Source organism: Sinohyriopsis cumingii, chromosome 16 (genome assembly GCF_028554795.1).
Source record: "Sinohyriopsis cumingii isolate HCF-2022 chromosome 16, ASM2855479v2, whole genome shotgun sequence".
NCBI lineage: Eukaryota > Metazoa > Mollusca > Bivalvia > Unionida > Unionidae > Sinohyriopsis > Sinohyriopsis cumingii.
Window position 1 is genome coordinate 100,080,075 of NC_142976.1, and position 113,792 is coordinate 100,193,866.

A 113,792-nucleotide genomic window follows, 5' to 3' on the forward strand; every position below is an offset into this window, starting at 1 on the left:
GTGTCGACGTGAATAGCATTGTTGTTCTTTCCTCAACGGTGTATGCAGTTTTACGCCACTTAGCTCCGATGCAACACGAGAGTTACTGTCGAGACCTGTTTCAACACATCACGCAGCTACTGTGATTTACAGTATTAGTAATGATTTGTTCGACCGCAATGATTTTCCGAGGCGTATGCCTTTGCATCGATTGTGTCCAAGTGCTATCAGAATTGTTATATATACACGATGATTGTATTCTTCAATAGAAATGCTCATCAATGTTCTCTATGGATGCTCTGCGTATCTTCAGGCGTATCCTGTCCATTGTAAGATACGCATATAGGGTTACAGAGTGCACTGCAGGCGATAGTATTTGAATTTACGACCAATTACTTTGGTAGTTTCCAAACTCGGGCCGTCTTACTAAGGCACATCAATCGAGGATTAACTTCAAATAACTTTTCCTGGTCACATATAATTTTCTCGTAGCTAGCATTGGATCAAATCATTGTACTCTGATCAGTAGAAAGTATGATACCAACTCGTAAATACACCCTCCCCGTACTGTGACACCCGAAGAATTCAAGTTTTGCAATATTCATATGCTGACTCCATAATTTCGGTGTCTTTGCATGTGAATCTTTGATAGAAATCCTGACATCAAATCTGCCGCTCATACTCTGCAGTTTTTAGACATTTCTGCTCCATTTGTATAAATGCCGCTTGGGTTTCCATATAATATACACTAAATGCATCTTTGCAAAAAAAATTTGTTCTTGACGGTGATCTTTGAGATATTAGCTGCCTTGACCACCGTTGTTACCTTCTTCGTCTCCGCTATCTTCGTCGTCTTTATTAAATATTTCTCTATCTTCGCTGGTGTGTCACTATCTTCAAGGTCATCAGTACCGGAGTCTCAATTAAAGTCAGCGATTTTAAGTTGTTTTTAACGATATCATGCAATGGTTGTTCACGCTTTTTGTTGTCTTTTTCGCCTAGTTTCTGTCTATCTTGCGCCAACACGACTCCTAACCTGGTTAACTTATCATGTTCTATCTGATTAAATTATACAGCATTTCTGGGCTTCTTTAAAAGTCAACACGATGCATTCAAGCTTACAGTCGAATAGGTCTCTTGAATCGAAGCTTAGAAAATTAGAAACTAATTTTACAGTACACGTTACATCCTACCCGACCCCTGTTCGTACACTCATCTGATTTTTATTGGCTAATCATACGGCTATTTGCGACTTAAGATTATGATGACCAGTCTCTTGGGGTCAATTACATTTGTGACAGACCGCTCTGGTGGTCTAGTGGTTGGAGCATCCGCCATGGGTGCGGGAGGTCGCAGGTTCGAACCCCGACCGTGTCATACCAAAGACTTAAAAAAATGTTACTAACAGCTGCCTCTGTAGGTGCTCAGGGTCTTCAATATGTATATGAGTTGATGAAGATGAATTTTATAAATGTTATAATCGTCTACATTACTCCACTAATTTCATCAATATGCTATTTATTTTGTTCTGGATACGTGTGTGTGTGTGTGTGCGTGTGTGTGTGTGTGTGTGTGTGTGTGTGTGTGAGAGAGAGAGAGAGAGAGAGTTATTATAATATTATACACATACTTGATTCATTATTTATTCTCTTTTTTTTATTTTGGACGGAAACAAATTTTTATTTTTTATTTGCACATTCGTAATTGCGTCCTCAGAAATTCAGACCACATCATAGCAAAACTGAATGAAACAATGATGTTATAATGATATCGAGAAAACAACATAAACACAGAAATAACATCTCCAGGAACTTGATTTGTCCTAGACATCTAACAACCTACCGTCTGTAGTTAGAACACTTGATATGGCAAAATATTTTAATTGTACAAACAATACCCTACAACTATGAAATGTCTTATAACAATTAACAATATAAAAAACATGAAAAAGTACATACACCAATTACATCAATAGGTTTGTATTAATTACAACAATAAATATTTTATTAATTACACAAATTAGCATTGTTTTGTTTATATCAATTAGTATAATACTATTTACAACATTTAGTATTTTACTAGTTGCACCAATTAGTATTGTAAATAAATACACCAATTAAAATTGTACTGTTTACAAACTTTACATCAATTAGTTTAGTACTATTTCTAGAAGAACAATTTGGTTTCATTTTATGGAAAAGAAAATCACAACATTACATAATCGAATACTATTGTATTCAAATGGATAGCACGGTAAGAATGAAGGAAAATTCATGTATGCAGTCGGTGAAAAGCAATTTGATGGGCTGATGAGATGAGGTGACGTAATGAACAGGCGACGTCATTTTTGCGTAAACATTGACAAATTCAGTACCTGATGGACACTTGGTTAACAGAAGATCTCCATCAGCCAAATCTCCTTGTTCCGATTGAATGACATATATATTTCAACTGGTTAAATAACTGGAGCATTTTCATACAGTCTACGAAATATGTTCGTTAGTCATTCCATACATGCAAATATTATCTATATAATTTTGTCCGACAGTATGTACAGGCAAATTCTGAGATAGAGAGAATGCATTCTTAGTTGAGCATCTACAAATTTTAATCAAAGCGCGTTCTATGGGTAACAGTGAAGTATTGCTTCAGGCAACTATATGGCGTTAATTGCATCGAGTCATGCTAGAATCTGGCTTGAGGAGACTACATAATCAGTCGGCAGATTATAAACCTGTACTCCCCCCTCCCAGATGTTATTTTTTCGGTTATTTTGTGAACACAAAAACACTTCTGATGCGATTGTCCGAATTTGTTTCTATATCAAATTAGACCCAGGTACTATTTCGGGTATCTCACACTAAACGCTGCTGTTTTCTACCAGTCTGTGCAGACTGTGCATGACATTCAAAATGAAAATTTCTGTCATTTACATTTGTCTGGCGAACAGTTCAACAATATTGACTCGGCAGATTAGTTACGACATTGCATGTCAAGATACGTCACGAAGCAGTCACTATCTGGATTTCTAAAAACAAAATTGTGTCCTGAAATTATTTTAATTTTTTTCTTATTTCTAAATTTCGCATGCTTACAAATTCATGGTTTTCATAAAGAAAAAAAGTACTGGTATGGTGTTCAATTATCATAACCAGATCTTGGGGATATGTGTTCTCGGCGTACAACGCCAATGATGATGTTTAAGCATTTTGACCAAACTTACGCATACCACTACAATCACATCGGAAGATGATTTTGGTCACAGCAGAAAACTCTTAGGCATTCTAAATGAACATATACCCTGATATGATAGCGCATTGCTTGACGGCAGATCAGGGTTCAGGTCTTCCTGCTCAAGCGTGCATATAGGACCAGTGTCAGTAGAGGAGTAAGTCAATTATCTAACTTTTTATTTTCATTCTGGAAATTACGTAACACGTAACACGCAACACAAGTACATAGTATTATGCACAATATACGTTACAATATATTTACAGACAATGTACAACAGACACAAGACACGTGACGCGACAACCTATATCAGCATATATTTGCTTCCTAGAATGAAACTGGTTTCAGTACAACTCTTTCTCTCTGTCTCTCTCCCCCCCCCCACACGCACACAGACATACACAAAAAACAGCCTATCTGGTATACTTCAAGTTAAGATTTACATCAGATTTATTATCTATAAAAAAATCTGAAATCACTTATTATATTTCAGTTTTCTAAAAGTTCTCTTTTAGACCATTCGTGACAAGAATAGTCTGAAGTTGGCACAAGTTTTGAGGTGGCATTGAAGAATTGTTATTGTACGTGTATTTCAACTGTTAATGTACATTTATTTCAGTTGTTAATCCACGTGCATTACAAGGGGGGAGGGGTGTTGTTGTCCAGATTATTAAACATATTATAATAACTATATTTGATCAAGCTTTACCTAACTGTTCAGCGGTGCATAGGTGTTTGTGAGTTTTAATGGTACTTTTAACACGATAGTAGTAATACCCACCCAGGTCAGCCCAGTCAATAGCTCCTATGCAGTAAGGGCCTTAGCAAACGCGGTGCCCCATTTCGATCATTTTAGCGAGGCCCCCTGGATTTACGCGCTGGGCTCCATGTGAGCAAGGCATTTGGAAATAAAGTTCTCAACAAGTTTTATATGATATTGAACTTAAAATATTCTTCCGTCTCTTTAAAATTATTTTCTCTCTCTCTCTCTCTCTCTCTCTCTCTCTCTCTCTCTCTCTCTCTCTATATATATATATATATATATATATATATATATATATATATATATATATATATATATATATATATTAAATTGCTAACGTTCGGTTCCCCTGCGAGCGCGGGGCCTGATTGGGCCAAATCCGCCCAATTGACCTAAGGCCGGCCTTGCCCCTATGTGTCTTTTTGTAAGGTGAATAAGCTTCCATGCTCTTGGCATGATGTAGCCATGAATGAATTCAATGTGTCGTTAAGCCAACTAAAAACAGTAAGTAACAACCAAGGTAAAAACTAGTTTCAAAATATTCGAATAAGTTAAGTATAAAATGTCCAATAGTTGCAGTAAGTTTTTGATGTTATATATGTTATGTTTACAATCAATGTAGAAAACTTGTGGAACAAAATAACTCTAACATATATCAAAACAATTTTTAAAAATGCTTCTAAAAATCGTCCTATAGGACAAGAGCACTTTTAAAGTATAATCGTGCAAATGGAATGTGCCTTGCCCAAGGACTCCTTAAGTCTCATCGTCGTTGCTTCCCTTGCTGTATAGGCATTATCTCCCCTGCAAAGTCATCTTTCTAAACATTTTCATTTAAAAAAAAAAATGTTAATAACTATTGTTTTAGCTTGTAATAATTATATTGGTAAAGATACATAGTTTTTTTTATTAATAAATAATATAAATAACCCATTTAAATATCAACTGATTTACATCAATTTCTTTAAAATTATTTAAAACTTAGAAAATGTTAGGTAGTGTAAGGATTCATGCACCTAAACAGGCCATACAGTTTAATTCATTCAAAAGTACAAGCCAAATCGGAAATGAATATGCTGATTTGACTTGCATAATAAGTACGGGCATATTGCAATTTTTAATTTTTTAAAATCTTAACTTACAAAGTTTTATTGGCTATTACAACCGATTATCCATACTTAACAAGCTTTCAAAATCACGGACAAACCATTCTAATAATATTAACCAATGTAGGTGAATCCATCCCATGGCTAGGGTTAGCACACTAGTCCCTTGCACATCATGACAGGCTAACCCTGGATAGAAGCCAATCACATCTTGTCTTTCTGCTACTAGATCTTTCGGCCAGAACCCATATGCTTAATTCCTTCCAAGAGGAGGTGGGGGGGGGGGGGCGGGGGCCAGTGTCCGAGTGGTATGAGGTTATCGCCATTACAGATCAAGTACATCTTAAGTCTGCCCGTGTGCGTTCAAAGTTTGCAAGTCGGTGGTACATGCTGTGGTCTTCCCAAATTCATCCTCCACCAAAAGTACTTGCCGCCATGTATAATCTTTAATGTGCTGGAAAATGGCTGTAAGCCCCAGCAAAACCAGAGCAATCCTTCAAGGTGATTGACTTTGCGCTATTACAGTAGCGGGCAAAAATTTAAATATACCTTGAAAAAATTCAGAAGAAATTATTCATAAATTCGTCCACAGACAACAAAACAAGAAAGGTTATCGCACAAATCGTCTTGATATTAAAAATTTGAAGTAAATTTAATTTTATAAATAAGTTGCGGTAAAACCAAACGGACTAAAATATGAAATGACTACTATCGGGAGGCAATGCATTACTGGCAAGGGAGGTAACTTGTACAATACCGAATAGTACATTTCCATTTTGTAAAATGATATATGATACAAAGTAGGTGATATTAGGAATTTAGTAAAGGGGGTTTTAGCACAAAATATGCAAAACTCCTTTGTTTAACATGGCCTTCTATGGCTCTTATAATGTAGAAATGACGATTTTCCCCCATAAATTCTGATCTATGTACATTGCTATAGTTAATTAGCACTACTGACTCAACGTTTCATACAATAAAATGCCAACAAAGAAGAGATTAAGTTACATACATGTACGGGTATTTGCATAATTGCATATGTTGAAAAATATTCTTTGGAAACCATGTAAAGATGTAATAAACTGATATATAATGTTCTATCAAAATGCATTCATAATCTACAATTTTTCGTTATCAAAACGCGCGAAACGAAACAATTAAAATAGTAGACGGCCAGACTTTGAATGTAATTACTTATCTGATATAGCATATGCGTTAGAATGAAAGGTTATGATTAAAAACAGTCATCATCATCCTGGTTATAGTTCTCTCTCTCTCTGTCTGTTTGTCTGTCTGTCTGTCTGTCTCTCTCTCTCTCTCTGTTTTTCTTACAGTAGAATTATTGAAACGTTTAGCGTTAATGAACTCTGAGCCTTTTAATGTCCAGTCGTTAACAAAAGTCGTTATTGAAAACAATGTTTACTTGTTTTGATCAAAAATGATTACAGTAAGGGGAATTCTACAGCGACCGTTTTTCTTAATGTAAAAGACACATTGTTGTTGTATCTTTGATTCCAGGTAATAAAAAGGTAACGTTGTTAATAGCCAACATCCGTATCCATGGAGAAGCGTGGAGGAGGAAGAAGTGCAAAGAGTCTAAGAAATGAACATACTACGTAAGCGGCAATTCTCAGCTCGTTTTCATGTTTTCACAGTCAAGTTATTCCAAAGGCAGCGACGTCTCTTAATACAATACAATATTTAATCTCCAATCAATTATGTTGCTACCCATTTTCATTTGTGTTCTGTTTATTTTTAAGAAGTTCACAGAAGGATCGAATGCATGAAAATAAATAGCGTAGCATTCAAAGAAATTAAAAATGAGCGGTAAAAATTCACAATAATTTAATGGAATCTAAATAAAAGCTGAACCGGGGCAACCACAAAATCTGATAAGTAATTCAAGAAAAGCCATTCTATGGTATAATAGAAAGTAGTTTCATTAATTCCCCTGTGAAAAGAAACTCATTAAATAAACATGATTTCTGTGGAATACTATGTCTCGCCTGCTCCGCCCATAGATATTCTAAATACACAGCAATGTCGTTAGGCATTGCAACGGTTGGTGTGACCTTTTATTGCCCGCGGTACACCCATCGAATTTGATGACCATATATGCAACAATGTCAGAGAAACTGAATAAAATGGAAACTTTTAACGTTGATGCCAAATGTAAGCCACCAAAACGGAAATGTGGTGCCTATGTCTCGTTGAAAATGGTAGCATCTTTAAGGTTTGCTTTTAATGCCTTTGGAACAACAGGACGGATAAATCTGTAAAGTAACACTTTGAATAGGTCATGAAAACGTCTACTAACTATAAGACAAGAATGAAAGGATACACCTATTTAGGCTGAAATATTATAGATAAGAACAGTAAATGTTTAAAATAAAAACAGCTCTCAAACATAAAGGAAGCATAAAAAACTACGATGAACAAAAACTTACTGAAGTGGTTCTTTACCTGATTATACTCGAGGACTTAGAAATTATAGTGAAGCCTCCCAAAACGATAACATATATTTAACAATATGCAATTGCATTAGGCCAGAATGTGGGGCTGCTTTCCTTTCATTTTATCTAAACAATAATCTCTCTTTAACTATATGCACCTGCATTAGGCCAGAGGGTGGGGCTGCTTTCCTTTCATTTTATCTAAACATTAATCTCTTTTTAAAAGTCAGAACCCTTTCCGTGCCTAAACAGCTACCTCGATTCAGTGGTTGTTTCAAACGATATTGCAGTTTATTACCTTTTGGATACAAGAAGTGCAGCTGTTATTATAATGTGTACACTTGATGATCACGAAACTTTTCTTACACAATTTAGTGCATACAGTATATGATTCTAGAGATTTATTGTTTGAAATATATAGACTGAATACATTAACATCGCCGCCATGACTTGCATGCAAACACCTTCAAAGAAAGTGCGAATTTCTTTTGCCACCAAACCCAACAAAATAATTGTCTGCATACCACAACGAAAACAAAGAGAGAGAGAGAGAGAGAGAGAGAGAGAGAGAGAGAGAGAGATAGCATTATGTTCCTTCTGGATATATCTGTGACTGAACATTTAAGAAATGTATATCCTAGAGGTTTTTAGAAATGCAACATGTAACTGAACATTAACTTAATTATTTCTACTGAAAGGAACATAGACGTACTGGGATATTATCTGAAACGACGCAAAATAAAAGCACAAAACAAAACAACAAGCCACACCAAAATAAATTATTTTTAGGCTTTGAACTAATTCAATTAGCAATAGTGTTACAAAGTCAGAGCTGAAAGAATCAATATATCCTTGACATTTCGTAAAGTGTGTCAACGTGCCTAAAAGTCATAGCTGTTGTTTCTGTGGCTTCGTTATTACGGTGAAAATTAGCTGGCATATATGTACTATAAAATTTATGGAATTAAATTTCGTAGACCAAACAAAAATATCTCGATCCAGAAGAATGTTCACGGCTCTGACTTTGTGAACTCTAAAACTAAACAAAATTTGAAGAGGCATAATGTGCCTACAACACTGATCAACAGCTAGTAAGATAGAACATATATCAAGGGTCCTATGAAATCACGCATGCTCTGGACTTCTGCGCACCCCTAGCTTTTGCCACGAACCTGGCGACCTGTAAAGCGGTCCCAATTCCATGTTTGCTATTAACAACGTCCCCATTTGCAGTCCTAAACAACATGTGTTGGGTTGAATGCGTTTGCCTGCTGGGCAGATATTGAATGAACTCTTTGTTATCCTGGTAATCTGGGTCTCCGATCACTAGGACTGTCAGACTACCGTCTACGGCTCCAACAATAACTGAAAATCCATCTGGGGAACAGGACATGGCATTGATTTCAGCATGAGCCTTGTACAGGGCGATCAATTTCCCATCCGAGATCCTGAATACCCTAAGCGTCCGATGACCAGAGTGGTAGTATAACACATGTCTGTCGTTTGGGGTAAACATGACATCTATATTGAAGACACCTTCTGCCACTCGGGGTATAAGTATCTTAACAGTTTTCCCATTTTTCAAGTCTAATAGTTCAAGTCCACCACGAGTCGGAGCGTACAAACCTTGCTTACCCGTTTTCATGGCCATTCCGTTCCACCGCATTACCGACCTCACCAGTGTCTTTTTCTTCAGATCCAAAATATTTCCCTTTTCCTCATCAACAATGGCAACTTGGTGTGGGTCGTGAGGCATGGCTAGAACCTTAATTAGAGGTTTGTAGTTGCTATATTTCAGCTGAAGATTGTACAAACATGTTCCAGTCTTTGCCTGGTAGACCCCAAGAACGTCGCCACTTTTGTCCGTTGATGGAACAGCCAACATGAGACCATCAGTGGTTAAGGCCGCTTTCTTGAATTGATTTTTTAATCCAAATTCAAACTTAAAGACTTGCTCTCCCTCCGGAATGGAATAGCATACGCAGACCCCCTTTTGGCCAGGATTTTTTGAAAATGCAAGGAGTCTTGTGTCTGATTCATTCAACATGATTTGCTGTACATCACGCTGTGGAATCGTTTTTATAGCTGTTTCTTTTGATACCTCCCAAATGACGACGTTGGCTGTTTCTGCGGCTGCGACATAGAGTCCATCGAACGTGATGAGTGCCTCTGTTACAACCGATGTGGTAACGGTTGTTCCGAAGGTTTTCTGAAGTTTTCCACTCTCTAGGTTCCAAACACCTATACAGTTACGACTAGTGGTTACTCCAAGAGGAACTTCTGTTGCCATGTCTATCGTTTCGATTGGTTTCTCTAATCTATCGATGGAGTGCACATCCTCCAGGATGTTATCAAAGTTCCAGACCTTGATCGTCTTGTCAATGGAGGAAGAAATTACTTTATTGCAACCGGCAGAAACTGATGTCAAGGCAACAATTCTACCAAAATGAGCATCAAGAACCTTAACCATGTTACCTTGTTTCACATCCCAAACATATAAATTCTTTCGCACTCCTGCTACAACAAAATGATTATTCTTTGTGAACACAATTAAATTTGTGAGTTGATTTTTTGTTGGAATGTTGCGAATTCCATGTGGAAGCTTGGGTTGCACAAGTGAATCGGTTTTCAAATTCCAGAGCTTGTAACCTAGAAGAAAAGCAGCAACAAGGTAGTTTTCGTCTTCTGAGAGAGTCAGAGAAAAGACCTTGTCATGGTTATCACCCAGCGTCCTATCATATCGCCACGCGTTACCTTCTTTCCTGTACACAGCAACTGCGTTATCACTAATTTCTATGCATGTGTACATGATCTTTTTGTCTTTGGTCAAGGCAATGGCACTGTGGAATTCGAACGGATCCGTACTTTCGTCCTGTACCTCTAGTGTCATTTCCGTGTCATCGTCCGTCCCACTTTTCACGATAAGGTATGTTTTTTCATCCTTGCCGAAATCCACCGCAAGTAACGGCTGTTTCAGTTCTGTGTACTGTTTAGATATGAACTGTCCATTGACAGTGTATAGATAGTATTCCACATTCGACCATATGGCCACATGAGTATTGTTTATAGTTGTTCCAGTGATGGGTGCATCTTTCACTGGCGGGCTGATGATTTGGAACTCACCAGTCACAATATTCAAAACAACGACCTGATTGTTGTTGGTGTACCCCGCCGCATATTTGTCATTTTCCGATATGACCAGATTTTGCATGATTCCCTCAATCCCAGGCACAACTGTTCGGAACACCTCCCCATTAGACAAGTCCCAGATGATGAATTTGTTTGAAACAGTTACGAGATATTTTGCGTCAGAGGTTGTGCTGATCCCGAAGGGAGCAAATAGATGACCTTCTAGGGAATATTGCAAAGGTCCACCAGGCGTGTGTAGACAGTGATGGGCCGGAACGAGTGCGCAGTGAGCGAGTCCATCTGTATCACACTGCTGTATCAGACTCCTAATGTTCTCGTTGTGAGTGTAGTAAGGTAATAATCGTCCAATAATCTGTGGCCCAATCATGCTTGGGTAATGACTGAGAATCGAGCTGGACAATCGAATTGCATCGGCAATCAATTTAACATCTTTCTGATATACATGCTCGAGAAGATCTTCAAAGTCTGATAACGTAGCTTGAAGAGGCATGCAACTCAATTTTGCTTGTAACCAGTTATAATTGAATATAACTTTGGAATAGAGTTCTTCATACCGATGTGATCGAATCAGATGATATGGCATTTCGTTTAGCTTTCTGAGATTATATCGAATTACCTTTCCGTTCTCATCCGTGAACACAAGGGGTTGAAGTGGGACCTTCCTGTCACTTTCGCCTCCTCTTTCTTCAAGACGAAACATTTTTCTTTGAGCGTCAGTATACTCAAACGGTTTTGGGTTTCCACCTCCCCAAACCCCAAGAAAGTAATCGGCTATCATGGAATGCGTTTCACTAACGAAGTTCAGGTTTTTGAAGTATCTTTCAGTGGCAGCGTCAATAAACTGTCGATGATACCAACCAATAACACTGACACCATCTGCTTCTCTTTCGCTGAGGTAGGAAGGAAGATCTGCCCTTATTCTGGTCCAGAGTAGGGGTGGAATTCTCCGCACTGGAGGCAAATGGTACTGGTACACATCATTCAGCACTTTTTCATCCAACGAAAGCAGGTCCTCCAGCTCTGCCTCGGAGACACCACTTTTAGCTGCTGTGATAATACCAAGTGCATGAAACACGAGCGTCTTGCCGTGTTGAATTTCTATCCTTTCGTATAGTTTCATGATGCTGTCATGGATCGTGAATGCCAAGGTTGTATTTAGCGATTTGGTGTAGGACTTCCATCTACATATCTCATCAAAGACTAGCTTGACAAACAGAGGTAGATTGCACTTTGTTAAGGCTTCATTCACCAGTTCCCACTGACTTTCAGTTACCGTCCTTTTCTTATCTTTTAACCAGAACTTCAAAATAGTTCCACTCAGATTTTCTCCCAAAGGTAACACCTGTACATAATTTTCATCCCCCTCTATCATAAGTCGCAAAGTCGCGAGTATGTTGTAGTAGTTAGGCAGAGTGGATACAATTACGTGTACGTGAGGGGGAAGTTTTGTTGGTAACCAAGCCAACTGGTGGGCGCCATCTGCACCAGACAACTGATCAAGAGAGTCTAGGATAAGGATTAGAGGACGTTCTTCTGTTGCACATGTAATTAATTTCTTAAAGTGTTGAATCAAAGGAGATAGTTCGTCTGGTATGTCCTCCAAAGGTTGGTCATAGACCACAGAAAGCTGATTGCACAAACTTATCAAGAGTGGAATGATAGTCGAGCTGTTTGGGGTTGTTCCTAGAAATCGTAGGACCATGCAAGGCTTCTTGTCAGCAGGAAACCATGATTGTACCTGAAAATATAAACAACAAAAATTCTGAAAATTGAGAGGGATAGTATGCTTGCCAGATTCCACCCAGCTGAAAGTGTAAAGCGCCAGTACTGGATGGGTGTGGATGGGTAGGTGTCTATCTATGATTGGGGGCGGGGATGGGTAGGGTTCAGCCTGTGATTAGCTGCATCGCATCTAAGTGGAGTTATTTGATCTAAGAGGTGAAAAGATTAAACAGTCATGCATGCATATTTCCCAACCTCAGTGATTCACGGAGACTGTCTGGTAAACGTCTTCGCATTCTTCGTAGTCTACTTTGCCTATGCTTTATTCCCATCCCCAATGGTCCCATACACCCGACCGTAACGAATCTTTGTTAAGCAAATTAAAAAAGTACACTGATGATTACTTCGAGTTAACACCAAGTAGATTTTTTGAAGGTTTCCCCACGATACTTAATTACTTCTAAGTTGCATCAAGTCGATTTAGGAAGGTTTCACATCAATAATTTATTAATTCTAGTTAGCACCAAGTCGATTTTGGAGGATTTTGCGACAATAATTGATTACTTCTATCTAGTACCAAGTCGATTTTGGAATTTTTGCGACAGTATTTTATTCTTCTTCTTAGCACCAAGTCGATTTTGGAGGGTTTAGCGACAATAATTGATTACTTCTATCTATCACCAAGTCGAATTTTGGAGGGTTTCGCGACATTATTTTATTACTTCTAGTTAGCACCAAGTCAAATTTTGGAGAGTTTAGTGACACTAATTGATTACTTCTATCTAGCACCAGGTCGAGTTTTGGAATGCTTCGCGATAGTATTTTATTACTTCTAGTAAGCACCAAAACTATTTTGGAGGGTTTCCGGACAGTAATTGATTACATCTGGTGAGCGTCAAGTCCATTTTGGAAAGTTTAGTGACAATAATTGATTACTTCTATCTAGTTCCAAGTCGAATTTGGAAGGTTTCGCGACAGTAGTTTATTTATATAAAGCAATGTATCTACTGGACGAGTATCTACTAGCCAAGACTTTTCTGTCGCACATGGCTTTGTTAACTGTCCGAAATTCGTTTGCTTGGTATGTCCTTTGAAATTTAAATTGTTTCTGCGACATAAATTGTCAAAAGTTACTTTTATCAGATGAATGAATTTTACTTGCCTCACTAGCACCTTTGGCAGTCAGGGAGGTTTTACCACATCCGCTTTCCCCGTATAGAATCAACGGGTGTTGTGAGTTCCCAATAATGTAATGATGAATCTTGTCCACAATGTCCTCCCGTCCCTGGAAGACCTTGCAGAAATTCTGGCACGCGTGAAGGTGTTGCAGAGTCTCTGTGTATGTCGCATCACCAGAGAGTTTTTCATGTCTATTCATCGCCCTGTCGACTAGCTTGATGATGGACGAGTAGAAATGGACGCAAAACTTTTCCAGGTATTCTTTGTGCGTGTCTTTGTCTATTCCTTCCTTACCGCTCCACTCGACACTGAAGCGAACTAGATTATCTGCAAACATCTTACTAGGCAGTTTCTCATCTCTCAAAGTCTTAAGAAGCTTTTGTGCCTCACCGTCAACGTTTCTGGCGGCAAAGTCGACAAACTTGGAGGCAAACTTGAGAAGGGTAATGTTAATATTCTCAATTTCTCTAATATATGCCAAGCAATGATCCGCCGTGTTATGAAACTTGAGGATTCCCCGCTCTACTTCACGCTCGGTCACTGTCATGAAACAAATGCAAACAGTCAATCTTGGGTCTGTTTTAGGTATAAAATTGCAATAATCATCATAAAAAGTTATTTATATTCCTCTAGAACCTAAACAGCTTTTAGAAAACTACACTAAAGTTCATGCATTGAGAGTAGGAATCAATATTCGAAATATTCAAAAATTATTATAATCATGTCTACTGTGAACCAGCTAAAACAATTGCGCGCTACCTTGGAATATGAATGCCACGATGTGCTAAGAAAGCAGATTTACTTACACAATTAAGAGTCACGGACGAACCAATGCTAGTGGTGAGGACAATTCCCTTAGATGATCCACAGCAGGTGACACCGTGAACCAGCTCAAACAATTTGAGTGAGACAGTGGAAAAAAGATACATAGAGGTGAAAGAAAGTCAGATTTTCTTGCGTAATTACGACTCGTGGATGAGCTGTGTACGACCGAGAACCACTGCTTCATGAAACGGCAGGTTAGTTACATATTAAGTTTCCTGTATGGGTCAAGAGTGTGAAATAAACAAGCATGGTTGCTGGTGAACAAGACTGCCTCCACCGTTTCATAGCTGCTATTTCCGCTGCTGCTGCTGCACAACCACAACGACTCCAAGTTACAGAGTTTAAATTACACAAGCGTTGGTGCTTTGCAAATTTATCGGGCAATTATTCCTACCGAATACACGCCTGCCAATAATGCAGTTGAACTGTTTTGAAGATGAGTCTGATAATCGTATCAACATTCCATCACGCGGGAACCTCTGTGCTCAAGATCAACATTAGTCTTGTTGCAAATTGTACAATGCCTCTTTCAGACGATTCCGACGTGGGTATAAAAGAACGCGAGAAGACATTCAAAACGGTACCTGTGTGATCTTGAACCGCGAAGACATTCAAGCCATTAACGATGAAATCGACAAAAAAAAATTGGCATTGATTTTCGATGGTTCCGTATGGACTCTCTGCAGATGCAGATGTCTACCCATATAGGCCTTTACTTGGTTCGAATTATATTCCAACATCAAAGATGTTCCACCTCGGTCGTACATGAATGTGAAAAAGACGGCGACCAGTGTCTTGCATGGGCATTCCTGTCCGCATTAGATCATATGTATGCTAATACGCATCAGTCTCGAAAATACAAACAATACCAAGATAAACACAAATTTGGTAACATAATTTCATGTAAAGACCTCTGAGGCCATATTCGAAGAGTTAAAAAAAACAACTCAACCATGGTATCACCGTTAATTCGTTCGCTTGGGACAAAATGTTTTTTTCGCAACAAATATTTCCACATGTATAAATCAAAGATTCATATGGTCGGGCTGAGATTTATCTGATGTTGCAGAGCGATATTGTTGGTCGAGAGGCGCCGCATTATTACGTCTGGATAAATATATTGCTCCGCTGCTTTGCCATCCCAACAATCACAAGAGGAAGAACTTATGGTGTTCATGCTGCCTGCATGTATTTATCACCAAACAGTTTGCTATGTAAACGAACTCTAAATGCCTGACGTTCACGTGGAAGTCTATTTCCCTCACTCTCGAGAGTATGTTGGAGAGGTCGCCATAATAACGCAGACGTGATCTATTGATACAATGGTACGTATGCGTACCCAAAGCAATCCAAGATAGCTACAACGCATACATATCAACCCCTGGCGAGGAAAAAGTGTAATCCAGGTGGACAAAAAGAGTAATCCGAATAGAAACAAAGTAATTCACATATAACATCATAAAATTCAAAATGTTTTAGTTACCCATTCTGGTCTATTAACATCATTTACTGCTTCAAATTTTCATATATAGCACTTTGAGCTTTAAAAAGCAACAGTCTCTCATATTGCGTTTCAAAACACTTTGTACCAGCAGAGATTATGAATGTTTTGCACACCAGTAGAAAACCAAGTGCTGGGTTACAGAGCCTGGATATGAATTCAGTTTTATTTTTGTTAACAATGCTGAACAATCTCGCACAGTCAGCATTAGAATGGTAAAGAACCAATATTCCTTTCATAACCTGACAAAGAAGAAGAAATATATATCTTCCAGTTACTGGATCTTTTAGCTGGGAAATAGCACATCAACTCTGTCCGCATTAAGTACTTAATCAGGTAGAATGCCAACTTCATACTTATGGGGTTCTTCTAATTTATCAGCAGCCTTTCCTACAGCAAGGTTGCATCATATGACAGGGACAACCTGATATGTACACTGATGGAGACATTTTTAAAAAATATAGAATGCAACTCCTTAATGAATTCCAGTCATCACTGATGCATTGTCAGCTGAAAATCCAATACAGTTCTGCCAACTTATGTTTATTCTCAAAGCATTATCAAATAAATAAATAAATGTTTTCTCCAGTGGAATATACTGTTAATTCTGGTAATGAAAGAAGTGCAATCTGACTTTGCCCTTTTTGTTGTCAAAGTCTCTTACACAGACTGGGTAAACATTTGGTCATCATAATCATTACTCCTGTCTGTTGCAATACTAAACAGCCCAATTCTCATGGCTTCTGCAATTTTAAGCGGATTATCTTCAGCTAAACACCTAACTATATTAGATAATTTTGTTCTTGTATATGCATATTTTCTGCAATTTTGGAATTAGAAAACGTTCTTTTGAACCAAGGACCAACGTAGTCTTCTACTGATAGGGCTAATGCGTGTTCTATTAGGAAGTCGGTAAATAAGGCCTATGCATTTATTAGTTCTGCTTTAAAAAAGAGGTTACAAGTTACCTTATTATTGGAGTTTGTAAAACGAGCGCATTCAAAGTTTCTTTGTTGCACCACCAGGACCAATATTAAAATCCTTTCCACACAGCCCGCAGTGGGCGCGAATCTGCCCTAGAATGGAACGCTGTATTGTGTAATTCATGTATTCATCTTTGAATCCGTTTTTCGTCTTTTTCTAATCCATCTGTGAAATTGATTGAAAGTCATTTTTGCTCTAACACACGCATCTACTAGTATAAATCTGACTTGACTTTTAGCGCCAAATACCTACCGATTGGTTCAGTCTCAGATATCAATTAGAAAATAAAATCTGCAAGCAAAGATTCAAAATTAGAAAACCACTCTGTTCTCTCCTAACTAAGCCATACAACTGCTATAAATAGAAACCGAGGTCAAACGTTTGAAAGTAAAACCAGCATGTTTCTTGGAAATAGGGCACCTGCTATAAATAGAACATTATACTGTTAGGAAAGAGCATGCAAGGACGGACAAGCGTGTTCATTCTTATGTCGTAGTTACTTAGAAGCCGTCTTGTCTAGAATACGGTTTGAAAGATTAATGGGATGTTAATAAAAATAAGAAAACAAATTATTAATTTTTCTGGGAGGGGGAGATATCGAAAACGCGTAATCCGAATATTTAATGTTTAATGTGGTTCAAGGTTGACGTTGCCGGGGTGGGAGTGGGAGACAAACGCCCCACTCCTCCAAAAATGCCCCATACGGCTTGCGCCTCTGATCGCCTCTGTCAACTAAAAGTCAGCGAGTGGCTTTCGCGAGTGGCTTAGCTTCGACGTCCGACGAACCATGTTACAACTAACAGGAGAAGGGGTGAAGGCGGGCCATTGGCTTCTTAAAACCAGTCGCTTCTGGTAGATGGGACTCGTAAACCTTGCATGGTAGCTCATCTAGGAGAAGTAAAACTCCGATTCCAAACCTGTGCTGCCTTGCGGCTATACCCACTCATGGGAAATGCTAAGGGAGTAAACACCGACAAAAAATCCGGAGACGAAGTCACTAAGGCGGTCTGACATTGACTTCAACCTTATTCCGGCAACTCCTGCCACGCCGTTGGTGCCAAGCTGTATCAGCATTCGTCGTTCCCTTGGGTCCAAAAGCTGCGTGGAGAGGAGGAACTGATGCATGAGAAACAGCTGATCCTACATACCACCCTTCCCAGGCTTCGTACTCCACTGAAGAGGACACTCCAGCGTCGTCGTACGGCATCGGCACAACACGAGAAGTAGCAGTTTACTGGTTCTAAGTCAAAGCTCGATTGGCGTAGAGCTTGGCATCAGGTGTTACTTCTGGCGGTGGGAGAGATCACCATGTCTGACTGGACAGCTACCGCCCGCCTCACGCTGGGCAGCCCTCGGTCAGTAAGGTGCTGCCCGCCATGGCCTGCCTGCTTCACTGAGTGCGAGGAGCTTAGAGAACCATTTCGACAAGTGGGCTACAAACTCCGTACCAGGACAGACTCAAAGAAGAAATAAGAAGATAAAAAGACACCAGGTCTTCGTTTTGCAAGCTGGAACATCAGGACCATGTGTCTGAATTACCAAATATATCAAATGAAGAAAAAAGTTATCAGCTCTTTTTTATACAATTTACCTCTGCAGTTCAGAAGTCAAAATGACCAGGTGAAGCTAGCTCTTTTTTTAAAGGTGCACACCTATAGAGTAAGGCCAAGCTGTATACTCTATAATCCAAATTAGACCCATTAATCACGCACCAAAATAGAGAAAATTTCTTTGAACTATACCTAAGATATACAAGGTCTTTTTTTTCAATAGCCAGTATAACCAGTGAGGAAATCCGGGGAAATTCTTATTCTTTAAAATTCTCACCTATGCAAAATACGAAAATGTAGAGCGCCACCAAAGTTATCAAAGTCAGAGATGCATGAATGCAAAGGAACGGTGGAGCATTTCCACTGTTCGCGACGATTCCAGTACTGATAGTGGCAATTCCAGTACTGAGAGCCACGATTCCAACACTGATAGTGGAGATTCCAGTACTGATAACGGTTACAGAAGTTGCACAAGCGGCTGCGTTAAGGAACATGGGTACCGAGTCTGGGATGTCTTTGAAAATGACGGAAGCAGGCTGACCTTCCAGATTCATCGGCCTCATATGCACATGGTGTACAAAAAGGAAAAGGTCTTCGACTACCCGTTACAATTCGAAAGGGAAAAGGTTTTTGACTACCCTGGACAACTTCAAATTGGAACGGTCTTTGGCTACCTTAAACAATTCTCAAAATACTCTCGGTCCAATGTCCTCGGTTGTATGCTCACCTTTGACGGCCATGAAAGCCACTTCTCGCGCGTCTGTTCATCAGTGTTGATTTACTCGCGATAATAAAGCCAGTCGAGCATTTCAGACGCGTCTTGATGCGAAATAAACTTGGATTCGTTAACAGGAGCTGAAACTCGTTGCTCGCAGACGCAGTGATACATCTACATCATTTCTATTTTGACTCGTACGAGTTTTCGCCACGACGTGGAATTGTTTATAATTTGAACTACCACTATTTTAATCAACGCTGACATTGCACACGCGAACCGATTAATATACTGACACATCGTCCTTGAAGTATTTGAAGGAATCAGAATCTGAGAAGATCCTTAACCAGCCCAAGTGTCTGAGTTTAAGATTTAACATTGCATATACCTTATGGATTTAACATTACATATACCTGATAAATTTAGCATTACATACACCTGATAGATTTAGCATTACATATACCTGATGGATTTAACATTACATATACCTGATAGATTTAACATTACATATACATGTTGAATTTAGCATTACATATACCTGATAGATTTAACATTACATATACCTGATAGATTTAACATTACATATACCTGATGGATTTAGCATTACATATACCTGACAGATTTAACATTACACATACCTGATGGATTTAAAATTACATTACGGACACCACAAATAATTGAAGTGGATCAAAAGCTGCGAGATAAAATCTCCACGCGTGTGTTATCTCGGATGCAATTTGTGAGCTCTCCTCAGCCACCACGCTTGGTCTTGGCGTGGAGAGAATCACGACCACGGTAACAACCATAGGTATACCAGTTGGAATTGCTCGGAACTGTATGGATATCAACAGGTGGAACAGTTGGTGATGAAAAAATAATTTAATAACGGCTGTAGTCTCAAAAACGTGTCTATTTAGAAATTCTCGCGGTAGTACATTTACCAAGCTGTACTCAGTGGCCATTTTACGATAAAACAATTACCACGGCCAGATTCGTGACAGATTTGGCAGAAATAAAAAACATTTGGAGACTGCGCGCAGATCGGAAACAGCAGTACTAGCACGAAGACATAAATATAAAGGAATCTGATTCACAAGCAGTAAAATCGAATAAATGGTTTTAAAGTATAGCTTCCTTCAAAAGGCGTCGCACGGGCTTTTCTTGCGCGCGGTGCTCCGGGTTCATACGTGTTAACCCAGATCAGTGATTCCACAAGCTCTCAGGGTGAACCGTGGGGGACCTGCTAAACACGATTTCCGCGATCGCAATGTATCTATTGATAATCATCAAGCAAACCCAAATGGTCATCTGTTGGGAGAGTATTCGAAACCAGTGATGCATTTGCGCTTCTGTCGCGAGGGCAAAAAGGGTAAAGTCATAAGTAATGGAAATCTAAAAGCCTCACTGCCATACTATTAACGGCTTGCCCCTCCCCCCACCCAAGAATAAACAATATAATAACAGTAATGTAAAAAATATGAGCTAGAGACAACCGCAATGTTTCCCAGAGTAGGTATACTTTAAAATGATATGGTTACAATTATGCTGGAAATAGTTCAAATGTAGGAGCTCCTGAGGGCTTTTCCTCCTGTGACCAACGCACAGGATTCCGTCCCAGAGACCCGGTGTCTACTTGTTGTTGCATACAAGCCTCCCCACCCCAACGATATTCCTGGATACGTCCCGGTAGACCATAAAGGATTAACAAACGGTAGTTAAAATGCAATAAACGAAAGTGAAAAGGACGTTTTTTTCTCCATTTGTTTTCACATTGCAAGACGGTAATTTCATTTCATTTCAAATAGCACAGAAGTTCTACTGCCCTATTACGGCGTCAAAGTTAATATATGTCTTCATAGATGGGAGGAAGGGGCTACGCTGCTATGACGCTAGTTTGTGCATACATTCCAAAAGATTAGATCTTTTAATTCAGAAATTGGTCGATGCGACCTACATTTTACCCTTCGATAAGTAAAGTTACTTTTTCCGCAAAAGTTCACGTGTGCAAGATTGTTGCTCTTGTTCGTATGAGTTTTTTTTTTTGCTTTCTTAAACCCGGTAGCTATATTACTTCTTGGCTAAATGTTTTCTTCGTTTAAGACAGTTTCAGTGCATTGCGACTGATTTCGTACCATATAAATACAAGTTATTATTTCCAACTTAAAGTATTTTGTTTTACGCTGAATGCATCGTCGTGAGATACTGAATAACTGGTTGGTGATCCGTCCTATAGGTATAATATTTAATCATTTCCCCCCCCCCCGCCCCGATTAATTTACTAGTGTTACAAACATTCCTGGAAAAGGAATGTGTTAAAATTGAATGATGGCTGCTTCAGTGACTCAGTTACTAAAAAACAATAGGTGAGACTTTGTGTTTTGACTCAGCTGGAAAAAAGTCAAACGTTTTCATTACAGTGCGCCATGCAGTAGGTCAGTTTGATCAATTAAGACTGTTGCTAATGAAAAGTTAATTAACGGCCCCTAATTAAAAAGAGGTAAAGAACGTGATAAGTAAGAATGTAACTGATCACATCTCCAACTGTTGTCTTTATTAAGAAATTTATTAAAGTGACGAACATAAAAAAATTATTTTTTATTGATTTCTAAACAAACGACTTGTTTTTAAATTAAATAGTTTCTACATCAAATACATGAGTGATAAATATAAAAACAGACCTCGGTAGATGTCTTTAATTGTACTCTTCATAAATATACTAAAGCGCATCATATTGACTTTTGACATTAGTCACTATATGGAAAAGCCTTACCTGACATAAAATAGTTATGCATTTGTTCTCTGTCAATCTTCTTGGCGATGAAAAGCACCTGGGCTGCTTTTCGCATTATCCTTTGAAGCTTGGAAAACGTCTCCCACCAAAGCGCTTGGTCCTGGTCCATCAACCGGGGATGTCGCTGTCAAAACCGGAAACAGAACCAATGATGGTAATGGCATTTTCGAGTTCATCCCAGATACGGGAAATTGCATGGGTTGAAAAAGATTTTGATTGTAGGGTAATTGAGGATGAATCGTGTGTTAAGCTGCCTTGGTTTCTGGGTCTGTTCATAACTGGAATAATTAATTATTTAAATCGTAAAATCTGAGCCGCTTTCATTTTGGATACACCAGTCCAATTTGTCCTATTATACAGCTAGACATTGAGTGGCAGCCATTTTTTGCATCAACTGCTATGCGATAGTATTAATAATTTACAAATACGGATATGAAAAATCGAGCAACAATATTTTGCATAATACCAGCAGATTTTCTGGCGTGAAACCTATACACCGGTGGGAATTAAAGCGGAATCAATATTTTATTCAGCGTGGATGACATAGGCGTATTAAGTGTAACTTTATAGATTGCTGGATCCAGTTATCTCATGATTTATTATACTATTGTTGTTTTACAAGATAAATGAAATAGTTGCGATTATGAAGTTACCTTTGATAACGAGAAGCACTTTAACTGAATGGCCATCTAGTACGGATAGCTTCGTTTATACATTTATTTATTTATTTTCGGTGGAGGGGAAAGGTTTCTATTATTAGAAAGTATAGTAGTTTTCTGTAACTGGGCTTACTCAAATTGTATATGTTGACACATGTACGAATACTCACTCTGACTAACTATAAAATATAAAAATATGAAATTTCAAACAAACAAAAAAAAAGTAACTATTACGACAAAAATAAAACCGTCTATAAGACTTCTTTTGAAATGTGTTTTCTTCATGCAGTTGTTTTCTTACTTCGTCTTCTGTGTATATCATTTTTTGGGGAAAAACAATCTATACTTATTGGATAACTGTCCTATTTTTTACTCAACTTAAAATGAAGTGGAGGTTACATACATGACTGATAAGTGTACCTCAGTGTTTCTTTAGTTTTCAGCTGAAAGGTTGATTATGGCAATTTTGTTTTTAAAACACCCCAGATGCCAAATTTATCCAATTTTTCTACAGCCTTACCGTGTGTTCTGAGTGAGTGGATTTCATGAAAGACGAAATGCAAATCTGAACATATCCGAAAAGTATATGAAATATAAAAATGTGAATAGACATTTCTTTCTGTGAAAACAACCTTGTTATAAATCTGATTTTAAAGATGCGTACAGTTGTACTGCAGCATGTTCTGCCTTTTCCGTAAAGCCGAAAGAAAAAGAAAAAAAAACAAACTCGGATTTAATTCGCCGCCTTTGAGAACTAAATTCGGAAATATGACCGTGGAAGAAGACCAAGTCACTCTTGGAACGTTAGCGACTTTTCAGTCAGAATATTTATGGTGCACTTCAAAATCCATCAAATGTATTTCTATTCCTACAACTTTATCCGAGGTTATTTCCCATCTTGATGGAAATTGTTGAGGAATATTCCGATTGAGTTGTTACCTTATTGTTGAAGTTAGTATAAATGGAGCTGATTGGTTGAAGAACATAGACTGGTGGAACACTATTATCATCTCTCTTGTACCACGTATCCATAAGTTCCAGTTCACTAGGTATGCTTTTATTGCATTCCCGCATCATTTCAAACTCGATAGCATCAATGTGGGTTGGAAGAGGCCGATAGCCATATTTCTGCCCCAGGAAAACCTGCATAAAAAACCAAAGCAAATAAACCCCCATAAAATAGATAGTGATTGTAAAATTCATAGTTTCCCCACTGCAGATAAAAATAATCTAAGTACGCCAAATTCAAAAAATGAAGAACAATTTTATTTTTGACTTCAAATTATAATCAACTCATTTATCTATCAATACAAAGACGTCACCTAAGCATAATAATACTAAGCAGATTATGCCTAATACTACTAAACAGATTAGGCTTAATAATACTAAGCAGATTAGGTCTAATAATACTAAGCAGATTAGGCTTAATACTACTAAGCAGATTAGGCCTAATAATACTAAGCAGATTAGGCTTAATACTACTAAGCAGATTAGGCCTAATAATAATAAGCAGATTAGGCTTAATAATACTAAGCATATTAGGCCTAATAATACTAAGCAGACTAGGCTTAATACTACTAAGCAGATTAGGCCTAATAATACTAAACAGATTAGGCTTAATAATACGAAGCAGATTAGGCTTAATAATACTACGCAGATTAGGCCAAATAATACTAAGCAGATTAGGCCTAATAATACAAAACAGATTAGGCTTAATAATACTAAGCAGATTAGGCCTAATAATACTAAGCAGATTAGGCCTAATAATACTAAGCAAATTAGGCCTAATAGTACTAAGCAGATTAGGTTTAATAATACTAAACAGATTATGCCTAATAATACTAAGCAGATTAGGCTTAATAATACTAAACAGATTAGGCTTAATAATACTAAGCAGATTAGGCCTAATAATACTAAGCAGATTAGGCCTAATAATGCTAAACAGATCAGGCCTAATAATACTAAGCAGATTAGGCCTAATAATACTAAACAGATTAGGCCTAATAATACTAAGCAGATTAGGCCTAATAATACTAAGCAAATTAGGCTTAATAATACTAAGCAGATTAGATTTAATAATACTAAGCAGATTATGCCTAATACTGCTAAACAGATTAGGCCTAATAATACTAAGAAGAGTAGGCCTAATAATACCAAGCAGATTAGGCCTAATAATACTAAGAAGAGTAGGCCTAATAATACCAAGCAGATTAGGCCTAATAATATTAAGCAGAGTAGGCTTAATAATACTAAGCAGATTAGGCCTAATAATACTAAGAAAGTTTTTTGTCTACCAAGTTAAGATATCTGTAATAAAAGAGTTGAAGTAGAATGTTGTAACCGTCTGAAAATTTACTTAAAACCATGATAAACGGTAACAAACTTATTGGCTTAATATGTTGAAAGTTCTTGTGCTATAGCGCTAAAACGGATTTGGATCGGACATAGGGATATATGGATGGTCTGCAGCAAAACAATATGTTCCCTTCCGCTATTACAGTGTGGACATAAAAACACACAAGGAAACTTATATCAGGCATGTGAAACATTTTCCAGTGCTAGGGCAGGATACACGATCTTTGAGCCACATCTTATGATGTAAAGAATAGGATAAAACCAAGTTGCAGTCCCTATTTTGCGCATGCCTGGCCTATAAAATATAATAATTTCTAAAGAAACCTATGAAAAGGAAGCATTTGCTAAACCGTTCCCATTATTTCTACTCAGGAAAAAATTAAAGCCACAAAATGTATCGTCTTGCCTTGCTCGCAATTGCAATATAGTGTGTCGCACTAGAGCAGAGAGCATTATGCGATAGTGTGTCACACTTGTAGCAGAGCTTATTTTGGGTAAGCGATAGTGTGTCAAACTAGTAGCGGAGAGCACTCTGGATACGCAATAGTATGTCACACTAGTAGCAGAAAGGACTCTGGGTAAGCGCATTGCGCTCGACATTAAGTGTTAGGACTGGTCGACCTGGTGTCAGGATAATGCGACTGGGTAGGACGTTATGCTACATGTCTGCGGTATGACGCCCGCGCGTTAGATACCACTTTAAACTGCCACACTGCAGACGTCGTAGCGATATGACTAAAATTGTTAAAGCTCTCTCTCTCTCTCTCTCTCTCTCTCTCTCTCTCTCCATATTGAGTAGTTTTGAGTACATAGCATTGAGTTGGAATATTATTTAACTTGAGAGCAAAATTGGATTGATTGGGCTAATGAAATTTCTTTATCGTGAAATATCGCTGCACGGATTGGATTACTTCTTAAGGAATAAAAACTTCGCAAGTACAGGAAGCCTAAATATAATCATATACATGCACTGTTGGTGTGATATTATATTATTGTACCAGCAGTAGTACCTGATGGATGTTTATTTCTTGAAAATGAAGTGTAAAAGCGCATTATTCATACATACTATACGTACCCTTGTAATAAAAAACCATCCTCAATTAGTCTAAACTACATTATCTTTAGCAGTACTACATACATACTATACGTAACCTTGTAATAAAAAAACATCATGACTTAGTATAACGTACATTATCTTTAGCAGTTATCAAAATAGGAAAAGCTAATTTTGCCAGACTAGACAATGCCTTCTAAAAGTGTATTAAATAATGATAAAGCGGAGCTAGACGCTTTTTTAAAAAAAGTATATATATAGGTGAACACATGAGGTAATGTCAAGCTGTATACTCCATAACCCATATTAGACGCATTAATAATACGCCAGAAAAAAAAACGGAATTAAACGTACGTTGAACAATACCTAGGATATACAATGTCTTTTTTTTTAAAGCTAGTAAAACCAGTGTGGAAAACCGGGAAGATTCTTTCCCGTTAAAAAGTTAATCTTATGCAAAATACGAAACTGTGGAGCGTCACCTTATGCAATCGGTTTATCGTCAAATAGCACTGTTCGGGCTAGATTAGATGCCTTTATTGTGAAATATATGTGCACCAATCGGAACAACGTCGGGTTTTTCGGTCAAATCGGAACGAAACCTCCAATGTAGTTCGTCGTCATTGAGAACTGTATTCTGAACTACTTTTGTGAACATGGAAGAATATGGCGGCTGAAAAACACAAAGTCACGGTCGGAACAATCTCGGCCTTTGTGGTCATAACATATGTGGTGCACTTCACCATGGACTAATTATCAAACATCAAATTGATGCGTACTCTTACAACTACTTCGGAGGTTATTTCACAACCTGGTGGAAAGGGTCGAGTTATGTTCCGATCGTTTTGTGTTGGGACTGGATTATCTTCCCTCATCATGAAATATCAGAACAGTGATTGGATTAGAATCCCCTATGGTGAAATATAAGTACATGGATTGGATTACCCTCCCCAATCCCCTTATCGTGAAATATCAATGCACGGATTGGATTACCCTCTCCCTTATCGTGAAATATTAATGCACGGATTGAATTAACCTCCCCTTATCGTGAAAAATCGAGCACGGATTGGATTACCCCTCCCCATTATCGTGAAATATCGAGCACAGATTGGATTACTCTCCCGCCTTATTGTGAAATATCGATGCATGGATTGGCTTACCCTCCTCCCCTATCGTGAAATATCAATGCACATATATGATTAGCTCTCAAGGAATAACAAAATTCGCAAAGTGCATGAAGCCTAATTGTAATCACATATATGTGCTTTTCGTATGATGCAAGTAATGCACAGTATGGTATTATTATTATTATTATTATTATTATTATTGCGTACCACAGATCCTGAAATGATGATAAGTACTGTCACTCTGTTTAAAAATGTATTTGCATATTTTTTACATCCATATTGTGTCACTAGCACCTGACGGACTATTCATATATATATATATATATATATATATATATATATATATATATATATATATATATATATATATATATATATATATATATATATATATATATATATATATATATATCTGGCATCCGTCCGTCTACGGGAGACGATGGCGTAGCTCCAAAGTAAGCTTTTGTTTATCCTTCTTTCTAGCTCTCTTTTCAGCCTGTTTTATTCTTCTCTCTTCCTCTGCGTTTTGAACTCCCTGCCTGACAGCTAGACGCCAGCTGGAACGGTTGTTTGCACAGCTCTCCCAGTCGTTGACATTGATGTTTGCCGTCTTCATATCCTTCTTGCAAACATCTTTGTAGCGCAGATGTGGTCGTCCAGTTTGTCGTGCACCTTCTGCTAACTCCCCATATAACAGGTCCTAGGGAATGCGACCTGGGTCCATTCTCTTGACATGGCCAAGCCAGCGAAGGCGCCTCTCGCTGAGAATGGAGAACATGCTGTTCATATTGGCGCGTTCTAGAACCTGTGTTGGGTACTTTGTCCTGCCACTGGATGTGCAGAATGCGCCGCAGACATCTCAGGTGGAAGCTGTTGAGAGTCCTCTCGTGTCTTGCAGAGGTGGTCCATGTTTCGCTGCTGTAGAGAAGTGAGCTGAGTACGCAGGCTTGGTAGACACGCAGTTTGGTCTTCTCTGTGAGGTTTGGGTTGTTCCAGACTCTCTGGTTAAGTCTGGCCATCACTGCTGCTGCCTTGGCAATCCTGCCGTTCACCTCAGAATCAATGGAGAGTGAGCTGGAGATGTTAGACTCTAGGTATGTAAAGTTCTCGACAACTTCCAAGTTGTACCCATCGATGGTGACAGAGGGAGGGGAGTCTGTGTCCTGCGCCATGACGTTCGTTTTCTTCAAACTGATGGTCAGTCCAAATTCCTTACAAGCATGGGAGAGGCGGCATACCAGTTGCTGCAGTCCATCTTCCGTGTGTGATGTCAAGGCTGCATCGTCGGCGAAGAGCAATTCACGGATGAGTACCTCTGTGACTTTAGTCTTAGCACGGCGACGGGCGATGTTGAACAGCTTGCCGTCAGCCCTGGTATGGATGTACACTCCCTCGCTGCTGTCCTTGAATGCGTACTGGAGAAGCATAGAGAAGAAGACGGCAAAGAGCATCGGCGCAAGGACACAGCCTTGTTTGACTCCGCTCATGACTGGGAATGCTTCAGATGTTGCACCATTGAAGCACACTGTGCTGTACATGTTCTCATGGAACGACATAATGACAGCAAGCAGACGTGGGGGGCAGCCGATCTTCTGCAGGAGTCTGAAGAGTCCACTCCGACTAACCAGGTCAAACGCCTTTGTCAGGTCTATGAAGGCAATGTAGAGGGGCATCTGCTGCTCGCGACACTTCTCCTGCAGCTGACGTAGTGAGAAGATCATGTCTACAGTTGACCTGCCGGCTCGAAATCCACACTGGGACTCTGGGTAGACGCGGGAGGCTAGGATCTGCAAGCGCGCCAAGGCAACACGGGCGAAAGCCTTTCCGACGATGCTGGGGAGGGAGATGCCCCGATAGTTGTTGCAGTCGCTACGGTCTCCTTTGTTTTTGTACAAAGTGACGATGTTGGTGTCACGCATCTCCTGTGGGATGTATCCCTGTTCCCAGCAAAGGCAGAGGAGTGTGTGTAGGGGCTGGAGCAGTGCTGGTTTTCCGCTCTTGAGGACTTCAGGCGGAATTCTGTCGCTTCCAGGAGCCTTCCTACAGGCAAGGCAATCGATGGCTTTTCCGAGCTCTTCCAGGGTGGGCTGTGTTTCTAGCTCCTCCATGACAGGCAGGTCTGGAATGGCGTCCAGGGCAGTTCCAGTGACATTGTTTTGGGTTGCATATAGCTCGAGATAGTGCTCAACCCATCGCTGCACTTGTTTCCCCTGGTCTGTGATGGCTTCGCCCGTCTTGGACTTGAGGGGGGCGGTCTTGTAGCTGGTGGGGGGGGGGGCTGTCGCCTTTTTGATACCTTCATACATTCCTCTTGTATTCCCAGTGTCTGCAGCTGTCTGTATACTGTTGCAAAGGTTCAGCCGGTAGGTGTTGGCACAGCGGCGGGCGGTCTTCTGGGCATTGTTACTTGCAATCCTGAGGGCTTGTAGTGTTCTGGGGCTAGGTGCAGCCTTGTATGCCAGGACGGCTTTCCTCTTTGCCTCAGTCACGGGCTCCATCTCCTCCCAGTTTGCCTCATACCAGTCGACATTCTTTCGCTCCCTCTTCCCGTAAGCTGTGATGGCTGAATTGTACACAGAGTCACGGATATGGGACCACTTGGAGTCAATGGTGTCATCAGGCGTCACTTTGGTGAGGGCTTCCTTCAGTTTGCTGATGAACTGCTGTGTTTTCTCTGGGTTGCTTGCACATCAGGTGTTGATGCGTGGGTGACCCTTCTTCTTGACATGGTGCAGTTTCTTGGGTAATATTCGCACCTTGCTGTGTGCATCTCCTTGCATTTGAAGAAAGTGTTGGTCATACATAGGCTGTGGGAGCAGCACATCTCCAGCAGTCCCTGACCATTCTCGTTGATCTTGCCCCTTCCGTAAAAGCTGAGACAGGTGGACCAGGCCTCATGGTCAGCTCCCACTCTAGCATTGAAGTCTCCTAGTAAGTAAAGGCTTTCATTGTTGGGTATACTGGATACTGCCCGATCCAGAGCCTCATAAAACTTGTCTTTCTCCTCGTAGGTGGAGCAGAGGGTTGGGGCGTACGCGCTGAAGATGTTGACCGGGCCTAAGGATGTTGACAGCCGGAGGGCAAGGATTCTCTCAGTAAATGATGATGGAGGTTCAATGAAGGCGATTAGTGTGTTCTTGACGGCAAAGCCTACACCATGCTGTCTAGGTTCATCCGAGGGCTTCCCCTGCCAAAAGAACGTGTAATTGGCTTCCCTGATGGTGCCGCTGTCAGCCAGTCGGGTCTCCTGGAGGCAGGCAATGTCGATGTTCAGTCGGGAGAGTTCACTGTCAATGACGGCAGTCTTCCGTGCATCGTCGATATGCTGTAGGTCAGCGGTCAATCCAGGACACATGGTCCTGATGTTCCAGGTTGCAAAACGAAGAGTTGGAGTCTTATTTCTTCTTTTAGTCTTTCCTGGTGCGCAGTTTTGTGGTCCACTTGTCGAGATGGTTCTCTAAGCTCCACGCACCCAGTGAAGCAGGCAGGCCATGGCGGGCAGCACCTTACTGACTGGGGGCTGCCCAGCTTGAGGCGGGCGGTAGCTGTCCAGTGAGACCTGGTGATCTATCCCACCGTCAGAAGTAACCCCTGGCGCCAAGCTCTACGCCAATCGAAATTTGACTTAGAACGGGTAAATTGCTACTTCTCGTGTTGTGCCGACGCCGTACGACGACGCTGAAATGTCCTCTCCATTGGAGCTATGAAGCCTGGGCAGGGTGGTATGAAGAATCAGCTGTTGCCCATGCAGCAGATCCCCCCTCTCCACGCAGCTGGTGTGCCCAAGGGAACGACGAATGCCGATACAGCTTGGCACCAACGGCGTCGCAGGAGTTGCCGGAATGACGTTGAAGTCAATGTCAGACCGCCTTAGGGACTCCATCTCCGGATTTTCTGTCGGGGTTTACTCCCTTAGCCTTTCCCATGAGTGGGTATAGCTACAAGGCAGCAGAGGTTTGGAATCGGAGTTTTCCTTCTCTTAGATGAGCTACCATCCAAGGTTTACGAGTCCCATCTACCCGAAACAACCGGTTTTAAGGCGCCAGTGGGCCGCCTTCACCCCTTCTCCTGTTAGTAGAAAATATGGTCTGCCGGGCTTCAAATCTAAGCCACTCGCGAAGGCCAGGAGCTGGATTTTAGTTGACAGAGGCAGTGAGAGACGCAAGCCGTATGGGTCATTTTTGGAGGATTGGGGCCTTTGTCTCCCACTCCCACCCCGAGCAATGTCAACCTTAGACCACACACACACACACACACACACACACACACACACACACACACACACATATATATATATATATATATATATATATATATATATATATATATATATATATATATATATATATATATATATATATATATAGAGAGAGAGAGAGAGAGAGAGAGAGAGAGAGAGAGAGAGAGAGAGAGAGAGATATCGTGTCACTAGCACCTGACGCGTTATTAAAAAACTTTTGTATCACTAGAACTCGAAGGGCCATTAAAATATATATTGTGTCACTAGCACATGACGGGCCATCCAAAAACAGTTTGTGTCACTAGCACCTGACGCACTATTCAAAAATCTATTGTCAATAACATCTGATGCGCTTTTCAAAAACCTACTGCGTTACTAGCACCTGACAGGCGAATTTAAATATATTGTGACAGCAGACGGACTATTTAAATATATATTATGTAACTAGCATCACACTCGCTAATGAAAAACCTATTGTGACAGGCTTTTCAAAAATCTATTGTGTCACTAGCATCTGACTGTCTATTTAAATATATGTCGTGTCACTAGCACCTGATGGGCTATTAAAATCTATATTTTGTCACTAGCATCTGACGGGCTATTCAAAAATATATTGTGTCACTAGCACCTGACGGCTATTCAAATATATATGATGTTATTACCACCTTACGCGCTATTAAAATATATATTGTGTCACTACCACCTGATGTGCTATTCAAATATATATCGTGTCAAATAGCACCTTATGTGATATTCAAATATTTACCGCGTCAATAGAACCTGACGGGCTATTCAAATATATGCTGTGTCACTGGCATCTGATGGGCTATTCAAATATTTATTTGTCAAAAGCGTTTAACGTTCTATTAAAATATTTATTGTTAACAAACACCTGTTTGACTATTTTATGCTATAGTAAGAAAGAAAAAAAACCGCTTTCGACGCCGACTATGACATGTGCCATTAATTTAGATCGAAACCGGTGTGCCAGTGTGTCACTTCAGCCAATTAGTTGTCCTTTCTAATAAGAATTTCAAGTACGTTTCCATCAAATGGCTGAAGAACCTTCTAAAATGAATACACTCCTCGTCTTGACGTGGATCAAATATAGCATTGCTAGTTCAAGGCTCAACAAGGAAAACCCTAAGTCACAATAAAATAAGCCGTTATAACAGATATGATGAATAAAATATTTAAATCAGGTGTTATGTGTATGTAATTTAATTATTTGTTTGTTAGTTTTAACTTTTTTATATTTCTAGTACATGTTGTTGTAATTTAACTTTATTTACTGGATTAGACATAGTCAAGAAATTCAATTCAGTTATGTTCGGACCTGACTGTTAATTTTGATAGACAACTAATAATAGAAACACTGTATCTAGTTGCAGACCTTGATTCGGAACCAGTAAGAGATGTGGTAAACATCTTTTTTAATTCTTTTTCAGAGTAAGATTCAGAAAGTGGAATTGAGGTCATACTTGTAGTACATGACAAATAACATGTAGCAATTGATTCAACCTCTGGTTTATCCAGAGGATTGACCCACATCCGGGCATTTGTTTTGCGTGGTAGCTAGATTCATTATTGATCTTTTGAAAAATAATAGTTATTCTTGTCATAACACTTGAGAAGTCAAAGTGTTTTATGCTGTGACCAGTTTTGGGGCTAATTATTTATTTTTCTTCAAATTATTTGGATTCCAAAAGATAATTTTTCCCTGGAGATAATTGTGCTCTAAATTAATTCTTGGACAAAGACAGTTATCGAAATTTATACAGAATTCAAATTGGAATATTATTTTCTGTGATTCAACAAAGAACTGTTGACACATCAGTACGACACTGACCACATCATACGTCATCGCCTTCCATTTTGGATTTCATCGGAATCCGAACTCATTTTCATTAGGATTTTTTATTACTAGGATTTCTATTTTTTAATTCTTGGATTATTTTTGGATTTGATTCGTAAAACCATAAGTTCATTTTCTCATTTTTACCTTGTTTTTCTAGGGAAATAAATTAGTTGTTAAATTTTATAAAGCTTGTTGTCTTCACTCTTTTCTTGTCACGTTGTGTAAGAGCCTAAACACGTAACACGTTAGTAGCATAAACTCCAGAAAAAATATAGACCTATCTACATGATGGGATTTTTAAAGGAACTATTCTACATATTAAATGGAGACAAGGAAACAATGTTAAACAACTAAACCTCACAAAGAATGCATTGCATTTCAGTAGCTATCAGGTTTAACATAATTGTTGCTACCATCCATTGTTCTTCTATACGTCTTTGGTGCAATGCCTCAACATGAATCCTAGGATAGGTTTTAGATTATGATGGGCCCATTGTGTCACTGACAACACGGATTTAATATGGTTTTCCTCTTATTTGTGCGAATATAATAGAACACGAATCTATAGTTCAACAGAAAAATATTGCAAAGAACTTGCTTACATTTGCTGACAAATACTGCCTGCTCTGCGACGTGGATACAGATTTTTTTTTATAGAACAGTTTACTTCGCTCATTATCGATCTCCTGTCTGAAAACAGCTATTAATCAAAGACACCTGATAATGGACCTTGTCTAGAAAGCGTAATTTGGTGTAGTTAATACTCTTATCTAATTTACGCTTTATTTACTCGTTTTTCACCAATCGGAAAATGCTGAACCGAGTCAATTAATTTTGGTGCTATCATTGATAACGAGGGAACTGTGGTAGGAACTTTCACTTTTAAAGATAGACACTAAATGAGTCACGTGATGTTACTGCATATTCATATTTATATGAAGCTCAAAGTAATTCTCCACAAGGTAACACCGCCACAAATATACGAAGAACGTGCGAGTCGTAAGCAACGAAAACATGAAACGCAGCCGTATGAAACAAAGAATTTCAATGTAGAAGATAATCAAAGGCTGTTTTGATATTTACCTACATATTCGTTTTCAAATTCAGCTGGAAGTTGTGCATGCTTTCCAGTGAAAACAATTAACCCTAGCGACCTAATTTTTAATTTATGTAAAACGGCTTGAGTTTCTTTATGATCTAAGAATCCTATTTTTGTTCGAGGCATTTATATTAAAAAAAGAAAGATGTTGGAAACCAGTCAGAGCTTAATATAAACGAAGTTCTGCACTGTATTTAATGTCTTCATTCAGGGAGGTTGAATAAAAATCCGCGCTGATCAAGTATACACACGCACACACACACACACACACACACACACACACACACACACATAGTGATAGATGTGGATACTTAAAAGGGTGTTTTAGATGTGCTGATATGCTAAGTTTTTTCTTCTCACTATGCGCACTAAATATAAAGATTTCAGTTATGCCAAATGGCGTGGTAATGCTGTAACTAAAAGAAAGGCTGTTCATTTTATGAGCGGTCAATGAAAACTCTGCCCGCCGCATCCGCTTGTAGGTTCTAATGCTCACTTTTACGATATTGTTTAATAAAACACACAACAAAAAAAAACATAAATATTAATCGTAATCGGTAACCGATCCATTTCTTAGGTTTAACAGTATACAGATGAAAAAGTACAAACGTTTACTGATGCCAGCTTGACTACTGCTCTAGATTTTTGTAATTGCTTTTAAGTGATCTTGGGAAATATCTACATAAACATGAAACTGTTTACTGAAAGTTTTCTGTTCAATCATTATAATAACATTAACTTTTGGGCGAACATTACAAACGTTTCATCACTGGAAACGCTTATATTGCACCCAATTAGGTTCACATAACAGTTAGATGACTTGAGTAATCCTACACTAATTGTCCCCATTCGCTCTGTACATTTGACAAAATGAATGAATATTCGTTGTCATGGAGATTTGTATACACGACCATTTATACCGGTAGTTAATTTTACAATAGAATAGCATAACATTGCTTTTTATGTTTTGAAAACTTTCAAACACTTAACCAAAAACAAAAGAGGCATCTCCCGTCACAAACGAATACTACAATCAAATAAATGAATCTTAACATGCATAATACGGTAGAACACATACATATGCGAAGTATTCTTCGTGCGGCTTTGTCTAGGACACACGGTAATAATTGTATGGAAAATGAGAAAAAGTCTGGAAATGGGCGAAGATAAAATAGAGTATATATATTTGTGTGTGTTTTGCTGGCAATGATTGGTTAATAATGAAAGACAGATTCTGGCAAAATTAATCTTTTGAGAGTCCATCCTAGTTGTAACTAAAAAAATGTAGAGACATTGTTTTATTGATGGAATTTCAGTCCTTTAATAATTTTGAGTTTGGAACACTCATTACTGAAATTGGCACCTGATTCTTTGGTTCGGAATTGAAAGCACATATGTCAAACACATGCAATTTCAGAAAATGCCGCGGCTCATATACCTTTCTCTACACATACCTTGTCACTCCGGATGCATCTATACTGACTAATACAGGTTTGTTCCTGAGCACTCAGAAATTTTAAGTTATTGAATTTTTAATAGCATGATGTTTGCATAGGTTTACTATGGGAACTGAATTAGTACCGCGAGTCATCTACTGAACTCGTTGTTACAGTCCAACCATTCAAAAGTCACCGGAACACAATCGCTGCCCAGCCTTCTGCTTAGTGAAAACTGGGGAGGGTGTGTGTGTGCGTGGGTGAAGGGTGGTGGTGCGTCTGTCAGAAGGTTCTTGTTTTTTAAAATCAAATGCAGTAAAGTGTAAATTAACAAATCCATAATGGGAAGGAACTCATTATTTTATCATTTTGATCATAATAATTTACCTATGAGAGATTATGAGATTTCAATCACGCCTTTTTTTTAACTGAAAATGTAGCTCAAATGACCTTGTGTGTGGTCCAAACAGGCAAATTTTCTCACTGATCCACTTTTAAGAAACATAATCGCCCTTCTATTATTATTCAAAATAACCAACCCCAAATTAGATTCTACAGTAACAGCAAAAAATGCTGAACTTCCAAAAAAACTTGTTTACTTTTAAAGGACGCGTATACTTTCTAGTTGCCATGTTGAATATCCTAACTTTAGTTTTATAAAATAAACATAATTGAAAGAAAAAAATAATAATATCACAAATCTATCCAAAATTTCAGCGCTGTCGCCAGAAGATCGTTCTTGTTACACGCATGGGGTCTCACACTACCGAGCGAATTAAACAATTTCTGCGTGTGTCTGGCTTGGACAGTCCATGCATTTGTACGGACCTCGAGTCAGCATTTGTTACGAACGGACGGGATCTTAAACGCGCAAATACTGAAACTGATTATCTCTGATCACATAACGATCAGACATATCGAAACTCTAATTTCGTACCTGCATGGTTTTCATTGCTACACATTTGTACGATTCACCGGTAAGCCTTTCCGTGCCAAATATTACTACTTCATTCCATGCAATACAAAACACAACGCAGGTATAAAAAAAAATACTCTGTTCAGTTATACTGGCCACCAGCCTGGATTACATATATATATATATATATATATATATATATATATATATATATATATATATATATATATATATATATATACATATAAAACAAACGAACGCATGCGTTGAGTAGAAGAAGAACAAGTATAATAAATGTGTGTACAAACTTACAAACGGAAAAAAATGATTTCTCTCAGACTTTTTCTCGTGGGATCAAATAATTTCTTTTCAGGTGGATTCATATACAGAAACAAAGACAAATACTTCGCACGAATGTCTTTAAATCTTGGACAACAGCAAATAAAATGATATTATTCTATTTCTACACTATTAAGATCGGAGTATCAACATAGAATATCTTCATTTTTCAGTTTCTCAATACGTCCTAAATTAACCCTAACTTCCAGTAACCCACCTCTAATTTTACAGAATATATCCCCCAAAACAAGCTTGTCTAAGCAGAGTAGACAATCTTTAGCAGATAAACATGTCTTTAACAGCTATTCGTCTATACATGCCAATGCTGTGTATCTATATAAAAGTCTCCTTGTTCCCAAGTCCTAGGGACCGACCGCTAAGGTGGCCTATATGGTCAGAGCGTCCGCCTCGGGTGCGGGAGTTCGCGGGTTCGAAGCCCGGCGGAGTCATACGAAAGACTTATAAAAATTGTACTAGCAGCTGCCTCGCTTGGCTCTCAGCATTATCCTAGAAATCGGCTATTTACTCGGGTTGAGAATATCTTTATAACTTGGGGCGGGAGTTGTGGTATATAGAGATTACTTTCAATTTTTGTGTTAGAATCATTGTTATTAGTTTGATAAAGTGACCGAGTACAGTTGAACTCAAAGCAGAATAAATATTTCAGAAAACGTTATATAATAATGGAAAACAGAGCAGAGGCAAAACATATTTTGCATAAATCAAGATTTCTAAATAGTTGGTTTTGCAGAACCTGTATATGTTAATTAACATATATCACCCGTTCCGCGTAAAGGCAGAATCCGTGTATCCGCATGTACTCAACAAACAAAAAAAAATAAAAGATGTAAAATGCATGCAACCTATCAAGACCGTGTTACGATGTGACTTATCTACGCAGTAGATAGCTTATATCGCGCTATCCTCTTCAACACAGTTGGTAGAAGACACGATAATTCAACGTAAGCGATACAAAGGTGTTGTATGAAACCGTATAATGTGGATTTTTCAAGCAATTTTCGTCTGCATACGTGAAAGATTTCTTCATTAATGAGCTATAAATGAATAACTGTCCGGTTTTTAGATTATGTTTGCATTTTATCCAATATGTTACCGAAATAGTCAAACAGAAATTAGGCATTAGGTGCTCGTTTTTATTGCGATCTCCAACCACAACAGTCTGCAGTACACCGGTGTATGTAAAGTAAACTGTATGCATTTAATGAAGTATTGATTGTAGTCAAAGGAAGATGTAGTCTACAAAATGCAATGCCCAGTGAATATTAATAAGACTGTAACATAGTCTTTAAATTCGGGAATTGTCTTTTTGTCCATTTGAGTAATACAGTTCCGAACTAAGTGGAGACGTTCCAGTTAGGAGACAATGAAAAATAAATAAAATGTTTTGATAAATTTTCGTTTAACGTTTTAATAGATTGATTCACATGTTGACCATGCTAATGATGTTTAATCTGATTAAAACGAGATATCTGACACAGACGAGATCTGACAGTTCCCAATAAAAGTTTGTTATTAAAACCATAGGTCTTTTTAATAGCCTATAAAATTAAACGTTGCATTTCGCATTCGGGACGGTTACTGTTTTGAACGATATGTTACGAATGACATTTTTTTCGCTTTGAGAAAAATGAAACCTGTTATTTAGTTGGTAAACCGGAAGAACAAATTATGTTAAGATCTTCCAAAAGTAGATCTCGATTTTAATTAAATCAGAGTAGGTTATCAACTGCATCGTTATTCTATGAACGACATTTTAGATCTATGCTCTAGATCAGGGGTCCCAAACACGCGGCTGGCCAAGCCGTACTCTGTGGCCCCCAAAATGATTGACGTCACAAGGTGTCATGAAAGATAACAAAGATGGTGCGGCCCTTGGGCCATCGAAAAATACCATCGTGCGGCCCTCAGGGTGGTCAAAGTTTGAGATCCCTGCAATAGATCATGTATAGCAAAGTGGTTAATTTGTTGCTATCCACAATAGTTCTTTATTTTCCCTAAGTAACGTTGAAACTTTGTATACGTAATTATTATGGGGGGGGGGGTAGGTGAGTGGGGGAGGTCTCGTACCTGTTAATGCACATAAAGTAGTGGTATCATCAAATTTTCGACAAGTAATAATCAATTTGGGGTATTAGTATATTCTTTTAAAAAGTCAAATGCATCATTACTTCAAAATATAACGAAAGTGATGGGGCATTTTCCCATTAATTGTCTTGATGAAAAAATGACAATCCATTAAAAACAAATGTATTCGAGAGTGAAGTGTGTGAGCTGATAACGCTAGATCTACGTGCAAACTTAAATAATCTTTTAAGATATACAGGTAATGTTGCTTAAACAGGTAATGTCGATCTGTCCAATGGCCTAGCTGGTACAAAGACGTCTGACAATCGATCTTGGTAAAATAAAATCACAGATATTAAATCATCACGGCTTTTGTTAACATGAGAGAGATAGAAAGATTAAAAATATTCGTCATTGATTTTTCTTCTTTGTATACATCTATGAAAGTGTTAAAATTGTCAGTTTCTGAGATAAGTAATAAAGATAACGATTTCGCTCTATTGACACATCCTAACGTAATAGCGTCATTGTGTAGGAGGGAGAAAAAAAATTATTTGAAAACGTGCTTTCTAATTCAAATACGATAGCGCCCTACGCAAATTCTTTTACAAAAGGGTAAAATAAAAATAAATTTTAACAAGGAATACAAAGGGGATAATCTTTGGATAAGAAGATGTAATAAGATTAAGACTTCGCAGTAGGCAGAAGGTATGAATGAAAGAAAAATAAAACAACTGGTTCTACATGGACACTCCAAAGGTACTCATGGCACGCGGATGCTAAACATTACGTGTGTGTCTGTGTCTGTGTGTGTGTGTCTGTTTATGTGTGTGTGTGTCTGTGTGTCTGTCTGTGTCTCTGTGTCTGTGCATGTGTCTGTGTCTGTGTGTGTGTCTGTTTCTGTGTGTGTGTGTGTCTGTGTGTGTGTTTGTGTATGTGTGTGTGTATGTGTCTCTGTGTGTGTTTGTGTTTGTGTGTGTGTGTGATTTTGATTTTTAACGTAGCTTTAACAATTTTTCAGTCATATCGCTACGATGTCTGCAGTGTTGCAGTTCATATTGATGTCTAGTACTGCTGCAGACATGTAGCATCATGTCCCACCCAGTCACATTATCCTGACACTGACACCAGGCCGACCAGTCCTAACACTAACATCTTAATGCTGAGCACAAAGCGAGGCAGCTGTTAGTACCATTTTTACAAATCTTTGATATGACTCGGCCGGGGATCGAACCCACGACCTCCCGCATCCGATGTGGACGCTCTAACCAATAAGCCACCAGAGCGGTCCTAAACATTATGTGGGTGTTGATGGTTTAATGTATTTACCAGAATAGATCCGATGACAATTGGTGTTATCTCATATCGTGATAGAGGTACAATGGGACAAAGAACGGGGTGGAAGTACGCATTGAAGTGCTCTTAACATCACACTTCCCAGCAGGCATCGGATCAAACCGGAAACTGAAGATCGAGGGAAGTTCATAAAAATTGCGTTCATGTAATTGTTTACTGCTTTTAAATTTTTTTCGCCTAGGACTTTGACTCATTTTTAGGACTAAATAATTAATTAGCATTATATTCGATGCAGCAGGTGGTTCTACATAGATGACGGAGGACACCTGAATGTGAACACAACGTTTAACTCATTGCTTGGTAAAGATAGAAATACATTAATAAATAATGGAATAAAGAAATAAAGAAAAAGTGAACGATCGAACTAGAGAACGGGGGTTTTAATACACACACACACACACACACAAAAACAAAAAAAAAAAAGAAGTAGCCAGGAGGGAGGAACAGAAGTTGGCCAGATAATGTATTAATTTATAAATGGCAGGAATATTTGTGTAATTGTTGTCCAGTGTCGGGATTGTGCGTTTAGTAGGAATGCTTATGACTGCCAAAAAGAGGAAAATGTGACCTACTTATTATGCACTAATGAACATATGTACATTCCTCAGATTCAGCTGCATGCCTAGACTGAACAAGTTAACTAGTACATTCACGTGTTACCTCCCTTATCTATTTGATGACCATAAACCAGAGACCAATCCGAGCATACATGTATATACATGTATGTTTAGTGTCTTGAGATTAAAGTAATTGGACAAGATTGCTCGATGCAAATCCTGCCAATGTAATCCTCCAACAGGTCGTGCTATAAGACTTTTTGACATTTCATAAAGCAAATTAGATTGACTTTACGTGTGTAGGGTCTTGCAAATTAGATTGACGTTACGTGTGTAGGGACTTGCAAATTAGATGGACGTTACGTGTGTAGGGACTTGCACATATGCATGACTGCAAAGAGGCCATATTAGTGTGGGCAAAACGTACGAATCCAACAATTTGCGGTTGAAAGCGGGGCCCTGAGTGGCCGAGTGGTCTAAAGCGCTCTCCGTTACGGATCACTGCCATCTCACCTCTGTCTGCGTGAGTTCGACTCCGATTTGGCCAAGGTGTGTATGTGAGAAAGCATGCCAGTAGCTTCTCGTGGGTCGGTGGTTCTTTCTGGGATTTTCCCGGGTTCTTCCTCCACCATTAATACTGGCCGCCATGTATAGCCTACCGTGTCCTGAAAAACGGCGTTAAACCCTACAACAACAACAACAACAATAGCAAAAAAGCGGTTGACAGCCTCTCAGCTGTCACTGTTCGAAAAAAATCCCGGGTATTTCGAGGTGGTACCACATTCGACGGATATAAAATCTTGGTCTTTATCCTTATAACAACCACACAGTTTCGGACTACTCCAGTTGATGCCGACAAATACTGAATAAGTTCTTTTAAAGTATTACAAAAACATATTTTCTTCAAAGTTTTTTTTAAAAATACATACATAGCCTATTTAGTCTGTCAAATAACGTTCTAATGTTGTTAAAAACTGCGGTTTTGCATGCTGTTAAATATCGAATCTTTTCATGTATCGAATATTAAAGTCATTTCTAAAAGATGTAAAAAATATATATCCCACCCCCAAAAAGGAAACAAAAGTTTATTAACGTCATTATAACTTGACAAAAACATTATTTTATAAAATAAATTCTACTACGGAACAAAATATCAAAATATCAGAACCGTATGTCCAGATTATATGGCTAAAGTCTGAACGGTTTTGTCGTGCAATTCCCGATACTATCTTTCTGTATATAATAATAATATCCACCTAATGATTTTGCAAACATGCTAAGGCGTTTTCAATGCCAATAAATTTGTTTCTCTAACAACTGAAATTTACTTGGCATGTTTCATTTTTGACTGAAAACAAGTTATCTCGTTATTGTAATAAAAACTGAGTACACTAGGCGGGTCTCACGATATCTAACGTAAGCTAAAAAGGTGATCTGAAGTCAGGGTGGCAGGGCGAGGGCAGCATAATCCACCCTATCAGTAAGATGATCCTGTTGTCACTTTAACACAAATACAGAACTGATTATCTTAGAGCACGGTCTTTATCGACCACTCCAGCAGATGGGGGCATTGCCGCTGCCCCAAAATGCGGCTAATCCAACAGGTCGTTGCGGGTCACCGATATTTCGACAAGATAAACTGATAAACCAGTTGCGGCTCTCAGAATTCCTGATATACACAAACTGTTTCCTTAGTAACGGATGACAATTTGCACAGTGCAGCCATGAATGCTGAATGAAGTGTGCATAAATGACTCATGGACGTCATGGGGGGTGGGCGGGGAGTTTGCATGTGCTGTAAAATTGCAAAGCCTATATACGAAAATTAACAAGCCTGTCAAGTTTTGGCCCCCCCCCCATCAAGTTTTGCCACAATCAAGTCCCCCCCCCCCCGAAAAAAATGTCGAAATGAGTCCCTGATTTAAATGTACGTTCCTCTGTATACGGGAAAACCATTTATCTTTATAGGCCGGGGGGGGGGGGGCTATCCCAAAAGTAGAAATATCAGAGACAAGCAGATGGCTAAGAGAATGTAACTGGGCCTCAGTTCCTTTCCTTCTAGTTGTCATCTTCAAACAAAATCAAATCGAATTTTAAAATAAACACGTTTGTTTACAATAAAACAAACACACAATCGTCAGCAGCAAATTAAAATTCGAAAATGTATTTCGTCAAACAGGAAATACTAATTCGGTTAATGGTTTTCATACGTAAAGACACCCAACCCCCTGCAAATATGGAATTCGTTCGCACATATCGCAATGAATTTTTTTTAAAATATAAAAATGACATTAATTTGCGATTAACTGCATACGTTGCATGTTCGTTGGCTTGTAGGTAGGTAGTAGGTAAATAGGTATGAAAGAGAGGAAGAACATAAGGAAAGAAGGGAAGAACATATATCCCCCTCCTGCTCCACCCGCACCGGTCAGCTATGCACCGACACAATACATGTAAATATGCTAAACTTACGTAAGGAAGGATGGATATACGGACGACTGTAAGAATCCATTGGTGAATTCTTAACAAAAGCTCCGCTACGATAAATATCCCCCTGATACCCTTGATACTTGGTCTTATTAATGTAATCGTCTGTCATTCCTTGACACCAAAAGTTTGAAGCTGGAGATAACTTCCTTAGATACACACACTCAAAGGTACCTAATTAAACATAACAAAATCCACGATATCGGACACGCTGATATTAAGTGCATAACATTCACAAGTATAATCGAAGTACAATTTTTTTAATTTATTGTCTTCTATCACCCTCAAGATTTAATTGTACAGAAAAATAGCTTGAATGTGGAAAAGGTGTAAATAATAGCCAAGGTCGAGAGTGATAAGTTGTTAACGCATACTAAAATACCTACCTTCCTGCTCTAATTAGATAAAAGTACATACCTTCCTGCGCGAATTAGATAAAAGTACCTACCTGCCTGGTCTAATTACATGAAAGTACCTACCTGCCTGCTCTAATTAGATAAAAGTACCTACCTTCCTGCTCTAATTACATAAAGGTACATACTTTCCTGCTCGAATTAGATAAAAGTACCTGCCTGCCTGGTCTAATTACATGAAAGTACCTACCTGCCTGCTCTAATTAGATAAAAGTACCTACCGTCCTGCTCTAATTAGATAAAGGTACATACCTTCCTGCTCTAATTAGATAAAAGTACCTACCTACCTGGTCTAATTACATAAAAGTACCTACCTGCCTGCTCTAATTAGAAACATGTACCTACCTTCCTGCTCTAATTAGATAAAAGTACCTACCTGTCTGCTCTAATTAGATAAAAGTACCTACCTGTCTGCTCTAATTAGATAAAAGTACATACCTGCCTGCTCTAATTATATAAAAATACATACCTGCCTGCTCTAATTAGATAAAATACATATCATGTATTGCGAAAATACTTCATTGACAGTTATTACTGAAAATTGAAAACAATTCTATATGAAGCACTAAAAGGAAGATTCCGTGGAATTTAGCGAAAATCTGTACAGTTATCTTCTGAAAGGAGAAAATATGTGGCCATCCTCAACTAGTATTTTCAATAGTAATTTATGTGAAAAAGTGAATATCCATGTTCAGGATAAATCTTTAATAATAATCCCATAATCATGCAATTCCTTGACCTTAAAGAAAAGTTATAAAAAATATTAAGAAAAGGTTTTGTCGGCTAGCTTTTAAATGAAGACTTCTCCATTCATCGATTTGATAAATTTTCAATGATATTTTATGGTTGGATTATGGGGAATATTACTGAGAAGATGTTTCTCAAGTAATGAATTAGACCTTAGGTAGGTACAGTCGTCATAATAAAACGTACAGTCGTCATATTGAACCGACAGTCGTCGTATTGAACTGTGCAGTCGTCATGATACTGTTTATACTGAGCAGTATTCACGGGACCTCATGAACAGTCGTCATATTGAACCGACAATCGTCGTATTGAACTGTGCAATCGTCATCGTACTGTTTATACTGAGCAGTATTCACGGGACCTCATGGCGGCATGGGTCTAGTTTCAACAGAAATATAATAGAAGGAAATTTTCATCATTTCACTTATACAAAAAGCACATAGTTAATATAATATATCATTTATATACTACGCACTGTTGCATAAATGAATGAATAATGGCGTTAAAAAGTGTGTGCATAAATCATCGGAGAGAGAGAGAGAGAGAGAGAGAGAGAGAGAGAGAGAGAGAGAGAGATTTAAATTAGAATGCATTGTACATATATTTACCTAGGTATTTTAGAGTTGTTAAATCTTAATTTTTGACTAATTGAAATAGTTTGTACATATTGGCAATAATAAAGATCAATTGATTAATTGAAGTAGTTTGTACATATTGGCAATAATAAAGATCAATTGACTAATTGAAGTAGTTTGTACATATTGACAATAATAAAGATCAATTGACTAATTGAAGTAGTTTGTACATATTGGCAATAATAATGATCAATTGACTAACTGAAGTAGTTTGTACATATTGGCAATAATAAAGATAAATATAAGTTTTTCAAAGACAGGTATAGGGGCCAATTTAGACAAAATGATCTTCGATCTCATTATTTACACAAAGTTCACATATCTTGATATGTCGTTTTTTTATCCTGCATGTCTACTGGTTTCGATATTTAATGAGTGTGATAAAACCCTTAATTTACTTAAGGCCTCTCTGTGTCTGGGCGTTGGCAACTATTCTAAGAAAAGACGCGGTTTCCAACATATCTTTTATATCTATATTCATGTACGAAAGTTTTTGGAGCAACAGCTGAACGCCAGTCAGAATGAAATAGGTTTTTTAATATTTGGCTAAAAAGCGATGAGAAGATAGATATATGAACTGAATTAGGGTAATACCAGACTGAACGAGGGTAATACCAGACTGATTTAGGGTAATACCAGACTAAATTAGGGTAATACCAGACTGAATTAGGGCAATACCAGACTGAACTAGGGTAATACCATACTGATTTAAGGTAATACCAGACTGAATTAGGCTAATACCAGACTTCTCCAAATCCTGAACTCAACAGAATAGGTTTCTTTTTAAAAGAACAACATTTTTTATCATTCTTCCTTTCGCAATTTTTAAGCATTAATTTGGATATAATTGAAGAATATAATTATATTTGTTCAGCAATTTGAACCAGTGATTAATGACGTGTAAAAATTCATATAAATAAGGAGGATATTGGCCCAACTCTCCATATACAAATATAATGCTGGTACAAAGTTTAACATCTAGTAACCACTTGGAGTATTTTCTATGTAAGACAAAATTACAAAAGAATCAAATAATTCACACATAATATTCACCGGACATTGTAGCTTGTTAGTATTATTCACAAGGAAGTTAATTACGATAACATGTTTTCCAGCATTATCTCTATAGCAAATCGAAGCGACCCTCTATTGATAAACACTAGTTCTAAATAATTAAAAGTATCTACAATATCTAGAATTATATTTTCGTATTGGGATGAAATCTCGATTATTCTGAGTCCTTTGTTAAAAATCATTACTTTTGTTTTATCATTATTTACAAATATATTCCATCTTATACAGTATACACGTAACTTATTGAAGAACGCTTGTAGAAAATCTGGTGCTTCTAAAAATATCACCGTATCAGCAGCAAACTATATAAAAATATAAAGACGTTTCTTCTAAAATGATATCCCCCTCTATATATGATGTTAATGCAGTTTCCAGATTATTTATAGAAAGAGAAAACAGAAGTGGAGAGAGGCCTTCTCCTTGACGAAGCCCAGGTAAACAATAAAAACAGTCTGACTGCGTGTTTTCGTGCTTTACTCATGACTGAACTAAACTTGAAATATATTTTATTATTGTTAACATTTTTCCAGTCACTCCGCATTGTACTACTTCATACCATATACATCCCTTTCCACATAATCAATGCATTTTTAAAATCATGCAGGCACGTACACTGTATAAGAGTTTTCTTCTCTTCGAGTAGCGTTTTAATCAATACATTTAATATAAAAATGGTGTCTACTGGACTGTTACTCTACTTAAAACAGGAATAATACCATATATAATTACCCATCAGTAATGAAATTTAATTACCCATCAGTAATCATATTTAATTACTCATCAGTAATCATATATAATTACCCGTCAGGGTTAATATCTAATTACCCATCAGTAATCATAACTAATTACACATTAGGATAATTCAGGTACGCATTTCACGCAGTTTTCCTCTTTTTCTTCAGGGATATTAAAAAGAGCAAATTATCCTCCATTGATTGACACTGAAGATCAGTCACCTGACGGTTTAACTGAGTATTAAAAGTTTTGATTAGCTTCATGTACTCAAAAATGGTTGTCAGTGTTTATCTGATGCACTCGGATGCCCTCCAGTGGATTAGAATCCAAATGACGAATCAATGGCGCGAACTATATTGGCAAGTGCAAAGGCTTTAACTTTGTTTCTGTCCACCTGTACCTCAACGTTATCTATTATCTTTAACCTTTCTTTCATCAGATAAATATTTCTGTAATATCTGCTCTAGTGGACTGCATACTCCTCTTGTCTTGGTGGTTTTATGTGTGTACAATCCCCTAATGCGTTTGATCCGTAAGCACGTGTGTACAACCCCCTAATGTGTTTGATCCAAAAGCAAGTTTGTACAATCCCCTAATGTGTTTGATACGTAAGCGCGGGTGTTTAATCCCCTAATGCGTTTGATCCGTAAGCACGTGTGTACAACCCCCTAATGTGCTTGATCCAAAAGCACGTGTGTACAATCCCCTAATGCGTTTGACCCGTAAGCGCGGGTGGGTGAATGTGAGGGAGAATGTCGATCATAATAATGCAGCGGGATCCCAAGGGTCTGGATATGTACTGCCTGGGAAATTTGTGAATACCGAGAATACTGTGAATATTGTGGGTATTCACCATCGGGAGACTCACTGTCAGACATTAATGCAATCTTTGCTGTTGTTGATTGGGACACTGTCGAGGGGTGAGACAATCTGATCCTTCTTGCATTTGTGAGAGGTTTTCTCCACACCACCTTGTTTTTCTCTTTCTTTTCAGGCTTCATGACTTTACTGTTAATAAAGTACTATTGATTACTTACTAGCACGAGATAAATGTTTTGTGATTAAACATCCGTGAAGTAATCCTTAAAAATGTGGATGAGCAAAACATTTTTCATACAGCCAGCTTCATGCATGCGCAACAGACAATAAATGGTCCCATGAAAATTAGTTATATAACGGTTTCTTGGATTATTCTCATCTCCCATGTGTTAATAATTAGAGATAGGACTAAATCTCTCTGTTAGGCATATGAAGCTTGTTGTTTTTCATGAAATACAAATCTCACATATAAATCACACCAATGTTAAGTAAAAGACCAAAACGAAGCGAAACGAAACGAAACGAAACGAAGCGAAGCGAAACGAAACGAAACGAAACGAAGCGAAATACACATACACACGTGTGAAATTAAACTCTAGTGAATTTGTGGTCCTTAGTTTGACTAGAGAACACTCGTTTTGAGGTATTATCGCAATTTAGAACACTTATGTGACAAGGGCTGTTATCTTAAGGTATATCCCAAGAACTGCGGAAAAACAAACCCAGACTGACACAGTATTTTTAATACACGCTTTCTTCCTGGTTGGTTTTGATCAGAACGTACAAACAATCTGCTTTTAGACCCCCGTTTTCTTTGCATATCCTATGTCAATCTCCATCTTATTTTTCTAGAACAAACATGTTCATGGACTGAAAAAATAAATAAAACCATTTATTTAGCAGTAAGCAGAACAATGAAGGCAGTTAAGCTAATTAGAGGATGGAACATTCTCCACTATTTAGTGGGTGAATCATTCTTCGGTATTCCCATAGTTCAATGTAAAAAGTACAACGTCAAGTGGGGCCCCGAGTGACCGAGTGGTCACCGTTATGGATCATTGCCATCTCGCCTCTGTCTGCGTGGGTTCGAGTCTCGGGTTCAGTCAATATGGGCATGTGAGAAAGCTTGCCAGTAGCTTTTCGTGGGTCAGTGGTTCTTTCTCCGTTTATACTGGCCGCCATGTATAGCCTATCTTGTAATGAAAAATGGCGTTAAAGCCCACAACTACAACAACAACAACATCAATAACAAATTCAAACTAAATAGTGGGCAGAACATTCTTTGCTATTCCCAAAGGTCAACAAAAAAGTGCAGAAAAAGAAAAGAAAAAGAAAGAAAACGAGCGGTTTACATACACAATATTCATATATTCCCCAGCGAATAGTGAATAAGGTTAAAAATACTGGCAAAAACCAACTTTTCATGTTCTTGTTCTTTCACATTGGACCGAAAGGACCAGTTACCATATTTTGTGTGAATGGGATCCACTTTATCTTTTAAAAGATGTTCAAAACACGGCTTTTAAGGCACACGAATAATCCTCTGAGAATAAGAAAGATACGGTAACTTAGTTCAGCATACATTAGATGGATATATAAATAATATATATCATAATAACAAAGAATCTGCGTAACCAAATACGACACTAATCATCACTGTTCGGTTTAGTAGCACAATTTAATATAGAAGTTTAGTATACAACGCCATGAGGCTGACTATCGTTATATTAAAATCAGAAATGAAAACTTGTCACTTACCACAAAGTTTGGACCAATGGAAAGCCTCTGACAGTTGTCTATTTCCTGCATGCATAATTGGGTGGTCATGTGATCGTCTGTGGCTTCATCACGCACACCCCATCTCATGTCTACCACCTGTAAGTATAAAAACATGCAACAATTATATCAAAAAAGTTAAAACTTTATGGGGAAAAAACAACCTACAATCCCATTTAAAACTGTATTCTTACGTAATCAGTCCGTCTTCATCTGGTTCAACATGAGCGTTTTTTGACGTCACTCGAGCTAAAACATTTTAATAACACGTGCCCTTTTTGCAGGAATGTGGTATGTAACACATGTACATAATCACTGACCATGTAAAAAATAACGCTTATCAAAGTAAAACAGTTTTGTCAATTTCTTCCCCCGGCAAGGTACGTACGATAACCGAAAAACGTTTGCCCACAGCAAGGTATGCATGATACACGATAAGCGTTTGCCCACAGCAAGCCGTGTATGATACCATGGAAACGTTTGCTCACAACAAGCCGTGTATGATACTCGGGAAACGTTTGCCCACAGCAAGCCGTGTATGATACTCTGGAAACGTTTGCCCACAGCAAGCCGTGTATGATACCTGGAATCACTTTCCATCGATTATGCGAGATTTTCTAACTGCTAGATGACTGACATGTTGGCAAAGGGTGGTTTTTAAACGTCGGGGTAGCCAGAGATCACTACCCACCCTTGTGACTGTGAGTACTGAGTATTGAACCCAGGACTGGAGAAGTGCATTTGCTGTACTGGATTGATAAAAGATAAGTGCAATCATATAAAAAAGCTTTAATATCAAAAACAGTTCCTACTGTGTATGTATGTATGTATGTATGTATGTATGTATGTATGTATGTATGTATGTATGTATGTATGTGTGTGTGTGTGTGTGTGTGTATGTATGTATGTATGTTTGTATGTATGTATGCATGCATGCATGTAGGTGTGTGTGTGCGTGTGCGTGTGCGCGTATGTATGTTGATATGATTGCATTTTTAAAGATACATTTCGCTCTCTCTCTCTCTGTCTATGTATCTCTCTTTCTCTTAATAAGATATCCACTTAAAAATTTTGTCTCGACTGACCGTTTTTCTTAGTCTCCAACAGGCATTAAAGTTCCATTATTTTGTTCTTTCTTCATGACCTAAATTTCATAATTCTAATTACGTCTTTTTGGCCAGATTATGCTTAACATGGAAGATTTCAAGACCTGACGTTTTAAAGCAATTTATTGACTGAATGTCAGCCTTTCTAATAATATTTCCATATAATTTCAATTTTGTCACAGTTGCGTACACACCAAGACCGAAAATGCATCCTCTATTGCCAGTATCTCCAAACTGAACTCGTTAATGAGTAAAATATGGCGACATATGGAGAACTGTCCATCTCTGATAACACTATTTGTAGGGGAAATGATTGAATTCAATTAAATATGGACCCCTACATCGCTTGTTATCTTTTGTCATGGCCAATTTGGCTAAAGATCTCGACTGTAAAACATTGACTAAGAATTAACTTTAAAGCATACCAAGCACACTGATGCTACGGTTGTGCCATAAACTGGCTCGGAGCAGTTTGGCAAATGTCTGTTTGGGGATTTTAAAAAAAAATTGTTCACTAACTGAATCGTGTCCGACTTCTATTTATTATAAATCAATTTAATATTTGAATCTAGATTTAAGATTTGAATTCTTGGTTGTTGTACATTTGCTTTTTGAGATTACAAATCAAGTTATATTATTTGCCAGGAGTGTATTAAACTTAATGTACAATCATTCTAGGGTGGCTCTGGATGTACAAAATTTAATGTACACTCATTCTAGGGCATTTTAGGGTGTACGCTCATTCTGAGGCAGCCTATGGTGTACAAAAATTAACCTAAACGCATTCCTGGGCAGATCACTGTGTACCAAACGTAAAGTAAACCTATTTGCGGCACCATTTAGTATACACAACTTAATGAAAACGCATTTAGAGGCAACGATTGCAGATGAATTTCATGTCATTGGTTAGTTGATATAAAACTGAAAAGAATGATTTATTCATTTTGAATGCATTACAGTCAAGGTTTTACGTCAAAAACGTAAGCTTGACTTTCTGAATCGCTCTGCATTCTCATTGAAAAGCTGGGCAGTGTGTCATGAACATATATGAAAAATATAAAAAACTGCTTCATAATTTTCAATATTAAACTGGATTCGATGGCAATAGCGTGGTTCAATTTAAATAAATCATTACCCTACTTATCGTGTAACCTTGCCACTTGGTCAATTTGAGAAATTGTTGTCCATCTTGTTCTGTTATCAACATATAATCTCTAAATGAGATCAATACAGTTTTAGTACATCTTAGGTAAAGCATCCAGCCACAAATCTGTTTGAAGCCATACATCTGTTTGAAGCCATATTCTGTTAACTGCGATTAACCAGAGATGAATAAAAGTGCGTAATACATAATACTAAGACCTTTCATTCATACATAATACTAAGACCTTCCATTCATACACAGTGCTAGGACATTTCATTCGTACACAATATTAAGGATGCCTCCCATTAATACACAGTACTACTAAGACGTCACATTCATGCACGTTACTACTAAGAGATTCCATTCATACACAATACTACTAAGACATCCCTTTCCTGTACAATACTAAGACCTTCCATTTATCCATGATACTTCAAAGTCCTTCCATTCATACACAATACTATTAAGTGTTGTAATCTGGATGAATGAAAAATCTTAAATAAATTTTCTTTTCGCATTTGTTATAGAAAGGTTGATAGTTTTTTTAAACATGTTCCTACACGTTTCGACAAAGTTACACGGATATAACAAATTAAATATGTAATAAATTTAATTGCACCAATATAACAGTTTAGTTATGCAATCTAAATTACACAAAACTAACTTAATTATGTAATCGACCTGATTACGCCAGTATAATAATTAATTTAATTATGCAATCAAAATTACATTAAAATAATTTAATTATGTAATGGACCTAATCACACAATATAAAAATTTAATTATGCGATCCAAATGAAAAAAACAACAATTTAAGTAATTCTTCTAACTACACGAATATAACTTAATTATCTTATCCACTTCAATTACACGAATAGAACTTAATTATGTAATCCAATTAAATTATATTAATAAATCAACATAATTATATAACGCATTTACTTACACAAATATAAGAACTTAATTATAATCTCTCTAATTACAGGAATTTGACTTCATTATGTAGCCAGGATAATTACACAAATATAGCTTAATTATTTAGTCAAGATAATTACACGAATATAACAACTTTATTTTGCAATTCAATGAAATGCATTTTGGAAAGATATAAGTGATCTCTAATTTCTACGTCTTGGATATTATGTAATGATATGTTCGAGTCTAGGATTCGGCTAATGTGGGTATGTGAGAAAGCTTGCCAGTAGCTTCTCGAAGGTCGGTGGTTCTTCCCGGGGTTTTCCTGAGTTCTTCCTCCACCATTAATACTGGCCACCATGCATAGCCTATCGTGTGCTGAAAAATGGCGTTAAAACCCACAACAACAACAACAACAACATGTAATGATATGGCATTAAATTACAATCATACATAATTAACATCAACGTACACTTTCTGCCAATTCCGCATAAAAGTGATATTTATCGTTGCTTTTAATCACCTCTATCAGTCACAGACTGATGACGTCATATTGGACTCTTAAGTATCCACATGAAGTTTCGTACGTGCATGCAGTACGTAACCTAGTTTCTGTATAGCAATGTTTTGAAATAAGTTGACCCTCGTAAAAGAATACGTGTAGTAATAAATCTGAAAAAATATACAAAATTACAAACTGAAAACCTGGCGTGTATTATATCGATCTTCATTTACAAAATGTTACGCATGGGTTCGAGTGTCGTATTCAGCCAATGTGGGTATGCGAGAAAGCTTGCCAGTAGCTTCTCGTGGGTCGGTGGTTCTTTCCGGGGTTTTCCCGGGTTCTTCCTCCACCATTAATACTGGCCGCCATGTATAGCCTATCGTGTGCTGAAAAATGGCGTTAAACCCTACAACAACAACAATAACAACATAATGTTACGAACTCCTAGATTTTCAAGGCTGAAAATGTGTCAGCAAATTTCTCTTTAGCATGTTTGTACACAGAATTAATAATAGTCAATATATTTCAGCTTGACATAGCAATTTTGTCCGCTTCCCACCCCCATGAAGGACATAACAAATTTGTCGTTTTTGTTTGTTACAAGATTTTATACAACACAGCAGACGACAAGACTTTTTGAAGAACAACTTTGCTAGGCAGAATGAAGACGTGATGAATGACAACACAGCAGACGACAAGACTTTTTGAAGGCAGGATGAAGACGTGATGAATGACAACACAGCAGACGACAAGACTTTTTGAAGGCAGAATGAAGACGTGATGAATGACAGTGATAAACGTAGCAATGCTTGTTAAGTCTATTGTTAAGACTAAAATGAAGGCAATCAACCAAATAGCTAGCAATCAAGGCAGTCAACCAAATAGCTAGCAATCAAGGTAATCAACCAAATAGCTAGCAATCAAGGCAATCAACCAAATAGCTAGCAATCAAGGCAAATAACACCAAGCCCAAAACTAAATGACTAACCAACCAGCCAACGGACCAAATAACCAAATAGCTAGCAATCAAGCCAAATAAAACCAACCTAAACACTAAATGATCATCCAACCAGCCAACTGACCAAATAGCTAGCAATCAAGGCAAATAACACCAACCCCAAAACTAAATGACCAACCAACCAGCCAACGGACCAAATAACCAGATAGCTAGCAATCAAGCCAAATTAAACCAACCCAAACACTAAATGATCATCCAACCAGCCAATGGACGAAATAACCAAATAGCTAGCAATCAAGCCAAATAAAACCAACCCAAACACTAAATGATGATCCAACCAGCCAACTGACCAAATAGCTAGCAATCAAGGCAAAAAACACCAACCCCAAAACTAAATGACCAACCAACCAGCCAACGGACCAAAAAAAACCCCACATAGATAGCAATCAAGCCAAATAACACCAACCCAAACACTAAATGACCATCCAACCAGCCAACGGACCAAAAAAAACCCACATAGATAGCAATCATGCAAAATGACACCAACCCAAACACTAAATGATCATCCAACCAGCCAACGGATAAAAAGAAACCACATAGATAGCAATCAAGCCAAATAACACTAAACCCAAAAACTAAATGACCAACCAACCAGTCAACCAGCCAACAAGAACGTCATTCAAAGAACTATCCAATCAGAGGTCAAGTAACAAAAATACACAAAAAGACAATAAACTATCGTTGTTTTTCTTTATTATGCACGTGTGTGTGTGTTTGTGTGTGTGTGTGTGTGTGTGTGTGTGTGTGTGGTGTAAGAGAGAGACAGAATGAGAGAGAGTGAGAGAGAGAGAGAAAGAGAAGAAAAAAGAGAGAGAATGAAGATGTATCTTCATTTGCATAATACTAAGGAAAGTTTGATTTTTGAGACAGGCTATTTTCAGAAGAATATTCAGCATCTTAAAGTTTTAACTTGCATCGCAATCGTATTTGAAAATGATAAATAAATGTTGCGTTGATTAGTGTTGGTTGCAAACCGAATTTAAGTGACATTCGAAAATGGGATACAGCGTCTGCTACCGAGCTAGAATCCAAGCTTGCCAAGGAGACACACTTATTTACCTTTAAATGCAGAAATAAACAAAATGAAGAATGACAATCCAATAACTAAACTCACAATCATTAAAATCGTTTGTTTAAAAATGTTACGCACTTTGGTATGGCATCGTATAACGGCGGAGATGTGGAACAATTTCCACCCACCTAAAGCTAGGTGTCCCGATGTGACGTCATCATTGCGAAAAATCGCAACGGGCGTCACATACTACTGGGGTCGACACCTAGTACAGTCAATAACGGACTGAAATCAACTCTTTGTTAAGGTGGCGCTCTACAGTTTCGTATTTTGCATAAGGGTTAGAATTTTAAAGAAAAGAACTTCCCCGGCTTTCCTCACTGGTTATAATGGCTATTTAAAAAAGACCCTGTATATCTTAGGTATAATTCATATAAACTTTAATTCCCTTTATTTTGGTGTATGATTGATGGGTGTAATATGGGTTATAGAATATACAGCTTGGCCTTACTCCAGATGTGCACCTTACAAAAAAGTGCTAGCTCCACTTGGTCATTTTCACTTCCTGAACTTCAGAGGTAAATTATTAAAAAAAGAACCGATAACTTATTTTTACATTTTATATATTTGGTAATTCATTCATTGCACTTTCAGAAGCTGATATTGTCTAGTCTGGCGAAATTCATTTTCACTATTTTAATAGCTGCTATGGATAGTGTAATTCAGGCTGATTTTTTTAGCACAAGAGAGCAGTCATTTTAGTTAGCAGTATGCTTAGATGATGTGCAGATTAAAAAAGTACAATATCCATAGAAATATCATTCACATTAATGTAGCATAGAGGTATGCCAACATTCTCTCCATTGTGCATGCTTTAAATGCAAACAACTTCATCTTACATACGTCACTCTCTCCAATTTACATAATAACGGGTGAACGCCCCCTAACACGAGTGTGTGTTTGGCCCATTCCCACTCATGAAAGCCCTTTATTCAGGTCGTTAGGGACATATAGTCCTACGACCTGACGGCTAAATTAGCAGTGCTCCTTGAGCACATAAACGCCTGTGGGATGTGGCACTAATTCCTTCCCCCAGGAACATTTAGCATCCTGCTGTGCGGGAATAAACCCGTCGCACATGACCTTTTGGGCGCACGCGACTTAAATCCAAATACTCAGTCAATCAAAACCACTATGTTATGTATCTCGTTACCCCATCCCAAAAGTATCAATCCGCGCATGAAATGTGTTTCTAGTTACCTCACCCCAACAGTACCAAACCGCGCATGAAATGTGTGAACAAAATTAAGTGTTTTCTTGGTTATCGTACGAATACAGTGATTATTTTGACGAAATAAACAGTCTGAAGCATGATATGTAAAATCTAAATTTGTAAAATGTCCCAAACATATAGTAAAGCTGAGGAACTTTTCATCGATGTAGCAATACAGCTGTAAATCGCACTGCACACAATCGACAAAACCCGTGCAAATCGACGGCTTTTCGTTACAAATTATAAGAGAAATTTATGCTTTTAAAACAGTGTAATATGACGAGTAGCGAAGCCACTCATGACAATACAAAATGTTTCCACTTCGCGAGTAAAATATTTCCGAATGCCACTCAAAAAACGTATACATTTTTCTCTATTTATCACTGTATTGGTTGATTTATATCGTACGAAGACACTGTTTGTCTATCCAACCCCACCCATACCTTCCATCCCGATTTGTCTTTTCTACATGGAAACAGCTTTTGTGTGTTTGTGTGTGTATGGGGGGGGGGGGGTACCCATATCGAAGAATAACCGTGCCAATTTATTATTTTGCCATTTTTCCTCATGTTTAATCAATAACGTAATTAAACCATAGCGGCAATGTTTTATGTTTTCCTGTTTTCTTCGTTTATGATGAAAGGAAAGTTATAAACACATAACTAATATTTCGTCTGCGATAATGTATCAGTAAACACATGGCCAGTAATCTGTGTGCGGTACTGTATCGATAAATTAAGACAAGTTGATTACAAAACACCCATATTTGTGCTTTCTATGGCGTCACATCTCTGTTCCTTCGCTGTGGAAAGGCTGTACGAGGAAAGTTCATTGTCTTAAAATCACATGTTTACTAGAGTAGCTTTAATGGAAAAGAATAATGCTTGTTAAAATTACGTCATAAGAAATTCAAGATACATACATTCTTCCAGAAATTCGAAATATTTACTCCTCCTTTCCTTATATAGTAACTGTTTCCTTTCTATTTATTTATTTTTTTTAAAAAAGAAGAAAAGAAAAAAAACAGAAATAAAACTTAATGATAATAATAGAACGGATGTATTCAAGAAGAATTGAACTAGATACTCAATGGCGCTCATAAGGTGAATGCAGCATTACAAGGCGTGATTATGTCCTAAAGCAGTGGTTCTCAACCCTTGGGCAGCGGAGTTATTCCGGTTGCTTTTTTTTTTTTTTTTAAAGTTAAGAAGGGGTCGTCATATTCTAAAAAACTGGGAACCATTGTGCTAAAGATGGCGCTTTACAGTTTCATATTTTACATTCGGGTGATGTTTTAAAGAAAAAGAAATTCAGAGTTTTTCCACGATGGTAATCCTAGCAATTTAAAAAAAAAACTTATATATTAAGCATTGCCAAAATAACTTTTAATTCCCTTTAGTTTGGTGTAAGATCGATGGGTACAATTTGAGTTGTAGAGTAAGCATGGCCTTACTTTAGATGTGTATTTATTTTTTAAAAAATGCTAGCTCCGCTTGGTCTTATTTCACTTCTTGGCCATCAGAGGTAAATTGTACTTTTTAAAAAAGATCCGATAACATTGTTTTACAATTTTATATATTTGCTATGTCATTCTTTTTATTTTCAGAAGCTGTCTTTGTCTAGTCTGACAAAATTCAGTTTCCCTATTTTAATAACTGCTAAAGCTGGTGTACCTCAGGCTGATTGTTTGAGCACATGGAAGCAGTCATTTTAGTTAGCTGAGTACTCCCTGAGCACATAAATGCCTGGGGGAAGTGGCTCCAATTCCTTACCCTAGGAGCAATTAAATAACCTTCCATGTAGGCAAAAACCAGAGTTACGTGCTCGGAAGAGCGCAAACCTCTATAATCCAACATAGGTAGATAGATCAGGTACAATTTCCACAAGTACAATATCCAAAGAAATTTCAGCCATAATACATGAAAGTAACAGAGGTATGCCAACATTCTTTCAACAGTGCATGTTGTAAATACAAACAACTTCACCTTTCAGCTGTCACTCTCTCAGTAGTTCATAATATCTGTTGAGCACCCCCAAAAGAAAGATAACATACGAGTTTTCTTCCTCTGTGAAGAAGATTTACGTTGAATGCGATCTTCTGGTAAAAACGACCATATTTTTAAAAGCAAGTTGAAGACCTCCCAGCAAAGATATGGCGTCATGAATATTTATTGTAATAAAACATGCAGAGCATGAGTATTTAATCACGTGACACATTTACCGAAAATCAACCCAACTTCAGGTTAAGCCATATTATAATAGCCCATATGTTTATTTTGTTGTTTATTTTAAAACAAAAATCTGCTTGCATGAAAAATGTATGCAAGTCATTGTTGGCTCATTTTAAAGTGTAACTATCTTGACATGCATCGCTGAATTTTCATTTGACTTCAACGAAGAATTCAACCAACCCCAACCCCCCAATTATCGCTAGGATAGAAAATGATGCAAAAAGCATAACACTAGTAGTTACCCGTTTACCTACACATTATTTTGAGAATAAAAACTACGAGATTAATAAAGAAAGCTATTTAAAAATAAAGTTAGAGGATGTAGAGATCTCAGATGTACGGACTTCTATTTGGATACGGACTTTTTGACTTCTGGGATACAGACTTCTGACTTCTTTTTGGATACAGACCTTTTAACTTCTTTTTGGATACAGACCTTTTGACTTCTTTTTGGATACAGACCTTGTGACTTCTTTTTGAATAACGGCCTTTTTAATTAAGATACCATATGTACAAAGTGCCATTACAAACTGAGTTATCTAGAGATATCGTGGTAATGAAATCAAAGCCTTTACATATATTTTATTTAACGGCAGTCAATAAATTTTCTTTAAATTGTTTTATATTCATCCACGAGGATGATAACAGTTGTTGACACCTCTTGTTCTGTGCCAAGAAAATGCAATTAGCTAACAGTGTCAACACCTAGTATTGTAATTAACTCCGTAGTGTTAACACATGTTTTGTGCAAGAATACACTGTATTACTGACCGATAAGAATACATTGCATTACTGATTGATAAGTATGCACTAAATTACTGACCGATAAGAATACACTGTATTACTGATTGATAAGTATGCACTAAATTACTGACATAACAATTCACTCTTTTACTGATTGATAAGTATGCACTACATTACTGATTTATGAGAATACGCTATTTTAATGACGGTAATTAGCAAAATATTTCAAACCATTCCGAAGCCAAATATCGATTACAAGACTTAAAGTATGCCCAATGATTATTTGAAGTATCTTTGTTATATTGCATAAAAAAGGATAAACATCAAATAACCACAGACGAAATAGGCAGTGATATTTGTGTGAAAGAGAGTACTCTCTCACTTACAACCAAGTCGACCTTCTCAGAGTATAGGTCTGCCGCTAATAACAAAGTATATCTTCTCACAGTAAAGACCTGCCTCTAATAACAAAGTTTATCTTCTCACAGTAAAGGCCAGCCCCTTACATCCGTGTCGATATTTTCACCATAAAGGCATGCCCATTACGACTATGTTGACCCTCTCAAAGTAAAGGTCTGCCCCTTTAAGTAATGTTGATTTTCTCACCGTAAAGGTCCGCCCCACAAGACCATGTTGATCTTCTCACATTAAAGGTCTGTCCTTTACAACCATGTTGGTCCTCTCAAAATAAAGATCTGCTCAATAAAACCATATTGAAGTTCTCACAGTAAAGGGCCGTCTATTTAGTACGTACGCATGGGGGGGGTGGTGGTGTAGTGGTTTAACCAAATGCATATGTTTGCGTATGGGGGGGGGGGGTCTATTGGTAATGTACGTACGCATAGGAAACGGGGGGTGGGGGTGGGTGGGGGATCTCGATACTAAGTTGTCTAATACGTAACCTGTTCGACTGGGTTCATTTGAGTTTTACCGGACACTAGACAACTTTTTAAATTATGCAGCTTATTTCTTTGATGCAGCCAGACATTCAACGTCAGTGGACTGTCTGTTTTTATTAAACACGTTAATATTATTGATCCTTGATCGTTTCTGCGTGGATTAAATATAGACAGTTCTATTGAATTTGGAGGGGGAGGGGTGCGTGCGTCAAGCGTAGGTATGCAGGTGGGGTGTGTGTAAAAAAAGTACGCATGTGTACAGGGAGGGGTCAAGCTTTAACAGATTTTTTTCCGTACGTACTAAATGGATGGCCCTAAAGGTTCATCTACTCACCGTTAAAATCGAAATTTGCAGGGAAGAGATACAAAACTTTGTGTTCGGAAAAAAAAGATGAAACGGTTTTCTAAGGAGGAAGAAGTTGGTCTATTTATACAAGAATATGTACGTTGACGAGGCTGCTACATGTATATAATAATATGTACGAGGATGAGGATGAGGTTGCTACATGTATATATGAAAAGGTATGATGTCGAGGTTGTTATATATAAGAATAGGCATGGGTTCTTAAGCAGACGTACATATATTAGACTGCATACTTTGATGTCTATTATTAATGATGTCTATTATTTAAAAAAAAGACATAATACATCTTGGAAGGAAGAACACGCGTTACAGACTGAAACTTTTCTTTGCATAACATTTCGTTAATATCCGATTTGAAAATGATTCTCCCAGTGATCTTTTCATCAACAAAATCATATGTGAAGATACTTGAAGATTATTTGAATTTATCAAATGACCTTGGAAACCAAGTAAAATGCGTTTCAATGTACGAAAATCACAAGGTACCGAACACGGATTTAAAAAAAAATTAAAATGAATTCGTATGGATAATACAGCATTGTTCGGAAACCAGCACGAAAACCAGACTAAATACCAGTGTTTGCCTAAAATAAATGCAAAAAATATTTTGTTCATATGGTATTGTAACTAAATTATGCCCCTTAAATGGTCTGAAATCTTAATGAAAGGTATTCCATTGTCATTTAGGCATATCATTTGTCTACAAACAGGTAAAATCTCAGGTGAAATCTCAGGAGAAACTAGTTCGTTTTGTTTGTTTTGGTTTCGACCAAATACATGTTGACGGACAGGAAATACTATGCCATATGTAAGCTACCAACAATTTAGATCAAAGGTGACAATTCCAATGCCTTAAGCCAGATGTAAGCTATAAACAGTGTAGATTTAAAGATAACAATTTCATTGTTGGAGGTGATTTCAGATAATGCAGTTTATTTTTATATCTTGATTGAGTTTCCGATTTATTTGTTCTCCGCACGCAGTCTTGGCCCTTTAGCAAGGCGAACGTGGCAACCGCCTTGGACCTCGCAATGCAATATATTTGCTTGGGGGCCCTACGCTCATCGCTTGCTGTCTTGGGCGCCGCATGCTGCATTGGGCCCCGCATGCTGTCTTGGGTCGGACCTGCTGTCTTGGGCCCAGCATGCTGTCGTTGGCTTCGCTTGCTGTCTTGAGCCGGGCCTGCTCGTACGGTAATTGTCACATGAACATTTCCTTTGGCTGTGGCTGAATACACGAAGTATTTTATTAGCATAACAGCAACATTCTTCTCATTAAAGTTTCCCTTATTCTTTCTTATGTTTTGCATCCAAATTTAACCAAAGGAACATCGACTGTATGCCATATATTTAGTTGTATACTCGCATTTGGAATAGTGGGACAATATCTTGCGCCATAAACGCGTTCTTTCTACAAAAAGTAAGCATCACACTGTCGGCCAAAATACTACAGGAACAAAAAGTAAGCGTGGCTGTGTCGGCCAGCATACTACCCGAAAAAAAGTAAGCGTGACTGTGTCGGCCAGTATACTAAAGTAACAAAAAGTAAGCGTGACTGTGTCGGCCAGTATACTAAAGTAACAAAAAGTAAGCGTGACTGTGTCGGCCAGTATACTAAAGTAACAAAAAGTAAGCGTGACTGTGTCGGCCAGTATACTAAAGGAACAAAATGTAAGCGTGACAGTCGGCTATAATACTACCGGAACAAAAAGTAAGCATGGCTGTCGGTCAGTATGGTTGCTGGATGTCTCCACCTGGTTCCCCCATTATCTTCCATCGCAAAGACAACTTCATGCAAACACGGGCCATCGAGAGATGCTGGTGTAAGTTGTTAGAAATCTGTGCACATTTCTTGCATGTGTTTGGCATGAAGATCGTCTCGAATGAAGCTCGTCTCGAATGAAGATCGTCTCGAAATGTCCAAATAGTTTGCTGCATTTTAATTTGAGTTAATCGCAGTGAAATTTTTATTTTAATTATGTCAATAAAAACAGGAGCACAAGTACATGGTTGTGACCATAATTATTATTATTATTATTATTATTGTTGTTGTTGTTGTTGTTGTTGCAGGTATGGATGTTGAACGACAACGAGAAACAAAATTCTAACTTCTTAAAGTTTTTATTATTGATCTAGACTGTTGCATTTCTATTAATATTCGTCATATTTTTCAGAAATAACTTGAGTTATATCTAGGAAGGATATATATATATATATATATATATATATATATATATATATATATATATATATATATATATATATATATATAATATGTTGCACAAATGTCATCCACGCTTGAACAGACAGGCGCACGTACTGATCTCTTTGATAATTATTTTAATTGTATTTCCTTGAACGGTTGTAATTTTTTTAGTATACAATTTGGAGAAATATCGATGTTAGACACTATACATGTATAGATGGTTCTCACCTATCTGCAAGTCTGTATGTCTGTCTGTCTCCTTTCATCTGGTGTATGGGTATGTATATGCTTGAATGAATGTGTATTCGCATACATATAGCACATAAACATATATCTGGTTATAAACGAGTAAGTAATGGTGCTAAGATAGAAAGAGTGACCGATAGATAAAGACAAAAAATATGAATATTTGTTAGTACCCATTTATTATTGACTTGAAGAGCATGTTTTTACGGTCGCTTTCTAAACCATACTGTCTGCAATTTTACATCCGGTCACGTAGATCAATATTGATTTAAAAGGCGAACCAAAGTAATAGAACGGATTCTGGGAAATAATTGGATCTTTTAAACTGACATATTTGATGAAAGGAAAGTTAAACAGAATTAAACTATTTTTGAGAAGTCTGTTCCAGATGAATTTGCTGGTGGCAGTCAGAAAGACCCTAGCAAATTTGGGAGTTATTACACCGTGTCAGCATAAGCAAAGAAAAATCATGCCTAAAGTTATTGCATGCACGGTCCGATACTTTGTTTCAAGTTTTGAGAAAACCAGCGAGGAATGTAAATAATTAAATATTAGGCTGAATGAATGCATGGCTATATTATTTGACTGGACATTGCAAGAAAAAATATGTATGAGGAAATTCTTTTTTGGTTGTTTAAAGATGGGAGAACCCATCCCCTCCCACCAAAAAGAATATGAAACAAACAAACGTCATTGTGCATGTTAATTAATCTGAATATTATACGATATTTACACCCAAATATGAATACATATTCCGTCTGCTCTGCATTAATTACACTCCTTTATCTGTATGATAGCTAATGTAATTATTGCTTTGTTACGTTCTTGTGAATACATTAATAAACTGCGTTCTGTTTTAAAAACTTTTCTGGCTTATAATTGTCCGGCATTACAAATCAGCTGACGAATCGAACTAGTGTTATAATTTTATTATTGAACTCGTGCTATAACTTTCTTAACTCGTCTTATAAACGACTATTAGTCCTGAGAAAATAATTGAGCAAGAAGGATATATCAACGCATGAAAAATGCAAATTGTTGAGATGGTTTTCGTTAAAGTTATGCAGCCCAAAAAATGTGCAATATAAGTTTAAAATCGGAGAGCAAGATGAAATGTTCCTACAAATGTATCTTAAATTATGGATAATGAATCTGTATAATCTGGTATAAAATAAATATGGACACTGTATTTAATTAAATTATTTTATATAATTTAAGTATGGACAGTAAATATTATTTATCAGATATAACGTACGTACGGACAACGAATCTAATTATCTGATGTAATGTCTATAATTATTCTCCTAGTATGAACAAAAGACGCTAGACATAACTAATTTATTCATTGGTTTAACCATAATGATCTGTGTAGTACAGCTAAGATTCTTTCCTTTGTTGACTTTATGTTTCGCTAACCAAGCGTAAAACGGTGCGAAATTCTGACCTATCCGGAACTGGAAATGTTTTGTGGGTACGTACATTGGAACTAAGGGATTTAATTTTAAGCACTACGATCAATAACTCCATTGCAACCGTGAAACCCGCTATAGTATAGGTTTCACAAAATATATAATAACAACTGGTCATGTATTTCAGTCATAAGCAATTTGCATGATTCGTGTAGAAATTTTTTTATATAGAAAGATATTGCACGAAGCCTGCTTTCTGCTGTTTGCATGCCGTTTATGGCCCCTCCTCATTGGGTACATAAATGTATACTAGGAGGTTTACGGTCTTGAAAAATATTTTAAGATCTGTGTTGAGAGAGAGAGAGAGAGAGAGAGAGATTTTCTAAATACGAAAAGAAAGAAGTCCCAAAAGTGATATCACCATACACACAACTGTGAAAATATAGATACTTACTGGCGAAGTAAGCCTTATAATTTTCATTCCTTACATTTTCACATGTGAAAAAATATATCCTTATATTTTCACACGTGAAAGTACAAGATTTCCCCTCACGTCATGCAACGCTTTTAAGCTATAATAAATTAATAGAAACTGCCTTACATTTCAGATATGGAAATATATTTTTTCTGAAGAAATCTAACTTGACGCTGTTCGTTCGCGTCTCTATGAAATTATTTCCCTTACTTCCTTGACATTAATAATGAACTCGCTGTGATACAAGACTGAATCGGACTATGATCAAAAAGTTTACAAAATATATTAAAAATGTGATTAACTGCGACAGATTAGGTCATCCCTATCCTAGCAATCTCTTAAGTCATTGACACATGATCAGTTGATGAAAGCGAGGGCGGGGCCATTGAAGAGTTCGTTTAACCTTCTAATTTTCAATTCTGGAGCAAACTGATATATAACAAGAAAATTTTTCGTTTCTTGCCTAAAATACCGGGTATATTTTATCTTGCTGTATCCAAGACTTTACCACGCGATAAAATATCACGCTTTTTTGTACCACACGATACAAATATAACCGGTATTAACTTAGGAATATATATATAATATTCTTTTTTTAATATTTTTATTTTTTTAATTTTTTTATATCTTGAAACGTTCTTTTATCACTCCCGCCCTATGACGGACAATAACTAGTTATGAAATATATAATAATTTCCCATATACGTCGTCATCAAACGGTGTACATGGTTGCCTAGGATGCACATAATGACCTTTTTGCGTCATGTCACGTTCTACATCAAAATGTTATTAAACTTGCCTGATGCATTCATGTGCGTGTAAGACTAAAGTTAAGTAAAGAGTAAAATGACTATATTTATATCAATATTTATAATTTCTTTCACATGGGAAAGTCATATTATTTAGAAATGTGCCGACTTGCAAGCTGGGCAGTCCACTGGGTCCCTAGAAGTTCGATAAATCAAAACCCCAAATCTGTGTTGATACTGATGGACGATACGTGGGTTTGATGTCACCTGTTCATTAAAATGTGCAATTTTGTGACATGCAAATCTTTCAGAACTAACCTACGTACACTTTAGACAGCCATATCAAGCACGAAATTCAAAACGGCCAAATGACAGAGGGCTGTGTTATTCCACGTGGATTTACAAGTCGCCAAACATACGATTTACTATAGAAATATAATGTACCTGTCACCAAGAGAACTTTTCAGCCGACAGTAGATCCACAGCCGCAAGAAATACTGGTAAATGTATAAAATGTTGACCGATGTGTGCAGCCAAGACTGGCTGCATATTTTTGCAAGTTTGAATGAGTAGGAGATATCACCCCCACAACCGGCAATCAATATCATCACGGGTGAGGGGCTGATTTATCGGCCTTGATCCCTTGTGGCTTTGGGGTCTAAGGCGCTCGTCTTTACATATCACTAACCTCTCACATCTGTAAGTGCGAGTTCCAGTCTTGGCTCGACCAACGTGGGTATGTGAGAAAGATTGTCACTACCTTCCCCTAGGTTGGGGGTTGTCCATACGGTCTTCCTCTGTTCTTCCTACACCAGATATACTGTCCGCCATGTATAACATTATCGTGTGCTAACCATTGGCGTTAAACCCTACAACCAAAACTAAGCTCGACCAGCCGAAATATCAGACAGTACACATTAAAAAAAACTACAGTAACTAAGTAGAAAGAATGTTCCGTTGTTAAGACGCGTGCTATCTAATTGCCTTGACAAGTCGAATTTGAAAAGAAATGTCCGCCTTTATTTTTAGCATAACCAATTATTTTAAATTGTTGTTGCTTTTTTGATTGCTTTTTATTTTGTTGTTGTTCTTCCAGAAAACATAATCATGGTAACTGGCAGAAAACACGGCTTCAAAAATGTCATGAAATTTAAATGAAGTATATTGGAGTTTTATGTAATAGGCAGTTAGGTAAATTTTTACACTGTATGGGTGTTAAAGCTGGATAGCTATTCCCTGGAATGTTTATTACGTAGAAGTTATAGTTTGGGGTGCGGTGTGGTAGAGTCATCAGACCCCCTGTGCCCCTCCCCCCCCCCCAAAAAAAAAACCCGGAGAAAAACACGATTGAAATTTTTTCTATAGTGCATTTCCTTTACAATTAGGCGGTAAAAATTAGCCAATGAAAACGCTTCAAGGGGCAAAGCCCACTGGGACCTCTCGGCTACTTGTTAACGCCCCACCCACCACCCACACACGATAATTCTGGATCCGCCCACTATCTGATTAACATATGCCCGGCTTCGTGCTTGGACCAAAGTATAATTTTCTAACCTGTTTGATTATATTTATATCATTATCAGTTGCGAAACACTGAATTTTGCCCCTTCCCACTGCGCAAAGCATCATTTGGTGGCCCCTCTACCACTAAAAGGGTTGTTTCATGGGAAATTTGGGCCACCATTGGACCAACCCACCCCCCTCTCCCCGCAGTTGGGGGTGGGTGAGGGTGTGCGGTTGCTATGTAAATGCAACAAACAGACAATGAACAGTGCCGAGTTTCGATCCACAAAACAAGCCACCCCACCAGGAAAATTATACAACAAAGTAATATCCCTTTCATTAAAAAAGTGAAACCACATCCACCCGGTGCCAAACGAAATTCATGAACTAACTAAAGATCTTATCCTACCCAATCTACAAGCTGAACAATGCAGTTACCATGACCCAACACCATGAACGGGAGGTAACCCTAATTGTAACACAATAACCCTTACTTATGGCAACAACAACAAAAAACCAAGGTACATGTTATAAGGACAAAAATATTAGCCGAGCTAGAAGAAAAATACATAAGGTACACCAAGATATACACCGATTGCTAAAAAATTACAAAACCGTACAAAACTGCTGTGGCAATAGTAATTCCTGAAACCAACACATAATTCGAAGCAAGATTACCTTACACCTGCTTCATTTACACAGTCGGATTCTTGGCCATTATTGAAGCTCTAAAATGAATCCAACTAACAAACACTAGACAAGCCGTTATCATTGGCGACTCCCTTAGCGTCATCAACTCGATTAAATCAAACCACTCTATCACAAGAAGCAACTTCCTGAAGAAAACCAACCACTTAATTAAACAACTGCTAAATAACAATCATAAAATAGAGTTCATGTGGGTACCCTCCCATATCGGACTAGCAGGAAACGATAAAGCAGACCAAGTAGCTAAACAATATCTCCATGAACCTGACTCCAAAGCATTATACTACAACGTCCAAGAATTGTATAGCATCATCAGAATTAAAATCGACAATAAGTGGCAACAACAATGGAATAACAGCAAAAAGGGACGCAAACTATACTCCATACTAAATAAGGTCACAAGACATACCAACCCACCATAACTCTTTAGAAGTCAGGAACAAAAACTTATCAATCGGATACTAATAGGCAACTTTGGGAAATATTTGACAATCAACATAAACTCAAATGACAAATGCCCACACTGTCCACTCCAAGAAGATTTCGAACATGTTTTTAACACCTGCCGTACGTATTTAATCCAAAGAACTAGGTTTAAGACTAAGCACCATAAAATAAACAATAAATAAATACCAGTCAATTAATTACAACTTGGGGACAGGCTAACAAACTAAATGTAAGGAACAACCAGACCAGATGGCTTTGACATGTCTTAGCGACCCGAGTATTCGGCAAAGATATCTGTCTATTCAAATAGATTTAGACTGAAAATAACATCACATAAATAACTCTATCCACAAACTAGGATAATAATCAAATCAAAATAAGTCCAAGCCTACCAAAACTAGTAGACAGGCTAACAAACTTAAAATTAGGGAATAAATAAGAACAGATTGTTTCTGACATGTCTTAGCGACCCGAGTATTCGGCAAAGATATATGTCTTATCAAAATAGATTTAGCCTGAAAATAAAATAACATACTAATAGCTTCATCTAAAAAATTAGGAAAAAAAAATAAAGATAGATTAGCAAGTACTTAGCCCAACACTAAACCCACACATATAGAAACAAATAAACTGCAAAAACTCTTAATCTAAATTTTTTTAAATTTTATTTTCTTGTATTTGTTTTTCTTTCTTTAATTTTTTTTTAAATTTAATTATTTTTCTAGGGCACCACAATCTTACAACATGAAATTAAGAACACTAACATCTTTTCCTGCCGCAAGGTGACCGCAGATTATATCTAGTACAACAAACGCAACTGCACTAAGGCACGGCCTCTCGTCGAGGCACTAAAACAATTAGAACACATAGATAAGACTCCAAAAACTAGAATATATAAGGTGGTCTAAAAAGCCCAAGACCATCAAGCCCCGCTGCACAAGGCGGCAAAGTCTATCAAGATAAGTAAACTTACTATCACCCAAAAATTAATATCTATAAGGTGGTCCTAACCCCAAGGACCATCAGGCCCGGCTGCACAATGCGGCAACCAAATACCTAGCGAAACTAGTTAGGACCCTAAACTTAAGAATAAATGAGGTGATCCAAACCCCAAGGACCATCAGGCCTGGCTGCACAAAGCGGCGCACCATTAAGCCTAGGCAAATTTAAATAACCATACACAAAAGGGTGAACCGAAACCAAGAACCACCCCACCCAAATCAGACTGAATAGATAAAGTTTAAATAACCCTATAGACTATCACTAAGCGGTCACTGGTGCGGTACTATCTTTAAAAAAAGGGCACAGAATATCTCTCCAAAAATCCGTCAAGACGACAAATCATTAACCTTTTGGCAAGGGAGTCAAAAAACGTATACCCTGGATAAACCAAGGTGCCTTCCTAGTGAGTAGGCTCTTCAATGACCGGACCTTCCTCCTCGCCACTGCCTTACATTAAATTAATAAACGTGCATAGCACATATTAAATACATGAAGGGAGAGGCACTTTTTCCTCTCTTCATGAACAATTAATTAACTCTCCACATGGGAATAAAAACCTAGGTGTCCCGATGTGATGTCATGGTGGCGACCAATCGCTACTGGCGTCACATACTGCTTGGTTGACACCGAGCGCAGCTAATGCTGACTGAATTGCTACCTTTAACTCGAGTGTACGCTGGGTCTATCCCCACTCGAGTATAGCCTTACATTCAGGTCGCTAGGGTCTATAAAGCCAGTCATATTGACCCAAGACCCGACGACTCAGTTAAATAGTGCCTTTTATGCACATTAATGCCTAGGGGATGAGGTTCTAATTCCTTCTCCCGGGATCAATTAAATAGTCCGTTTATGGACATGAACCAGACGTACATGCCCGTATGGGCGAAAACGTCGATAATTTAAATGATGATGATGATGATGATGATGACGACGACGACGACGACGATGAACAGTTACAGTGCAAAACTAGATTTTAACTAGCCTAGGCAAACACAATCATAAAAGAAAGCGTTGAAATTACAAAAGTTTATGTCTAACTGAAGTATTGTTTGAAATGTTCTATGTTACGCCTAATTGGTTTTGACTCAACGATAAAAATGGCATCCTTGACGCGCACGACCCCCCCCCCACCTTTTGCTGGATCCCTTACGTAATTCCACGTGTGTATCAATAGCTTGGTGCCAAAGATGATGATTTTCGACCAAGGAATACTCTCTTCGAATCCGGATTATCAATGTAAAACGTCAGACTTTAACAAACGTTTGCGTGTATTCAGTGCTTGTGTCGAGTCTTACACGGAGGTACTTAGTGTATCATAGATGTCTTGAGTATAATATGGGTGTGTTCATTGTGACATGGGTGCGTTCAGTGTAACATGGCATTTGTGGAAATGTAAAATGGAAAAAGACCGCAAAAATATAGGACATAAGATGGAAGTCAAGTGGTACAACAGTCGATTTTGAACGGTTTATACATAGAATACCGTAGTTTTTGACTTTTTGTCTTTCCAGAAGAAAAGCAAGTAAATGGCGCAAATAAATGCATAACCAATATTGTCGACTTCTGTACAAAGAAAGGAAAGAAAGAGAAGAGCAAATTCAAGTTGAGGAGGGTAATTCTGTATGGAGAACTGAAGTAAATAGCTGACGCAGACGAAAACTAGCTGTCTACCCTTTCCCCACTCACTCCCGTTTCTCCTCCCCATACTCTGTATGTGCTTGTGATTGAAACTGTTCATATACAAGTATCAACCACAAAGTCTCAAACACATTCCTTCTGGACTTAAGGTGAACGCGAAACTGAGGTTGAAAAACGAACTAAATGAACTCCGAATTACGTCCTTATCGACAATTTCATTCCTTAATCAAATAAATGTATATCCAACACTTTTTATCAATGCTTTCTCTATAGAACAGTCCAGGATTTAGCAGACGACAATCAAACATTCAAGTTATAATACCTATCTTATATCGAATCCACCATGAAAAATATAGAGACTCCAGCATTTAAAGATTTCAGGATTTATATATTGTATACTCCATGATTTATAGTGACTGCAGTATTTGTATAGACCCATGTATTTATAGGGACTCCAGCATTTATAGAGACCCCGTTTTTATAAAAAAAAAAATAGAGAATCTAACATTTATAGTCTCCGGCATTTATAAAGACTCCAGTATTTATAGAGACCACATCATTTATACAGTCTCCAGCATTTATAGACTCCAGCATTTATAGAGACCTCATTATTTATAGACTCCAGTATTTATCGAGACTCCAGCATTTATATATACTCCAGAATTTATATATACTCCAGCATGTATAGACTCCAGTATTTATATAGACCCCAGTATGTATAGGGACTCTAGTATTTGTATAGACCCAGAATTTGTTGTCTCCAGCATTTACAGAGACTCCAGTATTTGTAAAGACTCCAGCATGTATAGAGAGATTCCAGCGTTTATACAGTCTCCAGCATTTATAGAGACGCCAATATTTATAGGTCCAGTATTTATAAAGACTCAAGTATTTATAGAGATTCCAGCTTTTATAGAGACTGCAGTATTTATAGAGACTCCAGCATTTATAGAGACTGCAGTATTTATAGAGACTCCAGCATTTATAGAGACTGCAGTATTTATAGAGACTCCAGCATTTATAGAGACTGCAGTATTTATAGAGACTCCAGCATTTATAGAGACTGCAGTATTTATAGAGACTCCAGCATTTATAGAGACTGCAGTATTTATAGAGACTCCAGCATTTATAGAGACTCCAGTATTTATAGAGACTCCAGCATTTATAGAGACTGCAGTATTTATAGAGACTCCAGCATTTATAGAGACTCCAGTATTTATAGAGACTCCAGCTTTTATAAAGACTCTTGTCAATAATATTCTAGCAACAGTTCAGCCAAATTTGTCTCAATATTTCGAAACGTATGTTCTTGCAATATGTTTATTATAATACATTATATATATATATATATATATATATATATATATATATATATATATATATATATATATATATATATATGAGCATATACTATAGTACATTATAAGACAACATCCACTTCGATAGCGTTAAGAACACCATGGAAGAAGATTTTTGTAATCAGTTCAGACAAACTAGTTTCTCACACCAAAGCTGTCAGCTAGAAGAACATGTCATGCTGGTGGTCGTCAGTACCAAATAGTTTCTCACACCAACGGCTGTCCGGTAGCAGAAGATGTTATGCCCGCGTCTGTCAGTACTAAATAAGTTTGGTTGCACATTTGTTTCCATAGAAATATTAGAATTTGGCGAACTGGGTATAACAACAACAACAAAAATGCCCGAAAAAAGCTGCAGTTAAAGGAAATAAGTAAACCGCTTAAAGTGTTCGATGTTAAGTTAATGTACAGAAATGTAAGAACGCGCTTGTTTTCCACACTGTTCCATCCCGTGTTAAAGTTATGTGAGCGCTCATTGAATGTAAGTGGTAACTTAAACGTTCTCTTAACTACACTAGACCAACAACTGAGACGCCTATAAGCTTTAGTAAAATGTAACAATTGTTAATGCAATCGGAAAGAAAAGAAAAAGTAAATAATGTATTTTATTTTCAAAACGCAATCCAACTGATAGGATATTTTGCATTTCAATACAAGTGTATCTAAAAGGGAAATATTAATAGCTCTCATAGGAATTACTTGCTGAACGCAAATTAACATTTTCATTTTTAAACGGCAATGACGAATATTTACAAAAATTACTTTGAATGTAGTGCAATCAATATTTAAAAGAACAAATGTTTTTGTGCGTCATTCACTCTTTCATTGAACAAGGCAAATGCGCATGAGCACTACATTTTAAAATTGAAAACAAAACTAAATATAACTGAAATTACTTGAATACACTCGATAAACTTAGCACTGATAGCCTCGTCCTAATCGGTTAATTCAGTAAAATACAGAGAGTGTATGTTGATGTTATTTGGATTTTTAACGTAGATTTAACACTTTTTCAGTCATATCGCTACGATTTCTGCAATGTGGCAGTTTATAGTAATGTCTAGCACTGGGGCATCATGCCACAAACATGTAGCATGATATCCCACACAATCACATAATCCTGACACCAGGCCGACCAGTCCTAACACTAACCTCCTAATGCTGAGTGCCAAGCGAGGCAGCTGTTAGTACGATTTTTGTAAGTCTTTGGTATGACTCGGCCGGGGATCGAACCCACAACCTCCCGCAAGGCAGACGTTCTAACTAATAGGCCACCGGAGCGGTCAAATACAGAGAGAGAGAGAGAGAGAGAGAGAGAGAGAGAGAGAGAGAATTTCAATCAACGATATGTAAATAAACAGTTGTTTGGCAATGTTTGCCTGTATGAGCTCAGGTGTACCTGCACAAGAGGCGCATCACACCTGCTTGTTGTTTGCAAACTTGCAGCATTTCATAATTTTACTAATTATGTAACTGTTAGATAACCTTGAACGCAAAGAACATAACTTGAAAATTACGTTTGCTTGGTTTCTATTTTACTGATCACGTAATCGTTGCTTTAAAGATTTATTAAAAGGAGTGCAAATGTAGAAGAGGTCAACAGCTGTCACGAGTTCGTCTTAAGCTGTACCCGTTACAGGAGTCAGACGTTTTGCCCAAGTCCTCGATTATCTTGGATGGAATGTATGCCACATCTATTGGCTTACTTCATTCCATCACCTGGCAACCAGCGAGAAGAATAGCCAATGTATTTATCTGCTATGTGCTTCAAACTTTGTAAGGATCAGACCAGGATGGAAGGATCAGACCAAGATGGAAGGATCAGATCAGGATGGAAGGATCAGACCAGGATGGAAGGATCAGATCAGGATGGAAGGATCAAACCAGGATAAATTGCTTCTGGGTGAGTTACCCGCCAAGCAGTGCATATCTAATTTTAGACGTTGTGTATCTGACTACGGCATTTATTGTGAAATATTCAAAGAACTGATCATTAACATGGAATAAATTGGGGGTTGGGGAATAATTTTGCGCCAGGATATTGGCCTGCTTTACAGAAGGTCTATGCACATCCAGTTGTGATCCAATTTCTACATGGGATCATCCATATATATATATATATATATATATATATATATATATATATATATATATATATATATATATATATATATATATATACAATTCTCGCTCTCTCTCTCTCTCTCTCTCTCTCTCTCTCATACACACACACACACACACACACACACACACACTCACATCAAAAATGGACATTGACTCAGAGTGTCTTAATTTTGGTAACATTGAAAAGAAACATACCGTAGCAATATTTTCCATATTTATAAACGTTTTTCATAAATTAAATAATAAGTACATACATTTTCTCCATGAAGGAGAAAAGACTACCTGACAAATCTGATTCATTAATAAAAAGCAATAAATGAACATTTTTTTTGCCACATCGCGCCAATCATACAGAAAGCCAAAACTGACCGTACTAAAAATGATATAAATTAAGAATACGCTCAAATTCCTGTAACGTACATGTAGATATTTTCCACGTTTTGAGGCATAATGGTATATGGTCGGCATCTAGGTAATACAATGCAAGTTATTATTATGACTGATTCTCCAGATGTTTCCATCTAGGTTCAAACAATGTGTTCAAAAATCATGTTTTGAAATTAGCTCGTGAGAAGAAGATTCGTTTCCAGTAAAAATGGTAAAGGTAAACATTTCAAAAGTTTGTTACAGGGCAACGAGATAAACCGATCCATCGGTGTCCTAAAATAAAGCCACTCGAGGATTGCGCTAAAGAAGCCCACTCGAGCAGTGCCCTAAAGAAGCCCACTTGAGAAGTGCCCTACAGAAGCCCACTTGAGAAGTGCCCTAAAAAGTCCATTCGAGCAGTGACCTTAAAACACCACTTACAGAAGTGCCCTAAAAAGTCCATTCGAGCAGTGCCCTAAAGAAGCCCACTTGAGAAGTGCCATAAAAAGTCCATTCGAGCAGTGACCTTAAAACACCACTTAGAGTAGTGCCCTAAAAAGCCCATTCGATCGGTGACCTAAAAAAGAGAAGCATACTCGAGCAGTGACCTTAAAAAGACACTGGATTAATGTTCTAAAACAGTCCACGCTCCTCACAGCTTATACTCTTTCAGAATATATCGCTTACGTAAGGCTGTTTTGACCCCCTGGACCATATAAATCTTAGTCCATCTTCTTCGCGCATTATTACATGGACACACTGACTGTATCCTATCTGTGTTCTCTAAGCATGGATTGACAGCAGATCGAAAACGAGGTTTAGAGAACCACACTAAGACGGCTAAGTTGTTTATTGTGACGATGTCGGAAAATTACGGCGTTTGTCACGTGTTACCTTGTAATGCAATCAGACCTCTGCTTCAACTCAGCAAGTACAAAATTTTCGACTTTTTTTCTTCTATCGCATTAGCGAAAACTTCCCATTCGATGTTAAAGCCATTGCGGAGAGGAAATGATCTTTAAACTGGGCGCGATGCAGTTATCTTCAAGTAACATTTTTACAGCATTGTGGTTGTGGTATTACCCCTCCCAAAGGAGGTAACCCACTGCGAGGAGTATAAAAAAAGTATATTTTCCACGAAATAGAGCGTGACAACGTCCCTTCCTTAGTGGACTTACTCAAAGGTACTGCGAATAATAGCATTGTTTCTGCCACTAAAAATCACGATGGTATCACTCAGAGAACGTCACTTTAGTTATACAGTAGCCAGTCGCCTTTCTCAGCGGTTAAAAAACGTTTAAAAAGCGTTACATTTTAACTTTTTCAATAGATTACCAATATCATAATAATTAGTTAAAAATGCTGAACAATAAGTGTGATTGATGCTTACACGGCTTTTATTTGCATCATTAAAATCTTGCTGACACTCCTAGTCAAGCGAATAACTTGTCCATGTTACCTTTGAAGAATAAAAAAATAGAAACCGGAAATAACGTTTACAGAACGTTAATTCGTGAAGTTTAAAAGCTTGTAGGTATTGCTCAAAAGGGTATCCCGATTTGATTCAGAAAAAGTCCGAATAAACAATAAACTGGACCCAAAAATCTAAAAATACATAAAAGATTAATGTAATAAAATTGGAAATAAAGCAGCGGGGGGGGGGGGGGGGGCGAATCCGACATTTTGTCCAATCGTTATTTTGCTTAATTAATATTTCTGCACTCAGCGGATCCGGTGTAGTCAGCGCCGGTAAAAAAAAAAACGACGTCGGTCCATCCTACACGACGGTGACGTCATTTGGTTCTGCGAGCCGATCCCAGTTTTGTCAGCGTCCGGTAAACACAGCGACGACCGCGTCGATGTCATTGCCCCCCCTGCTGCTAAGAAGTTATTTACAATGATCTTACAAACAGAGTGATCACTAACTCCTCCTCTTGTAGATCAATTAGGTTATTTGACTGATCGGTAAGTCTGAAATTAATTCTCGTTAAAAACCGATTATGGCATCGCATATAGACCGGATTAATCGGGCTCTCAACGATTAAGAATCCGGGAGGGGCTGTTGGTGAAAATGAATAAAGGATATACCCCTGTTGAGCTTGATTTGATTGCTTGGTATCTACCTGGTAACTCCCTTCGATAACATCACACACTAGATTGATTGCTATCACCGATGCGATATTTACGTTGTATGGAGCAATATGCCTACCACCATCTCCGTTATCGTGTCTGAGGATAATTGATGGACCGAGAAAATCATTAAGAGACTTTCTTAGTTCTGGCGCGTTGTATCCTGGAAACTTGAAATCGGGTAAATCGGCTTCTGTGATATTATACTCGGTTAGGAATTTTTGTTTATTACCATCGCTGTTAGCGGATATTATTTTAACGATTCGTTCATTGATATATTCCATGTCTGATATAAGTTGATTTAACACCTCAACGTGTTTTCGTGCTTTTGTTTTCCATAGTTGTTTTAGTTGAAATTGGTAATCATGATTAATCTCGCTAAAAGCATTAACGATATCATTTAAATTAACTGTGACCACGGCGGACGATTCAGGAGTTTCCTTATACTGAAAATACCACTGCATGGCATTCCTGTCTTGAAATATAAACCAACTGGGTAATAACGTGTTTTTCATAATAGACAAATTATCTCGATAACTGGGATTAATTTCATGATACGATTGCGCATTCGTGTGCAAATCCGCGGAGATTTCATTAGGTGGATTCTCGGGCCAACCTAGTATGGTTCTTATTGAACTGTTATAAATATCAACCATATACCCCGGTGTGCTTATTTCAATCGTCGACGATAACGTCGGTTCATGAACCGTAATAGCGATTTTTGATTCTTTTCCTGTGATCGATTTTATCCTGCGTTGAAATTCTTTATTGATTTGTTCTACTTGGTATGACCCAGTTGGTATTGTAACCTCATTCCAGTCTGGGGTTCCATCGGGTTTATTTGTCCATGCAAAAACCAGCGAGTTATTAGGTTGTTGTCCGTTAAATGCTTCCGCTCGGATATTAGGCCAACTGTGATATACTCGCAATTTTGCCAGCGCTATTTCCTTCACTGGAATCGGAGAAGGGAAGTTTACACTAAATTCTGGCTTCGTTGATGTTATCGATATCATATTTGTTTGTACCGGAGTGGTGTTCTCCGCGATCCGTTGAAGTAATTGAAACCCTTCGGGGTTCAGCGACATTATTATTATTCGTCGTTTCTAGTGTTTAATTTCAACACCGAATATTAACAACCTGCTTGTTTTCAGGAGAATGTTTTAAGCCCATTGAAGTGGTTTCAGGAGAATGTTTTAAGCTCATTGAAGTGGTTTCAGCCACGTGGTTTCCAGCTTCCAGTTGAAAATCCTCGATTTTTGACATCGCGGAGTCATACAACTGGACCATCGTGGAGAATTCAGCATCGGATATAAACGAATTATCTATCGCCAACGAGATCAACCCGGATAATTTCGAGTACGCGTCGGATACTATTTGATGTTTTACTGTATACTCGTTGAGTTTTTTCTGAGAACACGATGATATCTTTCTAGTGATTGCGTTGGCGACTCCAGCAATTGTTGTCGCCGCGGAGATAGCGATTGGAACAGCGATCGGGGCCATCATGGTCACCGTGGATAAAATAACACCGGTACCGGCTACTATACCCGACACCGAGTACACGACCGCGTCGATGGTGGTTATTTTTCGACGGTATTTTTTTATTTTTACACGGTATTGTTCGGAAAGCGTTTTCAAATTCGCGGAGAATTCTTTTATGGTATTGAATCGATATTGATGTGACGTCGGTGATACCTCTGATTCAATTACCTTGGTGGTCATTTTTATTTTCAAAGAGCTAGTGTTTTTAATTACTTAGATCCGCTACAAATTCCACATACCATGTAATGTTTATCCTGGCTAAACTTTTATTATCGGTTTTAATTGTAAACGATTCAGTTGCGTCCTTGTCTGTAATTGTTGATATTGTATTGTTAAACTCTAATGAATTTGGCAATGATATATTAAAATGCATCCTTGAAACCAGTGTCAATCGATAAATACCCTTAACAGTTGCGGTGATATTTATTATATTCTGTGTAGGAGTCCAGATAAATATTCCATGCTGAATCGTGTATACTGGGTTGATGGTGTTTTCATGAGGGATTTTTATTTTTGTCACCTTCAGTAGTCCGTCTTTAATCGCTGCAACATCAGTTTTGATTGTTCCTATTTCCTGTGTATGCGCGTCTACAGCAATTTTGTTCTCTTTAACATCAGTTTTGATTGTTCCTATTTCCTGTGTATGCGCGTCTACAGCAATTTTGTTCTCTTTAACATCAGTTTTGATTGTTCCTATTTCCCTTATATGCACGTATAACCCCGCTTTGATCGTTTCAACATCAGTTTTGATTGTTTCTATTTCCTGTCCATACGCAGTGATATCATTTATAGTTATTGTAATTTCATCCGGTCTGGTATTTTTTTTACCAAAGAATTTATCAATGGTGTTATCAGCCCTGTTAAAATTTTTTCGTAACATGTAAAATTGGCCCGACAACGTTGTAAACTCCGAAATAGTATTTTTTATCCCCACAAGATTCGGTTCGGTTACCGTCGGGGTTCCAAAAAAACTAGCAGTAGTGAGTTGTATATCGGTGACAGACTTTTGTATCCCCTCGAACTGATTTACTTGCGCGTCAAATTTATCATACAAATTTTTTAACGAATCCGACATGGATATATAATTGTTGCCAAGTGTACTTATTTTTCCATTTATCGTCAAGATGGATTCACCTGATTTAAGTCGTCCGTCATCGGTATACAACACGATGGTGTTCTCGGCGGCATCACGCTGTCGTATTAAAACGTCATTCAGCGACACATTACTGGATTTCAATTTACCCTGGCGGTCTTGAAATACAACTATTTCGCCCGGGTCAACACTGGTTAAATTTAACGTATCAGCGATTTCATCCTCGATTAGTTTTTTTATGTCATCGGTGGCGAGCGTTTCCGTGGATGCTTTCAGCGCCGAAACCGGTCGTCCCCAGATATAAATCATTATTATTGTAAAAAAAACAGTGTTTTTAATTAACCCGCCGGGCCTCTACGACCCCACTAGTGTATTCGTTTACAACCACATGAGGTGGTTTCCGCGATGATGAAATCGCCGCGAGTACGTTCAATACCTCACGGCCGCATATCGGTGGGTCACTTAATTGTTGTGTTGGCAGCGTGGAATAAAAAACCGGGGCTGAACACGCCCGGATATACCGCATGAACTCGTTTGGCGGGGCTAACCCGTATGAATCAAAATAGACGATCGCACGCGGATCAATTGCGTATGCAACCCAATGAGTTCCCGCTCCGGAGGATTTATCGAGGTTAATTATACCGGTTTCAATATTCCTTGGTTTTGTCGGTAATTGATCCCTCATAAAAACACCTCTGAAGTTTTTTATCGCTAACGCGTTTGCGGCATCTATTAAATCAAAATTAGACATAGGAGTCATTAAACGGTTCCCGGTAGTCTTAGACCCTTCCCCGAGTACCATGAATACGGGGTTCCCGGTAGTCTTAGACCCTTTCCGGCTACGGGTCGTTTTTTTTTATAGCCTTTCCCGGTTGCCTTCTTCAATGCCATTCCCGCCGCGGTACCAACGGCCCCCAACGCCGCCGCCTTCGCCACTGCTGGGGCCGCCGCGGCAATCAACGCTGGAATCGCAGCTAACAGCGGAAATATCCCACCGGTCTTTTCCATGTTTTTAATCGCTGCGGCCGAAAAATCTATTTGAACACCCTTTTTATTCTTCATCGCATCATTGAAATGTTTTATTTGACGCGCCGTCAACGATATCTTATGATTACCACCTGCCATCTGTGACGGCTTCAGCGTTATTGTGGTTCCACATTGTTTAGCCGACTTTGATCGTAATTTCTTGACTTGACCATCGGTCAACTCTACGCCGATAACATTATACGACATTTTTATTGTAAACGCGTTTATGTTTTCAATTACATGTTTTCCACTGGTGCATCAACGATTCTCATTCGTCCACCAACACCTTCCAACAGCATTGATTTATCGCTGAGAATGACAGCAACCGCTCTATAATTAACACCACCCGGGTCTATACGAGCTCGGAAGTGTATATCAACGACGGACTGTCTCGTTAAATCAAGATGTTCCAACGAAAAGTAATAAATCGGATACAGGTTTTTAAAATCAAGTTGTGATATTTGCAAACCGGTGTCGACGTTTTGATCACGACCCATATATGACAGCATCCGATGATACACGCGAGCAATATGGTTGTTGTCGTAATTAAGCTGTATATCCTCGGATGGTTCCTGTTGTCCGTTTATTCTCAGCGAAACCTCCCTGACTCCTAATCGATCAAATATCATATGGCTGCGTTCTTGGGAACCTAATCGTTCCCTATTCTGTAACGCAACAAATATATGACGCGGGGCTGAAACACCCTGTTTTGATGCCAGGTGCCATGTAAATGTATCGCCGACATTATCCTCTTTAGCATCAGTTGTTACCGCTAGCCAACTCAACAACGATTTTCCCCCCTGTTCCATAAATGATAACAATCGTGCTTCCGTGGTAACTGATGCAGTTAACACCGGCATCCACAATGCTATTTTAGTTAAAACGACTTTACCGGCAGCGACACCAGCAGCATGCCATATTGCACTGTTATCATCACCCCTTCGCGTTAGAGCGATTGTGTACTTAGCCCCATAGATAACTTTTCTAACATTTCTGCAAAATCCGAATATGTGATGGAGTGGAATCGCGCATGAAAACTGTCGGCGTTGTCCTTGCAACATCCCTAATCGTGTTGCAAACCCTAGATTAAAATTATCGTTAGTACTTTTTATAACAGTAAATTCAGCGCCTGGTCTTGCTCTGCGGTCTGGGTTGGCTGCTTCAGCCTGTGGGTCAACTGCGGTATCTCTTTCCGCCAGCACATTAATGTACTGAATATGATCAGCGTTATCAGTGGTATCCTTCGCGAACATCATAGATGGGCCCGCAGATCTTGTATAATCATCTGAGTATCTCGCTAGCCCGATTATCGTTGTTGCAACATCAACATCGTTTTCTATTGATTCAATTTCTCGTCCGTCAATAAGATATCTGGCGCTCTCAAATAACGCCATGATACCGTTGTTGACGAAGCCAACTCGAGTACGACCGTCATTTGGGTATGGTGCATTATCGGCAGCATTTGTTACAAGTTCTCCCTCAATTTCGATAAACGCTTCACACGGCAAAAAATATTTACTGGTATCTTGGACTTGAAGTTCAATTCGCGATCGTAGATTCGGTTGCATTGCATGATAAGAATAATATTGATAATCACGGACAGAATCATCCCTGCGCACTGGGGCGTCCATATCAAACGCGGGATCAGCGGTTTGCGCAAACATTTTATTATTTATCATGTTGATGTTTAATTCATCAACGTCGTTTTCGTCGTAAGTTCTTTAAGCCACTTCCCGCTATCGCGTTCATGAGCGCGTTGGTTGTTGCATCGGTGGATGGCTTTGCCAGAGCCGCCAACGACTCTAGTTTTTCTTCCACGGCGTTATTTATTACTTTACTGACATTTGCAGGCATCACTGTCGTTGATGGCATCACCGGTGGTTTCTGTTTTCTTTTTCGTGAAAATCCTTTGGATTTTACCAACGACATTAGTTTGTCCTTTGCTGCAGAAACCACCCTTCCGGCAACATCTCCAATAGCACTAATACCCTTATCACGAATAACATCAATAGCCTTCATTCCTAATTGTTTGGCTAACGGCGCCACTTTTGGAGCCATTCTTGTAAATAACCCCGCAATGGTGCTACCGAGACCGTCTCCGTACCACTCGCGGTATACGGGTAATCGTGAGTTTACCACGTAGACGCTGACTGGTTTATCATGGTTGTAGTGTATAATCATCTTTATTATAAAAAACACCAGTGTTTTCCAATTAGTGATTGATCAATCGCTGTAATGACCGTGGTCCACGAGTTCGTCTATGAGCGTTCGATATACATTAATGTCCATGATACCACCGGCAAATAACCGCCTGCAAATATCAGCGGCCTCATTGATTATTTCCGGAGAGTTATTTCCGGCTCGTTTTCCTCCGATTAGTACTTCCAGCCGTGATATATCACTGAGAACACTACCAGGACAAGTAACGTCTTTACCAACAGAGTATCCTTTTCCGTGCTTTGGTCTTTCACTTTTTACTTTATTGTGGAATATTATATAATTATTATCATGCGGTGGTAATTCATTTTTATATTTATTTGCCAAATACACTATTCTTGTCCAGTCCTTTAACGACCTTATATTTTTCTCGTAGCCGCTATTGATATGCTCATCTCGTGTGCCCTTAGCAAAATTTGTAACAGTAAAATCAACTAATTCTTCGTAGCCGAGATTTCTAATTTTATCTATTGTGCTCTTTTTAAGCACATTACGGGGTATATTCCCCTCTTTCTCTATTTCTTCCGGTATTTCTTCCGGTATTTCTTCTTCTGGTTCTCTTGCGGTGGCGCCTAGTTCTTCTTCATCGGCTATTGTAACATAAGGTTCTTGTGGGTCCGTTATAGCGAGTGGTGGCGGCCTCCGTGTTGTAGCAACCGCTATTTTCGCAGGGAGTGTTTCCAGAGACTCTTTTGTTTGCTCGGTCTGAGCCGCTATCTTTTTAAGCGCACCGAGGACGGGCACAGTTGCACTCGTTATCGGAGCAAAGAGTTGTTCACTTCCAACAGCAAAATCAGTTTGTAGTTGTTGCCGCGTTTGAAGTTGTTTTCGGACCCTGTCTCGTAACGGTATGAACTTTTTAAGCGCTGCTAGCCGCTCTCTGGCTAGCCGAGTAGTAAGTGATTCGCCTACCATTTATTATAAATTGCTCCGTAATTTCTAATTTCCCTGTGGCAGCGTCAGACGCACGTTACCACGACCTATCGTGGGAAAAAAAATGTATACAACGTCCGTACGCTACATGCCAGGCTCCACGGAGTTTTCGTCTATAATCCTTCTAATGTTTTTGATCTTACTAGAAATCTCCCGCCGTCGTTCAAAAGCCTGTCCGAGTTTTTTTCGTACTGTCTCAACGGCAGTAAATAGTCCAATAAATGCATTTACGTCATTACCATACAGGTTTTCATTGATCGTATATTGTAATCGCTTTATAAAAGAATACTCGCGTGGCAAGGTATATCGACCTTTCTTTGATTGCTCGTTAATAATTTCATAATCGGACAATATTTTTTGGTTATCAAGCTTATCAGATAATACAATTCCTTGATTTTTTAATTTTAAAATCTCGGTTAATATATTATTGATGTCTTCGATATTCATATTCTTATAAAACATCTTATTTCTAAATTAAAAAAAAATTATTTTACAAAATGAACCCTGCGTATCAATCGCGAGGTGTGTTATCTAGTATGAAGTATTTCGTCATGGCGACTTCGTCACGGTGACAAGGATTTATTTATATACGAAAATCGAATTCTGTGACCCGTCTTTTTTGAGATCGCTGTTTTAGTTATATTTTCTGCAACATCTCGAACTGATTTACTACAAATATCTTAGTACCTACCAGCCGCATTCATAGAGTGAAATATTTTTTCTTCGTGCGTTATTGTATCAAACGATTTGACGCTTTTTGCTTTTTTTGCGTGTTTCCCTGTTTTTCCAAATTTGGAATTTTGACTCGGTGTAACAGCTCTTAAATTACACAGTCTGTTATTTTGAGGGCATCCATCAATGTGATCAATAACGAGACCGTCGTTGATCAATCCGTTAAACGTTTCATATACCACCCTGTGAACAAGATAGTTTTTTTTCCCGGCACCAAATATCAAATACCCCTGATTATTTACGGTACCAACCGGCTTCTTCAGTCTACAATTTCTAACAACGCCGTCGCGAGATGCCTCGTAATTAACAAGCACGGGATGCGGCTGAAATTCTTGGTTCATTTGTATAATAATACTACTTGTCTAATTCATTATTTGGTTTAATTATAAACCTTTCAATGTAGTCTTGAGGAGTTTTGATGATTTTGTCCTTGACAGAGTCAGCGGTGGGGCCAATGACGGCGTTTTTTATTCGCTTGTCATAATAGCGTTTTAACTCTCTGTATCGCTTTCCGCCACAATTGATACACAACTGTGATTTTCCTCTTACACCAACGTGGCAAACCAAGCACGGGAGGGGGCCAAGAGAACCATTACGAACGCTTTGTAAATGATACCCGCAGAATTCACCTCTACATGATTTATTGCACGGGGTTGTTGACCCAATCATCAACCATTTGCAGTGATTCATTATACTATATTCTTTCATTTAAATACTTGTCTTAATTATATGGAGGAGTTCGAGAGATTAGCAGCAATTAAGCCCCGGAAAAATATTAAGTTCAATCTCGATAGAGTCCTCAAGGACGCACCAAAAGCGTTAATAAACGATAGAACCCTGTTGAATAAAATACGCGACTGTATCAATGAATTCAAGCGTGATGGTGCATCTCATAGTTGGTCAACATTTCGAATTGATGGTGTTGTTGATGCTACCATGAACGACAACCGCGCAGCAACGATAATATCACAACTTGACGGTAAAAGGTATTTCTTCAGAGTAAAATTCATTGTCCGGGTGGAATCAGGTAATTGGATCATACGTGATAAATTTGAACCGGTTCTCAGCGACAAGAAATCAGTTATTGTTAGCCGCGACTCCAAGCCAGGGCTGTTAACCGGAGTTGACAGACCATACTATGAACGAGCGTATCCTGAAACAGCAGTTGTCTATGGAATATACCCGTTAAATAAGAAACCTGATATCGGAAAACTAGCGCCGATGAAACAGTCAACGGGGACAAATTGTGTAGCAGAACGAGTAATAGAGCATTTTACAAATGCGTGTCGAGGAAATAAACTGACCGATTTACGACGTAGCAAAATAAACCAATGGGAGGAGACAGTGCGAGAGCGAGGAGCAACCATCAGCGACATAGCGAAATTAGAAACGTCGCTGAGATTTCCAATAACCGTTACAACGATAACCGGTGAAGTATTATATGAATCAAAGTATAAATCAAATGGAGCCCCAATCAAAATTATTGATCATAACGAACACGCGTGGACGACCGCGGTCACAATATTTCCACGGGATAGAACAGTAAGTATATCCCCGGGGAATTCCTGGGAGAGGATGGTTTTCTCGCGGAGAGGAAACTATTTGATGCTATTGCTTGTTTGTGTAAAAACGACCCTGTGTCAGTGTGGTTACTTCGCAGCGCTGAAAACGACATGGATACCTTTGATCAGTTTGTAAGACCAAACGGTGAATTATATCGCACTGAAGCGTTTCACAACAAAATGAAAAAAACCGCCATGGAATTTGAAGAGCATGATGAACAACTGCTAACAAATTGTTTTACGATTCTATCGGTTGCGGCTCATGTTGCAGCAAGGAAAAATGCGTGGAGACCAACGCGCAAGGAATTTCTACCGGATGTACAATCCAGTTGTTTGGAATATTATCACGGTGGACTATGGAACACTGAATACAACCGCGACGCTATGATTTCCGTTGATATGGTTGCCTGTTATCCAGCAAGTTTTCTCGGGTATGGATCCGCCGCTGAGTATTTCAAACGATTTGGACACCCCAGACATGAAATGACTCGTGTTGCTATTAATGGACCACTGCCTGATTTTGATTTAACCGGATTCGCTCGCATAGTATCATTTGAATTCGCAGCAGGACTTCATCGCTGTTGCTATATTTGGATCGGTAGACACATGGCTGAAAAGAGATGGCTTCCAATAGCGCTGCTACGGTTTATGATTGATTGTAGCATGCTTGTATCGTTGATTGTCAGCGACGCAATAATATCATATCGGGCGCAGACTGAAGTCTGGTTACCAGAACCAGAGCGTCTAGATAGCATAATTGACGAATCCAGAAAACACATTGATGCCGACGAGGAATATATCATCGAATGGTCCAAAAAGATATTCAACCAACGAAACCGCGAGGCAAAAGATCTCGGTAGAAGAATAATTGGTAAGTTCACACAAGGTGGAAAAAAATGCGACTACAAACGATATTGCTCACGGCTGATTATAGATGACACAGAATATGATTTCGTAATCAAGGACGCAGTGGCAAAAAATAGATACGTGAACTGCAAAACAGCTTTCTTGTCCAATGGAACAAAGTTGGGTACAGTTGTTACCTACAGCGATGGAGACAGCCCGGCATATCCACATTTGAGGGCGTCTATGCTGGGTTACGCCGCTATCAATTTATTCTCGATGATAAATAGATTTCCCGACACCGCGGTTAGAGTTGCGATTGATTCATTTTACATAGACGTAAAGTACAAGGGAAACATAGCCGAGTTTACTAGTCCGGACGAGAGTTGGGGTATATGGAGAATTAAAAATGAAATACGACGCGATTATTCCCCGTCAGCAGATGTCACCGTTGAAAATAATTACTTACGCGGTGATAATTTATCAGAATGGTCTAATGCACCACGTGTTCTGATCCAATTTGTAAATATAAAACAGTTTATTTAAGCGGCTGTGGCGGGTCAGGAAAGACGACTCGGGCAATTGAATTATTTCGAACGCGGGCAAGTATAATCGTGCTTACACCGACCCATAGACTAGCGCGAGAGATAAAACAACGAAGTGTTGACGCCGTTACTTATCACAGCTTTTTTCGATACAGCGGCGGTGAGTGGACTCCTGATCGAATGGGGGAAAAATTTATTCCTGAGGTTATCATCTGGGATGAAATATGTACTGTTTCGTTAGATACTTTACAAATGTTTCTTGAGTGGTTGCTGCGCGCGAATACAGCGGTAATCATGTGTGGAGATCATGGCCAACCACCACCATTTGTCGGCGAGGGTCCACATGATTGGTTAAAGGGTTTTGTGGACTATTATGAAGAAACCGATACTGATTACCGAACACTTGATGAACAACTGCGCGAGGTTAAAAAATTAATCAGATTACAGCCGGATAGAGTTCAATGTGAAATAATCCGCGAGGTGATTCCCGAAACGCCGTTAAATGAATTCTGGGAAACATGGAGACCAAACGATTTGATTGTAGCGAGTAGAAAGATAGTCAGAGACACACTTCAGCGGAAGTTATTTACGTTGCATAAGGAAAAGTTTCCAACGCGCCCAGTTCCGTTATGTTATAGACCCGCGGCCACACGGCGGCAGAACACTGAAGTTGAAATCCCGGGCCCGACAGCGTCAGGGACAAAAAAACAAATTCTTGTGCTGAATGATATTGTGCTCGTTGATATCAGCGTCGTCGAGGACGCGCTACGTGCTGATAAATCCCCGTGGACGCTAGGATACGCAACGACAATACATTCCTCGCAGGGATTAACCATCACGGACACAATTGTTTGGATAGTTGATAATCGCATCGAATGGTCGAATTTAGTCTATCTCGCAGTGTCCCGAGTACGGAGGATGAGTCAGCTTCGAAGAATTGTTATTGACGAAGCCAGTGACAAAGTCACCGACAACGATGACATCATCGATGCTAGCGTCATTGATAGAAAACTCTCGGGTTACCGCCAACAGGATAAAAAAAAACAGCGGCGTTTTGATATTGATGCCGAATTAATAATTGCGTTGCGACAAAAACAGAATAATCACTGCGCGAGTTGCAATTGTGTAATGCGCTGGCGTTATTCGGATAAAGACGCTCGCCAATTTACCGTGGACAGGATCGATAACAGTCTCGGTCATATCCGTGGTAATGTGAGGTTAACTTGTCTTGAGTGCAATAGACGCAATGGCGCTAGTTAAGGCCACGTGGGGGTAATTGAGTATCGTCAGGTATCACTTGTAGTTGCTCGCGTGTAAATCCGCGCTGAGGAGCAGTTGAATCCAGTCTATAGATCGGTGGTCTACCAGTTGATCGTGTTATCGTTGATATGTTATGCGTGGTAACGCTCCAAATAGGATCAGTAGCTCTTTTTTTACCGCCTTCAAGCTCTCCTGGTTCATACAGATATCTAACAGTGACATCGCCGAGAATCGGCTTGGAAACGCTATCTATTTTTGATCTTCCGGGTATATACTTTTTTTTAATCGCGTCGCTGGGCTTCATGTTGATTGCTCGGGTAATCTCGTTATTTAACGATGCAATTACGCCTGGCAACCTTTTGACCCATTCACGAGATCGTTTTTCTTGGATGAATTCCTTCGCGTATTGATACCCAAATAACCGTTCAGCAAGAGTCCGATTGAATCGTTCAACAATTGCCTGATCACGATGTAGCGCAGTATGACCTCGTCGTATCGCGACGCTATGATGTTTCAGCGTTGATAAAACAGAGCCGCGAAATTCACTACCAGGATCAACTTGTAATAGATTTGGCCAGCGCAGAGGACCCCTTCGGTAAATCCGCTCAAACGCATCGGCTACTTCAGTTGCTGACTTTGTTTTTAACGGTTCCGCTTGTTTGTATCGACTCGCAACATCAACTACAGTTAGCGCGTATTTGTAACCGTTGTCATGCGGCAGAAATAGTATATCAGCCTGATGAACTTCATTAGGTACGCTGACATCAAAGCGCGAAAAGTTGATTTGTTTAGGCGGTGGTAGATAAATTTGCCATATAGCCTGTTTGGATAACCAATTAGCCGCAGTGGCCTTTGTTACCTTTGCAGCGCTTGCGAGTTTACCAATTGCGGCCTTCCCCTTCCAGTATCCTCTCGGAGAATAATAGATGGATTCCATGTTGTTATTATAAACGCTAGCGTTTTCAATTACCAGCGCGAGAAGCTCCGCTTCCAATCATTAATTTACCTTTCATAGCCGATTTTACCAACCATGAAGCCAATTTTTCTTTGAATGATTTATCAGGAATAGCATTTAACGCGTGAATTAATTTTACATCCGCGATATGACGCTGTTGCAGATCGCTACTTTTGTAGTAAGCAACATCATGAGCATGACACGCCTTATCGATAGCGTTTATTGGATACTCACCGGGTTTGGGCTGATTTTGATCATCGAGTCTGATATCTAATCGTGTTCCGGGGCCACAGTAGCTATATCCTGGGAGGTGCTTTTCTCCTGGATACTTTGCCCACGGTGTTCCGGGGAGTTTTGATAACTTGGCTGCAATATCACCTCCTCGCTTTTTTTTAAAACATCCCCGGGTCTAGCAGAAATAAATCTAAATTTCTTTGTACCGCATTGTACACACTTACCAGTAAGCGCCGATCTGTTATTTCTCGTTGTAACGGTTGTCATATCATTTGTGCCAGTACGCACTCTACACTTCACACAATATAGATCCATAATTTATGTATAGAGATATGGATATAATTGATTTTTCGGCGACTAAAACGAGAGAACCAGTTAAGCATGTTGCAGCGTTACCAAACTCGATCCGGATGATTATCATCGGACCATCTGGATCCGGCAAGACGCAATTGTTACTCAATTTAATAATGAGATGGATGAAGTGGGATAAGTTGTATTTAATCGCCCCTAGCGTAGATGATCAACGATGCTACGAGGTGTTGAAAGATTTTAACGAGAATGCATCAGCGATCGCTGAAAAAAATGTTATTGAGTTTATTACAGATATCAATGATGCACCGGGTATTGATGATATTGATGGCGACGTTAACAATCTAGTCGTGTACGATGATGTTATGTTAGACAATCAAAAAAACCCAGCTAGGATATTTTCCAGAGGCAGGCATAAAAACACCGACGTGATATATGTCACTCAACGATACACTCAGATTGAAAAAGTAATCAGAGACAACTGTAATATTCTTGCTGTATTCAACGGCGTTGATACACACACGCTACGAAATATTTGGCAGACATGGTGCGGCGGTGACATGGACTTTAATGGTTTTCGAAACTTTTTTAGTCATGCTCAGTCGACCCCACATGGATTTATAACGATAAATTTACATGATCCTCGGACACGATATCGTATCGGACTTGACCAAATATTCGGTTAAATTGTAACTAATTTTCATTGTAAATAACTTCTTAGCAGCGGGGGGGGGGGGGGGGGGCAATGACATCGACGCGGTCGTCGCTGTGTTTACCGGACGCTGACAAAGCTGGGATCGGCTCGCAGAACCAAATGACGTCACCGTCGTGTAGGATGGACCGACGTCGTTTTTTTTTTTTACCGGCGCTGACTACACCGGATCCGCTGAGTGCAGAAAGTATTAATTAAGCAAAATAACGATTGGACAAAATGTCGGATTCGCAAACCCCTGCTACTAAGGAAATTGTTTGTCTTGGTAATAAACGCTTTAAGTTATTTTCACAACCATGGCCATGATAATAACATGTTGATTGATGTTTATGGACTCGGTTCGGATTATCGATGGCCTTTTGCCACCACCGTGTCAAGGTAGAACAGAACACGTTTCTATCGCGTTGACAGTATGTTTAGATGCTATTGTCTATTTCGCAAACTAGGTCAAATACGAATTATGCGATGGGAAATGTTACATACTGCGGGAAGGGTTTGTGTTTAAACCATGTTAATTTTGGTCAATATCGAATTAAAAAGCAGATATTATCTTCTCATTCAGGACTGGCGCAGCAGGAACAGCATACATTAAGCACATTCAGTTATTTTAATTTTAAAGATATAATACTTTTATGGATTTTGGCAAATTTGTCTGTCTGTCTCTCTGAAAACGCACCATATTTAAAACGCGCACAGCCAGGGTTTCATGGTTGTGTCAATGTCACGTTCCACAAGTAAAGCCGCTTCTATCCTTGATAAACATATGGTTCACATCGAGTTTTGAAACCAAACCCCACCCCCAATATTTGTCTATAATGGCGAGGCAATACGTAATCCAGTAGCACCTGATGATCCCAATGATGGCTTAAATATAGATCTTATTAAGTTGTTCCCAGAACAATCAGACGTCCCAAAATCTATTTTATTTCAACGATTTTCTTCAATTTTTGTTTCCTTCCTTAGTGTTTCAAATGTATATAATGAAACAATACAAAGTAGGGTTTGATTTTATATTCTTAACATAATTTTAACATAGTTAAATTTTATATTTTATATTGTGGTACAACATTTTTCATTTATTTGGAAAGCTTCCTCTACATAAACTTTTAATGTTCTTGGTAGTTATATCTTTACACTTTAAGTGTGCCGTTAAACCGTATTCACACATTTATGGTCATTGCATAACTGGTACCAGAAATTTTAAAGGACTTGCTACTCAAAATTATTTCCAACATAATTTTTTTTAGTGTGAACATATACTTCGGGTAAAAAAAAGAAGAAAATCTATCTTTCCTAACAAAAAAATCCTACCCCCAACCCCAAAAACAAAACCTAACAAACAAAACCCAACCATGTTCCATAACTCTGAAGAGTCCGAAGCCTGGTTCCAGTACTTCCAGTACATTTTTTGTCAACATTGAGACACTAAAGTCATGAGCATAAATTTGTGTTGGCATTGCTTTGCACTTTGCAAACATATATGAATTAAATCTTTGGATTTTCAATACAATTATTTTGTGCCTGATCAGTTTATTTTTTCAACAAAAAAGAACCCCACACATTTCCGGTACTGATTCAGGCGATGATTCGTTTCCGTTCATCTTATGCCGAGCTCAACAGCTGTCATAAAATTTCACATAAGCAAAATTTGTACATGGTGTTCAATCTTTGCGGTGAAAAGTACCCAATACTTAAAACTTTTTCATCGCTTACGGTCCAACAATAAAATTACATATCTGTTTAGGTTATTTTTTTGTCGTATTATTAAGTGAAATTTATTCTGCACCAGTTAAAATCAAGTAAAATTGTGTTTAAAAAAAAAACACGAAAATTCGGTATTTTTTACCTGTCCATCTTCTGACAAACGAATCTGCCTGCAAATACACTCATTAGAGATTTCTGATACTGAATTTGCCGTCTCTATATAAAACTCCAAGATAATCTGACCAGCTAAAGCTTAAAATATCATCCCAAATATTTGATACACATTTCTGCTTTCTAAAACCGGGTATTCATTCTGTGCAAATCCTATGGTATACATAACGAGCTAGCTACGCCCAGCATCTGTACATTATGGATCCCTAAATGAAACCGATTCAAGCCAACATATGCATTCCTAGATTCTGTTGAACACATGAACCTATTGTTCAAATGCAAAGATTCAATTTTTATTCAGAAATTCACCCCTGTCCAAATATGAAACTGTGGAGCGGAACTGAATCACTTGTACCAACGTGGAAATGACAACTACTTTTAAAAATCCGGTCACATGAATAAAATAACAACATGATACATGGAAAATGCATATTGCTACAATGGCAGGTACAAATAAAATGGAAGCTAAAGCACGTTGTCAAAATTATCTGATCATAAAAGAATGGCATGTAAGGAGAGTCTGGGCTTATTTTGTAACTTTGTTTAATTTTAATTTCTAATTTTGTTTACCAAACATTCCATAACAATACATTCTGGATACAAATATATTTGACCAAGAAATTTGTTTAATTCATAATGGTAATTAAAATGTCCGCAATTTTATCAACATTTAAAAAATACTAATACAGACACTATTGTTATTATTATTATTATTATTATTATTATTGCCAGACATCTAAAATAATACCAAGTAGTAATTTTAATTTATTACTATTATTATTATTATTATTATTATTATTTCTTGACTTATAAATCTAGGTATTTAAAAAAGGCTTTTATTGTCCTGATCATTGACTTTTATTTAAGTTCTTTTTATTGAATCGTCAGAACATTTTAAATATTAGTTAGACTGTATATTTATATGTTAACAGATACCTCTGTCTTCGATGATAATGATGATGATGATGATGATGATTATGTCTAAATTGCTTTTTACATATAGTAAATAAGGCAACGTTTAAAATGCTACTGAAATATGAATTTAACATGTTTTAAAAATATAAAGCAAAGCCACTTGTTTTTCAGTCTGCGTTATTGCTAAATATAACATAAGGAAAAAAAATCAAAAATATAACTATAACAAAAGGAACAAAGATGATCCACTTATGGGACAATTTCATGACCTCGCGAAATTTTTTCCCTGCGGTTTGGTGATTACTGTAAATACTGTACATGTGATTAGATTTAGCGAGTTCTATTATGACAATTCAGACAATGAATAACCAAAGGAAGGATTTATTAAGAAAAATATATAGTTATTTATATGTAATTAACTACACGTGAAATTTGTGATTGTTTGTATTTAGTAAAAACACTTTGTTCATTAGAAGTGGAATAAAAAGTTGTCAAACATATAAAAGTTCCAGGAATGTCTCTTGCTAGTGGATAGATTACATGTAACTTGAAGTCTCTGACAACTTTGTTTGTTGCATTTTAATAGCATTATCAATTATTGAATTTCTCATACCAATCTACTGTCCTGGGTTTGCCACTACTACTACTACTACTACTACTACTACTACTACTACTAATAATAATAATAATAATAATCAAGTTCACCTTACCTGAAATTCTAAGCCGTACCTCTCACGTAAATGTTTTTTGAGGTTTGGGTAGACATTTTCCATCAGAGCGTTTCTTTCCAGCGTGGTATCTGGGAAAGAAAGAGCAATTTCGGTCACAAAGTTAAGAAATTATATATTTCAGAAACTGCGAGCATATGATACTCGACTGTCTTCGCGGATAGAAAACGGAAATAAAAGCAAAAGCTAAAACAGTTCTTTTGTAAGAAAAATTTCATGTGTACTGCAAAAATTAATACTCTACTGTTTACGTATTAAACCGAAAAGAAAAACAGAAATTAATGAAGTCTTTTATTTATATATAATAAGTCATCGTACATCGTTTTAATATGGTTCACAAATTTAAAAAGCACATTCATTGCCATATCAATTTTTTAATTCTAAGCATAATTTCTGAGTTAAATCGATATGGATGGTATATTTGTGTCAAAATACTTGCGAACGTTATGGCTTAAAACCATCTTTTGTTACTACGGTCAATTTTAATTTCGATGAATAAAAACAACGCTTGTTAAAAGCCGTGTACGAAAACAAAACAAAGCAATGATCATTTAAATGAAGGTTTCATAAAAAAATTGTGAAGTCACGGATGTAGGTAATCGTCAGTGTAGTGTAAGTCATACATTCAGAAAAATTGATAACACTGCTGGATTTTGTTATGAATAAAGCACAGAACATTACATGCAAAACCAAATCACAATCAAGTGTGCTTGGTATTAACATAATTTATTCAAGATAAATAATATTTATCTTGCAAAGTCGAAGCATTGTATTGTTACGAGAGTTCTACTTCAAGATTGAAATATTGACGTATATCTACTTCAAAAACTTCGATCTTTTGGAGGGCAAAAGAAACACGACTTGGACAGGTTCTTTTCTTCACGTGCCAGTACAACTAATGGCCGTATCCTTAACAAAGTTTCACAGTTTCTTGCTCCGTTTGGTATAGTTAACACTAACTGGATTTAAGCTGCATTATTACAGAAAGACTTCAGAGCGTGACATCTTCGAACAAAGGGTTTTAATGATTGTGAATTTACCTATTAGGATTTTCTTATTATTGTCTATTCCGGCATTCAAACTTGAATTATGTGGCCTTGAGAGTCTAGTGTGGTAACATACACTGCAACCTGATTTAGACAGTCGACTAATTTCGGTTTGTAATCGATATTCAGCCTTACCCGATTTCTCTTTTGTTTTCAGACACGAGTATGAGTGTGACGAGAGCTACAGTCACCAAGTAAATAATTTAGCAGTTAATTTTATCCTTTGATTTGCCCTAAAACATTTACCCTTTGTCGCACAGTTAGGGCAACACTAAAGATTTATGTGGAAATGAAGTTTAATTCAACCAAAGTCTGAAGTGTACTTGTTGTATGGAGGGGGACTAGTGTACTTGTTGTATTGAGGGAGATTATTGTACTTGTTGTATGGATGGGGATTAGTTTACTGATCGCATAGTCCGATCGGTCTGTTCTACATCGCTTAGTCCTCATTGTTCCTATTATATTTCTCGTAATCCACATCGTTTTTTATTCTATATCTCGTAATCCACGTCGTGACTATTCTAAATCTCATAGTCCTCATCGGAACTATTCGTTATCGCATATTCATCATCACGCCTGTTCTATATGGTGTAGTCCGCATCGATCTGTTTTACATCGCGTAGTCCGCATCGGCCTGTTCTACATCGCGTAGTCCGCATCGGGCCTATTGTATTTCTCGTAATCCACATCGGGACTATTCTATATCGCGTAGTCAACATCAGGCCTATTCCCTATAGCGTAGTCCACATTGGGCCTATTCTCTATCGCGTAGTCCACATCGGGCCAATTCTATATCGCGTCTCTTTACTCTACAAGGTTTTGTGATATACTAGCGATATGTAAGATTTGATTTATAAAGGTTTTTGTTACCGGACTGGTTACTCCTTAAGAGGTATAAAATCTTTGTATTTGAAATTTGGTTACATTGAAGATGGATTTTGCCTGGTTTAAGAAGTAAAGAAGTTTGGTCGAAAAACCTTTTGATCAAATATATTTTACACGATTTTTTTCTTGTAGTGAATTGTCATGTTGCTTTAGCTTTTTCATTGGTTGATCAATAAACGCGAATATCGGACAGTGGTCATATAAATATTTATATGGAATAAGATACAATTTTTATGAGGCATAGCGGTCACTTAATATGTAAGGTCAAAAATAAACAAATGTGTGGTTCCGAGATCTCGAACTACCCTATTTTAATGGCTATGTTACGATAACTTTTCATCAGGTACCACCCACCCCCCAACAAAAAAAAAAAAAAAACAATACCGACCAAACCAAGTTTTTCACATCGTAACGCATAACTTTAAATTGGAAACTGAAATGAACTAACACGAACGGGGTAAAAAAATAAAAAATAAAAAATCAGTACCGACCTTCCATCCATATTTTCTCTCCACTATTACCGAAGCCAGACAGATTTGTATTTTGGACTAATCTATTTTACAACGACCATTATATCAAAGACAAATGATTCTGACATAAACATCGCGTAGAGTCCATCGTTCTACTAAAAACATGGCTTTGTTAATGCAGGTTTCTTTCACTTTCTAAATGAATCAGTTGTTCGGTAGGAAGATTTCCTCCCTTAGTAATATAAATTATTATTGTTGACTATTGATAAAGCTCAATGACCAGAGTAATCAATATCTTCAATCATGTGGTGAAATTGACACCGAACTATTTGTGAGACTACCGCCCGCTACTTATTAACCTGGAATCTAGATAGGACTATTTAATGTCATATACGTACACGACTCAAAATTCGGTGACAAATATTTCAGATCTTTAATGTCTGTCAGGAGGTCATAGTTTTCCTTTGCACAAACAGGGCAGTTGTTTTGAGTAGTATATGACAGCATGTTACCAAGATTATAATATTCCGGTCGAAATTATTTTCTGAATGATCTCTTTTTGTCTGTCTGTATGTCTCTGTATCTAAAAGATCTCCTACAAATATTTCTGACTGAATTGGAATTGTGCATCTATTTGGCCATGTACTATTATTAAATCTCTCTCTCTCTCTCTCTCTCTCTCTCTCTCTCTCTCTCTCTATATATATATATATATATATATATATATATATATATATATATATATATATATATATATATACTCTGTGTGTGTGTGTGTTCCTGCCGCGTAACATATATTTACATGTGTGACATAGGTATATACTGTGTATTGAAATAACACACGTGTTAAATAAAAAATATGAAACGTGTTTACTGAATATGACTGACATCATTTTATCTAACATTCTTTATGCTTTATTTTCCTCCTTCGCTCTTGTTAAACTTTGCCGAACTGAATCGAGTCTCAATATCTTATCACACCATAAAATGAAATTCTCATTCTATTTCGATGTTATGTTGGTTCATTCTCCAAATTTGTAACTGTTTCAATATGCATTACCGTCAGCGATAGTTGGTTGGTTATATGTATGGCCAAGCTTAAGTGCCCACTGTATAGAGATCAAATACACAGTGTTAGGTCAAATGTTAAAAACACGACTATACCAGCCTTTCTCTCGTCAGTCACATAGCAAGGACAAGTTTTGACCAGACGAGGGGGTGGGGGTGGGGTGGGCTGCGCTGGGATTAAAAGATAAATGCATACTCATGTAGCCTGTCCATATTGCCACATGCTAAGACAAATCTTTCCATATTGCCACATACTAAGACAAATCATTTCCATATTGCCACATACTAAGACAAATCATTTCCATATTGCCACATACTAAGACAAATCATTTCCATATTGCCACATACTAAGACAAATCATTTCCATATTGCCACATACTAAGACAAATCATTTCCATATTGTCACATACTAAGACAAATCATTTCCATATTGCCACATACTAAGACAAATCATTTACATATTGCCACATACTAAGACAAATCATTTCCATATTGTCACATACTAAGACAAATCATTTCCATATTGCCACATACTAAGACAAATCATTTCCATATTGCCACATACTAAGACAAATCATTTCCATATTGCCACATACTAAGACAAATCATTTCCATATTGTCACATACTAAGACAAATCATTTCCATATTGCCACATACAAAGACAAATCATTTACTGTGTTTTGATCGAAAACTGTATGTTGGAAGAATAATCCAAGCCCAAACCCCCGTAAATAGCCTGTGTCAAAAGACTGACATCGTTTTTATTTGTTAGGTTAAAGAATTTAGATTAAAAGTGTTCCTCTTCCTTTTCTTCTTGCCCTTTGACTTTTGACCTATCCATCTGTCCTCTTATGTCTTTCTATCTGCAAGTATTTGTTGGCTTTAAGTTACCAGCCAGCAAATAATATTTCTTAATGAAATAAATCAAGCAGTGTTTCAAAGGATACTATATTTACACAATTAACCATTCGCCACTTTTATTAAAATGTTATGTGTTTCATCCGTCAGTTCTTGAATCGCTGTATCCGAACAGACAGCAGCATTTATGCTGTAGACTGACACGTGATAGTTACAATGCTCATTTTGGCGAATTTAGATGGAGATAAGTTTGTACAAATATCGTACACTTTAACAGTAACATATTAATAGTTTTTGAATATAATTAATATACCGTTACATTTTCTGACACAAAAGTAAAGAATTTAAAATAAATCGGCCTGCATTTTTCATAACCAGGTGGAGTGCATGCCATTTTATACTTTTTATTCTGTCAAATACCGAATACCTGAGACAAAGCATAATACACTAATCGAAAGACTTCACGTTGATCCAAGTACATTTTAGTTCAAGAGGTTACCCTCCAGTAGAGACAACATTTACTTGTTGTTTCAGCGAATGTGCCAACAGATAATCGCTTTATCGAATCGAGGGTTTAGTCTGTGCCAAATATTTGAATGGGGCTTAACAGTGTAACTTGTTATATCACACATTAGGTCAATGGAACAGTCAAGAGCTACTCTGGTGTGGATAAAGTTAAGTATTTTGGCGACGAATGCAAATGGCAGACTTAACATTACGGGAAGTCATAGGTCGCAGCTAAGAGGGCTATAGCCATTTCTCTCCCAAACAAGCCCATCCCTATTCATTCCTACCCACAAACACAACTCCCAGACCATTGCCACCATCTGAATTTTTGTATATATTTATTATTTTTCATGTTTTCATTCCTGCAAAACAACATCATATAGAAAGGTAATATTGAAGTGAATAACTAGCTATTGATAATTAAATATTGTCGTTATTTTTATGTCTGTCGAACACCTCTCCAGAAGAGTTCAAATTTACATGAACATACATAAATATAACAAAGCAATGTTTATCTGAGTATCTGTCCAGCTTTTGGTGGATTTTGTGGGGATTAAAGTCTCTTTTCAGGACATGATAGGCTATACACGATGACCAGTATTATGTTGGTTTGAAGAAGACCACGGGCAGAACAATTCACCCACCGGAAGCTACTGGCAACCTTTCTCACTTATCCACGTTAATCGAGTTGATATTGAAACTCACGCGGACACAGCTGATATTGGAACTCACGCGGACACAGCTGATATTGGAACTCACGCGGACACAGTTTATATTGTAACTCACGCGGACACAGTCGATATGTGTGAGTGATCTGTAAAGGCGAGAACACAATGACATAAGGTTACGAAGGGCCCAAGATGATGATGATGATGATGATGATGATTTGCATGTCCGTCTGACGATACACGAACATTTAGATAATTCTGTTTTTCAAATCTTCAAATTTTGGATACTTAAAAAAAATGGCGTTATTTATTACGAATCTCATAAAACTGAAGAACTTATGGGAAATAAAACGTTAGTTTCTGTGCTTATTTATTCGTATTCAAATTATAAAACAAACTATACATTTCTAATCCATACCAGTAATTTTATTTTTACATAGTAAAACACGGGATAATTTCTTCTATTGTATACTAATTACACGTCTTTGCTTTCAGGAATCCACACTAATTATAATAAAAACACCAAGGAACGGTAAATTAGGCATTTATCAATTTATCTTTCAGATGTTAGCCCAATTATGTTCCAGTAATCGTCACGAAGTAAAACGTAATTGCCAACCGATCTCTGTAAATAATCAGCACAACCCTATTTCTGACTTCTCTCCACTTCGTCTCTTTTTTAAGTTTGCAAAGATTTTGATGATTTTATTTCTCTATTTCATTGATCCGTTTCTATTTTTGACGGGCAAGTTTGCTGATCGTGACCGTGAAATTGATTTTTCAGGTATCTGGAAAGGAAGAATAGCGATTATGTATAGGACTAATTGTTAGTGAAGTGTTACTTTCGATTAATCAAAATAGTAACGCAAAAGTAAACGGACTGTTGCTTTGTGGACTTTTTGTAAAATGGAGTGAGAAAATTTCAAACGATTAAATGCTTAACATAAATTCTTTCTGTTCAGTGAAATGAAAAATAAAATCTGCAGCTAATTCTGTTTAAAGAATTCGTGATACAATGCTCATATTTACGAAACAAGTTGAGATCGTAGCCAATGTACATTTTATGTGTATGTGTGAATGTGTGTCTGTGTGTGTGTGTGTGTGTGTGCATGGTTTGCATCTCGATTCTAAAGAGTTTTTATTTCATTTGAGCATATCGCAAAACCCGTTGAGACAACTATTGTTAAACGGGGTATCCAATATTGAAAAACGGCATATATCTGTTTTTTCTCATTACTTTACGTCCAAATTATTTACGGATCTATTCACAGTTTCACGAACAAAAGCGATTCCTTATCTTTCTATTGATGCTGTTCATAGTCACTGAACAACGAAGAAAAGGCATTATTTTCTTTGCAAATTTGTACTCTTTATTTGTTTGTCCACTATACCCCCTCCCCCATCTGCCATCCTGAAAGCTGTTCTTCTTTCTCGTTTGATCAAGACTATTGTTTATCATAGTATTATTTTAGAGTCTTGAAACAAAATGCAAAACTCAGACCATGTCTAACGCATGCTGAAACATGAACAATAAGTTAGTCTTAATTTGATTAGGATATACCAAAGATATATATGGTTTGATGTTGTTGTTTTTTCCTGTGTATAATGTTACATTACTACAATGTGCAAACTTACACAAATAAGCATGTGACATTTTATGCTGATAACCGTACGTGCGACAGGATTCACGGAAAGATGTATTTTTTAACGCTCTAACAGCCAGCTATCAAAAGTGGACTAATCATTATGCACCGGGTGGTGGGGGTATCGGGTCATGTAAATTTTGTTTCATTCCACCAGACTCTCGTGTAGCTCAGTGAGATCTTTGCCACACGAGGTGTCAAATGCTTCACCGATCGCTTCGATCAAACATGGTATCAAGACATTTTCTCACAATCTCAAATGTATATAATTGCTTTTGCAGTAAGGTAAAATCTTGTTGCAAGGTTAAAAAAATATCGCTTTATAATCAGGTATTGATACGGCAAGAGTAAATCACCCATTGAAACTGTCCATACTTACTTGAAACATGACCCCATCTCATCATCACAGTGGCGTATTCCATTATTTCATTTTATCAGCCAATCAAATCGCTTTTCATGATTTAAGAAAGCCTCGTTCTGGCGTTATGAGGAATTCAGTTTTCACCTTCGGCGCTAAGAAGCGCCTATTCTATGCGGCGATTTACCTTACAATTTTGGATATTATCCATATGGAGACCCTCGCGTCTTTAGTTTGTTTATTGTGATGACTTGCAATGGCCAATCTAATGTACGTCTTGATTGTAATTTGAAAAAAGTAAACTTCTTCGTAAAAATGTGTTAGCATGAGTTTTTGCAAAGAATAAAATTGTCCATGTCCATTGGAGAACTTCCCTTGTCATATCTTCTGATTGAAAGGTGTGTAGTTTTTGGACGTTGTCAAATTCTTCAGTTTCGAAGTGAATCTTGCATTTTGTCTGCAATCCCATAATGCCTAAATGGAAGTGATCGGTTTTGAAAAAATAAAAGAAGGAACTGACAAAGTTTGCAAGGAATGCACACAAATTGAGCAACATTAACCTTCTGTCATGTAAGATTAAACTTAAGATGTTTAAGGCGGATTGATTTCCTCATTATTATTATATTTATTTATTTATTGGGGGGAAGGGGTGTTGATGATGGGGTAAGAAACAACAAACAAAAAAAGTCCCAAAATATACCCCCACCCCTAAAACAAACCAATCAGCATGTAATTCTTACACAACAAAGTAGCACACAGCCTACGGTCTGTTTCCTCAACGTATATGGACTCCAAAACCACGTATATGGACATATATAGACTAAATAACACATATATGAACTCAGTAACACATATATGGACTCGATAACACATATAGACTCAATAACACGTATATGGAATCAAAACACGTATATAGAATTAAAAACACATATATGGACTCAATAACCACGTATATGGACGTATATAGACTAAATAACACATATATGGACTCAATAACACATTATGGACTCAACAACACATATATAGACTCAATAACACGTATATGGAATCAAAAACACGTATATGGAATCGGAAACACTTATATGGGCTCAATAACACGTATATGGAGCCAATAACACATATATAGACTCAAAACACATATGGACTCAATAACACATATACGGACTCGATAACACATATGTATACTTAATAACACGTATATCGACCCAATAACAAATATATAGACTCATTAACACGTATATGGACCCAATAACACATATATAGACTCAAAACACATATATGGACTCAATAACACATATATGGATTCGATAACACATATATAGACTTAATAAAACATATATAGACTCGATAACACATATATAGACTTAATAACACATATATGGACTCAATAGCACGTAAATGGAATAAAAAAACACGTATATGGAATCAAAAACACATATACGGACTCAATAACACACATATGGACTCAATTACACGTCAGCTAAACACATTCAACGTATATAGACTCAATAACAACACCTCAAGTAAATAAATGCAAGTTAAAAATATACTGATATAAGAAAACAACTTTTGAATCTTACGTTTTAATGAATCAATAAGTTAGTTTCCATATACATATCTTAGTTATTGTGACGTGATCCCATGACGTGATAGGTTCATTTTCATAAACATAATTCAAAATGGCTGCCTTGGTGACACTTCTCCACCATTTAATGGTCAATTTACATAAACATAATTTAAAATGGCTGCCTTGGTGACACTTCTCCACCATTTAATGGTCAATTTACATAAGGCGGATACGTTTTAGTCTCGTCCTTTGAGAAAATATTGAATTGTCGATATTATGACGTCATATTTATATTGGGTCACAAATACACTATGCTTGTATACAACTGAATTGTTCTTACAACATTCTTCCTGACTGATATACGTTTCAAGTTCTCTGCCGTAAAAACTGAATTGATATGCTTTGTTTTCATAATAAACAATTGATTTAATGGTAGTCAACAGACGCAGCGCCACATAGCGCCCAAAAATATGGGACGCATGATTTATATTTCACTTTGTTTGTTCTCCAGGTTCTGGTTTAACTGTTCATTGCTTGGCGATAAAAGTCCGATCTAATCGGGATATAACGGATAGGGCTGCCGAACTGTGTATGCAAAGAGAATTTGTAGATGAAGGTAATGAACTACGCCATCTTGCGGCTTGTTTACATCAAACGGATACGTCTTGATCTCATCCCTTGAGAAAGTGTTGTCGTTACACACACACACACACACACACACATATATATATATATATATATATATATATATATATATATATATATATATATATATATATATATATATATATATATATATATATATATATATATATATATATATAAGTATTTGTATTCTACAACATTCTTCCTGAATTTTAGTTTTCTCTGCATTATTTTATATCAGTACAAATTTTATTTCATCTTCGTCAACACATTCGTCTGATATCATCTCGAGTTTTCGTTTCACTTCGTGATGAAAGCCGATGACAGCCGGGAGACCAAGGATAATTTTTCACTGGACATTCGTTTCGCGGAGATGTCGCTGAGGCGTCAAAAAGGTCTGGTTGAACAAAACTAGTGTAATTGGGAACTTTGTCACTCGCGGAACGTTCTCAGCTTTTTTCGTTGCATGCTGGAAAAGGACCTCGGATATGAACGATTTTGAGTTGACTCAAGGTTCGTGGTTGTTATTAGGTCATAATAACTTCAGTGTCGTCACAACAATCACTCGATTATGCGTCATCACCAATAAACACTAGTTTGAGGCTATGCTAAGTGAATGATTTCTTCTGTCTTTCTTCAAAAGTTGAAGGAAATAAAATAAAGAAATAAATAAATGTGCAAGTATTTAATCAATGATTTAAACGTCATCAAATGTAATTTTTCGACGTCTATCTGACATAAAAAGGTTCATTTTTGCGCATCTGACCGGATATTCTTCCTCCAAGGGCGGACCTATTCGGAAAATATCACCACGAGTACGTTCGAGTACAATCGTTACATCGCTAAGTTATTTTCGTTAAAAATGAGAAAAACTTCTAGGCTGAAGTTGTAGTGGTTTCATGTTTCTTTTCGACAAAAGATTAAATTATTCGACTCAATTCATAAATTACTTGAATTAACACAAAGTACAATATCCTATTTATCATACTGATTTTATTTCATGAAACGACAACACATTGATGTAATTTGAAATGCATTGAGATGTCGCAGTAAGTATGGTTTTACCTTCTATAATGCTATAAAGTAATTTGTTACGTCTAATGTCAGACGTCCTGATGGGTATTACGTGTGTTACAAATAGGAAAGTTTATGGGGTTACATTATTCAAAATTACACAGTAGTCATGTAAAATTATAGCTCTCCTTTCCCAGTAAAAATTGACTCTACGGGAAAAACACTTGTACAGAAATGACTTTCAAATGTATCTTAACTGAATATTTAAGCATCGAACATTTTCATCACACACACACGCGCGCGCGCGCAGATGGACAAATGAGTATTTCTGTATGTTACGATTGTGTAGAACAAACTATTGGAAGAACAGCAGCGTCCCTACACTCGTCGCAATTGCGGATTCTCCCCAACCTTAAGCGGCTCATCCAGCTATCCTTAGCTCTCACTGGATAGTTTCGTATTTTGACACCTCCCTAAATTCTTACGGTATAGGGGGTTTTACGGTTACAAAGGAGTTACTAATCGTAGCGCCTAAAATTAACTCCCTTAGCTCCAATGCGCATGCCCACAAAAAATTTCCAGTTCCGGATAGTTCACCGTTCTACACTTGGTTAGCGAAACATAAAGTCAACAAAGGAAGGTATCTTAGCTGTACTACATACAGATCATTATGGTTAAACCAATTAATCAGTTATATATGTCAAACATCTTTTATTCATACGAGGAGAATAATTATAGACATTAAATCAGATAATTAGATTCCGTGTCCATACCTACATTATATCAGATAATTAAATATTTACTTTCCATACTTAAATGATATCAAATAATTAAATTAAATACACTGTCCATACCTGATAATATAAATTCATTATTTATAATTTCAGATACATTTATAGGAACATTTTACTCCGCTCTCCGATTTTAAACATTTATTGCACCTTTCTGGTTATATAACTTTAACGAAAACAATCTCAACAATTTGCATTTTTATATGTTGATATATTCTTCTTTCTCAGTTATTTTCGCAAGGTTAATAGTTCGTTTATAATACTAGTTAAGAAAGTTATAACACAAGTTCGATAAGAAAGTTATAACACAAGTTCGATAAGAAAATTATAACATGAATTCGATACGTCAGCTAATTTGTAATGCTGAATATTTTAAACCAGAAACGTTTGTTGTCTATATATATAAAAAATGGAACACAGTATTTTAATGTATTCAGAAGAACTTAACAAAGCAATAATTACAATAACATTTGGGTGTAAATATCGTACAATATTCAGATTAAATAACATGCTCAATGACCTTTTTTTCATTTTCTTTTTGAATTTTGAAACATCAAATATCGGACTGTACATGCAGCAACTTTCAGCATGATTTTTCTTTGCTTATGCTGACACGTAATAACTCTCAAATTTGCTGGGGTCTTTAGACAACATTTCTGATTGCCACCAGCAAATTCATCTAGAACAGCCTTCTTAAAATTAGTTTATTTCTGTTTAACTTTCCTTGCATCAAATATGTAATTTTTAAAGATCCAATTATTTCAGATTCCGTCATATTACTTTGGTTTGCCTTTTAAATTAATATTGATCCGCGTGACCAGATGTAAAATTGCAAACAGTATGATTTTTAAAAAAGACTGATTGTAGAACATACTCTAGAAGTCAATAATAAATGGATACTCACAAATATTCGTATTTGTTGTCTTTATGTATCAGTCACTCTTTCTAACTTAACATCATTTTATACTTGTTTTTAACCAGAAGTATGTTTACGTACTATACGTATGCGAGCACACATTCGTTCGAGGATATACATACCTATGCACCAGATGAACGAAGACAGACATACACACAGACAGACAGATAGGTGAGAGCCACAAATGTCCTATACATGCATAGTGTGCCTAACATCATATTTCTCCAAATTGTATGCTCTAAAATTTCCAACAGTTCAAGGAAATAAAATTAAAATAATCATCAAGGAGACTCGTACGTACGCCTGTCTGTTCAAGCCTGGTTGACATTTGTGCATTTTGAAAAAACTCAAGTTATTTCGTGAAAAATATAATGAACATTAACAGAAAAGCAACAACCTAAATCAATAATAAAAAACCTTAAGAAGTTAGAATTTTTTTTCTTCTCATTATCGTTCAACCTCCATTAACTGCTATGATTAAAGCTGTACAAAATAAATATGTTTTCATTATTCTTCAAGGGTGATAAATTACAGGAACTTTTTACGCAGCGATACACTTTTGCACAACCAAATAATGCAAACTAGAGCATAAGGTAGCAATGGAAAGATAATGAAGTTCTGAAATGGACAGATAATATTTATTTGAAAGCTGGGAGCAGCGCAAGTTGGTGAAAAAAATAAAAGATGTAAAAATAATTGATCAAATATTAATAGAATTTCTTTTTAAGATAGTGAGGCATCTATCCTGCTTGCATAATGTGAGCGGTCTGTCACATTTTCTTGATCTACATCTGCCATCTTAATTGACTGAACTATCCGGAAGTGAGCTGCACCGATATGCCCTCTGGTGTTTTCAAGTGGATATACTAACCGTGAAACCCCCTATAAGGCATGTACCTAATTATCACACGCCTAGCATTTATAAATTCATACAGAAGCTAAATCTGTAATGTGGTTTAGATTTACTTTTGCGTTAGGCTTGGAAATGGGTTGGCTCCTTGGTTACTGCCTGTCACAGTTAGACTAGCATTGGAGATCAAATGCGTAACTTGGGGTGCAAATGAACAGCCGGCTTGGCGCATGTATTTATGTATGTCTGCTACAGAGGTAAATATCTAAAAATCGAGATGGTTGAGGGGTGATGAAAATTATCCAAATTTGTTATAGTACTAGTGAATTTTATTCTTGCATAATACATATACTGATTCTTTTAGCTGCCTTATCACAGGAAAGTATTCAAAAAAGCTCTTTGCTGTCAAAAATGAATGCAAAAAGAGGGCTTGGTGGCAGTGTTGGTTAAATTTAAAAGCGACCAGTTGTATAAGGAATTAACCTGATTACATCAGTCAAAATTTTCCATGCATGCTTTCAACAAAAATTATTAGTTTGTTTTTATTTGCATCTTCAGTGTAAAATTATTCTCATTTTTCTGCAATAGGTCATTGTCGGATGAAAATTCACCAGATAAACTGTCGAGTGAGACCTTAAGAACCGGTGTCATTTTTTCAGTCTTGTCAAATGTGATTTACTGTGTCATACATCATTTCCTGATTACCTCCATGTCTTCAGTCTGACATAGTTAGGTATTCCAAACATACACTTCCTATAGATTGTAAAGCACTTAACCATAGTAGAAGAAGGGAGTTAACTCAACACTGTTAGAGTTACCAGGTATTGATGCTGATGCATTCTTCTAATGAAAAACAAAAGCCTTATAAGTTTCATGCAAGGTGGTTTCAATATTTTCAGTACATTTAATGATGATTGCCTTTGTTGAATGTTTTTGCATACATATCTACTCATGATGTAATGTTTCAATACATAGATTTCATCTTATTTACATAAATTTAAGTTATAATGACCTATATATAATAAGTTCAGGGTTTTATATTCTTGCATGCCTCAAGGTATATGGGAGCACACCTGCTGAAGCGACATTGCTAGCCAAATCAACGTCAAAGATTTCCTTGGGAATCAGACTTAACATTAGTCATGGAGTTTTCACAGGAACAGATGTATCTGCATCAGGTTCATTGGAGATTTTTGTGAGTTGTGTGAAATGGATGTCTCCTTTTAACATTGTGTTTTTTCTTCTCCCCTTTTCACTTCGCTTGATTTTGTGTTTGCTTTAGATTTGATTTTATGCAGGTTATAATCACAACAATATGTGCTGGCCAGTGTGAAAATTATGCCAATATGCCCTTCTTAGTGTTCTTAAGACACATTATCCATACATATTGTCTTATCAACAGATGGGATGAAACTGAGCAGAGAATTTCATTGTTTAAGTTTCCCAAATGATGTCGTTCAGTTTACAAACATTGGTCCTTACATTTTACGTTACCTGATGAGTTGCCTCCCTTACAATCTACCTGATATTTCTCTGTTATAGTATAGATTTGACCTTCTTCATGAAATCAGTGAGAGAGTTTAGGTCAGTTTATATATGCTGTATATCGTTAATATTTTGTTATGTACTTAGAATTCACATTTTGGAGTTCTTTTACAAGAGAATCAGCTTGGCTTCTTTTACATCGTTTATTTACTACAGTTTGAGATTTCATAAATAGTACTATTTTTGCTGTGAGATATCATCACCAGGCTCTAACACTACAGGATATATTAGCTATGAAAAATGATGACACTGACTTGTTATAAGGAAATGGTAGGTTTAAGTGTGGAAAGTAAAATGAAAGTGTCTCATAGCTATTGCTCTATACCATGGCTCTCGATCATCGACAACTGCCAAACATCATAAGAAACAGGTGATTGTGAATTTTACACATGTTGAGGTTGCGTTGTATTTAGAATTAACCAAAGTTTTGAAACTGAGAAGCATTTCCCCTAATCTGACTGGCATATAAATTCTTAAGGTTTCACTGGATAGTTTCGTATTTTGACACCACTCTAACTTTTAAGGTAGAAGGCATGAACCTAATTATCACAGCCTACCATTTATAAATTTACACAGAAGCTAAATCTGTAATGTGTAAAATCTCATTTTTCTGCAATAGGTCATTGTCGGATGAAGATTCACCAGATAAACTGTCCAGTGAGACTTTAGCCTGCAAGAGGCCAAACTGTTCCGGTGCACGCAGATACATTTATAGTGCTTGTTTATAAGTGTATACTGCGTACGTCAGTTGTGGGGAGGGAAGGGATCAATTGCTTAGAGTAGATACTTACGGGCAGAAAGAATACACCTGATTTTTTCTATTCTTAAAGTTTTGTAAAAAATCTATTTTATATTATCCTAATATATATATATATATATATATATATATATATATATATATATATATATATATATATATATATATATATATATATATATATATTCGCAAACCCACCCGTTTGTTTGTACCACCTGCCGATTTTAGATCAAGGATATAACAATGTACATGACTTAGATATGTCATTGATTGATTTATAATTTCTAACCTGACTGTCACGAATGGGTCCCCAACACTGTCAATTATTTACGTTTTAACACAAACGGAAGCTCCCGATGTAAACAAGCAAATAGACTGCTCGCGGCCCATTTCTGGGTTCTAGAATAGTCAGTTTCGGTACAAACTGTGTCGTCTGCGTCCAGTATTTGCAATGTCTATGGTACAAGTCACATGGGTCATGTAGGCATTCAACAGCGACTATTTCAGTAATGGGTGTCATTTTTAGAATTTGATTCTTCATACCTTTAAGTAGCAAGTATTCACTTCATTTGATTCTTATACATCCATATTCCTTTGGAAGGTCATTGTTTTAGACGTCCCGAGGGATCAATATGGCAAAATCAATGTAAAAGTACATAGACATTTCTGGACGAAATGAACCCAAAGGTGTGATCCAGTACAATCCGAATTAAATGTCGCGCGCTGTGATGTCACAATGAAAGCTACGCATATTGATTAAACAAATTCGTACTACCGTCGATTGTGATGATTACACTCAACGCTCTATTCTCTTGACCAAAGTTTAGTATATGACCACCATTGTAATAGTCCATAGCAATAGATAACTTCGTCTGGAAGTTTCTCGGTGACAGTGAAGTATTCAATAAGCAGGATTTAATAAACCTTGGTTAAATTAAAATTGGTATTAAATTTAAAAAAAAACAAAAACAATTTATATTTAATTGAAAATGAGTAAATGCATTGTGCTTTTACTATAGTTTTAATTTTTCTAAAACGAAGTGAACAAATAAATAGGAAAAACTTCTTTATATGTGCGTTCAAGGAGATGTAAATCCAAAATTTACGGAATTATGCTGAGATTTTCAAAGACGGTGAACTACATCATATCTGCTGCTTGAAAACATAGACTGGCTCAAGCAAATATGGCAAACATGTTATTAAAGAATCAACCGTTTGATTCGAAACACCAACAAGTTGACAGTGTTTGGCACCCTTTGGCGACAATCAGATTAGAAATTATAAATCATTGAATGAAATGGCCACGTTTTGTGCATTTTGTAATATCTTTAATGCCACAAGTTTTAAAATCGGTGGTGGCGAGGTTACAAACAAACGGGATGGTATGAGAATACTATAAATACGAGCAAATACGTAATTATTTGAATCTGTATTAGTGGGTGGTGGTGGAAGCAATAACAATTGTCAGGAAAATTTGGCAGAGCCTTCGATAGATCCTCATCATTTATATCTCTTTTATTGGATTCATTATTGGTAGCATTCCGTTCAATATCTGTAAACGATTTATATCTTTGAGCGTGTAACTAAGGCTTACTAAGCTATAATACTTATCAGATAGGTATTTTTCCAATGATCAACTCATTTCTTTTGTATTCCCTCTATACCGCCCTTTATCCACACTCTCCACCTTTAAATTGACAGCGACCGATATGTTCCTATTAGCAACTTTAAGGAACGTATATACAAAACAGTCTCAAATTACCTGTACCGGTATTTAATTACAATGGAATACATTTGAGCGTTACGTGATCCAAACTAAACAACGCCTCGTAACCGTCTTTTCCAGAAGGTTTCGACAAAATGTGCCTTATTCACTGATTACAAAACGGGGGAACATTATAGTCGTTCCAATACGCCCTCCGGAAAAAATAACAGATAACGGACTTAATGAACTATTTTTACAATCATTCATCTTAACGAGAAACTTACGTGTGCGACCAAATTGTAAATATCAGAACTATTATTCTAGGTTTTCGAACTGAAAATCCCGAAGGATTGAAATGCCACTGGAATGCCACAATATATATATATATATATATATATATATATATATATATATATATATATATATATATATATATATATATATGAATCTGACCATATGTCGAATAAAACAGAAAAGTTAATGCAACAGTGTTTTATTTACCCATGCGACATGCGTCATATACCCAGACTTTTCCGATTTGGCGCACAAAATTCGTAGCCGGTACGTAAATTGACACACACCAATGTTATATTTTGCCGATTAACAAAACACAGAGGTTCGGTCTAAAAATCGTCGCCGGTACGTAAATTGATGCACACCAATGTTATATTTTGCGGATTAACACAAAATTAAGCTTTAGTCTAACTACTCTAATGGCTAGATTATAACTCTCTTAAACGGAAAACACGCGCACATCAGTTTTTTACGCTAATGCTATCATAATACATAGAGTTACAACTGAGTGTGGAGCCTGGATCTGGCCTTATGTGACCTGTGTCTGTCACATTATTTGTAGCAAAAGGATTTTAGAACCGTATAATCACCCCACCAAAGAACGAGGTGGAAAATAAACACGTGATTTTAAAATGATTCTTGCGAGAAACTATTATTTTATGCGCACCTTTGTTACGCAATGAAGCAAGAATTTCCATTCGCTCAGTTGTATGCCTTGCATTCTTCCAAGATCTGTCAGCGTTCGACTGAAAATGGCGGCCAAGGCACAAACAAATTAAAATAGATCCGAAACAAACGAATTATCTCTTGGACCGTGTTTATGACTGACCGATGAAAATAATATTGTTATCGAACCAGTGAAGCCTTCATCATCCAAAGATGAAGTAACAGTTACTTGTAAGATAAAACGTAATTTGTGCAGCAATGGTAGAAAACACAGTGGCTACGTTTTCAAAAAGAAGTCGAGCGAAGAATGTGACAGTGAAGACGCCTTTATATTTTTCCATATATGTACAGAGGCTTAAAAAACCCTCCATGGCCAAAATGTGCAAAAAACAATAACTTTCAAAACAGTACACTGGCAAGGCATGCTGGGTTGCCAGAACACAAACTACTGATTAAAGGTCTAGACACCAGGCAGATTTGAATGCAGGTTTATAAAAAACATTCTTGCTAACAAGACATATCATTGAAAGTGCTACCTAAGTGTGTACATTGGCTGAGTGTAGAACACTTCCATATTTTAAAATACAAATCTCTTCTTAATTTAATACGTGATTGAACGGAAGAAGAAATTGATGCCATTGGCAGATTGAAGAATTATGCCAATCAGTTTGACTCGGCTACTACCTGTTCAGAGTTACTGGAGAGCCAATCAAACGTTGTTGTGGATAGTCTTATACGTGACCTTCACAATTCGTTAATTGTGACAGCAA

The 113,792-nt window shown here is 37.5% G+C and overlaps 1 protein-coding gene across 1 annotated transcript; it reads right to left on the bottom strand.

Moving 5' to 3' along the window:
* Positions 1-1,578: 1,578 nt before the first annotated feature.
* LOC149781064 (NACHT and WD repeat domain-containing protein 2-like) lies at positions 1,579-94,846 on the bottom strand (the record flags this gene model as incomplete). Its single annotated transcript, XM_089936270.1, has 6 exons — positions 1,579-12,420; positions 13,567-14,123; positions 21,929-22,073; positions 23,548-23,751; positions 49,699-49,815; positions 94,751-94,846. Coding segments are annotated over 6 exons (4,890 nt in total), but the record flags the coding sequence as incomplete, so codon positions are not given.
* Between the last annotated feature and the right edge of the window lie 18,946 nt (positions 94,847-113,792).